Source organism: Budorcas taxicolor, chromosome 5 (assembly GCF_023091745.1).
Source record: "Budorcas taxicolor isolate Tak-1 chromosome 5, Takin1.1, whole genome shotgun sequence".
NCBI classification, from domain to species: Eukaryota; Metazoa; Chordata; class Mammalia; order Artiodactyla; family Bovidae; genus Budorcas; species Budorcas taxicolor.
This window is the reverse complement of record NC_068914.1, coordinates 156,352,132-156,483,688: the sequence shown is the minus strand read 5'-3', so window position 1 is coordinate 156,483,688 and position 131,557 is coordinate 156,352,132. Positions and strand designations below refer to the sequence as shown.

General features: G+C 53.6%; 4 protein-coding genes across 4 annotated transcripts; 3 read left to right on the top strand and 1 right to left on the bottom strand.

The window, feature by feature from the left end:
• The first annotated feature begins 22,126 nt into the window (after window positions 1-22,126).
• On the top strand, window positions 22,127-32,932 carry CENPM (centromere protein M). Its single transcript, XM_052640949.1, has 6 exons — window positions 22,127-22,185; window positions 22,649-22,728; window positions 24,775-24,867; window positions 26,747-26,826; window positions 28,015-28,106; window positions 32,792-32,932. The coding sequence occupies exons 1-6, from the start codon at window positions 22,129-22,131 to the stop codon at window positions 32,930-32,932; spliced, it is 543 nt and encodes a 180-aa protein (XP_052496909.1). The 5' UTR covers window positions 22,127-22,128.
• Window positions 32,933-42,361: 9,429 nt separating this feature from the next.
• Window positions 42,362-43,778, top strand: TNFRSF13C (TNF receptor superfamily member 13C). The gene is made up of 3 exons (XM_052641417.1): window positions 42,362-42,497; window positions 42,856-43,110; window positions 43,597-43,778. Exons 1-3 carry the CDS (start codon window positions 42,362-42,364, stop codon window positions 43,776-43,778), a joined length of 573 nt encoding a protein of 190 aa, XP_052497377.1.
• An 8,681-nt stretch (window positions 43,779-52,459) lies between these two features.
• SHISA8 (shisa family member 8) lies at window positions 52,460-57,297 on the top strand. The gene is made up of 4 exons (XM_052641330.1): window positions 52,460-52,989; window positions 55,548-55,681; window positions 56,395-56,541; window positions 56,903-57,297. The coding sequence occupies exons 1-4, from the start codon at window positions 52,460-52,462 to the stop codon at window positions 57,295-57,297; spliced, it is 1,206 nt and encodes a 401-aa protein (XP_052497290.1).
• A 2,537-nt stretch (window positions 57,298-59,834) lies between these two features.
• Window positions 59,835-119,912, bottom strand: SREBF2 (sterol regulatory element binding transcription factor 2). Its single transcript, XM_052639764.1, has 19 exons — window positions 119,665-119,912; window positions 94,990-95,403; window positions 93,799-93,980; window positions 92,651-92,797; window positions 91,042-91,263; window positions 89,932-90,046; window positions 89,551-89,732; window positions 82,796-82,985; window positions 82,035-82,216; window positions 80,918-81,194; window positions 78,023-78,192; window positions 72,867-73,035; window positions 71,294-71,411; window positions 70,306-70,415; window positions 69,080-69,212; window positions 65,967-66,135; window positions 63,641-63,826; window positions 62,133-62,244; window positions 59,835-61,730 (listed from the first exon to the last, which is right to left on the bottom strand). The coding sequence occupies exons 1-19, from the start codon at window positions 119,750-119,752 to the stop codon at window positions 61,510-61,512; spliced, it is 3,387 nt and encodes a 1,128-aa protein (XP_052495724.1). The 5' UTR covers window positions 119,753-119,912; the 3' UTR covers window positions 59,835-61,509.
• Window positions 119,913-131,557: the final 11,645 nt, after the last annotated feature.

Genomic DNA, 131,557 nt, shown 5'->3' with positions numbered 1-131,557 from the left:
CCACAAAGACTCACCCGCCTTGATCAGAGAACAAGAAAGGTCTGAAGGTTCTCAGTCTGGGAAGCGAACTCCAGGGCAGGGCCCTCACCTCCTCCGCACCCAGATTCTGGCCAGCTTAGGTGGTGACCAGTTCAGGGGCCTCATCCCTCTGGTCCTGTCATGGGCTTTCACTCAGCATCCAGGCTTGTGGTCTTAGGCCCAGGGCCCAGCCCTCTCCTGACCTGTCCCACCAGCGATGTCCCCAGCTGGGCTGGGCTCCGGGGTAGGGAGGGGCTGGCTTCTTGGCAGTGGGCGTCAGTGAATGGCTGCTCTGAGCCTCTGGAATCCCAAAGGGCCATGGGAGGCTCCTAACGGCCAGGCTGGGCCGCTATGGACTCAAGGGCACCTGGGGGGTGGTGCCCTGCTGTCTGCCCTCCCCAAATCTCCTCTATCTCCCCCGGACTCTGACCCTCGGAGAGATGTCTGCGGTAAGAACAGGGAGACTCCAAACCCAGCCACACTCTGCTGGTCCTGGAGCTGACCTCCCTCGTGCCTGCCTCTGCATCGCCGCACACCCTGTTTAGCTCTCTGACCCTCAGGCCGTCTTGCCCACCCGCCTGAGGTCTTTCGTGGAGCAAGCTAGAGACTAAAGCAGGGACCGTCTGCTTCAACAACTATCCCCCAAGCCTGTGCTCACTCCAGCCAGACCCTGTACTGAGCCCCTGAGCCTGCAAAGATGACCCTCCCCTGGGGTTGAGGAAACCCACAAGGCCTCCCAGCCCGGCGCTGGCACTGTGGGCTGTCCACAGACCCTGGCCCTTGGGCTGGGCTGGGTGTCCTCTTCTGTCTGTTTCATAGGAATCAGTTCAGTTCAGTTGCTCAGTCATGTCAGATTCTTTGTGACCCCATGGACTGCAGCACGCCAGGCCTCCCTGTCCATCACCAACTCCCAGAGCTTACTCAAACTCCTGTCCATCGAGTTGGTGATGCCATCCAACCATCTCACCCTCTGTCGTCCCCTTCTCCTCCCGCCTTCAGTCTTTCCCAGCATCAGGGCCTTTTCCAATGAGTCATAGGAATAGTCATAATAATTGTGGTGCTAATGATAGCTGCCGTTTACTGAACACTTACTATGCACCAGCACTGCCTCAGGGCTGGGAAGGAGCACGCAGCCTGCTCAGACAGCTGATGTAAACAATCCTTACGGGAACTGTAGCGCGGCGACGGCGGACACTGAGCACTGACCCGAGCCAGGAGCTAGACTCAGCATTCTTCCGGCATCCCCTGCTTTCTCCTGATGAGGACACGGTGGCCCACACCATGCTGTGTGGTCTGGTCCATTTTCCCACGTGTTGCTCTCCTTAGCCGGCGAGCTTCTAGAGCCGCACTGGCCTACAGAACTTTCTGCAATAATGGGAGCGTTCTATATCTGTGCTGTCCCATGTGATGGCCGCTGACCACACGCGGCTCGTGAGCACTTACCATGTGGCTACAGCGAACACGGAACTGAATGTTTATTTCATTTTAATTTATGGTTATCATATTGGACAGCATAGTTCTGAAGGGCCCGGATATTATTCTTCTCTGAGTCTTCCCCCAGGGCCTGGCAAGGATTAGCCTCTTGTTTCTGTAGAATGAATGAATGAAAGACAAAAAATGATTCAGTGAGTGGTGGATATGTGGACCTAGGAACTGTCCCTCTTCTTATCCATTCTCTCCTCCTCCAGCTTTAGGTTTTCAAACTTGGCTGTTCCTGGGTTGCCAGGGCAACCTGCTGGAAGGTTGGGTGGGGGAGGGGATCTGCCTGGAGTTCTCTCCCCTTCTCCCCTGCCTTTGAGGCCTGAGGACCAGCCTGGTTCCCGGAAGAACAGATGAGGCTGGGGGAGGGGCTGGCACAGCTCTTTCTGGATTGTGTTGTGTTGGAGGGGAGCTTTTACCGCCCACCCCACTGGATCGCATCATCTCTGAGCTGGAGTCGGGGGTCTTAGCTTCTCTCCTCTCTTCGGCCAGTGACTCAGTGTGTAGCTTCTATCAGATCTCTTGTCCATCTGGGCCTCAAGTTGCCTTTTCAAATAGGGACCAGATGCCTTCATGTGGCTTTTTGAAGGTCTAGAACTCCTCCATCTTGGTCCGTGCCAGAATGTTAGGGCCTTGAAAGCAAGGTATGAGTCTTGTTCATCTCGGTATTCCTGCTGCCCATCTTCCCCAGCTCTCTCTTCCATTCTGGGGGGCCTAGAGAAAACTGCTACTGCTAAGTCACAACTGCCTGCTCTGTGAGTGCAAGCTTGGGTTCAGCTGCCCCCTAGTGGCCCAAAGTGGCAATGACCACCCGCCTTGTGTCTGTACCCAAGTTTCTTTACCGCCAAAGGAAAGATTGACAGGTCTGAAAGTGGCCTCAAAGAACAGACCTCCACCCAAGCAAAAAATCCTCGTGGTAGCCTCCCAGACAAGTGACGTGAGCTCTAGAGTCTCCAACCTGGGTGTGTTACAGCTGTGCAATTTTGAACAAGTCGATCTCTGTGAGCTCCTGTTTCTTCATCTGTGAACTGGAAATTGTATCAGTCAAGACAGGTTAAATTATGTCGCAGTCACAAACAATTCCAAAATCTCAATGGCTTGTAATATGGCATGCTTGTTTCTGATTCATGCCTCGTGTCCACTGCCGTTTGGCTCTGCTCCATGTCATCTCGGGGACCCAGGCTGATGGAGCAGCCACCTTCTGGAGCTGGGCTAGTCATTGAGGCAGAAGGCAGGAGACACTGGTGAGGCGTGCACTAGCTATGAAATGCATTGGCCTGGACTTTTCCGATCACAACTCACCGGCAAGAACTAGTTGAATTGTCCCAGCCATTACAAGGAAGCAAGGAGATTAACCCTACCGTGTGCAAGAACTGAACAGAACTGGCCCACACGCACGGCTGTGAGGATGCAGTGAGAAGTGCCAAAGCATTAACCATCATACAATGAATTCAGGCCTCTGCCACTGAAATGACTGTCTTGGGGACTTCCCTGGTGGTCTAGTGGTTAAGACCTCGCCTTCCCGTGCAAGGGGTGTGGGTTTAATGCCCAACTGAGGAGCTAAGATCCCATGAGCCTTGTGGCCAAAAAACCAAAACATAAAACGGAAACAATATTGTAACAAAGTAAAGACTTCACAAAACAGTTTACATCAAAAAAAAAAAAAAAAAAACCTCTTTAAAAAAGGAAATGCTGCTGCTGCTGCTGCTAAATCGCTTCAGTTGTGTCCGACTCTGTGCGACCCCATAGACGGCAGCCCATTAGGCTCCCCCGTCCCTGGGATTTTCAAGGCAAGAACACTGGAGTGCGTTGCCATTTCCTTCTCCAATGCATGAAAGTGAAAAGTGAGAGTGAAGTCGCTCAGTCGTGTCGGACTCTTAGCGACCCCATGGACTGCAGCCCACCAGGCTCCTCCATCCATGGGATTTTCCAGGCAAGAGTACTGGAGTGGGTTGCCATTGCCTTCTCCGAAAAAAAAAAGGAAATAATTGCTCGTAATTCTGATTTCTTCTTTTATTTACCCTTGTGTTTTCCAGGGACCTCTGCATCAATTCCAGTTGTTTACAGCTGCAGATACAGAGAGGGTAGTGGACTTGCCAGGCTTTACCCAATGAACGAGTAGCTGGACACCCACGTCTCCAGGGCTCCAAACTCTGAGCCCTGCGTCCTTCACTTGATGGGGTGTAGGAGAAGGGGCTTTATGTTCCCAGGGTTCTTGGTAAGGATGCTGGCTGACCGTGTGATGATCTTTTGTGGGGTGGGGGGTGGGGTTAGTTGCCACCCTCCTCCCAAAGCTGGTCCCTCAAACCTTCCCAAGGCGGCTCGTTCAGTCCAAGTGGAGAGCGAGGGGGTAGAACAATGAGCAGCCTATGCCTTCCCCCGGGGCCAGAGTCCGAACATTGCAGCCAAGCCTACGCAGGGACCCTGCACATTCCCCGCCTCCTGTCCTGGGCCCAGCCCAGTCACACCCAGCGTATCCTGACAGCAACCAGATGGTGGGAAAGGAGAGCCCCCCGGGGCTCTTCAAAACCTCCCAAAGTACTTTTAAAACCTGCATAACAACCTGACCTCCAAGAAGCCTCCAAGCCTCTCTAAAATCTTTGTCTCTCAGCAGCTGGGCTGTCTCTGGCAAGACAGAGAGACAGGTGCCATTCATCCAACAAGCATGATGCCTCATGCCAGCTCTCCACAGACATGTGCCCAAAATCATAGCACAAGACTGGGGCCAAAACAGGGAAAGCTGCTGGTGGGGTCAGGGAAGGCTTCCTGGAGGAGGTGGCAACTAGAGAGTGATCAGGTTCTCTGCCTGGACCTAAGCCTTACTTGAAACACAACTTTTGGCTTGTTCAGGCTCCTCTCCCACCACTTAAGGCACTGGTATTCTGTGCTGGGACCACGTGACACCCCTCACAATTCTCAAAAAGGACTGGGTCCTCCCCAACCTCCACGGCTTTGCGCTTGCCAGCTCCTCTTCTCTTTACAGGGAAAACTCTTACTCAGCCTTCAAAACCCACATCAGCAGTCATATCCTCCTTGATAAACCCCTTTCTGGGATTCAATTCTCTTTTCAGTTTCTTACACATCCTTCTCTTGCTACAATTACAGTTGTTATTTGTTCACATATCCATTTGGCCCTCCAGTCCGGGAGTTCCTTTGATTGGGAGATTATCTCTTCTTTGTCTTTGAATTCTTGGTGCCAGGAGCAGGTGTGTGACACGCCTCTGCAGGGTTCAGGAGAAGAGCTGTATTCTGCATACCGTTCATACACTGCTTTCTTGCCAACTGTCTCCTTCGACATTTGCCACAACCCAGTGAGGCAGGCAGGGCAGGAGCGATATACAAACAGCCAGGGCGCGACAAGAACCTGACGTGAGCTGAGCACAATGCCAGGCACTGGCAGGGGGCATTCCTCTGAGCTTAAATCATCTATGAAATCTCTGTGCCTGGTACACGGAAATGCTTGGTGAATTCAGTCGTGTGTCTGAGAACAGGAAACTTGCCCCCCAAAATGTGACTGATTTTTCTTTATTTATTTTTGGCCGCACTGGGTCTCCGTCACTGTGCGTGGGTTTTCTCTACGCGCGGTGAGCGGGGGCTCCCTTCACTGCAGGGCGCAGGCTTCTCGCTGCAGCCGTTTCTCCTGTTGCAGAGCAGACTCTAGAGCACCGGCCAGGGCTTGGGCCTGGTCCCCTGCACTGGCAGGCGGATTCTTAACCACTGGACCACCAGGGAAATCCCCCTAAAAATGCGATTTAAATGAACAGCTTTATAGGATTTACTATTATCGGGCCCTCACATCAAGTTGCTCCCTGGTAAGCCCTGGCAGATGGGAAAATCTGCCTCCATGGACACTGGCCTGTTTCTGTGACCTCTGCCCTCTGGGTCAGCCTCCTAAAAATGATGCTAAAGGTGCCGTCTACAGTGTTGCTCTTAACATCCCATTTGAGACATTTCTTCTTAGTATTTAGAACCAGATAACTTGTCTTTCATTAAGGGTCGACCCTTCCCTTCTATCACCTAATGGGAATAAAATGAGCTCTTTGTGTTTCCTCTTCCCCTCTGGCTACCAGGAAGCTCAGAGACAAGCAGCAATAACACAGCAGGAGTCAGAGTCAGAATATTTCCTCCTCACCCCCATGTATGTGGCTCCTTCCGCTGAAACTTCTTAGGTCCTTTATGGGAAGAGCACATATAAATAAACATTTGCATATACATGGAATCTAGAAAAATAGTACTGATGAAGCTGCTTACAGAGAAGATACGGAGATGCAGATGTAGAGAGGGGACTGATGGACGCAGCAGGGGAAGGAGAGGGGGGGACAGCGTGAGAAAATAGCCTTGACATCTGTACACTACCACGTGTGGGATCAGCAAGCGGCAGGAAGCTGCTGTCTAGCACGCGGAGCCCAGCCTGGTGCTCTGGGATGACCTAGTCGGGCGGAATGATCATTGGGAGGACTGAAGCTGAAGCGCCAATACTTTGGCCACCTGATGCGAAGAGCCGACTCATTGGCAAAGACCCTGATGCTGGGGAAGATTGAGGGCAGGAGGAGAAGGGGGCGGCAGAGGATGAGATGGTTGGATGGCATCACTGACTCAATGGACATGAATTTGAGCACACTTTGGGAGATAGTGAAGGACGGGGAAGCCTAACGTGTTGCCGTTCATGGGATCACAAAGAGTTGGACATAACTTAATGACTGAATGACGACAAAAAGAGGGAGGGGATATATATATATACACATACACATAATTATGGCTGATTCTCATTGATGTATGGCAAAACCCAACACATTGTAAAGCAATTGTCCTCCAATAAAAAAATAAAGACTAAGTAAATAAATATTAATGTGATAAGCCCTGGGGAGAGCACTGGGAAAGGATCCAGGCTTAAGAGCAGAAGGCTTGGGTAAATCCCCTACCCTCTCAGCTTCAGTCTCCTTGGCAACCTGGGATGGTAGATTCTGCCAAGACTCGTGGATACAGCCAGCCTCACTGTGAAGAAGACCGGCCACTGCTCACGCCTCGGGTAGGGTCACAGTCAACCTCCCCCTGTTTCTGTACGCCCATTTCACTACCCCCGCAACCCCGCTGAGGCTGTGAAGCTCGTAACCTTGAACACCTTCACACTCTAGATCCAGTATGGCCAGAGTTTTTGTTTTTAAAGAGGAATTGGGATTTTCGGGCAGTGCAGTGGTTGGGACTACATGCTTCCACCCCCGTAGGAGGCCTGGGGTCGATCCCTGGTCAGGGAACAAATATCCTGCAGGCAGTGTGGTGCAGCTTAAAAAAAAAAAGAGGAGTCAGAAAAAGACTTTGCTGTGAAATCTCCTGACTTAAAAAGGTTGCCAATTAATTTGCATTTGTTCAAACTTGGCTGCAGGCCAGATCTAGTCTGAGGCCTTCCCTGACTCAGCCAGTTAAGCCTAATAATCCAGGAGGGACTGTCTGATGGGTCTGGACTAGGGGTGAGGGAGAAATTTTCGTCATTCCTTCTGAGCCCTGACTTCCTTCTGTAACATCCCAAGAGACCTGACACACAGGAGTCGGAGTCAGGTCCTGGGAGGACCTGAGCCCAGATCACGTGGGCTGGTCCAGAGGACCCTGATCCAAGCTGGACCTTACAGAGGACCCTGCCCCAGCCTCGAGTGGAGTTTAAAATGGGCGTCTGACCTAGGATGAGCCGTGAATCCTTCCCCTGAGATATCTGTGCTTGCAGCCAGAGAGTATGTGTGTGCGTGCAAAGTCGTTGCAGCCCGCCAGGCTCCTCTGTCCATGGGATTCTCCAGGCAAGCATACTGGAGTGCGTTGCCATTTCTTTCTCCAGGGGGTCTTCCCCATCCCGGGATCGAACCTGGACCTCTTATGTCCCCTGCTTTGGCAGGCGGGTTCTTTACCCCTAGCGCCGCCTGGGAAGCCCTGCAGCCAGAGCCAGGGACAGGTAACTCTCTCTCCAGTGCCTGGAGCTGTGAGACATAAAATTTGCCAGCAGTTGGCTACTGCATTTTCCATGATGGGGGCAGCAGGGGTGGTTAGTGAAATGGGTATACAGAAACAGGAATGAAAAATGGTTTGAGGGGACTTCCCTGGAAGCCCAGTGATTAAGACTCCATACTTCCACTGCAGGGGGCATGGGTTCGATTCCTGGTTGCGGAACTAGGATCCCACAGGTCATGTGATGTAGCCAAAAAAAAAAAAAGATTTGAAAGAGAGTCCTAAGAGGGAATGCCTGGTCTAGCTGTCCTGAGTCCCTGCCACTATCCTGTCCTACAGGGCTGGACCACCCCAGTGTCTTTGTGATAACTTTCCCCTTCTTACCCAAGTCGGGATTTTTCTGTCCCTGGCAATCACTGGTCCTAACTCATGCATGTAGCTTCTGCTAGGGCACTTTCCACTTTCCTGATGAACTGGGGCAGCACCCAGCTCCTAGTCCTGGCCTCCCAGCCCCCTCCCCCATGCCTCACACCTCTACCCACTCAGCCTTGTATAGTAAGAAGTTCATTACCCGCCCCCTCCTGCCCCCTCGAGGGGAAGAGAGCGCAAAACACATCGGGGCTGGCGCTGCCTGAGACACTGAGGCGTGTGGAACTGGCTACCGAGTGGGTGGTGTGGGTGGTGTTGGTTCCCCCTTCATTCTGGTGTTGGGTGATGGAAGACACTGGAAGGGCCCTGCCCTCCAGTGGGTCCCTGCAGAACCCACTCACCGCTCACCTACCTCCGCCACGCCCTGCATGCCTGAAAGTCCGTACAGAGAGCCCAACTCACATACCCACCAAACTCTGAGGGTTTCTGTCCCTCCTCCCCATCCCAGACTCCCAGTCTCAAATCCAGGCGCTGGTAACCCCCTGGGTCACCCTGGTTCACTTCTCTTCACCCTTGTATCCGCCTCCGTAAAGCAGCAGTCTCAGTCTCTCTTGGTTTTCACCCAACCACCCTTCCCTTTCCCCTCCCCTCCCCCCCTTCCCTTAGGTAACAGCTGCAACCTACCCCCTCAGGCCACAAGATCAGCAGAGCCACTCCAGCCCCGTCCCCTGTGGCTGGAGCCAGAGCTGCCTGGTGACCAGCGTACCCATCCCCTGAGCTCAAGAGCCGGGGGCTGATGGGAACTTTTTGCTTGAACACGACATGTGCTCCTTCCTGAAATCAAGGCCCTAGGGCTGTGTGAACCTGGGACTGTCTGGGCAACTTAGCGCCTCATGGAGAAGAAAAATCCACCTGGATGAAGCCCGCAGGGCTGAGTGAGACGGGAGAGGGAAGGATGGCTTGATGGAGCACTGATGACATCCTTGAGCCCCAGGGTCCAGCCAAGGCTGAGTCCAGGAGCAGCTGTTTTCAGTTTGGTGCCTCGTGGCTGCAGGAGTCGTGCGGTAGTATGGGAGAATCTCTGAAAGCTACAGAACGCTTTGCTGGGTCAGACGGAGGTCAGGGCGGTGAGACTCAGAAACAACAGAGCCAGGCCGGGTTGCGACAGGAGAGGTGCCCAGCACTGGTGCCTCTCTTACCTAGCTCTAACCTGGTTCTGCAAGACAGCCCCTGCGATTCCCGGGTTCGCTCCAGGGAGGAGGGTAGCCCCACTCCTCGAGCTGAGAGAAGATAGCTTTTGTCCTGGCTGACTCCTAAGATGGGGCTGGTTTATGAGCAAGCCTGGGCCTGGGATAAGGAGATCCAGTCCAAATCTCAGCCCCTTGCCCTGTGCGCTTGGCAAATCCCTATGAAAATGGAATGGCAGGGATTCCCTGATGGTTCAGTGGTTAAGATTTTGCCTTCCAATGCAGGGAGCATGGGTTCAATCCCTGGTTAGGGAACTAAGATCCCTGGCTGCAGGATCCCAGATCCTGTGGGGTGTAGCCAAAAATTTAAAAGAAAAGACAGAATGCCAGCTGCCTCCATGTGCTCTCCCCCTTTCAAGAAGGGAGGATTTATTTTATCTTTTTAGTTTATATTGGAGTTTAGCCAGTTAATAGTGCTCCGATAGTTTCAGGTGGACAACGAAGGGACTCGGCCATACATATATTAATGCATGAATCCATTCTCCCCCAAACTCCCCTGCCATCCAGGCTGCCGCATAACACTGAGCAGGGCTGCATGTGCTGTTCAGCAAGGACCTTGTTGGTTATCCATTTTAAACATAGCAGTGTGTACATGTTGAACAAAAATTCCAGAGGAGGGGCTTTTTTAATGGACATATAGTTCTTTTCAGCCTCCTTGCAGCTAGGAGTACCCATGTGACTAAGTATTGGCCAGTGAGGTGTAAAGGGAAGTAAGGGTCCAGTCAGCCACAGTGTCCCTCAAGCCTTCCACCCTCCCTCCACCCTGCTCCTCAAGATGCAGAAGAGCTCCCTGGGGGTGGGGGGCACCAACCGACAACATCCCTTCTGCAAGAGAGGAGCAACTCGGGTCCCTGAACACTGCATGGACCTAGCCACCAGACCAGTCTGGATAACCTCCATAGGAAAGAACCGTGAGAAGGAAAGGACGTTCTATTTGGTATCAGGCTGTGTTGTTTGGCATCTCTGTGCCTGGATTTATATCCTCACTGGTTCTCTACCCCCGGGGATTCCAGTTAGCATTTTTGGTTGTCCTGGGTCAGGGGAGGGCACAGGGCTACTGGTTTCTAGTGCATGGAGCCCAGAGGTGCTCACCACCCTACCACGTGCAGGACACCCTCCCACAGCTAAGGATGATCTCATCCAAAGAGTCAATGGTGCACCCACTGAGAAACTGCTCTTTCCTTTTGGCGATTCGGTTCCCATCCCCCAAATGGGGGATAGTGAACAATCGTGGGTTTTTTTGTTTGTGTTTGTTTCTGGTTGCACCGGGTCTTCATTGCTGGGCACGAGCTTTCTCTAGCTGCCGCGACTGGGGGCTACTCTTTGTTGTGGTTCTTGGGCTCCTCGCTGTGGGGGCTTCTCTTGTTTTAGGGCACAGACTCTGGGCACGAGGGCATCAGTAGCTGCAGCATTCAGGCTCAGTGGCTGTGGCTCACAGGCTCTGTGGGCTCAGACTTTGTGGTGCATGGACTTAGTTCCTCTATGGCACGTGGGATCTTCCCAGACCAAGGATTGAACCCGTGTTCTCTGCATTGGCAGGAGGATTCTTATCCACTGCACCACCAGGGAAGTCCCTGAACTATCATGTTTTTTATGAGGACCCGGTGAGATGATAGACATGATCCTACTTTTAGGAAAGGAGACAGTCCTGCTGAGATAGTCATGGAGTCTTTATTATTGCAATAAATTAAGGTGGAAGCCCCAGAGGAGGGGAGTGAGGCAGGTGGCCAATAGATGTCCAAAAAGAAAGGGTGGTGCTCCACATAGGAGGGGGTTCCAAGGTGGGCTTGGGGGGAACAGCACAGAACCAGGAGAGAAGGAAGGGCTCCTGTCAGCAGCCTCAGTCTTGGGAAAGGAGAGAAAGGGGGGAGTCCAGCCAAGGGAGGGGGCGGGAACTGCTGCTGGTGGCCCCCATAATGCCCATGGAACTCATTCCGTCCCCCACTTCCCACCCTGCCTGGGGCCCCCCCTCTCCCTCTCACACATACATGCTTCTCCCCCACACCCTGCTGTCTCCAAGGCTGCTCACTCCTCCCAAACTTTCTCTCCCTCTATCACACCCACACACACATACACACACCTCCTTCCTCTATGGTCTTGCCCCTGGCATGCGCCATCACACACACTCATCCACACTAAGTTTGGGTCCAGAGTGTTAGAGCTGGGCTGGCCTAAGCTGACTTCCCTCCAAAGGGGGCCCTTTCCTTGCATCAGCCTTGAAGCCTGGCCCGTGGAGCTGCAGGGTCGAGACCATCGGCTGGAGTGGGGAGCCGAATGTCACCCAGGATCCAGAAGGGACGTGGGAGACCTGGAGGCTCAGGACAGGCAGAGTGCCTGGCTCTGGGTGGAGGGCCAGGAGCGCCGGGCAGCACAAAGGCACTGGGGGGAGCAGGACGGTATCCACGGAGCTGGGGAGGGCAGGCGTGGGGTGAGCCAGCTTAACCTGGAGAGCAAGCCCGGGGCCATCAGCAGCAGCGACATCTCAAGGCACTCCAGGTGCCCCATCCCTGCTCAGCCGGGGTCCTCCCGGAGGACCTCCTTCTGGGAGGAGCCAGGCTGCAGAGCGATCGCCCGGAGGACCAGGGGTGGCCTCCCTCTGCCCCAGGGTCTCCAGGCTGGGTGGCGAGGGAGAGGGCACCCTCCACGGCCACCATCACAGGGCAGCTCAGACCTCGGGGCCCCCGAAGGCCAGGTTGTCGCGGACCATCAGCGTCTTGCGGAAGTCGCGGTCCACCAGGGGGCGCTGCATGCGCCACTTGTGCGCCTCCTGCAAGCCGGGCTCGAAGTAGTAGATGCAGGCTCCGAAGCCCACCAGGATGAGCACAGAGATGAACAGGTAAACAGGCACGAACCAGTCCAGGAAGTGCGGCATCGCGGCGGCCTTGGCTGCTGAGACACGGTCGGTGAGAACCAGCAGAGGGGCGGCTTGTCCATCCTCCCATCCACCTTCCCTCCCGGAGGGGGCACCCGCGGTCTTCACGGAGCCAGGCGGCCAGAGCGTCACCTCGCGGGTGGGCAGACCGACACCCGGAGAGTGGAGGGCAGTGACTCAGCACCCTGGCCCCTGAGCAGGCACACAGCTCCCCACCCAGGGGCCCACCCAGGGGCCCACCCAGCTCCTACTCACCGCCCTGCAAGGAAGCCTATAGCGGAGGGCCCGATGTGGCTCAGTCCCTCAACAGAACATGTGGCCTCAGGCCCGTTGCCTAACCACTCCGGGCCTCAGCATTGCCCCGAGTAGAAGAGGGGACAACTACCAGAGACTTGAGGGGACGGGGTGAGGTGACTGACCTCTCAGAGCTCTCAGTAAAGGACGACTCGGGCGGTCCTCCTCCGAGCCCCCTCTCCCGGCTCTGACTGGGTGTCTGCAGAGGCTGCCACTTGCCAACCCCCTCACAGATGAGTGGGTCCCCAGCCACCCTCACATCCTGGCCAGGTGTCGCCTGGTGAAAGCGTGGTGAACAGCCACCCATCCCCAGGGAACCTCGTTGATATCAACAAGGTCTGCACAGGCTCCCGAATTCAGGCCCATGCCCCATGTCATAATTATAAGAGTGTGGACACAGGCAGCAGCCCCCAAAGACGAGCCTTGATTTCCATGTCCGTAAAAATGGGAAATTATAGGGCTGTTGTGACTGTTGAAAGAGATAATTTATATAAAGTGCTAAGAACCAGTGCCTGACGCTTACTGAGTGCTACATAGCACTTTGTTCTTATTCTCTGAGCCTCAGTTTTCTTACCTGTAAAATGGGCATAGAAGTAGGACCCACTTCTTAAGGTCTCTGTGAATGTTTAACAAGACAATGCCTAAAGTTCCTTTAGCATCATGCTGCCTGGTGCAGAATCAGCACTCAATGAATACTAGCTGGTGTTATTTCCAGGGCACCAGAGGTGGGGAGAGCAAGAAATGGAAGCTGGCAGGTTTAAGGTGATTCACAAGTGTTACATGTATCCAGCTCCTTAGGGTGGACCACCCCTGCTCTCTGCCAACCATGCCAACCTCATCTGCATGCCACACCACCAGAGGGAAGCACCTGCCAGTCACCTGCGTGTGCCTGCATGTTATAGTCTCCATCTCTGTGTGCGCTTTCATTTTCCTGGAATGTCCTTTGTGTTCATGTTCATCTGGCAAACTCCTATACATACTTCAAAAGCCACACCACAGATTATCTTCTCCAGACATGGGACAAATCAGAACCCATTCAATCCACCTTCGAATGGCTCCTGAGGTGTGAGAATGGGGTAGGGTGAGGAGCCCCACCTCTGCCTGCCAGGCAGGGAGACCACGGTCAGAATGGAGTCACAGACCTTACAGCAGGTCTCTGGGGTGAGTATCATTGTCCACGTTTTATAGATGAAGAAACTGGGACTGGAGAAGCTCGCTAACTTGCCCTGAGTTACCCAACTGAGACGTGATGGAGTTGGACTCCAGTCCCCCAGCGATGTCCTGAGGTTTGATGGGGAAAGACACCTGAACTGAGTGAGATGAGCGAAGGCCCACCTTGTCGTCTAGGGAGGGAAGAATGACCTCCAGGGCTGCCTGAGAAGCCCCAGGTTCTCAGACCTTGGTCCCCAGACTCCAGCCCTCTTGTCCCTCCACTGCCGGGTGGGTCTCCGAGGAGGGCTGTGACCCCAGGGGAGGGAGAGGTGCTGCTCCCCAATCCTGCATCCATCTGGAAGCCCTCCCGTGCCCTCCAGGGTCCCCACTGGCTGCTCTGAACCGCAGCGGCTCAAGGTGCCTTATTCTCTTCACCGAGGAGTAAAATGAAGAGTGTGCTAATGGCCCAGAGTCGGCCTAGAGCCTGTTCCCCTAACCATCTGCCTTTCTGGAGAGCCAAAGAGAGGGTTCTGAATTGCTGGTGTGGCCTGGGTTTGGGGGAGGTGGAGAAGGGGATCTATGAGCAGGAAGGCTGGTCCAAACTAGCCTGACTGAGGCCGAGAGGTTCAGGCCCCCTCCCCTGGCCCACCCAGGACCCCAGGCTCCTTTGAGCTTAAACATGAGGATGGGGGACTTGGACAGAGCAGGAGCTGTTTCAGCCGCAGTGCTGTGGGCCTGTGGAGCAGTGGTCTGGGTCTCCCACCCTCTCCAGCCCTGTGAAGAAAATCCCAGGCATTCTGGGGCAACCGAGGACCCCAGACCTTCTCCTGGCTTCTCAGAGGACTGACTCAGCTGAAGCAAAACCTCCACTGGCCTTCTGTGTGACCTTGGGTCACTCCTCACTCTCTCTGAACTTCAGCGTGTCCCTGCACAATGACGAGGTAGGGGTGGGGGTTACCAGATGACCTATAAGGAATATTCTAGCCCCCATTCCAGCGCAAGTCCCATCCAGGACAGTGCAAGGGTTGCAGACCTCCTTTCCCTGCCTCTCAAGCCGCTGGCACCTCTCCACCTGGCAGCCCAACCCCCGCGCCCGCAGACCCACCTCAAGCCCTGCAGAAGCCTGTTCCGGGGGCTCTGGGCTGAGCACGCCGCCTCAGCCCAAGCAGCTCAGTGTAGGCCTGTGGACTCAGTCGTAGCTGCTGTCCCCAGAGATGCTGCCATCTGCAGCCGCCCTGGGTGTGGGAAGCAGAGAAGGGGCAAGGCCAACGCCCCCCACAGGAGACAGTTTCTCAGGCCCAGGGGCTCTGCCTGGGCTAGGGGGCAGTCCTGAGCTGGGCAGCAGTGTACCTCTCCCCGCCCATCAGAGACCCTTCCCTCTGCCCCCACCCTCAGGATAGCAGGAGGTGGGACCCGCCTCCGCCAATCAGCAGCTTGGCAGAGCAAGGGCTTTATCCTCCGTTGCCCTGGCAACCAGCCTTCTCTTCTGGATCCCCTGCACTGTGCACGTGGTGCAGAGATGACAGGCAGGGCAGGATAAATTTGGGACGGATGGGAGTCACCCAGCAGGCTGCTGGGCCCCAAGAGGAAGCGGCCCCGACCAACATAACTAGGAGACTGGGAGGCTTGTCGTCTGAGGGTACGGAGAGATTGGGTCCCTGGCATGGGGGTGGAACTCCAACGCAATAGCAAATAGAACCAATGAGGGAACCAAGACTGAGAGTCTGGACACCTTGGTCCAATGTAGCATTTATCGTATGCCAGGCACTGCTTCGGTGCTTTGTTTATATTAACTCATTTATTGGTCCTCCAAGGTCACATGGCAAGAAAGTCTCAATGCCAGGGTCAGAGCCCTAGCCTGGGCTGCAGGCTCCCTCGCAGGGGCTGGGTTCTTCCTCACCAGCCCCAGAGCCCCCCGGGCTGGGGTACAGCCTAGATGGTCATGGCTTTCAGGCACCGAACCCCCCTGGGCATGCCAGGCCTCGCCCCCACATCACTTCCTTTGCTCCTCCAGCTGGGTGGGTGTTAAAGCCCATTTGGGGGATGACACAGTTTCGGCTCAGAGAGGTGCAGCAGCTTACCCTCTCCTTCTCCAAGATCATTTGGCTTCTCAGTGACAATCGCCAGAGGGGCGGGGGGTGGGAAGGGGTCCCATGCCCAAGCCTGGGTCCTCCCACCTGTGCTATAGACAGAGTGTGTGCAGAGTTTCATGTGCCCGGTGAGCATTCCATGAACAGCAGTGGTTACTGTCTCAGGAGGAGAGAGCAGCCCTGGAGGCCCACGGGGCAGGGAAGAGGCTCTGAGGAGCTGTCTCCCTGGGGAGTCCATTCCCAGAAACTGAGGACGGGCAGGTGGGAACGGCCATGGGTAAAGTGGCTTTGGGTCTCTGGGTCCCCCACCCCATTCCACACACAGCCTGCCAGCTCTGAGACCACCTGGGAGTCCTGCAAGGGTCCTCTCCCCTATATCCAAGGGGAGTGAGTTTGAGTTTCCAGAGGGATTTTTTTTTTTTTAATGATGTTGACATCTTTTCAGACTTCCCTGATACCTCAGTTGGTAAAGAATCCACCTGCGGGGCTGGAGACCCCGTTACGATTCCTGGGTCGGGAATATCTGCTGGAGAAGGGATGGGCTACCCATTCCAGCATTCTTGGGCTTCCTTTGTGGCTCAGCTGGTAAAGAATCTACCCACAATGCGGGAGACTTGGGTTCGATCCCTGGGTTGGGAAGATCCCCTGGAGAAGGGAAAGGCTCCTACTCCAGTATTGTGGCCTGGGGAATTCCATGGACTGGATAGTCCACGGGGTCGCAAAGAGTCGGACACGACTGAGTGATTTTCACATCTTTTCAAAGAAAGATTTTTAAATTAATTGTTAATGTTTATTATTATTATTTTGGCTCTGCTTGGTCTCTGTTGCAGCAAGCAGGAGCTACTCTTCCTTGCTGTGCAGGCTTCTCGTTGCGGTGGCACCTCTTGTTGCGGAGCACAGGCTCTAGGCACACAGGTTCAATACTTGCAGCGCACAGGCTTAATTACTCCACAGCACGTGGAATCTTCCTGGACCAGGGGTCAAACCCATGTCCCCTGCATTGGCTGGCAGATTCTTATCCACTGTACCAAGGAAGTTCTCCAAAGGGGTTTTATTAAGATACAAGGTATGAAAGTGTTAGTTGCTCAGTCGTGTCTGACTCTTTACGACCCAGTGGACTGTAGCCCGCCAGGCAACCTCTGTCCATGGGATTCTCCAGACAAGAATACTGGAGTGGGTTACCGTTTCCTCTCCAGGGGATCTCCCAGGCCCAGGGATTGAACCCAGGCCTCCTGCATTGCAGATTCTTTACCATCTGAGCCAGCAGGGGAGCCCAGCTCAAGCCTGTAAAATATAGTGATGAATTTTTACCTGTGTATACACTTTTGCAATCAGCGCCCAGATCACGTCTAGGGTGTTTTCCTCATCCCACACAATTCCCTCCTGCCTCTTGACAGTCAACACCACCTTCCCACAGACACTCAGTGATCTGACTTCTGTCACCAAAGATCAGCTTTTCCTGGACTTGCGCTTCACGTAAATGGGGTCTCACAGTCCAAGCTCTTTCGTGTCTGACTTCTGTTGCTCAGCACAGTGCTCCCTCCGTTGATGATGCTGCCTGTATCAGCGCCCCACAGCTTGTTTATCTGTTCACCACGGAAGGACGTTTTGGGCATTTCCAATGTTGGACTCTGATGAGAGAAGCTGCCAAAGTGCTGTTCAACATTTCAGAGTGGGAGGGCAGAGAGGAGGTGACAGAGGATGACAAAAGGGCACAGAGAAACTTTGGAGGTAATGGATATGCTCATTATAAAATGATTGGTATGGTGCCTTCCTGGGTGTATCTTTATGTCAAAACTTATCAAATCATGCACATTAAATATGTGTAGCTTATTATGTGTCAATGACACCTTAATAAATCTGTTTTTTAAAAGTGATCCATGGCCCTTGGATATTGTTTTAGTCATGTGATTCTTTATTCACACAAAAGTTTTTTATAATTTTTATTTATCCATTTATTTTTGGCAGTGCTGGGTCTTGGTAGCTGCACCAGCTTACTCTCTAGGTGCGGTGCGCAAACTTCTTATTGGGGTGGCTTTTCTTGTTGTGGAGCATGGGCTCTAAGACACGGACTTCAATAGTTGTGGGACACGGGCTTAGTGGCTTCGCAGAATGTGGGATCTTCTTGGATCAGGGATCAAACCCTTGTCCGCTGCATTGGCAGGCAGATTCTTTACCACTGAGTCACCAGGGAAATCCCACACAAAAGCTGGTGGGTAGCTCAACATGCAATAAAGATAAAGCCAGAGCTGCTTCTGTTAAATGGTGGAAATGGCTGCCCAATCCCACCCACTCAGCTTCCCCCTGCCCCTCACAGTGCCCACCCCCACCGAGGCAGCATCTCCCTAGGGTTCCACAAAAGTCAGTTCCAAACACACTGGCCCAGAGGGTCTCTGATGGCCCTTCCAGTTCTGGGTTCTGATGATATTAATACAAGAACTTCCAGGCCTGGATCTGAGTTTCCTGCCAATCTTTACCCTTCATCGCAGGATGGATCTTACACACCACTATTTTCTATTGCACTACCTGGGGGACAAGCATCAGCTTGCCTCGATGCCTCAGCCAACAGTCAGCAAAGTGTAATGGGGCTCTCCCCAGGGAGCTTTCACGCACCTGCAGCTGGGCTCCAGCTGCTTGCCAGGGTGACTCTCACCCACTGTGCTGCCTTTCATTGCTGTTATCTGCCTGTCCACCCTGAAAACTCCAGACAGCAGGAAGGACACCTCTGTGCCCGGGTCAGCCCAGCATCGGGCCCAGCCCCGCCAGGCACTCCACACAGGTGGGACCGAATGGGTCTCAGCTCAGCCCCTCCTGGAACATGATGAGCAGGGTCCAAAGTCTTTCCTTGACTCTCCAAGGGCCTCATTTGACAAATATTTATTGAGCAACTACTCTATAGTTGTAGATACTTCTTAGTTATTTATTTTAAAAAGTATTTTCATTATATGAATAAGAAAGGCTTTCCTTTTAAAAATATTTGTTTATTGATCTTGGCTGCAGCAGGCCTGAGTTGCGGCACACAGGATTTTCAGTCTTCATTGTGGAGTGCAGGATTGTTAGTTTCAGCATGCATACTCTTGGTTTCAGCATGTGGGATCCAGCTCCCTGACCAGGGATCCAACTTGGGCCCCCTGCATTGGGAACATAGAGTCTTAGCCACTGGACCACCAGGAAAGTCCCTACCAAGCACTTTCTAAAGTGCTGGGTGTACAAACTGACAAAATCCTTGTCCTTTGTGTTTTTTACTTTAGTTGGAGAGACAATGAGCCAGTAACTATATAACTGTTAGGAGAAGCAGTCTGCCATGGGCTTTGAGTCCCTGCAAGTTCTTGCTGGGCAAGCCAAGAGAGCAAGGCCCTGAGAGCTGCCTACCCAGGCCATTTCTCAGGGCTGTGTTTATAACAAGCAACGTTGAGGGATGAGGTAACATCTCCTCCTGGAAAAAGAACAAGCATGCTTATCACTCACTATATAAGCAGTATTAACTTCTGTGTTCCTCTCTGATAATGCCATGCGCAAGATATACAGACAAACACAATGGGTCCTTTGCAGTGCTTGGGGAACATGGGGAAAAATGACACAAAAATAAAGTATCAGCAACTGCTTTTTCTGTGAGTAATAATAATGTCCTTTGTCCCTTACCCAGGAGTTCCATGTCTGCTGCAGCACCCATGAAAAGACTTTTGCTAAACCATAATAAATAGAAACAGTTTATTAGTTTGCAAAATCTAAGATGCTGTACATTTGTAAGCAATATGTGAAGTGCTTTTGAGAAAACTGAGCAGAAAAGAGAGAGGAATTATGGGAGGGCTTGCTATATATATATATAATTTTTTTTTTTTTTTCTGAGCTGAACAGCATGTGGGATCTTAGATACCCAAGCAGGGATGGAAGCCAGGACCCCTGCATTGGAAGCTCAGAATCTTAACCACTGGACCACCAGGGAAATGCCAGGGCTTGCTACTTTATTTCATTATTATTTTCTACTTATTTGTGTTGGGTCTCTGTTGCGTAACACAGGATCTTCATTGAGGCACGCAGAATCTCCAGTCTCGGCTGCAGGCTCTAATTCCCTGACTAGAGATCAAACCCAGGCCCCCCGCTTCGGGAGCCCAGTCTTCATCACTGGACCACCAGGGAAGTCCCACGCTCGCTATTTTAGATGAGATTGTTCAGAAAGCCTCCTCTGATCCAGTGACGCTGGTGCAGATACATGAATAAAGTGAGGAAACAAGCCAGGTGACTATTTGGAAGTGCATTTCAGCCAGAACCACAGGGGCAAAGGTCCCCGTGAATGAAGTGAAAGTCACTCAGTCCAACTCTGCGACCCCATGAACTATACAGTTCAGCTCAGTCACTCAGTCGTGTCTGACTCTTTGCGACCCCATGAATTGCAGCACGCCAGGCCTCCCTGTCCATCACCAACTCCTGGAGTTCACCCAAACTCATGTCCATTGAGTTGGTGATGCCATCCAGCCATCTCATCCTCTGTCATCCCCTTCTCCTCCTGCCCCCAATCCTTCCCAGCATCAGGGTCTTTTCAAATGAGTCAATTCTTCGCATGAGGTGGCCAAAGTATTAGAGTTTCAACTTCAGCATCAATCCTTCCAATGAACACCCAGGATTGATCTCCTTTAGGATGGACTGGTTGGATCTCCTTGCAGTCCAAGGGACTCTCAAGAGTCTTCTCCAACACCACAATTCAAAAGCATCAATTCTTTGGCTCTCAGCTTTCTTCACAGTCCAACTCTCACATCCATACCTGACCACTGGAAAAACCATAGCCTTGACTAGATTATACAGAAGTGGGTAGCCTTTCCCTTCTTCAGGGGATCTTCCCAACCCAAGGATAGAACCCAGGTCTTCTGCATTGCAGGTGGATTTTTTACTAGTTGAGCCACCAGGAAAGCCCCTGGGAGCAGGTGTTAAAGAGAGAAAGACAGAAGATGAGGCTGGGGAGTCCGTCAAGGGCCAGAACACACAGAGCCTCAAAGGTCATGTAAGGCGTTTGCAATGTACTCTGAGTAAGAGGGGGACTACCAGTGGGTTTTGACCAGAAAAGTGGCCTGCTCTGATTTCTTATTCAAAAGGAAGACTCTGATTGCTGTATGAGACTAGCCAGTAGCCCTGGAGATCAGTGTGATCAGTGTGGACACAGGAAGCCTGTGAGAAGTCTATTACAGTAGACGCAATGAGAGATACCAGCATCTTCTCCTGATTGGGGGGTGGAAGTAGTGAGAAATGGTCAGCTTCTGGATGCATTTTAAGAACAGAACCAGAAATTGGCTGTGAGGTGCAGAGAAAAGGAGCCAAGAATGACCCAAGATTTTGTTCTGAGCAGCTACAAGGAATGAGTCAACTGAGCTGGAAGAGACAAATTTACCGTATTAAAAAAGAGAGACATCACTTGTCAGGAAAGGTTCCATATAGTCAAAGTTATGGTTTTTCCGGTAGTCATGTATGGATATGAGAGTTGGAACCATAAAAAAGGCTGAGTGCCGAAGAACCAATGCTTTCGACCATGGTGTTGGAGAATTCTCTTGAGAGTCCCTTGGAGAGTAAGGAGATCAAACCTGTCAATCCTAAAGGAAATCAACCATGAATATTCATTGGAAAGACTGAAGTTGAAACTGAAGCTCCAATACTTTGGCCACCTGATGTGAAGAGCTGCCTCATAGGAAAAGACTCTGACGCTGGGAAAGATTGAGGGCAAGAGGAGAAGGAGGCAGCAGAGGATGAGATGGTTGGATGGCATCACCAACTCAATAGACATGAGTTTGAGCAAGCTCCAAGAGACTGTGAAGGACAGGGAAGCCTGGCATGCTGCAGTCCATGGGGTCGCAAAGAGTTAAAAATGATTTAGTGACTAAACAGTCCTGAATATTCATTGGAAGGGCTGATGCTGAAGCTGAAACTCTAATCCTTTGGCCATCTGATGCGAAGAACTGACTCATTTGAAAAGACCCTGATGCTGGGAAAGATTGAAGGCGGGAGAAAAAGGGGAAGACAGAGAATGAGATGGTTGGATGGCATCACACAATGGACATGACTTTGAGTAAACTCCGGGAGTTAGTGATGGACAGGGAGGCCTGGTGTGCTGCAGTCCATGGGGTCGCAAGGAGTTGGACACGACTGAGCGACTGAACTGAACTGAGCGACTGAACAAGAGCACCTGGAATGACCATGAGTGAAGGAAAAATGAATAAACAAATCACTGAATACCGTCTTTCTCCCAGGAGTGAAATAAAAGTCCTGTCTCGCAGGCAGCACCTTTGGTGCCTAGGGGCAGCTGTGGAAAACTTCCCCTGAGAAAGGACCTACTGTCTAGCACATGGAACTCAGCTCAATGTTATATGACAGCCTGGAGGGGAGCACGGTTTGGGAGGGGCGGGGCGGAATGGATACATGTGTTTCTACGGCTGAGTCCCTTCTCTATTCACCTGAAACTATCACAACATGGTTTGTTAATCGGCTATCCCCCAATAAAAGATAAATTTTTTTAAAGGAAAAATGGTATTGTCTCCTTTAAGAAGGCCCTGTCTGGCCCCGCCCCACAGGAAGCCCCGCCCAGATAGTGTCACGTGTCCCGCGGTTACGCACTAGGGAAGAGCCAGAGGGCTGTTTGAAAGCGCGGCGCGCACCCTGAGACCGGCAGTTCCGTCAGTCAGCGGGCATGTCGGTGTTACGGCCGCTGGACAGGCTGCCTGGCCTGAACACGGCCACCATCTTGGTAGGCGTCAGCAGCCCCGATTCCCGCGCCCGCCTTTCCTCCTGGGCCGCACTTCAGCGGCCAGGCCCTCTGCGGCTTTCTGAGATTCTGGCCCGGGCTGCTCCGGCGGGAGTGTGGTGGGCGGGAGAGCCCCTTTCTGAACCAATCAGAGTTAGCTGCCCTCTGGACGCCGGGAGCCCGCGCTCAGGGTGGATGCAGGCGGTCCCAGACGCGGTTGTGGTTTTCCCCCTGTATCCGTGTCAGGCCTCCGGTAGAAACGAGGCTGTCTCAGGGAGGGTTCAGGGGCGAGGGGGGCGGTAGTGAGGGGAACTGGAGCGGGTGCACACCTCAGACCCTCACCAATGCCTGCTGTAGTCCTCTCGGTAAAGAGTGCCTCGCGCGCTCCGGGGGTCGCGGCTGTCCGGGCCCAGCGGCGGGGCTGCTGTATCCAGGGATCCATTGGCCGCCTTCTCTCTCTGGGCAGCTGGTGGGCACGGAGGATGCTCTTCTGCAGCAACTGGCCGATTCGATGCTCAAGGCGGACTGCACCTCAGAGCTGAAGGTGTAAGTAGCCTGCGCTGGAGATGTCCGATCGCTGGCCTGGGCGCAGGGGAGAGCGGGGAGCGGGGTGGAGTGGCTATGGGTGGAGCGGAAGGCCAGAGAGGCCGGCGCAGGCGGGCCGAGCTTGGACCCACCGCTCGGAGCCTCCGTCCTGACGCGCGATCTGTCCGTGTGAAGCATCCTCCGTCACTTCGCTTGTCACTATAAAGAAATTTCCATATTATGCCACGTTGGCCAAAACCGATGTCCATCACTACAGTGGCAATAATATTGAATTGGGCACAGCATGTGGAAAATACTAGAGTATGCACACTGGCTATCGTTGATCCAGGTGATTCTGATATTATTAGAAGCATGCCCGAACAGACTGGTGAAAAGTAAACCATGTACAATTTTTCTTTAATAAAACTGGCCAGAGCTTTTTTTTTTAAATAAAAAAGAAATTTCCTTGTTCACATGTTTGTTTACTTGTTTCCAGTCTGCCACCCCAAGGCACCCCAAGGTTAGCCCCTTGAGGGCAGGGACTTTTCACTTTTGCTGGCTGGTGAAGAAGCCCCACTGCCTTGAGCAGTACTTGGCCCAGAACAGTTAGTTACTCAGATATTCCCCAAATTTGGAGAAAAGGTGACTAAAGTATATTTTGCTTTCCTTTTTCTAACTGATAGGGAATAGAAACAGCTGCTGGCAGGAGTCAAGTGACTGAATATGTGTGGGTGTCATTCTCCCCGATTGAAAGATAAGCTCCAAGGGTCTATGTTGAATGATCCAAATCTAAAGGGTATTTCCTTTATGGGATTTGGAAATGCCCTTTCCTAACGAGAACATCATCTTTCCCTCGAAATAAAGATTGTTTATAGGTCCATCTGTGCCCTACCTGTCTTACCAGGCTCTTAGGCTATAGAACACCAAACACAATCACCGATAAACTCAACCCCGTAGCTCAGAAATAGGAAAAGATTAAAAAAATAATTAGCATCAGAGTTAAAGGAAAATGTGGACAAAGTTGCCTTCCTTGAGCAAGATGGCAATCATTACCAAAAAAGGAAATACTATTATCCTATTTTTAGATTCCATCTACTGTATTCTAGTGTCTGAATGTGTATACATTTGTACATGGAAAGATAGTTAGAAAAATGTTCTAACACTTAATAGTAGTAATTTTTAGGTAACTGAACTTTTAGGAGTGTGTGTGTGTGTGTGTGTGTGTTTTAACTTTTGTTATATTTTGTATACTTTTTGGTATTCTTGAATTAGAAGCTGAGGGGTAGGGGCAGATGAGTAATAGGAATAAATGGAAATGGGCAGAAGTAGAGGATTCCAAAAAAAAAAAAGACAAAACGCTTCAGGTGGGTATTTGACAATCTGAGACCAAGTACTTACAAGAATGTTGAGGGTGACTTCCCAATGTCACACAGCTGATAGTTGACAGACTGGGATTTAAACCCACTTCTATCTCACTCCAAAGAGCTTCAGTCTTAACCCCTAAACTTCATGGTCTAACACCTTCCCCTCCCCTTCTGAGCCTGGCCTCCCTCCCAGCATTCAGGATAGATGGCTAGATGCCAACTTCTATCCCAAACCCCCTCTTGGCAAAGCAGTTACTAAACTTTCTGGCAGGGAGAGTAAAGCAGGGGAAATCTGAACAAGATCAGCTCTGCCCTGCCTCTGTGCTCACTTGAGGAGTCTTGCCCACAAAAGCTTCCTGTGGGGGCTTCCCTGGTGGTACAGTGGCTAAGGCTCCGTGCTCCCAATGCAGGGGGATCGGGTTTGATCCCTGGTCGGGGATTAGATCCCACAAGCCACAACTAAGAAAAAAAAATCCCTGCAGGTTGCAAAGATCCCACTTAGAGCAACAAAGATTGAAGAGTCTGTGTGCCACAACTAAGACTTGGCACAGCCAGGTAAATAAATATTTTAAACACACACAGAAGCTTCAGGTGAATAGGGGAGGAGCTTTTGACAGCCTCTTCCCCTACCAAGGGTAGCGTGTGAACAGCCATTGTGATGTGGGTACATGAGTCTTGAGTCCTGCAATCTCTTATTTTTCAGCCACTTAGCAAGGTCCCTCCCTCTGCCCTGCAGCGTGAATCGGCCCCGGATTGACTTGATTGTGTTCGTGGTCAACCTGCACAGCAAACACAGGTGAGAGCCAGAGGATGGGGCTGTCAGTGCTCAGGTGCGGCTCAGGGCTGTGCTGGGACGGTGGCCTCACTTGTCCAGGGAAGGAGAGGAGACAGGGGGAGACTGCCTGGGGGCAAGTAGAGGGTGAGAGGGAGGAGCCAGCGCCGACGCAAGATGTTTATTACAGATGTGAGTGAAACGGACCTTGAGGACAAGGTCCGCTAGGGGAGGAATCTAGACTTTTGGACAGACGGTTACAGTACCTGTGATGCGTACTGTCCAAGGGGGAAGCCTGGGACTGTGAGAGCCTGAACAAGACCTCTGACTCTGAGGGCTCAGGTCAAGCTAGACTTCCTGGCGGAGGTGACATCTGCGTAGACACCGGAGGGAATTCCCTGGCGGTTCAGTGGTTAAGACTCAGCGCTTTCACTGTGGGGCCTGGGTTCAATCCCTGGTCGGGGAACTAAGAGCGCACAAGCCACACGTGGCAGTCAATCAGTTAAAAAACACCTGAGAGATGAGAAGGAGTTAGCCAGGCAAGGATGACCGTGAGCAGAATGTCCCAGGTGGAGGGCTGGTGTAAAGGCAGGAGCACAGCCTGTGTGGAGGACCGTCCAGGCCTGGGCAGGGTCAGAGCCCACTCTGGGGCTGGGGCAGTGGCAGCATGGGTGATGTTGATGCCTGTGGCCTGGCCTGGCCTCCCCACGGTGCTGGCAACCCTGGGGTCAGGACTGCAGCCAACCTAGGGAATACAGGTGGAAGGCCTCCCCTCCTTCCTGGAGACAGCTGGCTAGGGACACAGGGTCCAGCAGAGAAACCAGGGCAGACACCTAGTCCTGTGGTGGGGGATAAAGGAAGGCTGTGGTAGAAACGCCTGAGAACCGGGGAGGCACGGAGACAGCAGACCCAAGGATTGAGTCCAGACCGTACGACCTGACCGCTGGGAACCAGTCAGCAGTGACTTAGGCCCAGGCGGGGCAAGAAAGGGCTGAGACCTGCCGTGGGCTCCCTGGCTCACAGGTCCGTTGCTGTTTGGGTGAGGTCTCTCTGTTCCCCGGAAGGCTCACCGGAGAACCGTCTGCACCATGGGGCTGTTGGTCTCAGGCCTTGTTCATTCATGAAGCCCGACCGAGATGGCTTTTGGCCTGGAAGACAACAGAGTCTTTCATCGCTCCCTGGACACCAGTGAGTGAAAGCCTCAACCCAGCAGGTCAAGGTGCCCTTGTTTAGAGAAAAAGAGTGTTTTCATACAACTGATATGACTTAAAATCACTGTCATCTTACTGGAAAGCAATTCAGCAATAGCTATCCACACTTTAAAAAGACACATACTGTGACCCAGCCCTTCCACTTCCAGCATCTGCTCTACAGAAACATCTGCTTAGTAGATGTCGGAAACAATATTGATGCACCGTTCTTTGTGACGGTGAAAAACTGGAGACCATTTAAATATCCACCACAGGGCAAGCAGTTAGTTTGGGGTACGGTGCGGTCATACCAAAGAATGTAATAGAGACATCAAACCCAATTAGACCCAACTGGCTGATATACATATCACTGTCTGTATTTGCATATGAAGAAAATTCCAGAAGAACTACACCCCAAACTACTGTGGCAGTCATCTGGGGAGTTAAAACTAGAGGTGATGCTGGAGACGGGGAGTTGTACTTTTTAGTTGTACACCAGTATTTACTATCTGATCGTTTCACAAACTTGACTCACTTTGTAATTAGAAGCAGTTTAAAGCTACAAAAGGACAAAGTGTTCCTCCAGGTCTGTCTCCCGTCACCCTCGTCTTATGCCCTGGCCTCTCTGGGATCAGAGGCGCGGGGCTTCTTCTGCCTTCTCTGTTGTGAAGTATTCCTCTGCTTGTTTTCTTGCCCTGGCCTGGCTGCCCCAGCCTGCAGAGCGTGGAGGAGTCCCTGTGCCACCTGGACGCGGCCTTCTTCCTGGGGAAGGTGGCCTTCCTCGCCACGGGGGGTGAGTGCCTCCCCTGCCTGCTGCCGTGGGTGGGCCCGTGGTGGACTCCGTGCGAGTCGGAGCTGACCATTCTGCCAGGTTAATTCTGCTGAGATCATTGCCCTGGGGTGCCTGGTGGCTCATCTCCTGTTACTCTTCTTCAGACAGTTCTCAGAGACTCTAATGGCAACAGGGGAAATAATAGTAGCTAACCTCGGGGACTTCCCTGGCGCTCGAGTTGGTAAGACTTCGCCTTCCAGTGCAGGGGATGAGGCTTCAATCCCTGGTCAGACAGCTGAGATCCCACATGCCATCTGGCCAAAAAACCAAAACATAAGACAGGAACAATATTGTAACAAATTCAATAGAAACTTTAAAGATGATCCGCATTAAAAAATTTTTAAAAACCTTAAAAATATATAGCTAACCTTTATTGAGTACTCACTATGGACCAGACTCCGTTCTATGGGCTTTGTTTCTGTATCGCTTAATTTTCACAAAAAGTACTATTGAGGTAGGTGCCGTTGTCTCTCTTTTACAGTGAAGGAAGCTGGTCATGAGGTTAGGTAACTCGTCCAAAGGCCCCATAGTTAGACAGTGGTAGAGCAGAGTTCATCCTTAGCTGGTCATATTCCAGGGCCCATGCCTTTAATGACCATACCATGTAGCTTCTCATACTTTTTCCTCTTTTTTATGTGTCTGACCCCAATTTTCTGCCCCCTGGGGGACACCGTCCTGACCAGCCCTGCTGTCTGGGCCCTCGGGGTGTCCATGCAGGCCTCTGTCAGACTCCTCACCCTTCTACCTACACTGATGGTGTGTCTGCCCCCCTCCCCCAGCTGCACTGCCAGCTCCTGGCACGAAGGGCCTGGCTCACATTATTTTCAGTAAGCTTTGGTGGAGAAGTGAACGCCAGGTCACTTCTGTGTATTCGTTCACGGACTTTCTATAGTAACTCAGCAGAGTAGGTGCTGTTACGCTCCTCATTTCGTAGATGAGGAAACTCATGCGTTTATTCCAACTCTATCAAGTCCCTTTAGCCTGTTTTCTGATCTGATGATCTTGACTGCCCTGAAAAGAAGATAGAACAGGCCTGTCACCCAAAGAAGGTAGAAACTGTGGCCCAGAGAGGGGACGTGACCTCCTGGGCCCAGTGCTTCCTCCATCACAACCACGAAGGTGGAGGTGACCAGCGCGACTTCTTTGCAGCTGGGCGGGACAGTCACTGCAGCATCCACCGGAACACCGTGGTGAAGCTGGCCCACACCTACCGGAGCCCCCTGCTCTTCTGTGACCTAGAGGTGAGGACCTGCTCACGCGGGCCACGGGACGGCACCGTCAGAACCCAGAGGGCACGGCGGGCTGCTTCATGAGTACCTGAGCGAAGGGGCTCCTGATGTGGAGGCCAGATCCTTGTTGGAATCCTGGCTTTTCCACTCGCTGTCCTTGGGTGGGTCACCGTAAGCCTTGGGTGCACCCCTGGAAAGCAGGGCGACACTCCATGTACAGTGGAGTTCCGTTCGTACACCAGGTGCCATCACCTCTTGCTTTGACATTTTCCTCTGTACTCATGACTAAGTCTTGTGTGTGGGTCTATGGGTCCCTGTTAATGTCTCACTTTTCTTGCTGGGGTGTAAGAGCTGTGAGGCCAGGCATTCTGTCTGTCTCATTACCCAGCAGTCAGGATGCCCTCTGTTCCCCCTTACCTCCCTAGATCGCAGACCTTGTCCGCTCCCAGCCTGGGGCAGGGGGTCCAGCAGGCAGCAAGGGTGGAGGTTGGGTGGATAGGTGGATAGATGGCTGAATGGATACATGTGATGTTTGTTCTGCCCTCTCTTGCTTCTCCTGGGGTTTCTCACAAGCTGAATCCTAGCTGTGATGGTTAGCACAGCAGATTTCGGCTTTGCTGATGAGTTTTGCTCTCCAGCCTCTCTGTGCATAGTGTGGAGCCTGAAGACATTTTGCTAAAGGGTTCTCGGCAAGAGTTGATTCTGCTCCCTCTGGGGGTCTGCTAAGGGCTCTCGGGTCCTGGGCTGCCCCACCTGTACACCAGACCTGCTCGGTTGGTTTAGGGGTCTGTTTATGTATGTATTTATTTCATATTGGAGTATATTGATTTATAGTGTTGTGTTAGCTTCAGGTGTACAGCAAAGTGATTCAGTTATACATGTATCCATTCTTTTTCTGATTCTTTCCCCATATAAGTTGTGTTTATTGGTTTTGGGGTTCATTTTAAAGATTTGTGTTTCTGTTCTGGGTCTTAGACCTGTCCCTAAAGGCCAAGTGATGTGGTGCAGAAGGAGCTGAGTCAGCGTGTGGCCCGTCATCACCGTCTAGACCAGAAGTGCTGGCTCTGGGGTCTGTGGACCCCTCTGGTCCAAAGGGAGAAGCATTTCAGGGTCTATGGACCCCTCTATTTTGAAGGGAGAAGAATTCGGGGGAGTTGTGGCTTTGGACAAGAAAAAAAATTAACTTCTGTTTTCACTAACCTCTAGGAGGAATTTAACATTATGAACGTAGATGGGAGGCAACAGCAGTGTTAGCAGAGCCTGTGGTTGTTAGCGACAGAAGCAGCAGACACTGGCACGTCCCGTGGGGACAGGGTGGACCCCGTGAGCTTCTGCGATTCTGCAGAAGCTGTTAGACCTGTCCTCGGGCCTCTCACTCAGCGTGTCGCTTAAGGTGCACATACTGCTCTGTCACAGATCTGTGTTTCACATCTGATCACTGTTTTAAGAACCCTGACGAGACCAAGGCTCTGACCTCACAGGTAGGGCCTGAGGCACCCTGAGGTGCCCATCCTTGCCAGCTTTGCTCACAACAGGAGAGGTGGCATGCTCACAGTCACACAGCTAGTAAGTCAGCAGAAGAGCCAGGTTGGTGTGCTGCTGACTCTTTCCTGGCTTAGCAGGCTGGCTGCATGGCTTTGAAAAGTCAGCCCCTCCCCGCAACACACAGGTGCGGTGCAGTTCTGCGCGCGGCCAGGAGGTGGCAGGCTGTACCAGGTCCTGTGTTGTCCTCTAGCCTGAGAATGGTAGTTGCTCAGTTGTGTCTGACTCTCTGCGACCCCATGGACCATAGTCCGCCAGGCTCCTCTGTCCATGGAATTCTACAGGCAAGAATACTGGAGTGGGTTGCCATGCCCTACTCCAGGGGATCTTCCCAACCCAGGGATTGAACTTGGGTCTCCTGCATTGGCAGGCAGATTCTTTACCATCTGAACCACCAAGAAAAGGTCTGTGGCTGACTTTCTATTTCCAGCCTGGAGCCGGCGGGCTGAGAACCTAAGCCTGGCATCCTCTCATCCGATGCACCCAGTGTTTGGACAGCCGGCATGCCTGGTACCTGTGCGGTCCTGTCCAGGGCACCTTCCCTCACTTCGTGAGCTGGAGCCTCGTCGTGTTTTGAGGCCTTTGCATGGCGAGAAGCCCTGGCCCCGTTTTACAGGACAGGAAGCACACCCAAGGAGGTGCAGGATCCGCCCAGTGCGGTTCCAGCTCTGCTGCCAGGCCCTGTGCGAGTCCCTGAGAACCAGATGCCTCTGACACTGGCCCTGCCCCTCAACGGAGGGAAATAGACCGCACGTCGCACCTGCTGTGGCAGGAGGATCCGCAGGGCTTTGGAAGCCAGGCAGTCAATCCAGCCGTTCCTTCCCATCGGCGTCGGGGCAGTGACAATGGGCTCAGCTCTCTGGGGGTCATGTCTCTGGAGTAAGGTGTGTGGATGGGAGGAGGTCCAGCCAGAGGCAGGAGGCCGGGGACGAGGCTGCAGGAAGCAGACCGTGGAGCCTGAGTGAGAGCAGCGGCCATTTGGAGGGACCGTTCGGAGGCGAAGGCCGCAAAGCCCAGAGGATTTCTTTAACAGATATTTCTTAACATAACCTACAGCCTGTCCAGTGTTGCTCTAGCCTCTCGGGGGCAGCACAGAGCAAAGCAGTGTTAACACTCCCAATTCTGTTCTGGTGGAGGAAACGCAGTAAGGAAGTGGAATGCGTGCTGTGTTAGGGCACGGAGATGCGACCCATCAGGTGGTGGTAAAGCGACAGGATTTAAATGGGGGTGAAGGGACTCCCTAAAATCTGACCTTAAGTGAAGACGTGAAGGGAGGCGCTGTGGAGCCTCCTGGTGGAAAAGCCCACGAGGGTGGAGAAACTGCAAGTGCAGAGGCCCTGAGTTTAGACGCTGCCTGCCATGTGCAAGGTCCACAGGGAGCTGTGGATGCCTGGAACAGAGCCAGGGGACTGACATTCAGAGCAGATCAGCAGGGCTCTGTGGGTCACAGTAAAGGCGTGGTGGCTTTCACTCTGAGTTAGACTGGGGCAGCGGAGCCGTATGGGGCCAGGGAGGGCCACAGCCCAACTTGGGTTTTGAATGGGGCCCCTCCAGCTGTTGGGAGGAGAGTAGACTGAAGGGAGGCAAGGGCAGAAATGGGGAGAGGGGCCTGGGGACTGTGTCTGGAAGAGTTCAGAGTGGTCTGGGCTCCGTGGGAGCCAGGGAAGGGGGAGCTGGGATGGTCTCTGATGCTGGTTGTTTCCAGGGTGGGGCTACAGGTGTGCAGATGGCCTGCCCGTGAGACAGGAGAGGAAAAAGAGTCAGAGTCAACTCTGGAGTTTTCAGCCTGAGAAGCCCCGCCCCCTGCTCCCCACCGCCGCCCCAGCCGTGAGATGTTGCACAAAGCAGGGAGACCTGAGAGGTGGAAGGAAAAGCTGGGGGTGGGTGAGTCCTGGTAGCCAGGGAGAAACAGCCTGCCAGGGAGGCAGCAGCTGCCTCAGACTACACTAAGAGGAGACCCCGCTGAGAACGAGGCCAGTGTGTCAGGACTGACATGTCGCCCCTGGACTTGGAACCCAGGATTCACAGGTGACAAGACAGAGTAAGAGCAGTGGGGCTTCAGGATGTCCCGGCTCTAGCTTGGTTACTGGGCGGATGGTGGCGCCCTTTCCTCAGTTAGAGAGGGAACAGGAGGAGGAGGAGGTGCTCTGAGGCCACCTGTTGGTCCGGGGAGGCCATCTGAGCATCACCGTTTATTCTACCTTTCTGGAGCAGCTCATTCACCCGCGCCAGCTGGGGCCTTCGCACAGTCTGATTCAGTTCAGTTCAGTCGCTCAGTCATGTCCAACTCTTTCTGACCCCATGAACCACAGCATGCCAGGCCTCCCTGCCCATCACCAACTCCCAGAGTCCACCCAAACCCATGTCCGTTGTGTCAGTGATGCCATCCAACCATCTCATCCTCTGTCGTCCCCTTCTCCTGCCCTCAATCTTTCCCAGCATCAGGGTCTTTTCAAATGAGTCAGCTCTCCGCATTAGGTGGCCATCAGCTTCAACATCAGTCCTTCCAATGAACACCCAGGACTGATCTCCTTTAGGATGGACTGGTTGGATCTCCCTGCAGTCCAAGGGATTCTCAAGAGTCTTCTCCAACACCACAGTTCAAAAGCATCAATTCTTCAGCACTCAGCTTTCCTTATAGTCCAACTCTCACATCATACAGTCTGATTGCCTCTGCCTAATCCCACGGCTCCTCTGGGCCCACTAGCCCTTCCGTGGCCCTGGTGTAGGGACCATCTGTTGATGGCACCTCCCTGTCCTCCGTGAGGGCCACTCTCTCCACCCCTCCTTTCCAACCTGGGCGTGTCCATCTCAGAGACACGCATTGGGTGCCACCCCAGCATTGGTTGGGGCTAGCCCTGGTTCAGACCCCAGCTTGACAGTCGCCCACCGTGCCTCTGGACTGTGTCGCTGACCCCGCCAGCCCCGCCTGCTGAGCCTTCGTTTCTTCTGGAGTAGGGGTCAGCATCTCTGGTATCCCTGGAGGGTGTCCGAAGGGTTTCCATAAGCTGAGGTGGTTGGAAGCTGCTCGGTGAGGTGTGGCGTGGACAGAGGGGTGGCCCTGGGGGCAGTGGTGCCCAGGGCTCTCCCCGTGTCTTCGCCCCCAGCTCCCCTCTGGCTGCCGCCTCACCGGGGTCCTGTCTCCTCCTCTGCAGATAGAAGACTTCCGCGCCGCCATGGCGCAGCGCCTGGTCCGCCTGCTGCAGATCTGCGCAGGCCACGTGCCCGGCGTCTCGGCCCTGAACCTGCTGTCCCTGCTGAGGGGCTCCGAGAACCCCTCCCTGGAGGACCTGTGAGGCCCCCAGCCGACAGTCACTGTTGCTGGAGACGGTGCCAAGGCTTGGCAGGCCTGGATCAGCTGGCAGTTCCCTCAGGGCCCAAAGTCCTCGTGTTCCAACAGGAAGTGCCGGGGGGTCGGTGGGGGCAGTTCAGCTGGTCGGACTCCAGCCCCCCACCCCTCTCATGCCCACCCCAGCAGAACCCCAAGTCTTCATCCATCTGACGTCTTTCTTCTTGAGACTTTGAACAAAGGGTCCATGGCTAAAAGTTTGAACATCACTGAACTCATCCACCACTTTGATTTTGTAGATGAGGAAACTGACTCCAAACAGTTAAGAGTCAAAGTGGGCAAGGACTTCCCTGGTGGTCCCGTGACTGAGACTCCGCGCTCCCAACGCCGAGGGCTTGGATTCGACCCCTGGTCAGGGAACTAGATCCCACATGTTGCAACTAAAGATCCTTCATGCCTCAGCTAAGACCCGGTGCAGCCAAATAAATATTTTAAAAAGAGTTGGGCAGCGGGACCTTGAACTCTATGAGCCCAGTCCAACTCCAAATCCTGGCCTTGCCATTCTCACGGGACCTGCGGAGCCTCCGTTTCTCCAGGTGTTAGATGGCGCTTGCTCAGCTTACCTTGCTGGCGTCGTAAGGGTGAGTGACGTGGTGGTAAAGGTGAAGTGCCTGAGGTGTATCGCATTACTCCTGCGCTTGTTTGGGTGCTCCATGTATTCCATAATAAATGTGTGAATGCTTGCACGGCGCCAGGTAAGCACTCCACGAATAGTTACTTGAACTATTATATGAAATCACACAGAGCTAAGTTACAAAGCTGGTGCACATCCAGGAATTACACCATGAAGTCTTAAGTGAGAGAGCCTGACCGAGGGCTGGTTTCTGGGCTAGCCGCAAGGGACTGTGCAATGACGGCCGCTTTGCTTCTCCTCGGGGTCTAATTAGAATCTGTGGCCACGCTGAGACGAGGCTGCAGAAACCCCGGCCGCCCGGTGTGAGCTGCAGCCGTGCCCCTGTGGCCAGCTGGACACTCCCAGGGGAGCTTGGGTGAGGAGGAGGTCTGGTGCGAGAGGAAGAGAGCCAGATCCTGGTTCCCTTGGAGTGTCCCAGCGCCCTCCCAGCACGCCCTCCATCCTCAGGCCTCAGGACGGGCCCTGCTTGATGCCCTGGGCAGTGCCAACGCCGCAGGGCCTGTGCTTTGACATCACCGTGGCAGTCGCAGCTCACACACTTCACTGACAGATGGGCCACCCTGAACCTCAGTGCAGGCATCATGAGGGTGGGGCCCACCTTTCTCCTCTCCCTGGGCTCCTCTCCGCCCCTGTGCGCTCTCGGTAAGGTTTGCCGAGGCCTGGCTGGTCTTCCAGGCAGCCCCCACCGAGAACCTCAGCTGTGGTGATTTCGGTTCAGGTCTCGGACGTCACCCGACCTCCGCAGAGCTTCACGCTTTACAGAGCGCTTCTCACAGAGTCGCTCCTGCCACCCGCCCTCCCCGCTGATCTGTGTGAAGTTGACAGTGTTTCCCCATTTCACGTTTAACGAAACCGAGACTGTTGTCATCAGAGGCATATCCACAGTCACACAGGGAGTCAGAGGTAGAGTCCAGCCCTGGGCCCAGTTCTCTGCTTTCTCTCTCTGGTTGTTCTCTTGTGCGCCCAATTGTTGAACAGAGGTTTGGTCATTTCTACTGGGCAGTGAGAACCCAGAAATGGTGGACACGCGGGCCTTGTGCCAGAGAAAGCAACCTGTGTGGAAAGACATTCTCCTGAAGAGCCGTTCCCACCGGCTGGGGCCCGTTAGCACAGGGGCAGGCCTCGTGGAGGGGAGGGCGGGGAGCAGGAGCCAAGAACTCCCTCCGCATCTGGGGAGGGAGGCCCCCTTCTGTGCCGAGGTGGGGAGTGGGTCTCCGCGGGGATGGACAGGATCAGCCGAGGCCCAGGAGGTCAGCTTCCCAGAAGGACCTGGGGTCCTAGAAATCAGCCTTGTCTTCAGCCCCTTGGAGCCTGGGCCCTAGAGGGCTGCTGAGGGGAGCGGAGGGCGACGGGCTGGGGTGTCCAAGCAGGAGTGAGCAGGGGTGCGGGCACGCCCTGCCTGCCAGATCTGGGATGGAGTCAAATGGGGTCCGCCATGTCCCCTCCCTCTCCCTCCCTCCCTCCCTCTCTCCCTCCCTCTCCCTCCCTCCCTCTCCCTCCCTCCCTCTCTCCCTCTCTCCCTCCCTCCCTCCCTCCCTCCCTCCCTCTCTCTCTCTCTCTCTCTCTCTCTCTCTCTCTCTCTCTCTCTCTTTTCTTCGCCACCTGGTGCCATTTAACAAGAGAAATGGCATCACATTTTCCAGCCGAGGACCTGGGAGCCTTCCAAGTGCTGGGGGAGCTCCGCGCTGTCACGGCTCCAGCGAGCTCAGCGGGGGCCCCGGAACCCTGGAACCCTGCCTCTGCCTCACAGCGGAGCCGAGCCCTCAGGTCCGGGAGCCAGCCAGCCAGTGGAGGCCAGCGACCCTGTCCGGGAGCCGGTGTGAAGGAGGGCCTGTCTCGACGCCCCTGTGCTGCCCAGCACGGGTGCCTGGTGCCAGGGAGGGAGATGGGAAAGGCTGCCCTTGCCTGCTCACGGGTCGCACACTCGCAGGCAGGCCCCTCACACTCGACGTGCCTCCGTTTTCCTGTCTGTAGCCTGGGGTCAGGCTAACTGATGCCTCTCTTCCCAGCCGCTCGTGAGGACCGAGAGCAAGAAGCTGTGATGTTAAACAAAAAAAACCTCAAGGCTAGTGGAAGACCTCAGGCTGGCCACAGTCACGGGGCGGTCACGTCGGAGGTGGTTACTGATGGTGGGCGTGGACCCCTGGGCAGCAGGTCCAAGGCAATGGGCAGCCTGAGGCTCCGTGCTCCCTGAGAACACTGGAGGGAGGGGGGTATTGGGGTCACCGCCGTGAGGGTGCGGCACCAAGGCTGCCAGAGGGGCAGGGCTCGCTCAGGGGCACAGGATTGTTTGGGTCTTCAGGCCACCTGGTTGCGGGCAGCCCTCGAGCCCAGGCCCGAGGGGCTCAGGCTCTCCGAAGAAGGCGGCCCAGACCCAAGCATCCCGGCTCCGGGCTGAAGCGATTTCCCCTCCCCGCCCAGGAGGGGGCTCCGAGCCTGGCACCTGTGTCTCCGCCACCCCTCAGCGAGCAGAGGCAGGGGCGGCCTGGGGCTGTGGCTAAGACCGAGCAGCCTGGCCACAGAGGGGAAGTGATGCAGTGGGAAAGGACCCAGCCTTTGCGTCCCACTGCCTCGGGGTCTGTGGCCAACCTGCAGCGTGACCTGGGGCGGCTCACTTCCCACCCCCAGGCCCTGTGGCCTGGCGAGATCCTCGAGAGGCTCAGAGAAACCCGTGGGCCAGGCACCGCACCTGCCAGGGTCTGGCCCTCCACACCCTCCGCAGATGGTGGCCCCAGGGGTTGGGGGGGAGTGGTTGGCTGGCTGTGCCCAGGGGTGTGGAGGGCAAGATGAGCACAGGAGGTGATTGAACTAAAGCCCCGCTGCGGGATGTTCCTCCCCAAACACACCTGGTGTCGGGCCAGGCCTACCTGGCAGGACTCCAGCTCAAAGGGACCCTTTCCAGAAGATGCCTACTCACCTAACCCTTCCCCCACCGCCCCTGCCCTGCTCGGTCTCCCCTGGGGCTGCGAGCGTGCAAGCAGAGAATCATTCTGAAAGGACTTCTCACAGACACGGGGCGAGGCAGGGGGAGGCTGAGGGGTGGGCTGCGGAGCCCGCTGCACCCTGAAGCTGTGAGGCCCACTCGAGTGTGACCCTAGGGATGGGGCTGGGGTCCCTGAACAGCTGCTCTGGGCGGGAGAGTGGGTGGCCATCCCCGGTGCCTGTGACCTGGGGACACCCCTGTGGTGTTGGTGGGAGGCGGTGCCAGAGACATCTCAGGGGGTGCCTCTGGCGCTAACATGTAGCGGGTGCTTGGTCTGACTGGGTAACAGTGTTGCCCGGCCAGGCTGAGAGGGGATCTCAGCTCTCTGTCCTCTTCTTTGCTGGACTAGACCCCCCACCCTCGCCCACCACCGATGTCATCAACCAGCAGAAGTGGTATGGAGGGGCGGTGGCAGGAAGGCTCAGGGCCCAGGGCTGCCTGGCTCATCCCTCCTCCTGAGCTTGCTTTGTTCTCTGCAAAGGAAGGATCTTGAGGCCACCTCCCCACAGGTCAAGGCAAGGGGGCACAGGGCCAGGCCGTGGTGGGCGTGCACCCTGCCGTCTCCCTGGTTGCTGCGGCTGGTTGGTCCCCGGGCCTCGCCCGCTCCTCTCCAGACATCCTCGGGTCACTCGGACCTCTGTCCTCCTGTTCCAAGGTCGCACCGGGCCTTTCCCAAGGCTCCGGCCCTCCCCGTCGCCCTGCGCTCCTGACACTTCCTCCCAGCATGTCTTACCTCCTCACCTCCTCTGTGGTTTCACTGTTGGGCCTGTATCTCTGTGGTTCCCTGCTGTCGCCCCAGAACCTAGAACACTGCTTGACCCATGGTACATCCCCGGTCCCTCCTGGGTGGTGCCCTGAATGAGGCCTGGGGACGGCTGGCCCCACCCGCCAAGTCTCAGCATCTCTGTCCACCTACGTACCTGTAGCCCTGGCCCCAGAGGGTGGGAGCCTCCTCTCCCTGTGAGGCTGAGGGGCCGGGTCTCCTTTTGGACCTCACATGGAGGGCCCAGGCCCCCAGCCTGGGGCCAGGCTGAGAGATCTGCTGGGGCTGCACGTGTGTGATTGGTAGCGGGGGCAGGGATGGGGCCTTAAGGATAGGCAGAGGGGCCTGGGAGCCTGGGTGAGGACTTCCTAACTGCTTCCGGGACAAGCAGCCTCAGGGAGCACTCCCACCTCTGTCCCTCTGTTCCAAGGTTTCACCTTGTGTAACTTGGATTCAAGGGGAGAGGGGTCCCGGGGACCTCTGGCCTCACCAGAACTTTGAGCTGACCTCCCTGCCTCTCCCAACCCTTCCCCGTGTCCAGAGGCCCCACATCACACCCTTCTCACTCTCCCTGGTAGGAAAGGAAACTTCCTGGCAGTGTCCTGGATGTCAGAGCTAAAATGACATCTGTTAGCCAAAAGTTTAGTTCGGATTTTTCCATAACATCTTATGTAAAAACCCAAACTAAACTTTTTAGCCCACCCAATACATGAGAAAAGCAAAGGAGGGCTTTCCCTGATGGCACAGTGGATAGGAATCCCCATGTCAAGGCAAGAGACATGGGTTCAATCCCTGGTCCAGGAAGATTCTACACGCCGAGGAGTAACTAAGCCTGCGTCCCACAAGTACTGAGCCCTTGCTCCACAAAAAAGAGAAGCCGCCGCAATGAGAAGCCCGCACACCGCAACTAGAGGAAGCCTCTCACAGTAGTGAAGACCCGGGGCAGCCCAAAAATAAACAAAGAAAGGCAAAGGGAATCTCGACTCGGGGGGCTCTGGCCGCTGTGACAAAATGAGATGGAGTGAGACAGAATTCCCCGGTGGTCCAGCGGTTAGGGCTCCACGCCTTCACTGCCGGGACCTAAATTGGATCCCTGGTCAGGAAACTAAGATCTTGCATGTCATGTGGTTTGGCCCCAAAAAAGACGACGACACGAGAGAGCCAACACAAGCACTCAGACCGACAGGTCAGCTCGCAGCCCGTGGCCCCTCTCTCTATGAAACACAAAACCTGATTTTCTCAATGCACGTACCCGAGAATGTAAAGGCGTAAAAGTAAGACTGGGATGGAAGGCTTCAACAAAGTGAAAACAGACCCCCTCTAGGGAACGGCAGAGAAATGCCCCTTCTTACTCATCGACTTCAGTATTGTGTGAGGGCTTTTTTTCCTGAGAACATGTTCAGACATTACTCACAAAATTACAAATAAAACTAGTTTTTAAGTAAAGAACACAGGCATCCCAGATCTCAGAGTGCTTTCACATCGAGATCTGGGGGCTGGGCCTCCTTGCCCCTGGGGCCTCCCTGCCCCTGGGGCCTCCCCTATCCACACCCCTGACACTGAGCTTGTCCACCAGGCAGAATGTCCTTACTTCCCCACCCTGTCTTTGAGGCTTGAAAGGCACAGGCCACACTTCATGCTCAACTGGACACAGACCCCAGGCCCCCCCCGTAGGTGCAGGGTCATCCCTCTGCCCCTCACAGTCCCTATTTCCCCATCTGAAAAGAAAATGACATCATGATAGCACCTGTGTCAGAACCATGGGGAGGGTGTTTTGGGGGGGTATTTTGGGGGACACAGATCAAAGGAGACTGTTTTCCCTGACAGACTCAAATTAATCATATTTTTTAAAAAAAACTCAGTGAATTAAAACTTGAGAACACTAATAGATTCAATTAGAAGGGTTTTTCAGCAACAAAGTCCCTAATTTTCTACTTGCGCATACATAGAGTAATGATACCAAGTTAAAAGCTGTTGAGAGCACAGGGGACATTTGCTTGAACCACATTTGATTTTAGAAACTTAACTCCTCCCTCTTGGTCATATCTCACAGTTAAAAAGTGATACAGATGGTAAATTTTTAAAAGTAATAAATTTGACTTCAGAGGATATGAAAAAATACATTGAGGAATAAACTTCTACCATATGGTCTGATGGTGAAATTTCTCTCTCTCTCTCTCTTTTTTTTTTTTTGTGGCAGCACGTAACATGTAGGATCTTAGTTCCCTGACCAGAAATTCAACCCTGTGCCCCCTACAGTGGAAGCTCAGAGTCTCAACCACTGGCCTATCAGGAAAGTCCCGAAATTTCTTAACCCCTAAGTCATCCGAACAGAGATTCAAGGTCTCCTGGCTTCCCTGTTTAGGAAGCACAAGTGAAAAGGTTTGGAGTCAGGCCCCCCGCAGGCTCCATCCACATGAGTCCTGTCGCCAGCTCTGTCCCCAGCCCCTGCCTCTGCAGGCACGCAGGAGGCGCCCAGGAAGCCTGCGTGTTCAGTGAGGACCTCTTTCCTTCCAGGAGGCCTGCACCACCAGGCGCCACTCTCCCCGAATGGCCTGAGGCCCTGCCGGTCACCTCCTCTGCTCTCCACCAGGGTCAGAGCGGCTGCGGGGAGACAGAGGCCCAAGGCTGCCCGTGCAGGGGTGGCTTGTGTACACGACCCCAGACCCGGCCCTCCTGTCCCCAAGGCATAGGTTCTCCCCAAGGTTCCTGAGACTCAGCTCCCTCTGCCCAATTGTTCGGCACTCAGCTTCTAAGAAGGGGCTGCCCAGGTGGCACAGAGGTAAAGATCAAGCCTGCCAAGGCAGGAGACACAAGAGATGCTGTTTCGATCCCTGGGTCAGGAAGAGCCCCTGGATGGAGGAGGGCACGGCAACCCACTCCAGCATTCGTGGAAATCCCAGGAGCCTGGCAGGCTGCAGTCCGTGGGGTCGCCAAGAGCACACACACACAGAGGTTAGAAGAGATGCCTGACGCTATTAAGGGCTTGGCAGTCCCACGGCTAACAGGTAATAGCGGCATCAGTAGTGATGGGGTGGGGAGGGGGACCCAGTCTTCTAGTCTTGCCCCTGCTCCTCTGCCCCCCAGGAGGGCCTGCCCTGCCCTGGCTCCTGTGCCGGCTCCTGGCTCCCCCACCCCCTCAACACACACCCACACTTACACCCACACCCCCACCCCAGGCCCACTTCTCCTTTACAGTTGCCCCACCGCCTACACCTTCCTGCCATGGAGTTGCTGGCCCGTGGGCAGGGGACGGAGAGGCAGTGGGCCCTGGTCTCCTGAAGGCCGGCCGTCTGAGTTTCTGAAGCCAGAAACCTGGGGGCGGCCTAGCCCCACTCCCCTCATTCCGTCAAGTCCCTCTTTCCTCCGAAACAACTGCTGTTGTTCCCCGGCCCTGGGCTGTGGTGCCAGCCTCCTTGCTGCGCTGCCCACCCTGGCCAGGCTGCAGCTCCACAGCAGCAGGCAGAGGGTCCCTTTGAAGGCACAGCTCGAAGAATCTCACCCACTCCAACACCTCCTGGGGCTCCTCGCCCCCCCCAGGGCCTGTGGCTCGAGGCCTGGCCCGGCCCATCTGCAGCCTTGGACCCCCAAGGCAGCGGCCAAGCTTCCCCTTGCCCCTCTCTTGCTTGCAAACTTGTCCGTCCCACCTTCTGTCGGCAAGGTTTCCCTCCTGCTTGAGCCACTAAAGATCTACTCCTGGCCCTGAGTCCCCTCCCTGCTCCCTGGACAGTTACTGTTTCCTCTGTGCACCTCCAGCCCTGAGTGCTTAGGGGTCTGGTACGGCCCACCACGAGGGCACCGAGTCCATGCTCCTGCCTGAGGCTCTCTGCTAGCCTCGGCCCCCCGCCGCTCCCGGTAGGGGGTCCAGCATCTGTCCAGGAAGGCCAAGGGGGCTGTGTGTCTGCCTGAGACTCGGCCCGAGAGACACAGGTGAGAGTCAGGTGGGGCTGCCCCAAACACTAGGGAGTAGAGAGACAGGAGGGGCCTTGATGAGACACAGGGGTGAGCAGCCTGGACACACACAGCCCTGGGAAAAAGAAGTCGAGGTGGGTGGGCTGCCTACCACCTCCTGGGCCTTGGTCTGTCTATCTGTTTACTGGGTGGTCTGAGTCTCCCTCTTGCTTAAGAGCTAGAGACTGAGCTATCCCTGGACCTAACCCATCTACTCACTCTGATCCAGCCAGTGCTTAACAGGCAGGTCTGACTGGGACACTTCCTGCTGAAAGCCCTCCATGGCTCCCCAGTGCCCCTGCAGCCAGTCTTGGCTTCTCTCAGTCAAAGCCCCAGCCCCGCCCTCTGGTCCCAACACTACCTGGCCTTTGGATTTGGCCGAAGGCCTTTGTTTACACTGCCTGCTCCAGTGGACCGCACTCCATCTAGCAAACACCTGCTCGTCCTGTCCATAAAGTTGCCCTGTCCACGAAGTTTCCCTGTCCCCCGGTGGGGATCACTTTCAGTGATGCTGCGGCAGAGAGGCACTGCCTCCCCCAGTGCCACCTCCGAGTGCGGGAGTCCCCCGGGGGCCTGGGACAGTGTGGGCACTCCGGTTGTGTTTGAGGATCTGACCAGTGCTGCCTAAGAAGCACAGGAGGGCTTCCGGGAGGAGGAGGCAGGAAGGGGAAGAGGACTGGTGAGGATGGCCTGGGACTACAGGCTGGCCTTGGGGAGGCTACCTCAGAGCTCTGTATCCTGCTTAAGGGGCCCATCCTCTGTGCCCCAAGATCAAGCCCCTGGGTCTCAGTCCCAGCCTGATTTCAGAGCGCAGAATAGGGCCCGCCCCATGGTTGTCTAGGGGTGATGGTTGAATGGAGAAACCACAGAGAGAAGGTCTGGGGTGCTGGTCCGCGGGCTAAGAGTGGTCCCACTCCAGCAGGCAGGAGGGCGGGCTGGGGCGGAGTGGGTGGCGCCCCGCCCGGTTCCCTCCCCGCGGGGCAGCAGAGGCCAGACTCGGTCCCGGCGACGGGGGTATGCGCAGAAGCCTAGAGGCTCCGGCAGCATGCAGCGAGGGCGGAGAAGCCTGCGGGGCAAGGACCGGCCGGCACCCACGCAGTGCCTGCAGACCCAGTGCTTCGACCCGCTGGTCCGCAACTGTGTGGCCTGCAGTCTCCTCCGGACGACGGAGCCTAGGCTGGGTAAGAGTCGAGCCGCGCCGCATGGCGCGCGCACGGGGCAGCCCTGGAGCGGGAAGGAGGGTGACGCTAGGAGTCGCAGGGGCCCCCCCAACCCCCGCCGCCGCCCTGTCCCGGGACTGTGGGGAGGGGCGGGGTCTCGGGTTAACTGGCGAGGTGGGGTGGGAACTGTGAGCCGGGGGCCTGGAGGGGGGACCAGCCGTCGGCGCGTGGCCCTCACGGCCCCCTCTCGCCCCTCGGCCTGCGCTGCCCCGCCCGGCCGTCCCCCGCTTCCGCGGCCCAGCCTCACCTTCGTCCGGCCCTCCCCCTCCCCACGCCCCCCTCCCCTCCGCCCCCTGCTCCCCCTGCCCGTCCCCTCCAGCAGGCGGCCCAAGCAGCCTGGCGCCCGGGACGGCGCTGCAGCCGCAGGAGTCGGCGGGCCCCGGGACCCCCGCGGAGGCCGAAGCGGCGCTGCCGCTCCCGGCGCTGCTCTTCGGAGCCCCCGCGCTGCTGGGCCTGGCGCTGGCCCTGGCCCTGATCGGGCTGGTGACCTGGAAGCGCCGGCGGCGGCAGCCGGGCGCGGCGGTGGTCCCTGAGGCCCCGGACGCCGCGGAGGCCCCGGACGGAGACCCAGACAGTAAGTTCCTCGTCTAGGGGACTGGAGAGGGTTGGGGGCCGTCCGAGGGGGGCTGGGTGAACGGGTAGGGATGGTCTGAAGGAGGCAAGGCCTAGGGGAGAGAAATAGTCCGACCAGAGACTGGCAATCCAGGCGAGGGACACAGCTCTAGCGTCCCAGACCTGTGTGAGGAAGAAATCTAAGGCTGGGGAGCCCAGTTGAGGGTGGGGGTGGCCTGTCCCGCCCTCTCTCTGGGACAGGCAGACCGGTTCCCACCTCTCCTCGCCCTCTGTCAGCACTGGCATTTTGCCAGCCAGCTCTAGAAACTTCCTGTCCTGAGGGCTCATCACATGCCACCCCTCCCCATCCCACCAGTGGGGCTTTATCAGCTGACTTCTCTCCCATCAGTCAGAGGGCTGTCCCACCAGGGAGGCTTCCAGAACAGGGGGTGGGGACGGCTGCAAGCCAATCCTGACCCTGCACCACCCACAACTCTCTCCACCCCAGAGCCCCTGGATGTTGACACCACACTCTCCCCCGGAACCCTGGATGCCACGGCTCCCATCTGGCTTCTGCCCAGTGAAGACCCAGCGGCCACCCCACCTACCCACAGCGTCCCTGTGCCAGCCACAGAGCTGGGTTCCACTGAGCTGGTGACCACCAAGACGGCCGGGCCTGAGCTACAGTAGCCACCGAGGAGGGCAGGAGGTGGCCCCCACCCTTTCTATGGGCCACCAGCTGGACTCGAAGGTTGAATTCAGTTCTTCACTCCGGTGCCCACTGTCCCTTCTGGAAGCTCCCCAGCTAACCCTGCAGAACTACAGACACCCAGACCACAGAGTTTGGACTGCATGGCATTGTACTGCGTGTTAGCATTTGGCTTAAACTCATACTGGGCTGCCCAGGTGGCGCTAGCGGTAAAGAATCTTCTGCTAATGCAGGAGACATTAAGAGAGGCGGGTTTGATCCCTGGGTTGGGAAGATCTCCTGGAGGAGGAAATGGCAACCCACTCCAGCACTCTTGCCTGGAGAATCCCATGGACAGAGGAGCCTGGCGGTTACATTCCATGGGGTTGCAAAGAGTCGGACACGACTGAGTGACCACAAATACACACAATAAACTCATACCATCTGTCGTAGTCCTCAAAGGTAATGGCTGAGCTCTGTGCTTTTTGAGTGGTTGGGATACTCTGAGTAGAGTTTTTCTTTAAGCTTGGGGAAACCACCATAAACCAGAATGAATCTAGGAAAGCACTGAGTAGGAGGATGCTTAATTTGTAGCCGGGTTGTGTTTAATACTTGCTCTCAGAGCTGTCCCGCTTTTAAACCGATGCAAATGGCAGCAGTGAATAACCAACTGACCGGTTTGCTTTGGGATTTATTACAAGATGAGTTCAAGAAATAGCCTGAATTGTGCTGGTTATTGGGTATCTGTATCCTAGGGTCACCCCTGAGCTTGGCCCAACCTGCTAAGATCTGTGATGCCATTTTTGCCCTGGTGGCAGCTTCCAGAGCCCCAGGCTCACGCTTGGGAAGAAGTCTAGAGCCTGCGGGGCTGGACTGCAGTGGCACACTGATGGCGTCCTGACAGCATGTCTGCATGAGCCCACCTGGAGTGCTAGCGGCCTCCGGGGCACACAGAGCTGTATACAGGGCAGGACCCAGGACCTGCAGGAGGCTTCTTAGTTAGGAGGCCAGGGCAGGCCTGTGCCCTCGAACCAGCTGGACCTGATGTCCTCTGAGTGCCCTTCACTCTGTGGCCTGTGCTCCCCAAGTCAGGCATCCACCACCCCAGTGGAACTATTCCTCTGACGGGGTGCCCCCTGCCCTGGGGCCTGGAACCAAGACCTCTCTCTCCCAGTTCTGGACCACGCTGTGCACTGTCAGCTGCTGGCTTTCCTGCCAAACCTCCTGCGATCAGGAGGGTTAGATCCTCCTGACCTGGACTCTACCCTGACTGTGGCCTTGGAATTTGTCACAGTTTAGCACCCTTGGAAGGGGCAAGGAATTGGGGAGTCAGAAGATGGTACTCTGAGTACCATGTCGTCCCCCTTGTAGGTTCTTGACCATATTAGTTTCTCTTTTTTGGGCCATGCTGCACACCTTGTGGGATCTTAGTGCCCTGACCAGAGATGGAGCCCATGCCCTTGTCAATGAGAGTTTGGAGTTATAACCCCCGGACTGCCAGAGGATTCCCACCTTGACCATGTTCTGTTCCATGCATCAGCTCTCTGTCCATCTGTCCCTGACCTGCCCATCAGAGCTGCCCAGTAGACACCTGCCCTTCTGGCCCAGCCCTTCCCCAGCTCAGAAGATAGTCAGTGGCTAGCACCGTTTGGCGGCCCCCAGAACCGGACAGCCACATCTGAGTTTCTTCTCTCCATCCTGAACACATCTCAGATGCCTCCCCCCATCCCCCCAGCCATCAGCTGGCTGAGATGAGGTCAGGGTGACGGCTGTAGGCAGGAGGGTTGGGGGCACGCCCAGAATGGGCCCAACTTTCCATTTCTCTGCCTCTCAGAGTTGGAGGAGACTGAGCTGTTCTCGGCCACCCCCGTCTCCCTCTCCACCTTTGTTACCACAGCCAGGGGGTGGGCCCTGGTGGCCACACAAGTGGGTGCAGCCCCCTGGGGCCCAGACATGCAAACCTCTGGCACCACTCTGTCCCCACTGAGCCCCTAGTCCAGTCTCAGTTTCCTTTTCTGAAAAATGGAGGTGGGGGTTGGATGCAAAGCTCTCCTCCTGGCCTGCGGCCCTCCAAGGACTGGAAGGGAACATAGAGGATCCCCACTCCTCACCTCCAGTTTACAGATGAGGACACTGAGTCTCTGTTTCCCGGAAGGAGAGTTGATGCTTTAAAAAGGCCTTGATCTTTTTCAGAGCCCTTTTGGTCATACTGGTTTCCTGAAAATCTGGACCAGTTCATGTTCCTGAGCAGGGATTATATGGCTCATTTTGCAGATAGGAAAGAAAAGGCCCAGAGAGATGGAGGGACCTGGCCCAAGATACAATCAGCAGTGGTGGAGCTGGGCTAGACCTGGGCACCCTCTGGCCAGAAGGTCCCAGGAGCAGACCCAGGAGCTACAGACTCCAGGCATTGGTTCCAGGCTTTGCTCTTTATTTGCATCTCGACTCAAAGATTTCCCTCCCCAACTGGTCTCTTTCTGCAGTAAGAAGGATCCAAGATAGACTGGCAAAGCTGCTTCTTCAGATCGGAACCCAGGAAAGTAGCCCCCTTCCCCAGCCTGTTTCTGGCTAGATTTTCCTGGTGCAGGGTCAGGTTTCCCCAAGGTCCCCAGGGCCCTGCAGGTGGGGGCGGGGCTGGCTGAAGTCTCAGTTCCTCCTGGGGCTTCCTGCAGGCACCTCTCACTTCCTGCCTGGCAGCCCTGGCTCCTGGCTCAAGGTGGGGGTGGGGAGGCCCAGCTGGTGAGGCCAGGAGGAGGGACGTGACCCCTAACCTCCCTCTGTCCCAGCAGGGATGGTCCCACACAGCCCTTGCCTTTAGAAGCTGTGGCATCTCTTGGGGCCTGTCTGCTACGTGCAAAATGGAACCTGCAGGCCAACCAACTGTCCAAGATTAAAGAGGCCATTTGGCAAGTAGGGGCTCCACCTCATGAGTGCCTCTATTGACTTCCTTCCCTGGGATGCAGATACTTTTCTGCCCAGAGCCCCCCAACCCTCAGAAATTCTCCCCCCGCCCCATGTGAGTTTCCCAGAGCTGGCCTAAGGCTCTGGTCTCAGGAGTTACCGCTCCCATCTCCCATTGTCATCTGTTTACTGCCCCCGTTGACCCCAGATCCCAGCACGCCTGCGTTGTGCCAGGACCATGCTGGTGGGTGCCAGGAGGTCAGCCTCAGACCCCGCCATTAGGTCTATTCCAGCGGGAGAGACAGAGCGAGATGCAACAACAGGACAGGGTGATCCCGGCCAGAGCCAGGGAATGCCCCAAGCAGGTGCGGAGGGTGGGGGTCACGGAGAAGGGAGAGGGGTGTGTGTGTGTGTGTGATAATCCAGCATTTAGAGTGCTTTGGAGAGTAGGAGATATGCCCTGAGTCCTGCAGAGCTGTCTTGCTGGAACAGAGCAGAGAAAGGGCATTCCTGGCCCAGGGAGCTGTGTGCAAAGCCGCAGAGGTCAGGGCAGGGGAAGGGGCTGGAGACTTGGGCACACGGCCGCTGAGTGCCAGGTGAGGCTGTCAGAACCTTCCCTGTGGCCACTCCTGCCCAGTGGCACCCAGGGGCACCCACCTCTGGGAGCATGGCGCTCCTTCAGCTCCATCGCTTGGTCTCACCCTTTCTGTCACCTCCAGACCCTTTAGCCCTCCCCTGGGCACAAGGTGGGAGCCCACCCCCATCTTCTCTGTTGTCAGTGACTCAGGCCGAATTCTCCCTTACCCAGAGCCGAAATCTGACCTATCTCCCGTCTCTGGCGGCTCCCCAGCTGCCTGATCCAGACCTGGGGGTGGGGAAGGGGGTTTGCAGGGGGGTGGGTGGTAGGAACGACTGCCCAGGGTCACACGGAGAATCGAGGAGAAGCCAGGAGTACACAAACGCCTGTGTGCTGGCTCGTACTCTTCAGGGGACTCTGCATGGGTTCCAGGGCCCCACCGGGCCTCTCCCCTGAGCTGCAGAGAATCTGAGGACCAGCCCCGGGCGTCCTGCATGGATCCAGGACGGTGCCGACGACTCTGGCGCAGGTGAAAGTCTGTGTCGGCGGCTCCTGCGGTCAGCGAGACCCGAGGCACCTGGACAGCCTGCGTTCGGGCACCGGAAGGCGGGGCTGTGGGAGGGAGGGGTGGGGCCGGGCTAGAGGCGTGACGAGGGCGGGGTCAAGGAGGGAGGCGGGGCCGAGGAACCCCAAGCCTTGGGGGTAGCAGGAAAGGGGCGGGGCCAGGAGCTGGTAGAAGGGGTGGGTCCAAGGCCCACCTGCAGGGAAAACGGGAGGTCGTGTAGGAGCAGGGCACCGAGATCACCTGTAGACTCCAAACTCCGGACCGCCGCGCTCACGCGGGGTCCCCGTCCTCAAACGAGGCCCGAGGACCTCGACCTGAGCCGGGAGGGGTCCAAATGCAGGGGCTTGGCCCGACTTTTGGGAGAGGTGGCCTCCCCGGCTCTGTCCCCCTCCTCCGGCTCGGCGTTCCGCGCTCGGAGCTGACCTCAGAGCTATGTCCTAGGAACCGGCAGGCTGGCGGGGCAGAGCGCACCTGTTCGGGGTGGAGGCGCGGTATGGCCTCCGCCGAACACTGTCCTCTCTAGGTCTGTTTCCGAGCTAAGGTCACGGTGGGCAGCTCCAGACTTGCACCTTGGTTGCGTGCACGCGGGTTTGAGAATTGAAGATGAGCTCCAGCACCCAGCGCCAGCCCCCACCTCCCAACCCCAGCCCCCTCGCGACCTCAGGAGCGCGGGAGCGACCGGTCCCTCCCACAGGCAGCTGGAGCCTGAGTCACGAACTGCCTCTCAGGGAGACAAAGGAGCCTCGGGCCCTCCCTGCAGACCTCCCCACCAACGTACATTCGGCATCTGCACGAGCAGGGGATCCATGGTCCCCTGCAACGTCTGCCTCTTGGGTAACCTTCCACCATAGACGAAATGGGAGCAAGATGGGCTTGGCAATGACTCCCAGAGGGCACCCACGGTGGAATCACCGTCTTCTTAGCACAGCTGTGGTGGGGGCTCCCAAAAGGCTGCAGGCTCTGATGTTGTTCAACTGGAGACCCGTTGGCCTCTCCCTGCAGCCCTGCGGAAGAAGAGTTAGCAGCCCATCTTGCAGATGAGAAAACTGAGGCCCAGAAATGTGGATCGGTCTTATTAGAGCCAGCATTCCAACTCACATTAGTCTGGATCCGAAGTGAAGAATAGATAGGAGTTCTCAGTGTGAGGGGCTGGAAAGGCATTCCAGGAAGAAACAACCCGTGGGAGGGCCCAGGAGTTCGTGGAGGAGTTGATGTGCCAGGTGTTAGGCATTGGGAGTGCTGCCAGGCCTCTGGGCCGGGAGCCTCCAGCTGCTTTCTCTGTACTGAACTGGTCAGAAGGTAGGTTTGGGGCACACAGTGGAGGTTCCAGGCCAGACTCCGGCCCTTCCAGGCTGTGTGCCAGTCACCACAAGTCATTCCCTGTCCCGGGGTCTTGGGTTTCTGTCTAGGAAGGCTAGGCAGACTGGTTACCTACCACCTAGAATCCGGATGCTGAGGCCCAAGCCAGGTTCTTTATGTACGTCCCCGATCTCTCCTCTCAGGACCCTGAGCCCTGCTCAGCCAGACCTGGGCACCAGGCAAGTACTCAACAGGGAGGGTTGAGCACAGGCACATTCACACTGCCACACACACATACATACACGCCCACGTGCAGCGAAGGCCCTCACAGCCACGCCAGCCCCAGACGTGTACACTCTCACCCATGTTCTCGAGCACACCCAGATACCCACACACTCCAGAGCCCAGCTTTTGGAGCTGGGGGCAGGGCAGGTGCCCTTCATGAACAGAGACTCAGCTCCTCTGCCTGCCCCATGGGGCTCGCTGCAGATGCCAGGGGTTATTTTAAGCCTGGATCAATGGATGACTTTTGGTGATACAGGCTTGGGGGTGGCGGGCAGTGGAGACGAGGGGACGGTGCTCTGGTGCCTTGTCATGGAGAGAGATCCCAGGGTCCAGGGGGGCAGCTTGGACAAAGGGGTCCTCCCTTAACTGGACTACTCCATCTGTAGATCCTCTTGCCCAGCACGTGGCTGGGCACCTGGGGGACAGTGTCAGCTGAGTGGATGGTCAGACCCCAGAGCTCAGCCAGTCAGCTGTGGTCTCTCTTTGCATTTGCCCTCTCTGTGTCATCCTGCACCCCAAGGCTGAGTGTTCACATGGCGAGGGCATTGAGTGCCTGGCATGGACCCAGTAGATGTGGGCATCTATGGTTCCTGGCTGACCACTGAACCAGACTGAGATGGGGAGGAAGCCATGGATGTGGGGAGGAGTTGGAGGTTAGACATCAGTCCCTGGGGGGTATGATAGGGGGTTGCCTGGAATCCAGCTCCTTCATTGGCTAAATGGAGACATATATCCTGATTGCAGTCAATTTGGGGTGGAAGCTGGGCAGAGCATCCAATGATGCCAAGAGAGCAGGGTCAGGAGAGGGGTCCAGGGAGAAGCAGCGCATTGGAAGACTTGCTCTGGGTCCAACAGGGTCATGTTACCCGGGAAGAGGTCACAGTCCCAGGGAGCAGTGACAAGCCTCTTGAAACCTAGTGCCCAGCAATAGGGTGGGAAAGAGGGGGGAAGCAGCCCCCCTCCGAGACTCAGTGACCCAGAGGGCTGCTTGGCAGTGTGTGTTGAGGGCATTGATACAAACTAGACAGTCTGTGCCATGGATTCCATTTCTAGGAATACCAGCTAAGGATGCACCAGAAAATATAAAGTTATAAAGCAGAATAATATACTGACAGTTTGACAGCAAAATGTAAACGAAAAACCAGTTATAAAGCAGTTTGTAAAGGATCAGTTTTCCCTGGTAATGGGACTAAGGCAATTTCATTTTATCCCTTTGTTCATCTATTCTCTTTTTTCTATAAAATTGTAATAAAGCCTTTTAGTAGGGTAGGGTCTTCTGGGCTGGATCCAAAGCATGTTTGTGGGTGGAGGAGAGAGGAGCAGTCTGTTATTGGCCAGGGCATAAGGAATGGGGGAGGGCTTTGTAGGGAGGTCACCCTCCTTCCTGTCTTAGCCCTGAAATTAGCCTGTCAGCCCCTCATCTCATCAACAGAAAACCTGATCCTCCTTTAAATGTAAATCTGTCTCCTTCCTGCCTCCACCTCCTCCATTTTTATAAGCTGATCCCAGTTACTGAGTGAAGACAGGATGCAAGAGGGAGCAGGAAGCACCCAAGGAGCCCAAATTCTTCATCTGAAACCAGAGGCTAGAGTCACTTCATTCATTCAGCAGATGTGGCAGAAGTCTGTACTGTGGGGACACCAGGAAATTGGCACACACAGTCAGTGCCCTCCTAATGCTCTCATCTAGACAGTGGGAGGCCCCACATTGACCCTTCCCTGCCAGGAGAGGCAGTTCCTGATGTTAAAATGAGAAACTGAGGCAGGGAAAAGCAAGGCACCTCACCTGGCTTGCTCGGATCACATTCTGCAGTTAAAACCAACTTCAGAATCATAACTGAGCAGCGCTCTGAGTAGGTTCCCTCCTGGCCCCTACCCCTACCCCAGGGATTGAGAAAGGACCTGAGGGTCCAGTGGGGACCAGGGCGCAGTGTCTGACAAGGGCTCTGCCCCAAGGGGAGTCCCTGCGGGTAAACCAATCTCCTCTCTTTCTCACCTGGGCTGGCAGGAGAGATCCAGGGAGCTCCAGACTAGGCCCTGTCCGCCGCTCATAGGCGTGTGGTCACTGCAGGACCCCAGCCCAGCGTCCAGGAAGTTCTGGGACCCAGGTTCGTGTTCCAGGGTTAACACTGAACCCGAGGCAGCCTGGAGGGGACCTAAACTTGGCCTTCTGCTGAGGCTCTGCTGGAAGTTTCCTTCCCATTCAACAGCCAGAACATCGAGGCGCGCAGAGGGAATGGCCCTGCCTCAAGCCACACTTGCGTCTGGATCGGAACTGGCGTAGGGCACGGGGAGGATGGGGGACAACAGCGACCCGCCAGGGCTGCCCGGTCCCTTCAGTCCCCGCACCTGTAAACACAAGCGCTCCCGCGGCGGGCCTAGTGTCCGAAGGAACAGTCCCGAGAGCCTTGGGCTGAGCGCCCGGGAGCTCCCGTTCCGAGGACGGCTAGCAGCGGGCCTTCGGGGAGGGTCTCGGTGGGGCGCTCCGCCGGTGCGGGGCCCGCCGCGCCACAGCCCTCCCGCCGCCGCCGCCGCGCTCCTCCCCCGGCCCTGCCTCCCTCCCGCCTGCCCTCCTTCCCCCGCTCCCTCCCTCCCCCGCCCGCCCGAGCCCGCGCGGAGCCGGAGCCGCAGCCAGAGCGCGGGCAGCGCGGAGCGGGCGGCGGGAAGGCAGCGGCATCCGGCGGCCCGCCGCCCTCGCTAGGCCCGGGACCCGCACACCCGCCGGGCCGGGACCGGGCGCAGGCGAGGACCCGCCGCCCGGCCCGGGCGGGGGTGGGCCGTCCCAGGGCGCCGACTGGCCGGCTGGGGTCCGAGGTGAGCCTACGAAGAGTACGCGCGCACCGGAGACGCGGCCCTGCGAGGCTCAGACCGAACCCCGGCCCAGGGCCTGGGGTCCTCGCGGGAAGCTGACGACAGAGGCGGTGTCCTCCAGGACCCAGCGGCAGGGCGGCGAGGCGGGCGCGATCCCAGCGGGCGCGGACCAGCGGGCCCGGAGCGAGGCGGGACGGAGCCGCGGCGCGCCGCCATGCGCCGAGTGCTGTAGCCGAAGCGGGCCCGATGGAGCGGGCCGGTGCGCGGGGGCTGCGCGGCCGCCGCGGGCCGCCGGGGCTCGGGCTCGGGCTCGGGCTCGGGCTGGCGCTGCTGCTGGCGCGGCCGCCGTCGAGCCGCGCGGGGGCCCCCGAGGCGCAAGAGCCGGCGGCTCCCGGCACAGCAGCCCCAGCTGGGGGCGACCGCTGCCGCGGCTACTACGATGTGATGGGTCAGTGGGACCCGCCCTTCAACTGCAGCTCGGGCGCCTACAACTTCTGCTGCGGCACGTGCGGCTACCGCTTCTGCTGCCACGACGGGCCGCGGCGCCTGGACCAGAGCCGCTGCTCCAACTACGACACGCCGGCCTGGGTGCAGACTGGCCGGCCGCCCGCGCGCGCCCGCGACGCCGCCGCTCCCCGGGACCCGGGCCGCGAACGCAGCCACACGGCCGTCTACGCGGTGTGCGGCGTCGCCGCGCTGCTGGTGCTAGCGGGCATCGGGGCGCGTCTGGGCCTGGAGAGGGCGCACAGCCCGCGCGCGCGGCGCGCCGTGACCAGGTGAGCGCGCGCGGCCCGGGGCCGGGGCCCGGGATCCCCTCCCAACCCCCTGGACGGCCAGCCTGCCGGGTGGGCTCCCCCTCTCGAGCCTTCTTTCTTCCTGACCCTTGGAACCTCCGATCCTCTCAACAGCCGCCTCCTCCAGGTTTTGTCTCCCCGCTTCTGAGTCTCCCGGTCTGTTTCTCCCCATCCCCCCTTCACGGAGGGAGACAACCGATACCGCTCCGTCTCCCCTTGACCTTCCGGCGGGAGCTGGGTGCTGAGCGGCCTTCCCCCGCAGCTCTGGCCTCTTCTGGAGTCAGGGGGAGGGCAGGTCGCCCGACTGAGGGCACAAAATCAGTGCCTAGGGGAGGGGGCCTGGGGCCAGAGCCCAACTAGCGCTGGGGTAGGGGGCGTGCACTGATGTAGCGTCAGGCATCTCAGGTCCCCAGGGAAGGGACATTTTCTGTGGCTCCCTTGGCTCTCTCCCCTCCTGCTTCCCTTCCCACTCCCCACCCCCCCGCCCCCCCCCCCCAAAGCTGTGACTCAGGGCTGACCTTATTTCCCTGGTGTTTCTAGAAGACCTCCCCATCTCATCCCACTCAGTGCCCCTGGGTAGAAGGGGATCCGCATTGGGTGCGGTACAGGTTCGTTTTGGCTGCGGTTTGGACAGGTGCTGAGTTCTGTGTTAAGTGGGGATCACAGGACCCAGGTTCCCTACCTAAGCTGGGAAAGGGACTCTGGGATTCGGTGTCCTAAACCTAAACTTTCACTTACACCCCATTCCCTGACACACACTCACATGCCCCCAGTCACCCCCATGCCCTGGGGCCTGTGCCCTCCTCACTCGCTCATCCAGGCCTGGCTCCCTTGGGTGTGTGGGCTGCTGACACGGTGTGCGACAGGCTGGTACTTAGAAGTGACCGTGGAGAGAGGCCTCCATGCCTGGGTGGGCTAGGTGTCAATGCTTCCCCACTCCTAGACTTCCTTCAGGGGCAGGAGGGCTTCCTTGGCACTCAATGGGACCCTCACCCTCCAGACCACCCAGCCCACCTGCTCTAAGGCAGCTGAAGGCGGAGCCAGGACTGGAACCCTGGCTTCAGCTGCTGTGCTGTGTGCGATCTGGTGCCTCTCACCCTGGGTGCTGCATGCTTCAGGGGCAAGGCCTAGGCCTCCTGAGTTTGGAGCCTCCTGGAGCTGGATGAGGGGGAGAGGACAGGGGCTGTCCTTGATCTGAGCAGGGAAGCAGGAACTGGGGGCCATGATGATGGAGGGGAGTGGCTGCAGCAGCCTAGGGACACGTTCACCCGGAACCCACATTATCCTCAGGGGACCAGGAAGCAGGTCTAGTGATGCTTCAGGAAGAGCTGGGCCACCCCTGATGTGCTGTGTCTGTGGACCAGTGCCTTTTTCTGTCTGGCCTTTAGGCTCTATGTGCCCTGACTCCGATTTCTTATTTGGGGAGACCTGGAGCTTGTGTGTGGTTGTGCTCTGAACCCCTGCCCTCCTCCCCTCAAGTCACACCCTTAATTCTGCTTTGTTGAGCTTGCTGGTCAGGGAAGCCTTCTCAGATGGCTTGGTGGGGAGTCCGACTCTGTCTCTGGAGAAAGTTTGTGCAAAGGCTCAGAGGCATGAAAATCGCTCAGGTGTTTGGGAGAGCTGGCTGTTGGGTGCTCAGAGATGAGACCACGGGGGTGAGCAGCCAAGGAGTCAGCACGGCATGTGGATCGGCTCAGGCAGGCGCTAGGAGACCTCCAGCTCTTGCCACATTGCAGCCAAACTGCGCCCATCCCAGGTGTCCCATCTCCAGTGTGCTTCAGCATGAATCAGTCATTTGAGGCCCCAGCGAGGAGAAAATCATGGGTTCTGGACTGAAGGCAGCTGGGCTGAAGGCTGGGTTTGGCTGTCTGTGGGGAAGGCTCAGTCAGATCCTGTCACAGCTGGGTGGGGGCTGGGTGTCCTGGTACCCAAGGTCACACAGCCTTTGGTGCGGGGCTGGCACTGTGGGGGTCTCCTGGCTCCTCCTTCCCCACACTGTCCATCTTCCCTGCTTGTTCTGGCAGCTAAGTCCCAGAACACAGCAGAAACCCCTGTGGCAAGAGGGGAGGAAGGTAGGCAGGTAAAAAAAAAAAGGCTTCCTGGTAGAGGAAGGATTCTGGTGGGCTTTGAAGAATGAGTAGGAGTTTCCCCAGAGGAGACGGAGAAGGAGTGGCACAAAGTCCAGGAGCCAGAGACACTGAGATGCTTGTGTTGAGAGAGGGGGCTCAACATGGAAGGTCTTGGGGAGTAGACTCCAGAACAGGAAGGAGGAGAGCCTTTGGAAAATAAGGTGGCCCTGGTTACACATGACCCCCTTAGTTTCCTGACCTGCTGTGAGAGTTGGCCATGTTGGGGCTACAGGTCATGTCTGGGAGGAGAAACTAGATATTTGGGGCTAATCACCCAGGAGAGGGGAGGCCAGAAGGGTTGAAAGAGCTGCCCAGGGCCACACAGTGAGAAGTCATGGCGGGGGCTGCCTCTGATGGGCCAAACCTGGCTGACGGGGAAACAGGCTGCCTGTCACCACTCTTTCCCTACAGGACACTGACAGAACTCCTGAAGCAGCCCGGCCCCCAGGAGCCACTGCCTCCACCTCTGGGCCCACCTCTGGGTAGCTGTGTCCAGGTGCAGATGGGTGATGGCCTTCCCCAGGGCTCCCCCCACAACAGCACAGGTGAGGCGGCTAGTGGCCGGGCCTTTGTTGATCCACAGCACAGAGCCGCCTTGTCAGGAGGGCCTGGGAGCAGGGGACCAGGGCGCTGAGGCTGTGAGCCATTTCTCAGATGAAGTGAGCTGCCCGCCTCTGTGAGGGGGAGAGTGGGCAACTAGTCAGCTCCTCGTGGTGGACAGGGGTCCCTCCCAGGGTCCTGCAACCTCCAGCCTCTGGGACTCTGTGGAGAAGATTCCAGATTCAGGGATGCCCAGTTCAGACTCTGGGTCTGCCTGGTCCTAGGCTCTGGCCCAGAGCCCTGGCCTGCATCTGTGGCCTCTCGTGGGCCTTTTCCTTCCAGCTGGTGCCTCCCTCTTGGACTCTTGCTGGCGACGCAGGCTTGACAGCACCTCCCCTCCCCCCACTATGGGTTCCAATCCTCAAACATTCTCTTCCTCTCTGGGAGGAGCCGACCCTGAGCCCCAGCGCCAGGCTCCAATCGAACAAGCTGGCAAGTCATCCGTTAGATGAGCACCCCCTCAGGGCTGGCTGCTATTATTCACGTTTATTCTGAGCCAGGCCCTGTCCGAGGTACTGGAGATTCTGCCGTCAGGAGACAGAGGAGGAATAAGTTCCTAAGTCATCTCACAAGTTATCATTAATTGCCCTCCGGGAGTGGGCTGCAAAGAGGTGCAGGATGTCTTCCGGTCAGCGAGCCGAGTCTCATCTCCTTCCAGACAAGAAACGCCCCAACAACGTGCCCCTGGGTTCGGTGACTGCGGCGCCCCCGCGCGCCCCCCGGCTGCAGGGGGGCGGCAACGTGACGCTGCAGCCCGACTTCGCTAAGTACGCCACCCTCAAGGCAGCCGCGCTCAAGGCCGCAGGTGAGAGGCCGGGTTTGTGCGGGGAGCGCCGGGCCCACTGCACCCCCTGAAGTGCAAGCGCTTGGATTATGAGGCTCGGCGTCCCAGTTCTAAAGTTCCCGGCGCTCCAGCCAGCGTCCGCATTGCCCCCTCGCTGATCGGCTCCCACGCCTCGGCCGCACCGCATCCCTCTCTCATCAGGCTGCGGGTCTGGGGCCGGGTAGCCGAATCTAGAGCCGGAGGGCGTAGCCTGTACCCTTCCTGGGTGGGTCTGAGACCCCCGCCTCTGCTGCCCCGTCCCCGGGACCTGGTCACGCCTTGAGGTCTGACCCCGCCCCGAAGTCTGGCCCTGCCGCCGACTCACGGCTCTCTGTCCCCGCAGAGGCCTCCGCTCCGGACTTCTACCAGCGTTTTCCTGCCACGGAACCCGCCCCGCTGACCCTCCCGGCGCGAGCCCGGAGGTCCCCCGAGGACTTGCCTGAGCTGCTCGACGCCTGCCCCTGGGCCCCCCCGGGCTACGCGTCCCCCGCCGGTTCCACCCCATCAGGCCACTACAAGGCCTGGACCGCCGGCCGCCCCGTCCGGCCCGCAGCCCGCGGCCACCTGGTGGTTCACGCCTCTCCCGCGCCCCGACGGCCAGGCCACGCGCCCCGGAGCCAGTTCAGTGTGGAGAAGCTGCCCGAGGCCTTCAGCCCGCAGGCCCCTGGCCTTTACGGCAGCGCCGGCCGCGGAACCCGGCACCTGAGCACCAACAGCAAAGCTGAGGTCACCGTGTGAAGAAGGGGCTGCCAGTTCTCTCGAAGCGTTGCAGCGCCGGGAGCCCTCTTCTGCCAGGGGGACTTGCCACAGGGCCTGACCGGGGGTGGGGGTAGCGCCCAGGCCACGGAAGGAGGGATGCCAGCCTTGAAGTCCAGCACTTCTGCCTGCCCAGACTGGACCAGGAGGAGCCTTGGAGTCTTGCAGGGATGAGATGCACTGGGTAAGCCCAGTGGTTCTGTCCTGGCGGCTCCTTGTGTAAATACACCCTTTTCTGTGACTCCCATCCTTGAGAATAAAGGGGCCCCAGCTTGACTCTGAGAGGCACTGATGGTGGAGGTGTTGGTCATTGACTGGACAGACGGCAGTGCCAGCAGAGGGCACAGCATGTGCAAGAGCAGAGGACTGAGAGCTGGTGGGCAAGTGCTCTGGGAGCTGGGGAGAAGTAGCTGGAGAGGGTGGTCAGGGCTGAATGCCAGCCAGAATGTCCACACCAGGAAGAGCCATGGGAGGGGGGCAGCTAGGTCCCAGCCATCTTGGAGGTTGGCGCAGGGGAGAGAGCTGGTGGGCCCCCAAGGGTCCATGACCCTGAACGGAGGAGAGCCCCTCCAGCCGGCCACCTGCTTGACTTCGCTGAGCCTGGCTGATCCTCACTGACATTGTCTGGCCCTGGGCCGGCCCCTGGGCTGCAGGCCACTTGGCCAGCTTGGCCTGGGGCCACCCCCCTGATGGGCATGGGCAGTGGGCCGAGAGACAGCTGGTACTCAGGATGGGGGAGCCTGCTCCCAGTGGCTGTTCTGGGGGAAACGGGGATGGGGCTGCTGGACCCAGAGCCTTGGCAGTGCCCCCACCAGGGTGCTTGCCCCCCCTCAGGCTTGGCACTGCCAGCTCTCCCTTTTCCTGGCTGTGGCCCAGGGCACTGCCAACACCCTGCATGCCATCAAGTTCCTCTGTGCCAGGCACTGGTGGGAGGTTGAGGGCTGGATTATGCCCCTCACTGGATATCTTAGGCACGGTATACTGTTTCAATAACAATGGCTGCCATTTTCTATTTCTTCTTTTAGTCCTCATGAAAGCCCCAAGAGCATGTGGCTGGACAGATGAGGAAACTGAGGCCCTGAGACCTCAGTACCTTGCCAAGGTCACCCAAGTGATGGCAGTTTAAGACTCTTCCGCATTCTGCCGGCACTGTGGGTCTGGTGGTGGAATGGCAGCGTGTGTTGGCAGAGGGGCCCCTTGCTCCCAAGCCAGTCTCCGGCCTTCCTCCTGCTGGCTGGGCTGCCCTGAGGCCCCCAAACCCTCCAGCTCTTCACCTGTAGGAGGGTCCACCTTGCCCTTTCTTACGTTCTCTTGAGAAAACCAAGGCCCAGAAGCCCCAGGTCAGAACAGAGCCCAGGGTCCACGGTTATGCCTGCAGTGGGGACCCCCATGGGTGGGGGTGGGGTGCCCCCAAGAGGATCCTGCAGCTGTACAGAGCTGGGGGAGGGGGGTGGGTGCTGAGTCACAGATCCCGTAGAGACTCACAAAAGGATCAGGTTCCTGGGCACACATCAGCCACCCACAGCCACCCACCCTGGTGACACAGGCCCTGGAGAGGCTGGGCTGGGAGATGGGTGTGACCTCGTTGCTCAGTCAGCCCCAAGGGCCCTCGATCTCCATCCCAAGGGCCAGGCCTCCGCTGGAAATGCTGCTCTAGTGACTGGACAAGGACCAGCTACAGTGGCCCCCCCAGCCCCCACCCCGCACCCCACAGGCTGTTCTGGCCCTCAGGACAGTGGCCTGCTGTATGTCCTTCAGGGAAGGGAATGGCTTAGACAGCTCAAGGGCCCTGGCCCATTTCTCAGCTGGGGGCCGGGTTGTGGACCACGCACTTCAGCCCCCAAACTCATCCCCACGGGCCTTGCTGACCCGCCTGCTCACACAGCCCTGCACTGCTTGTGGCCAGGCCCTCCCCACAAACAGGCATTTCACGTGCGCCAGGTGGTGCACACTGGCCAGCAGGCCGTCACAGGCAGGGGCTAGCTGTCTGCACACAGGCATGTGGAGGCTGAAGGGACACAACCCACTCCTGCCACCCGCCCAAGGGGACCTGGCTGGGAAGCACAGGAGCTGGACTCAGATGTGACCTGCAGGCCACATCTCAGAAGCTCTCTGCCTCCAGGGAGACGGGGAAACCAACCGGGGAGAGGCTTCTCAAGGGTGAACCCAGGAGGGTTTAGCACCCCAAATCCCAAAGAACTGGTGTCGTCTGCTAAGCAGCCAGCTGTGTCCTGCATATGGTGACCTCTGACCCCAGCAACACCACCACCGACACCCCTTTTCGCCCAGGTCTGTCCCAGCCCTGAAGTGTGAGCCAGACAGCCAGTGCTGGGAGAATGGGGCCAGGAGCATGGGTGGGCAAGGAAGGTCTGTCAGCCGGAAGCCCCTGGGACCTCTCGGCAGAGGAGGACAGGCGGCCCCTAGTTCCGGACCCACTGGAGGCCGAGCCACGAGGCCGCCTGGCTGGTCACCTCAGCGGTCACGCCACAGACCCCACACGCTTCACGCCAGGTGGTACCAATCTGTGTTTATTCAATAACCTACATCCAGGACTCAGTGAATGATTCCACATCAAGGAAGCCACAGGCATAGCCCGCTTTTCAGTGAAAAACCGACCCCCTCCCACCCTGAAACCATAACGAGAAAAGGCACAGTATATACACACGACACAAAGGCTGGCTCACCCAGGGGGCAGGGGCCGTAACGGTGGGGGAGCAGAAGAGAAGTGGCTGAGGTGCAAGCTTGTGGCTGAGGCCTGCTCTCGGCATGAGGGGAGTGCTTGCTGCATGTCCCCTCAGTCTGTGCTGGGGCCCCTGCCCACTTTCTGCCCCAACCAGCCCAAGGGGGCGAGAGGCACAGGGACAGAGGAGGGCAGCTCCTCAGCCTCCCCGCAGGCCCCAGGAGAAATGGCCTCAGGTAGACGCCAAGCCTGGGCATCCAGAAAAGTGGGGCCACTCTTGCTCACAGGCCCCCCTCAAGGAAGGGGGCTTCGATCCTAGTGCCCACCTTGGGCAACGCTGTGCCCACCTCAAAAAGCGGCTTGTCTGGGGATGGGGTAGGGGCTGGTCCCTGCCAGCCTGGCTTATTTTCAGGTCAAGAATTAGGGATAAAAATAGACTGTGGAGGTAGGAGTTGGGGTGGGAGGGAGCCCGAGAGAGCGGGGAACCCACACTGAAGGTCCCTGGTCCTCAGTCCTGGTGGGTGGCTTTCTCTCCCCCAGCCCCCCAGGGGCCTACCCCGAGTCTGGGCTGACATCCCAGGGGGTGGGGGAGTGGGAAGGAACAGGACAATTAAAGAAGACCATTTATTTTTTTAAAAAATTAAAAAATAATGCCAACATGATTTCACCCATCCCCAAGCCTGCCCCCTGCCTCCCACCCACCTCCCCAGGGCTGGGCTTGCTCCTCCCCAGGCTGTCCTGTGTAATGAAGAGAAAACAATGAACTCGCTTTGTCAGGCACAGGGGAGGGGACGCGGACCTGGGGAGAGAAATAAAGATGCCACAGCAACTCAGCCTTGCATCACGGCAACCCCAAGCACACGTATATAAAAACATTCGTATAAAAGGGGGGTGTGCCGGGCACAGTGCCATGGGTGTAGCGCACGGTGCCCAGAGATCTATGTCCCCAGAGAGAAAGCCTGATAAAAAAAACAAGGAAGCAGGAAGGGGAGCGGGAGATTTTCAGAGGAGAGAGTCTTGGGAGGGCTGGAGATGGGGCTGGGCAGCCTGGGAGCTCCCCCTGCCACTTTCAAGTCAGTGAACCCCCATTTCCTGCCCGCCCTGTCTTTCCCTGCTCAGGCCCACTGGGGCCCAGGCTGGGACCTCTCTCTGCAGCAGCTCCCAGGGGCCCGCTAGCCCGAGGTGGTCCAGAAGCCTCGGCAGGTGACCGCTCCGAAGCCAAAGTTCATCCCTCAGCTCCCACCAGGAAGAGGAGAGAGACACAAGAGACAGAGGAGGAAGCAGAGACTGAGAGAAAATGAAGAGGGAAAGACAAAGGGAGAAGGGAGAGACTCAGAGACAGAGGAGGAGGGAGAGAGACAGGGAGGAGGGAGAGACTCAGGGACAGAGGAGGAGGGAGGGAGACAGCGGAGGAGGGACAGATGGAGGAGGGAGAGACTCAGAGACAGAGGAGACTCAGAGATGGAGGGCGCTGGGGAGCCACCCAGGCGGCGGCTGAGGTGCAGAGCCCGTGGTCAGGAGGCAGCGATGGCGGTGCCGCCCCCCAGCTTGACGATCATCTGCTGGCAGTCGCTGCATGAGCGCCGGTCACCCGCCTTCTCCAGGGTGCGGGCAGCCTCGGCCAGCAGCACGGCGCGCTGGCCCGGGGAGGACAGGAAGGAGAGGGGGAGGTGGCGGCAGGCCAGGAGGATCGCAGTGGCCCGCTCTCGTTGCCCGGGCCAGGCGTCCGCCTCTCCTGTGGGAACCAGGAGACACAAATTCCCACTGAGAGCCCGCTACGACGCAGGTGCTGTTCCACGGCTCAGTGAGAACTTGGGTATCTAAGCCCCCCACCCCAAAGCGAGGGAGGTTCAGCTCAACAGATGAGCTGACCCAGACTCATTACACACATTACTCTGGCTATCATTCTGTGATGGGGCTGAGATGGGGCCCATCAGCGGGGGCCCAGCTCCTGCGCTGGGACAACCCCCCCCACCATCCCCTTCTCCCTCTGGAGAGGCTGGACCCACGACAACCTGACTGAGACCAGTCCAGCCCCACAACGCCTCACAGACCCTCCCTGGCCACCCACCAAATCAAGCCTTGGGTTGCCCTCCCCTCCCCTGGGCCCACCCAGGCGCCAGCGCTGGGGGCTCACCATGCTTGGCATTCTGAGCCGTGCGCCGTCGCAGGCTGTGCTCCAGCAGCTGGTGGGTGCGGGTGGGGCTGGCTCCGGCCATCAGGCGCACAGTGGCTTCATGCAGGAACACCTGGAAGCCCGGGGACACAAGCCCGGTGTCCTCACCTGTCTCTGTCCCTGGGGGAATCCCTCCCTGCAGCATCACATCTGCCCGCTGACCACACCCCTTCTCCTCTAGACACCCTGCCAAGCTCGAAAACAACCTCTCCCATCCTCACTCTGACCCCGGACACACACCCGGCAGGAAAGGGGAAGAGCACAGGCCAGCTGGTGGAGCTGGAGCGAGCGAGCACGCTGAGAGGGAAGCTAAGGGCCACCTCTGCTGACGGTGACTGAGAGCACCGGCGTGCGCTCCGGGCTGTGAGGACAGTAGGCAGGTGGACCCTCATGACGCTGGGGGCTGCCTCCAGCCCAAAAGTAGGACATGGGAGAGGCAGGGACAGGAGGCGGCAGGGGGACAGCTCAGGCGGCTCAGGGCCTGTGTCCTTTGGTTTCTTCAGAAAGGGTCTCCTCTTCAGAGTTCAGAAGGTCTCAGGAGAAGACCTGCAGCTCTTCTGTCAACACGAGTCACCGACGGGGGAGGGAGGGAGGGGAGAAGGGGGGTCTCCCTAGGTCTCTAGTATCTTTTACACCCGAACACCTCAGGGTATGAGGAGGGTGGCGCTGCCCTGCAAGGCCAGGGTGGAGGCGGGGAAGGGAGAGGCAGGTGGGGATGTTTTGTGAGGAGGCCGCCGCCCCTGGGTGCACTTCCTCTTTTCCACCGTGCAGGGGGTGGTTCTCACATGACTATTTCATCTGTAGTGTCTGTCCTGGCTCACTGCACACAGGGGCTACAATGCAACCACATGAGGGTCCCAGAGCACTCGAGGGTGAGGGCAGCTGTACCTCAAGCCCTTCTTTTTCACACGTTTCCAAATACAGCCCTTCCCCACCCCTAACACTGGCCTTCTTACTTGAATTTTTGGAAAACAATTCAGGGAAAATATGTTGAGTTGTATTACTCTTAATTAGCAATAAAGGTAAACACAGGAACAATTTGAGTCCACTAAGTGGGTTATACAACTGCCCTCATTGCCAAAGGCAGATGTTACGTGGAGTTCTCAAGCACAGAACTAAAACCCCAGTGGCCCAGAAAAAGCATTAAACACATTTCTAGGGGATTCTGACACCCACTATGAAAACCTAGCAGTGCTCCCTAGTGGACTTCCACCCGTCCTCACACAGACTAGGAGCCCCTTCTTGCTCCCGAGTGTTAACTGATAAGGTGAGATCTCTGCTGGCCTGTCTGTGTCGTGTGGACTGCTCACTGCCACGTTCCAGGGAGGGGCACACACAGCATGAGCCAAAGGGATGAATGGCACCCAGCCCAGGGCCTGACCAGTCAGCCGACTCCACGACCCCACGCCAGAGATGGACTCGGTTCTGACACCTCGATCCACCCTCCCCAGCAGCAGGCTGGGCCTTACCTTGCGGTAGGCCGGGCGGAAGCTGTGTGCCAGCCTGCGCAGGCTGCCCAGGTCCCGCTGGAAGCCAGCCAGCTCAGCGCCCGACGCATGGTAGGCCTCCCCCAGGGCCTGGCTGGCTCCAGCCTGCTTCTGCCACAGAGTCGTCCGCAGCGACAGGAGCAGGTCACAGGTCAGCAGCTGGACCACCTGCGTGGTGGGCCATGAGGAAGGAGAAGGTGACTGGCCGGTTACCAGGGCAAGGGTCCCTGCACGCACCAGGTCTTCCCCGACCGGACACCTGGCAGCTCTGGGATTAAAGGGGAGACCCAGAAAATCAGGGAGCAAGAGAACCACCAGAGAGGGAGCTTCAGTTCATGACATCTAGCCCTTCCTACAGCCCCTGTAGGGAAATCTGCTCTTCCATTGAGCCGGTGAGGAAGCCAAGGCTCAGAGAGGGGCAGCGCCTCATGAAGGAGACACTGGGAAGGGTAGGAATAAAACTCTGGTGGTTCTGACAGCAAGTCACAGGCCCCTCCCACCTCCGGGAGCCCCTCCCACCTCCGGGAGCCCCTCCCACCTCCGGGAGCCCCTCCCACCTCCGGGAGCCCCTCCCACCTCCGGGAGCCCCTCCCACCTCCGGGAGCCCCTCCCACCTCCGGGAGCCCCTCCCACCTCCGGGAGCCCCTCCCACCTCCGGGAGCCCCTCCCACCTCCGGGAGCCCCTCCCACCTCCGGGAGCCCCTCCCACCTCCGGGAGCCCCTCCCACCTCCGGGAGCCCCTCCCACCTCCGGGAGCCCCTCCCACCTCCGGGAGCCCCTCCCACCTCCGGGAGCCCCTCCCACCTCCGGGAGCCCCTCCCACCTCCGGGAGCCCCTCCCACCTCCGGGAGCCCCTCCCACCTCCGGGAGCCCATGGCTGGCCTAGAGACCCTGCCCTTGCAGAAGAATCAGAGCCTGGAGATGGAGCAGGGATCAGAGGCTCGCTTCCATGGATGGGGCCCAGGTCTGGCCCTAGTGGCCTCTGTGGTGGGCGGGGGAGACAGGAACCCAAGAAGGCAGACCCGCAGAGCGGCTCAATGCTGCGGTTTGGATCCACCAGTCTAGATCTTTCACGGTTTCCTGTCCATAGCTATGTGGCCCTGACACATGACCTCACCTCTGAGCCTGTTTCCCCACTCAAAAAATGGGCACCACAGAGGGCTGCAATGTCACAAAGGAGAGTCACAAAGGGCACTGGCCTCAGCCCACACTGGTGTTGCCTAGCTTCTGAGGGCCCTCAGCGCCAGGAACAGTGCTTCTCAGGGTGGGTCATATGCCGCCCTCAGGCGCCAATGGACGCCTCCAGGCTGTTCCTCATCTCATCCAGCCTGGCATCCCTTTCTCCAGGGTGCTGCCCCACCCTCAGGCACAACGGTTTTCTGGCTGTTGACAGCATTGGTGGAGAACGTGGATAAGACCCCTCTCCTCAACCAAAGGTAGCATTTCTGAGAGGTGAGGTAGCAGCCTGCGGCTGGATTCTGCCCTCTGAGGGACCCTAGCCTCTGTGGGGGCCCCTTCTTCCAGGCCCACTTTCCCACATAGGTGCCTGCAGCCTTTCTCTCCTCCTCAAACTCCTCTGGTTCTCCATGAAGACAAACACTACTGGACCCACCAGAGGAACCACCCAGAGCGAGCCTTGGGCCCTGCGGGCACACCTGTCCTGTAGGGCTGGCATGTTATCCCAGGTTCACCACAGGGTCCAGGTCCAGGCTCGACCTCAGCCAGAGGTGCCGGACCAACCCTAGTGAGGGCCTCGGAGTCTGACCCTCAGGACACACCTCCTGCCTCCCTTTCTGGAGTGAACCAGGCTCCTCCCGGTGAGCAGATGACGTGCCCCCCTCAGCTGTGTGCACCGCTCCCCTCCCCTCCCCTGCCCCAGACGGCCCTGCCTCGTGGCCCGGCAGTGACACAGTCCCTCTATCAGGCACGGGGAGTCTCTCGAGGGCCGGGCAGGCCTCTGTGATGCACTGTGGAAACATTGCACGGTGCCGCCGGAACATGCAATGCAACTACAATGCACCGCAGCCACCCGCTCCAGGGTGCGCGCGCAGGGGCGGGGGCGGGACAGATGCGCGCCGGCCAGCCGTGGTCCGCCTGGGGCTGCCTGCGCCAAGGCCCGCAGGACCCGCGGCCCAGGTGGGAACACGCTGCCTCCCCCCGGGCCACCGGGCCAGGCTCTGAGGGAACGGCTGCTGCCTGGCCTGCCTTCCACGCAGCCCCAACAGGCCGCGTAGGCTCATGGTGGGTCAGAGTCCTATCTCCCAGGAGAGATGAGCACCGCCTCCTGGGGCCATATGCCCCTACTCACATGGTTAAGGTCAGGGTCACAGGTTGCCCCACTGACGTTGAGGCTGCTCCACAAGTGGCCACTGGCCCTCTCGCAGTGGCAGAAAGAATTCTGCTGCCCGTCCGCCTTCCCGGAGAGTGAGGCATGCATGGCTCTGCAGGTGTGGAAGATGGCCTTCACCAGGGGGCTCCTGGGTGGTGACAGAGGTGAGAGGCAAGAGGTCAGCGCACGTCACCTGGGCAGAATGAAGGTGGGGAGCCCAAGCCAGCAACCACTGCCCTCACACTGCTGTGACAAGTGGGTCTGCAGGACTAAAGGTCACCATAATGGTTCTAGATCCTAGCTCCAGGTCCTGGAATTGCTGGCCCTGAGTGAGGGAGGCTCCCAGGCTGTAAGCATCCTCTTCACTCCAGAAATGCGCACAGTGTTCACATCCTAGTGAAGGAGTCGGATGATCAACACATTAGATACTGAGTGTGTAATGCCAAGTGCTGCGAGAGCCATGAAGGAAAGTCACCCAGAGCCAGTGGGTGGCGTTTCATAAAGGATGGCCAAGGATGTCCTCACGGGAAAGTTGACACTCGCGCAGAAGGAACCCGAGGGAAGCAGGCACGCGGATTTCCAGGGGGGAGGGTTCTGGAAAGAGGCGCGGCAGATGCAAAGGCCCTGAGTGTCTGACACGTGTGAGAACATCCAAGCGGGAGCATGGCTGCAGGAGGAAGTGAGGGGAGTGGAGGACAGCAGGCGCTGAACGAGGCCCTTCTCAGCCTCTGACTCGCTCTAGGCTCCAGGCAACTGGAGCTCATCTCCGCTCCCGTCCTCACTCCTCGCCTCTGCTGACGTGGCTGCCTTTGCCTGGAATACTCTTATTTCACCATTCCCCACTTGTTCCTGAGAACTGTTTCACCGGCTGGCCCTCTGGTCTGCCTTCTCCTGCCCTGCCCCCTGCAAGCCTCCTCTGGCGGCCCCCTGGGTCAGGTCCCCTGCTCCCCCGACACTGGCTGTCGGTCTGTGAGCCTCCTGCCCTCACCAGGTTGTGTGTGAACTCCTGGAGGCTCACCTGCCTCTGGCCCAGAATGTCTCCCCGTGATGTGCTGCCTGCTTCCTGAGAGCCAAGACTGGAGCCAGCAGAGGCCACGGCTCCCAGAGTGGAGAGCTGAGTGGGGCAGGCCACTGTCTATTTGCTTATGGCCGTAACTTGCTGTCTCATTCACCACGGCCTCCCAGAGACTAGAACTTAGCTGACACCAAGTACGCCCTCAGCTAAGCACTTGCTGAGTGGATGATGGAATCGTGGAGGGGTGCAAGAGACCCCCAAATGTGGCATGTGACCAAGGAGAAGGGATCAGAGATTCCGGCCACAGAGACTGTTGGTGGGCCCACCACCAACAGTCACTGAGAAGCCACCCAAGACGGTCATTCAAACAATCTGTGCCTCAGGGGGAGGATGGTACAAGTCTGTGTATGGCTGAGTCCCTCTGCTGTTCACCTGAAACTGTGGTAACATTGTTAATTGGCTATACTCCAACATAAGATAAAAAGTTGAAAAAAAAGCAGAAGAGCAACAGTGAAAAAAAAAACCCATGCCTGTTTCCTCATCTGCCACAGTACCACTCGCCGCTCCCTGTGGGGACGTACGTGTCGGCCCTGTTATCTGCACTCACTCGCTAAGGTGCAGAGGCCAGGTGCTCAACTCTGGAGAAACAGCCTCATTTCAGGGAGCAGATCAGGGAGAGAGTGGGGAAGCTGGGGCGGGGTGGCATCCCACAGCATCGCCACAACTAAAGAGCAAAGGGGCCCCGGGTGGCTGAATTTGGGGGGAAGGAATGCCTGCAAGGGTCTTAGCTGTACCCCAGGGCCTGTTCTTACAAGTGAGAAGACTTTAGACAGTTTACCCGCTGGGCCTCAGTCTGCTTGGGTGTGTCAGCTGGGAGACAACACATGCTGGGTGGGCGTTCACTGGTCAGAGCTTAAAAGGGGGTTACTTAAATGGCTGCTTCCCTGGTGGCTCAGAGGTTAAAGCATCTGCCTGCAATGCAGGAGACCTGGGTTTGATCCCTGGGTCTGGAAGATCCCCTGGAGAAGGAAATGGCAACCCACTCCAGTATTCTTGCCTGGAGAATCCCATGGATGGAGGAGCCTGGTGGGCTACAGTCCACAGGGTCGCGAAGAGTCGGACACGACTGAGTGACTTCACTTTCTTTCACTTAAATGAAATTGGGAGTGTTGAAGCTGCCTAAACCTGCTTTCCTTGGCTCCCTCCTGCTCTCCCGGGTAAATGCCCGCTTGGCGGGAAACGCGACAGCCTTGGCTCTGAGGAAAGACCCAGTGGTGCCTTCCTGCCTTGGGGCGTTTCACAATTTCTCCAAGTGGCAGAAGATGTCAGGGACACTCAGATCCAGTCAGAGGCAGCCAGAGTGTTGGCAGGCTGCCCGTCGATACATGCCAAATGCCCCCAAGAGGCAGGCATGAGTCCCCAAGAGGAATGTCAAAAGCTCTCTGGTGATCCCTTGTGCTAAAGGCCTTTTTAGTGATTCAGCTGGTGGGGTGGAGGGTGGTCAAGAGGAAATGGGACTCAGCGCTGGCACACGAGAGGATCCCCGGGCCTCACAAGCCAGCGCTGGCCGGCCAGGCTCCACCAGGACCTTCTGTAGTAGAAGGAGCCACCAGCTCTCCCTGCTTGTCAGCCTGTGTGAGGAACCCTGGGAGCAGCACTGACAGCTGCTGGGGACACACACACACAGAGACACACACACAGAGACACACACACACACACACATGGACACACGCACACACACACACGGCTCGCCACGTCTGGAGTCTCCGTGGCACACACACAGACACACGGCTCGCCACGTCTGGAGTCTTCGTGGCGCGTGCACGCGCGTGCGCGCGCGCGCACACACACACACACACACACACACACGGCTAGCCACATCTGGAGTCTCCGTGGCTCCCTTGTTCCCTCGCTTCATCTCTCCATCTGTCGTGTAGTCCCCAGGCTGCCTGACCCTTCATGCTGATCGCCATGCAGACCTGCTCCCCTCCCCCACTAACCCAGCGAGCCTGGCACCTGCTGGCACCAGGGGCTTCCCTGGAGAGAAGCAGGCAAGAGGTCAAGGAGGGCTACGCACTCTGTCGCTTCCAGGGCCTGGGGGACCCGCTCCACTTCGGTGAAGTGAGTGCGCACAGCGGCGTCATCTCCCTGGAGCCAGCTGATGGCCATGGTGATGGCGGACGTCCACCACCTGCAGACGACGTCTGGGCCTAGAGGCGAACAGAACCAAACGCCATTGCAGCGCTGCAGAAACTAGAGCCCCCCTGTTCGTGCCGTCTCTCCCTCCTGACGACGGGCTGGGGCCTGTGGGCCGCCCTCTCACACCCACCAGCCCCATCTCAGAACATGTTTGGCAATTTGCCTTAACAGCCTTAAAAATGTTCACTCCTATTAACCTAGGAATCTCATTTTTGAAAATCCATCACAAAGAGATGAGCCTAAACAGAGGAAAAAAAGACGTTCACTCTGGTGTTATTTTTAAGGAAGAAGCTGCAAACAGCCCAAACTTCCAACAGCTGTGAAAAACAGTGTTTCCAGAATATGTGTAGGAACAGTGCAGGTACAATCCTTCTAGTGTTTTCCTCTCTGAGGCCTAGTTCTCTCAGTGAACCTGCACGTGAAATGCCTAACAGCGCGCTGTTTTCTCAGCTCGGAAATGAGACAGGCCATGAGGTCAGAGGTCACGATGCGGAGGCTGCTCCTCTGGGATACTGCCCTCCATGGGGAGAGCTGTCAGAGGGAGCTCCACGCCCTCTCCCGCAGCCTCAGCCAGGTGAGAGGCGGCCGCTGTCATGCTGTCACCTGGATGACAGTTTAGAGACGGAAGCAGAGAGTCCTGCTGCCAGTTCAGTCAGCAGTTGTGTGGCCATCCGAGGCAGTGGGTGCCGGAGCAGTACGGACGCCAGAAGAAAGGCCTCTCCGGCAGAGAGCATCAGACCCAAGAGCAGCCCCAGGGACCACTGTGTACTGAAAGGTGAGTACCCTCCACCAGCCCCCAGGGCCTGGACCACTTGCTGCCCATTCTGAGCACCTGGGAGCATTCTTGACCTGTTCTGGCCAGCATCACTGACTCACTCATCATCCCACTTCTAGCAGCATCGTGATTTCCTGCCCCCAAAACACAGCCCAGTGAGGGGAACTGTGGGTGGGGGGTGATGTGGGGACTGCAGAAACACACCTCAGAGCCAGAGAAGGTTCTTGAGTGGCAGACTCATAACCAATCCTGGGCCCCCAAGACGTAAGGGCTGTGAAGGACGGAGTCAAGCAGCCTGAGGCCCGTGGAGCCGCCCGCAAGGTGCTTACCAAGGGCCGACTTGAGCACAGAGCTGCTGGAGAAGGGGGCGGTCACAGTCCCCACGGAGTCCACAAAAGAGTTAAGTAACTTCAGATACTCGAGAGCGCTGGAGAATTCACTGGAAAGAAAAGAAAGGGTCCCACTCACATCAGAGTGTACACAAGGACCTCACTCACAGCCTGGCTGGTCAGCCCCCAGCTCTGAGACCCACAGGGCCAGGCACACCCCGAGCACTGCCCCCACCAACCACTCTGGCTCGCCCCAGGCCGCCCTGACACTGTTCCTGACACTCTTCTCTCTGTGGGAAAAGCAAGGTTTCTCTTTCATCCCTCGCCCTTCAAGACCCAATTCAACCGTGGTCTCTGCCCAGAAGTTTTCTGATCCCCCAGGCAGGAGACCCCCTCTCTGCCCAGGTGCACTCTTGTCAGAACCTGGGCCCTGAAGGAGAGTGATGCTGGTACCTGTCTGCCTCTCAGGTCTGACTCTGTGAAGGAAAGACTGTGCTCGGTAACTCTGTAAGAGTAAGACACCACCTGACCTCTCGGTACAGGTCTGGGTCCCCAAGATGTCTGGGCCAGAGGCATCTGCCTTCTGCTGACCTTCCCACGCTCCATTCCAAAGGCCACCCTCCCCCTGCCAAAGGGCAAAGCAAAAGAAATCAAATCCCCGACCTGCTCCAAGAACCGACTCCACTCGGTGATACAGGTATGTATATAGGTGATATAGATATAGAGACAGGTAGAAAGGAGCAAAGGGGGAAGTAATATACTTGGTGGGGCAGCAAGAGGCAAAGAAGCCAGCTGTGAGCCCACAGAGGGCTCTCGTGGGGCTGCCAGGCCTGAAACATCAACACCAAAGAGTCACTGGATTTCCCTGTGGCTCCCACACTGGGGCTCGTTTCCTTAAGGGAGGTGGATCTCAGAGCCCCATCTGCGCTACCCAGGGAGGCAGCCTGAGGCGGGGGCATGGGTGGGGATGCATATCCAAGGTCTGTACCAGCTCCCCTCTTCTTGGTCTGCAGCTTTCTTCTCGGCCTGAGGCTTTACCAAGGACTCCACTGCTCGCTCCAGCAGGTTCTTACAGAAGGCCTGGTGCACCTGGGCGATGGGGTCGGCTGGAGAAGAGGAGGAAGCCAGGAGAGGGGTGAGTGGGACTCACTGAGGAGCTCAGTTTGCCCTACAGAGAAAACAGGGCATGGGGGGGGAACCCAAGGAACAGATGTCTCCTCTGAATGGGGCCAAACCTCCCCAACGAAACACCAGAACTGCTCGCTGCACAGTCAGAAGCGGGGGGTGGGCGGGGGGAGGGTGGTCAAGTCCAAGACTGCATGAGTTCTGGACTGGCTCCAGTGTGTGGGGGCGGGGTGCGTGAGGGGTGCTGTGTCTCTTAGCATAATGCTCAGTCCTTGCATTCAAGGCTGGGAGCTGTAAGGTGGGCGGCCACAACCCTCGTCAGCAAACAGAACCGGGAAGGTGGACAGCCACCCCAAGTCTCAGAGGCCGCCCCTTCTCCCGTGGCTCAGGAGGACGGCCGCCGAGGCTCCTGCCTGACAGGTGAGGAAGAGCCAGCTCCCGCTTAAGAGCCTTCGCACAAGACCCATGGCCAGAAGTTGTCTGGCCGAGGCGATTAAACAAGAGGCCTGGCAATGTTGGCAATGACAGCTGCCTGTCACCAAGTCCCCCAACTGGCAAGCCCCAAATAGGGCGTCACCAGGCCCTTCCCCTCATTCACATGCCACAGACGTGTGGGTTTTAACTTGACAAGGACAGGGAGGCAGGACACTTAGGAATATATTCTGGGCAACAAGGCCTAGAACCAGAGCCACCAGAGGCATGAGGGCCAGGGGCTGCCTCCGCTGCAGACAGAGCAGCCTGGCCAGGCATCCAAGACTGATGACGGCTTCTGCTTTCGCCCTTCTCTCTGGGGTCGCGCGTCATTCTTACTTTGAACGACAGAGTTTCTGAGAAGAAACGACAGTGGACCCCGCTTTCCCCTCAAAATGCTTGACACACACTCCTGAACCTGCCAACCACGTCTGACTCCCACACGCCTGGTTCAGAGAGGACAGGACAAAGCCACTGGCTGCTCAAGCCTGGGCCAACCTGACCGGCCTTTCCCGCCCGCTGCACGGCCGGGCGAGTCGACTCAGATCACCACCAGACACGGGGGACAGCCAGCCGGCCTCTCCTCCCGACGCCCGGAGCCCCGTCTCTGCCACCACCCTGAGCGCCTGACGGCCGTCTGTCACCTGTTGCTCCCGAGCTGCCCCGTCTACGTCTGCTTGTTCCCGGCGGAAGCGGGAGAGTGGGGCCAGCCAGCAGCTCCTCTACGCCCTCTGAGTCTCCACAGCGCCCGGCACAAGGGCAAGGTTCCGCTGGCACACTCAGTCGCCCCTGGGGACGTGTGGCAGGGTGACTGATGCCAGGACCACGGGCTCTGAGTGGCCCAGCGGCGAGCTGGCAACCAGCTCCCGAGCTCCTGAAGGTACGGAACTCACAGCCAAGGCACCCTGTGTCTCCATGTGTCTGGGGGCAGCACCAGGGGCCCCCAGGGGGCAAGGCATTCTCACCTGGGTTCCTCTGGGCACAGTACAGACTCTCCTTGGCAGCTGACTTCACTGACCAGCTCCGCTCCATGAAGAACTTCTGGCCCAGGGGATGGCAGAGCCAGCGCAGTGAGTCAGGGACGGCGCTGCGCTCGGGGCCACACAGGCTCTGGGCACGACTGAGGAAATAGCTCTGTGGAAGGACGAGGACCACCGTGACACCAAGGTGGCAGACAGCAGCTGTGGCCGCGGGAGGCCGTCAGAAAGTGCCACCGGGTGGAGGCAGGCTGGGGAAGGGGGGCCAGCAGGAGGGCTGGGACCCTCCACGCCTGGAAGCAAACACCCCCACGGAAACCAGGGCGTTGGCTCCGGGGGAACCTGCCGGGCTCAATGACAAACCCCAGAGGGAAGGGGTTGGGGGCTCAAGGCACCCTTGGAGACTTGGCTGCACCCTGTCCTACTGGGTGTGCCCAACTGGACTTGAATCACGTTCTTGGCCATGCTGGCGTTCAACCTGCTGAGCTGAGCCACGCTCTCCCAGGCGCCCCCGGCCCCCCTACAGCATGCCCGCCCTCAACTGTGTCCAACCCTGCATTCCAGCCAGGTGGCCCCCTGGGTCCTGAGACTTTTTCTCTTCTGCCATTTTAATTACATATCTTTGAGAGCATTTTTAGGTAAAACTGTGTTCTGCTTTGACTCATTTTCATCTCTTTCACCTCAGAGTAGAACAGGCACCCAGCAAGTGGCCAGCGACTGTCATTTACCATCACTGTCAGTCTAGAAAGCGCTGGAGTGAGAGGGCCGCCCCGAGGTTTGTCCAGGACGCAAGCAGGCCTGCGTGATGCCCCTCCCTCAAGGCTGGCCCAGCAAGGGCTTTGTCCACCTGTTCTCTGTTCTTTGTCCAGAGAACCCCCTGGGACCTCCTCGGTGGTCCAGTGGTTAAGAACCTGCCTTGCAGTGCAGGTTGATGCAGGTTTGATCCCTGTTTGGGGAACTAAGAGCCCATATTCTGCAGAGATACTGAGCCCATGTGCTGCCAACTACTGAGCCTGCACGCTGCAACTAGAGTCTGCGTGCTGTGATGAAGATCCTGTGTGCCACAACTGAGACCCAACATAGCCAAGCACATAAATAAATGAGTATTAAAAAAAAGAGAGAGAGAGAGACACCCCTGCTATCCCTGGGTGAACGCAAGCCCCTGCTTCCCAAGTCCCTCTTTAGCCCACAAAATAACATCACTCCAGGGCCCAGGGATAAACCTGCAGGGACAACGATGTCCATCCATGTTTTCAAAAATTGTGTCATTTTTTTTGACTGCAAGGAAATCTAACCAGTCAATCCTAAAGGAAATCACCCCTAAATATTCACTGGAAGGACTGATGCTGAAGCTCCAATACTTTAGCCATCTATTGTGAAGAGCCAACTCTCTGGAAAAGCCCTTGATGCTGGGAAAGGCTGAGGGCAAAAGAAGACTAGGGATAGCAGAGGATGAGATAGTTAGATAGCACTGCTGATTCAACGGACATGAATTTGAGCAAATTCCGGTAGACAATGGAGGACAGAGGAGCCTGGCGTGCCACAGTCCATAAGGTCCCAAAAAGTTGGATACAACATAGTGACTGAACAACAACAAATCTTTATTCTAAATCCCATAAAACCACTTGATACAGCACGATCTGAATGAGAAACTAGCAGAGAAGGATGAAGGGGCGAGAGAAGAACGCAGTGCAGGGAGCCTGGAGGAGGAGTGGCTGCTGGGCTGGGCCTCACCCATCACACGGCAGCCTTGCCTTCACAACCCAGGAGGCTGCTTCCTCTGCTGGTTCAGCCTGATGGTTCTGACCTTTACTGGGCTCTGAGCACCATCCTCTAATGTGACGGTCTCAGAAGACTTGAATGCCAGGGTCAGAAATAGCCCTGCCAAAGTGCCACTCAAAGGACGTGGACCAAGGAGACTGGCTCTCTTGGGAGAACCTGAATACGGTTGCCTGAATCCAAAAGCAAAGGACGTGTGGTACAGTCCAGAAGAAAAGAGAAAAACAAAAACATAAGATCCCACATGCTGTGCTGTGTGGCCCAAAAAACAAAATAGCAGTAACAAAAAACTGCTCACTGCTTGTTAGGCACACTCAACGTTTTCAGAGGGGTGGGGCACTCACTGGGGGACCATCTCCCCCATCCTCAGCTGCTACACACATGCCTTCCTCAAACGGATGAGTCCCTCTCACAGAGCAGCTGCGTCTTAGCAACAAGGACAATCAAAACCCCCTGGGATTTCCGGGCTGATGGAAATGATGCTAAAATGTATACGGGAAGGTAAACAGCAGACACTAGTCACTAGGGGCAGAGGACTGACACTTCCAGACATCAAGACATATTAGATATATGGTCGCCAGGGGTGTGTGGTATTGGTGGTGCACTACGGAACTGACCAGAGGGTCCAGAAGCAGAGTCCTCACATGCAGACATTTAATTTATGCAAAAGGGGTGCAGCAGGGAGCGGACAGTCATTTTAACAACAGATTCTGAGACAGGGAGACAGACATGTGAAGAAGAAAGTAGATCTGGCATCTCTTCCTCCAACTCATACACAAACCGGTTCCAAGTGGATTATGGACCCATGTGCAACATTTGAAAATAACGGGTCTATCAGACACCTAGTAGAGTATTTTCATGACACTGGGGTAAGATAAAGGAATATTAAACAGGACATGATATATCTGTTAAGGAAAAGAATAGACTAGATTTCACGAACATTAAGAACTTGTACTTATTGATCAACACCACTGAGAGAGCAAGCAAGCTACAGAGTGGGGGAAGACACATGCAGAGCACAGCTCCAACCAAGGGTCAGAGCAGAGAACTCCTCACACCAACAGAAAGACAGACATCACAAATGAGAAACGGGCAGAAGATCTGAACAGGGTGTTCACCAAGGAGGCTATGTCCAAATGGCCCATAAATGAACACTATGAAATGACCACCAGAAGGGCTAAAACCCCGAAACTATCCTGTGTCTGCTGAGGGTGCAGAACTGAAACTCTCTACACTGCTGGAGAAGTGAAAACTGGTCCATCCACTTTGGAAAACGGCCAGGCTGTGGGTACTGAAGCTGAGCGAATGAAAACCTCTGAGCTAGCAGCGCCGGAGCAGAGATGCAGGCACAGTCCACTGAGAGAACGGGAATGTTCACAGCAGCACTGCTCACAGTAACCAGAACAGGAAACGACCCCCAAGTCCACTGGTAAGTGTCCGGTCATACAGTGGACTCCCATGAAGCGATGAGAATGGACGATCTGTAACCACGTGCGACAACAGAAATGAACCTTACACGTGGCACTGAGCGGAAAGGGCAGAGAGCTGCAGGACGCACGCGCGCCTCTCCTCGTACCAAGCTTATAGACGCAAAGCATCTGAGGTCATCGGGATGCTGGTTACCCAGCGGGGGGGGGGGGGGGGGCTTGGGGTGGGGAGTGGCAGTTTGCTGATGGCAAGGGTCCCAAGGGAGGCTTCCGGGGTCTGGGCTGTGTTCTGTTTCTGGATCTATCTGTTGGTTATAAGCGCGTGTGTTCATTTTGGGAAGTCGCTGACCTGTATATTTATAATTTGCATACTTTTCTACAGGCATATTGTACTTTAAAAAAAAGCTTCCAGGAACAACAAACAGCAGGGAGGTTAACCTATCGTGATGAAATTCAGGACACTGGTCCCCTCTGTGGGGGCAGCAGGAGCGAAGGCCTGCAGGAGGCTCTGGGGGTGATGGGAACACACAGCTTCTTGATCTGGGTGGCTGTTACGCGGGTCAGTTCACTGTGTGAAAACTGATCAAGTTGCTAAGTTATACTGGACACATTTCACTGTGTGTATGTTGTATGTCGATTATACCTTGAAAACTTTTGGGGGGCAGAGATGACAAATGTGACGACGCTGGCCCAGAGCACCAGGACTGCTCCCAGCCCAGAGAAGCCACCTCGACCTCCTCCAGGACGGGGCCGGGAGCCCAGCGTGCTCTCCGGGCAGCCATCCAGACCCCACCGCACCCTGCTGCCCCCAAGGCCTGGGCCTGGTCTGGGTTCCTGTCCGACTGTGAGCCACCCCCGCAGGGTGAAGGTCCTGCTGGCCCCTGCACGTCCTCCCCAGGGAGTGCCTGGCCTCAGTAACCTTTGCTGAATGAACCTCTTATTTGGGTCTTGGGAACACGGTCTTCCTCTCCCGTGCCCTCTGTCACCCAGAGTACGGTGACACGCTTCAAGCACATCAGTGTCAGCACGGGGCACATTCCTGCTCATTCTCAGCGCATCCGTGCTATTAATGAGATATGGACATGGATGGGGGGGATAAGATCATTCTCTGCTGAACACAGCTGATGTGCTAGGCAGCCAACCCAAAGCTGACAGTGAATAAGACATGCCTGTGTCTGCTGGAAGAGAAAGCCTGAGGTCAGCAGAGGCTGTGAACGAGTTGGCAACACGGTCTGTGAATTATCCAGTTGTGAGTTCCCAAGGCTGGCCCTGTGCCAGGCACACTGGAGGAAACCATGGTCTCCACCCGGAGTCTGACGCGAGCCCCTCACAAGACATACAGTGTTTCCCACTTCTAGACCCACAGAGCTGTGATCAACACAAGGTACCAAACAGAAGGCATTCTCAGTTAATAACAGAACCAGGAGACACAACCAGCAGACTCCAAGCAGAAGAGTCACACATTAGCCTCTTGAATACAGGGTCACTCTTATCACTGAAGCAATACGTCAAGCTACTAAAATGCCTTGTTCTGTTTAAAATGGCTCAGAGGAAGGAATTCTTGTCTGTTTTATTTACTGCCAAGTATTTGTGGACATCTACCCCTCAAGGTGGTCAGCATCTGAGGGCAGGGCCCACACCAATTTTTACATCTTGGCTCCTGGCTGGGAAGGGCTTCCCTGGTGGCTCAGACAGTAAAGAATCCGCCTGCAATTCTTTGAGATGCGGGATCAATCCCTGGGTCAGGAAGATCCCTGGAGACGAAAATGGCAACCCACTCCAGAATTCCTGCCTGAAGAATCCCATGGACAGAGGAGCCTGGTGGGTTATGGTCCATGGGGTCGCAGAGTTGGACATGACTGAGCGACTTTCACTCACTCAGTTGGCTGGGAAAGGCGCTCTGAGAAGGTCCAGGGGAGGGAAGTGAAGGACACTCACCGCCAGGAAGCCCAGCTTGCCTCCACACCTGGTCTTGAGCCCCATGGCGGCAGTCAGGTGGATCTCCACCAGCATGCTCGGAGGGATCTTCTCCTCAGCACATTCAGCCAGGTTCACCGCACACAAGGCCATGTGCACGTCGGAACAGGGGGATCCCACAGGAAGCTTGCCTATGGTGGCAAAAACAGAATGATGAATGTTGACAGAGGCCCTCAACCCACGCTTTCTCCTGCCTCCTACAGCACCAGGAGAGCAAGAGCAGAACCATGGCGGGGAAGCTGGTGGACTCTCTGATCACAGCCCTGGATGGGGCACCAGCCCTGCGACCCAGCAGCTCTGTGCGCCCTTCTACCTCACAGGTGGTTGAGGACAAGAGAAAGCACAGATCTAACGCCTGGCCCGCAGCCCCAGCCCTGGGTAACGGAAGTGGTCAGGACTGCAGGCGAGTGGGCAGGACTCAGGGGGCAAGCTGCAGCATTTTCCCAAACGGTGTCAACAGCATGGCTGTGTTCTGCTAACACAGTCCCGTGTTGCCAAATGGTGCAAGAAAGGTTGGAAAAATAAAAACTGATCTGAATTTATCTTGCTTTAACAAGACCCCACAGTCTATAAAGCAGACACCCTTTCGAGGGAAGGAAGTTACACAAAACCGAGCCATGATGGCCAGACACATCTTGGCGGGGAGGTGGACGGCCAGGAGAGGCTTACTGCACCCTCCCGTGAGGGCTGCACGGCTCTTCAGGGACCAGACCCCAAGGCATGTCAAAGGCTCTGAGGCTCTCACACTGCCACCTGCCTTCGTCCTCACTACAGTGAGGGGAGGTGGCCAGCACAAGCAGTTGCCTTTTTTGGGGGGTGGGGAGAGCAGGTTGTCCCTTGGGGGATGGCCAGCCAGGCCTCCTGACCCCGCCTGGCCTCTTTGGTCTCATATCAGGCCCCAGACTTCATTCGGCACAGACATTTAGGTATTGGTCTTCCCAGAAGGCACCACCAACTGGGCTTTCTCCTTTGTGGGGAAGGCAGGTGGAGGGCAGCGTGAGGACCATGACATCTCTCGGTCACTGTCCTCTCGGGGCCCTGCTCAGGGCCAGGCCCACCGAGTGCTGGGTGAGTGTGGGGGATGAGCAGTGTGAACCATCTCAGCTGGAACTTTCCGAAACAGATGCAGCTTCTGGATCAGAGACCTGGATGGAGCCTGTTTCATCCCCAAGGGCTCAGGATGGATGGGGAAACAGGGAAGGTCTGCACATGGGGCTCCACTGCAAGAGCTCTACAAGGCCGCAGGTGTTCCAGCCCCACACCGCCCCAGAGTATCATCTCCATCCCCCTGGCCTGGGGGCGCCCCACCCCTGGGCGAAGCTCCCCCAGCCACCAGGCCGCCTATGGCCTTCCTGTCGCTGCGTCCGCGGCTGCTCTCTGCCCTTGTCTCACCCCCATCCCAGCAGCAACCTCCTTTCTTGAATCCCCTCCTCCCCACACACCAAGCCTCTCGGCCTCTCCTGCCCAGCCACCTCTCAGGTCAGCCTCTTGCCCCACTCCCTGTCCCTGCCCCATCCTTTCCGTGCAGGTCTCCTCCCACATGCCCTGAGGGCCCTTTCATCACAAGCCCTCTCATCAGCGCCCATAGCTTTTATCCTCACCCGCAGACCAGAGGCCCAGCCCCATCCGTGCACAACAGATCTAGTGCAGACCCCACTGAACAGCCCTCCTCAGTGTCTCATGGGCAAGGGTCCCGAGCTGGATGTCTCACCTCCTCCCTAGAAAGCTGTGTCTCTTCTTCTCCCCACCTTTGTTGGTGGCAACATGATTCACCCCAACTCTCAAGCAAGAAACCAGGGAAGCCCCTTACCCAGTTTTCCTTACCCTTCCCATGCAATGCAATGAGTCCCCAAGGCCTGTCAACCACCCACTCCTTCCTCTCTGTCTTCTCAGCACCTGCACCCGCTCCCACAGGGCCTCCCAAAGGCAGCCTCTCCATCGGAGTGAATCTTCTTGGCTTCAGAGCACAGGCCTGATGACGTCATTGCCCCCACTGTGCTGGCACCCGTCACCCTCCCCTCACACAGCCCACCTGGGGACACCACCAGGCGGGGGGAGCTCCTCCTTGGGAACACGTCCCTCGGCCTGGAAGACACATCCCCTCAGCAGAGCCAGTGAACTCAAATGCCTCCTTGCACACAAAGCCGGAAGGCTTTCAGGGCCCTACCCAACATGGACCCCTCCCTCCCAGCTGAAACCCAACTCTTCTGTGACCCCTAAACCACACTGAACGGTAATTCACCTGCTGACCAATCTGCTTCTCTATTAGAGCAGGATTTTGTGGAATGAAATAAAGGATCATGTTTCACTGATTCTAAGATGCCATCAATTTTAAGTTTCTCCATTAACTTAAGCACCACCACAGAAAAAGCACTGCCAACTTAACCATGACACTCAATGTGTAGAGGACACAGCCTGGTGCCGAGATGTTAAAGTGAAAAAAAACATGTGTCTTATAATCATGAAAGACTTCCCCGGTGGCTCAGATGGTTAAAAAATCTGCCTGCAATGCGGGAGATCTGGGTTCGATCCCAGGGTCAGGAGGATTCTCTGGAGGAGGGCATGGCAACCCACTCCAGTGTTCTTGCCTGGAGAACCCCATGGACAGAGGAGCCTGGTGGGCTACAGTTCACAGGGTCGCAGAGAGTCTGACGCGCCTGAGCGACTGAGCACACGTAATGAGGAACTGCGTCTTCACAGCCGTGGCCACGGGCGGAGGGCTGGTCTAACCATCCTCGACGAGCATTGCAAAGGGGACTTTGTTGATCTGGGGCGGAAAACTGGCAAACTGAGGCGGGGTGGGGCGACGGTGCGGGGCACAGGGAGGCAGGCCGGGCCGCGGCGGCCAGCCCTCACCTGTGATGTGCAACTGGTGCAGCCTGTGGTAGGCCAGGGCTGCATCCCGGGCGCTGGTCTTCGCTTCCTCCTCAAAGCCCGCAGCAGTGGCTGGGGCAGCCTGCCGGTGCTGGAAGACCTTCTTGAGCAGCCAGCGCACCAGGCGCAGCTTCTGCAGGCTGTAGCGGATCACGTTCCAGGAGAGGCTGCAGGCCAGGTCCAGGCGGGAGGTGGGGAGGGCCCGGCCCAGCACCGACAGGCAGGTTTGCAGGTTGGCCGCGGCAGCCGCAAAGTCCCCCTGATGGGAAGCGAGAAGATGTAACATTCGCCAGCCTTGGGGCGGCCTTTTAGTTTCGTTTTAGTGAAAACTCTTACTTTCTCTTCAGTCCTCCAGGTTATCAGAGTAATGCATGCTTAGTGAAGAAAAATCTGGGAAAACTCAGAAAGCTACAGAAAAGTACAAAGAAATCACCTGGAATCTTATCCCTTAGAATGACTACTGCCATTCTGACATACTTCCTCCCAGCCTTTTTGCTTAACTGGGATTGTACCGTGTTCTATCTTTAAGCAAATATTCTATCCAGAATTTCCCACGGTACCTTTCACACATAAGGTGATAACATGGATGGAGACGATGAACCAAGTAATCTTTCAGGCTTGTAGGTTCTTAAAGTGTGGTTCCCAGAGACCAGGAGCATCATCAGCCCCTGGGATCTTGTTAGAAATGTGAATTCCTGGTTTTCCATCCCACCCCTTCCCCACTACCAACTCAGAACCTCTGGGATGGACATGGGCCCTCAGGGTGGTCCTGATGACCCTGAAGTCTGACAACCACAGTTTCAGACAAATATGCAGGGAAACTACTCTGACCGAGGATCTGAACAGCTCTCTGCCAACCCGAGAGGGCCTAGTGGACAGTCTACTGCCCTGTACTGAAGACCCTGTCCGTGTTTTTCTCATTCCTGGAGGCCACACTTGGGAAACTAGGGTCAACGCTCTTCTCCTTTCCCATCATGCAGTGGGTATGATACCCAAACCTTCCTTCCTGTACCTTTAAGAAGAGAGGACCCTGAAGAAGAGGGACAGAGGATGCCCACGCTCTGAGCATGACGGTCTCTGAGCCCATACCCAGACTTACCCGGGCGAGGTCCAGGTCCGCCTGCTTCCGGTGCCTCCAGAAGGTGACTGAGGAGCGCGAGTGCGGCCGGATCACTGGCTCCCCGTGAACCAGCAGCTTCACAAAGACGCTCAGCACGATCACGCCGTTCACCAGCCACAGGAGAAGCGTTGGCATCATCCAGTCGAGCCAGCCCCTGGAGCCTATGGAGAAGCGTCTCAGCTGAGCCCATGAGGAAGGGCCCACCCACCCACCCAGGGCAGCCCTGGGGGGACTGCAGGGCACCTGACCCACCCCTCAGGTTAAAGGAAGCAGCCTCCTCCCTCATGTTTGAAACAAAGGTGATTGCTTCATTTAGTAACAATGTCTAAGTGCTTAGAGCACAAATAAATACATGCAATTAATCCACACTGTAGAAAATCTGGATAGGAGCCCTGGAGCCCTTGTCACCATGGGGCAGAATGCCACACAAATCTTTGCTGGCCAAGGCAGGGCTCGCAGCTGGTTTAACGACTCAGGCAGCAAGACCACATCCTCCTCCAAACAGGCACACCCCCAAACCCCAATTACAGCTGATTTGTTTCGCTATTTCTGATTGAACTTTGGTTTGTCCTGTTACTTGTACATGCAACTGATGCCGGACACTATCAGAAGCAAGCAGGTGGGGCCCACTGTGAAAGCCCTTTGGGACCTGGTGACAAGCCAAGCGGGTTGCAAGTAGGGCCGCCTTCTGCCACAGTAGCCCACTCGTGCCTGGGTGGCCTGAGGCGCCCTCCACCTACCTGACTCGAGTGACAGCATGCTACGGCCGGGGCCTGAGTGCGGGTGCTGGTCTGCATCGTGGGCACCCCCCCACTGCAGCAGAGCAGTCAGGGGGTTAAAGGAGAGGCAGAGGAAGGTGAGGACACACAGCAGGATGCGGGAGCGGTCCACCATGCCCAGCGCGACCGGAGAGTCTGGCTCATCTTTGACCTTCGAAACAGGGGGCCGCGAGGCGAGAAGGAAGACTGCAGTGAGTTTTTACAGCATTTTACTTTTTATATATCGGAATCGGGACTCTGAGATTTAAATTCAAGACCATGAAGCTGGATGGGAATAAACTCAGGAGGGAACTAAGAGGTTCATGCCTCTCCCACTGCTGCTCAGAAACGGGGGCCCTTGCCTAAGGGGGAGGGCCCACCTGGGAGAAGAACGTGTTCTAAAGACCAGAGGGAGAGGGGCCCTGCTGTTACCACAGTGCTCCGACACAAAAGAGAACACCCTGAGGGATTCTGCTTCTGTGTAATTCCACAACAGGCAAGCTGATCTAAAGCGACTGCAGGCAAAATCAGAAGTTAACTCTGCGCCTGGAGAGGTATGGGTGAACTTCCTGCAAAAGTGTACATTCACGGGAGATGAATATGTTCTGTATCATTTTTTCAAAAACCTAGAAAGGGTTTATTCATTTATTGTTATTTTTTAGTTAAAGTATAATTGACCTACAAACATTATGTTGGTTCCAGGTACACAACACAGTGCTTGGACTATTTTCATACATGACACTATCTCTACAATAAATCTAGCTGCCATCTGTCACCAGACAAAATTATCACAACATTACTATTTTCCCCATGTTGTAAACCTCTTCCCTCTAACTGATTTATTTTTTTATCTGGAAGTCTGTATCTCTAAGTCTCCCCCTCCTGTTTCACTCACCCTCCCACACCCCTCCCCTCTGGCAATTACCCATTTGTTATCTTTATCTAAGCATCTGCTTCTGTTTTGTACTTTTTTTTTTTTTTTTAAGATTCCATATATAAGTGAAATTCTTAAAGAGATGGGAATACCAGACTGCAAGGAGATCCAACCAGTCCATTCTGAAGGAGTTCAACCCTGGGATTTCTTTGGAAGGAATGATGCTAAAGCTGAAACTCCAGTACTTTGGCCACCTCATGAGAAGAGTTGACTCACTGGAAAAAACTCTGACGCTGGGAGGGATCGGGGGCAGGAGGAGAAGGGGGCGACCAAGGATTAGATGGCTGGATGGCATCACGGACTCGATGGACATGAGTCTGAGTGAACTCCGGGAGACGGTGATGGACAGGGAGGCCTGGCGTGCTGCGATTCATGGGGTCACAAAGAGTCGGACACGACTGAGCGACTGAACTGAACTGAACTGAACTGAACTGAATACCAAATCATCTGACCTGTCTCTTGAGAAACCTATATGCAGGTCAGGAAGCAAGTCAGAACTGGACACGGAACAATAGACTGGTTCCAAATCGTGAAAGGAGTACGTCAAGGCTATATATTGTCACCCTGCTTATTTAACATATGCTGGAAGAAGCACAGCTGGATCAAGATTGCCAGGAAAAATATCAATAACCTCAGATATGCAGACGACACCACCCTTACGGCAGAAAGAGAAGAGGAACTAAACAGCCTCTTGATGAAAGTGAAAGAGGAGAGTGAAAAAGTTGGCTTACAGCTCAACATTCCGAAAACGAAGATCATGGCATCTGGTCCCATCATTTCATGGGAAATAGATGGGGGAACAGTGGAAACAGTGTCAGACTTTACTTCTGGGGGGCTCCAAAATCACTGCAGATGGTGATTGCAGCCATGAAATTAAAAGACGCTTACTCCTTGGAAGGAAAGTTATAACCAACCTAGATAGCATATTCAAAAGCAGAGACATTACTTTGCCGACTAAGGTCCGTCTAGTCAAGGCTATAGTTTTTCCAGTAGTCATGTATGGATGTGAGACTTGGACTGTGAAGAAGGCTGAGCACTGAAGAATTGATGCTTTTGAACTGTGGTGTGGGAGAAGACTCTTGAGAGTCCCTTGGACTGCAAGGAGATCCAACCAGTCCATTCTGAAGATCAGCCCTGGGATTTCTTTGGAAGGAATGATGCTAAAAACTGAAGCTCCAGTACTTTGGGCACCTCATGCGAAGAGTTGACTCATTGGAAAAGACCCTAATGCTGGGAAAGATTAGGGGCAGGAGAAGGGGACGACAGAGGATGAGATGGCTGGATGGCATCACCGACTCAATGGACATGGGTTTGGGTAGACTCCGGGAGTTGGTGATGTACAGGCAGGGAGGCCTGGCGTGCTGTGATTCATGGGGTCACAAAGAGTCGGACACAACTGAGCAACTGAACTGATAAGTGAAATTATGTGTGGTTAGCTTTCTCTGACTCATTTCACTTGGCATAATAGCCTCTAGGATCATACGGGTTGTCACGAAATTTCGTTCTTTTTTATTGCTTTTTTTCTTCAGAAACATAGCCAGAAGTGGAACTGCTGAATTGGACAGTAATTGTCTTTTAAACTTTTTGAGGAACCTCCATACTACTTTCCATAATGGCTGTACCAACTGACATTCCCACAACAGCTGGGTGAGGGTTCCCTTCTCTCCACATCCTTGCCAACACTTGTCATTCTCTGACTAATCTCACTTTAGTATAATACCCTCTAGGTCCATCCACAGTGTTGCAAATGGTAAGAGTTCATTATTTTTAATGGCTAATATTTCATTGCATGTATACCACATCTTCTTTACCCATTCATCTATTTATAGGCACTTAGGTGGCTTCCATACCTTGACTATTGTGAATAAGGCTGCAATAAACACAAGAGTACATATATCTTCTCAAATTGGTATTTCTGTTTTCTTCAGAAAATACCCAGAAGGGGAACTACTGAATTGGGTGGTAGTTCTACTCCAAACCTTTTTTTAGGAACCTCCCTCCATACTGCTTTCCATAGTGTGTGTGTTACTCACGCAGTCGTGTCCGACTCTTTTCGGCCCCATGGACTGTAGCCCACCAGGCTCCTCTGTCCATGGGATTCTCCAGGCAAGAACACTGGAGTGGGTTGCCATTTCCTTCTCCAGGGGATAAAGCCGGGTCTCCCACCCTGCGGGCAGGTTCTTCACTGTCTGAGCCACCAGGGAAGCTTTCGAGAATGGCTGCACCAATTTACATTCCCACCAACAGTGCACTAGGGTTCTCTTCTCCACACTCTCACCAACACTTGTTATTTGTTGTCTTTTTGATAACAGCCACTCTGACAGGTGTGAGGTGGTATCTCACCACGGTTCTGATTTGCATTTCCCTGATGATTACTGGGGAGGAGCGGTGGCTGCTCCAACGCAGGAGGGCCAAGAGAAGCTACTCCACGTTCAAGGTCAGGAGGGGTGGCTGTGAGGAGATACCCCTCGTCCAAGGTAAGGAGCAGTGGCTGAGCTTGGCTGCAGCAGCCGTGAAGAGATACCCCACGTCCAAGGTAAGAGAAACCCAAGTAAGACCGTAGGTGTTGTGAGAGGCATCAGAGGGCAGACACACTGAAACCACACTCACAGAAAACGAATCAATCTAATCACACTAGGACCACAGCCTTGTCTAACTCAGTGTAACTAAGCCATGCCGTGTGGGGCCACCCAAGATGGGCAGGTCATGGTGGAGAGGTCTAACAGAATGTGGTCCACTGGAGAAGGGAATGGCAAACCACTTCAGTATTCTCACCTTGAGAACCCCATGAACAGTATGAAAAGGCAAAATGATAGGATACTGAAAGAGGAACTCCACAGGTCAGTTGTTGCCCAATATGCTACTGGAGATCAGTGCAGAAATAACTCCAGAAAGAATGAAGGGATGGAGCCAAAGCAAACACAATACCCAGTTGTGGATGTGACTGGTGATAGAAGCAAGGTCCGATGCTGTAAAGAGCAATATTGCATAGGAACCTGGAATGTTAGGTCCATGAATCAAGGAATGTGAAGAGTTGACTCACTGGAAAAGACTCTGATGCTGGGACGGACTGGGGGCAGGAGAAGGGGATGACAGAGGATGAGATGGCTGGATGGCATCACCGACTCGAAGGAAATGAGTTTGGGTGAACTCCAGGAGTTAGTGATGTACAGGGAGGCCTGGTGTGCTGCAACTCATGGGGTCACAAAGAGTCGGACACGACTGAGCAGCTAAACTGAACTGAACTGATGATAACTGATGTTGAACCTTTTCATGAACCTGTTAGCCATTTGTATGTCTTCTCTGGGAAAATGTTTGTGTCCTAGGTCCATTTTCAAATTGTTTATTCTTCTGATGTTGAATCCTCCAAGTTCTTTGCTTATTTTGGATATTAACCCCTTATCAGACAAATACCATCTTCCATTCTGTCGGTGGTCCTTTTATTTTGCTGATAGTTTCTTTTGCTGCAAAAGCTTTTTAGTTTGCTGTTGTCCCATTTGTTTATTTTTGCTTTTGTTTCCCTTGCCTGAGGAGACATACTCAAAAAAATATTGCTGAGACAGGTAATAAAGAGCATCCTGCCTGTTTTCTTCTGGGAGTTTTATGGTTTCAGGTCTTACATTTAAGTCCTTTATCTGTTTTGAGTTTATTTTTGTAGATGGTCTGAGAAAGTAGTACATCTGACTCTCTTGCATGGAGCTGTCCTGTTTTCCCAGCAGCATTTACTGATGAAGCCATCATTTCCCCCCTTTGTATAGCCTCGCCTCCTTTGTCACAGGTTGACTGACCACATAAGTAGGTTTATTTCTGGGCTTTGTATTCTGTTCCATGGATCTATGTGTCTGTTTTGTGCCAATACCATACTGTTTTGATTACTGAAACCAGGGAACCTGCTACCTCCAGCTCTACTGTTCTTTCTCAAGACTGTTTGGCTACTTTGGGTCCTGTGTGTTGCCATATAAATTTTAGGATTTTTTTTTTCTAGTTCTGTGAATAATGTCATTGGTATTTTAATAGGGATTGCACTGAATCTTGAGGAGTATGGTCATTTTAGCAGTATTAATTCTTGAGACTGTCTTGAGGAGTATGGTCATTTTAGCAGTATTAATTCTTGCAGTCTACAAGCACAATTTATCGTTCCATCTATGTCCATCACATCACTGTTAGAGGTTTCTTTCATCAGTGTCTTACAGTTTTTTTAGTATAGGTCTTTTAGCTACTTAGTCAGCTTTATTCGTAGATACGTTATTCTTTTCAACGCAACTGCAAATGAGATAGTTTTCTTAATTTCTCTTTCTGGCACTTTGTTAGTATAGAAATGCAACCAATTTCTATATATTAATTTTATATCCTGCAATCTTGCTAAACTTATTAATCTAGTAGCTTTTTGGTGGCATCTTTAGAATTTTCTATATACAGTATCATGGCATCTGCAAACAGTGACAGTTTTACTTCTTCCTTTTCAATTTGGATTCCTTTTAACTTCTTTTTTAGGATTTCCAATTCTATGTTGAATAAAGTGGCAAGAGTGGGCATCTTTGTCTTTTTTTTGGTGGGGGGGGGGCCATGCGGTGCAGCTTATGATATCTTAGTTCATCGACCAGGGACCAAACCTGGGCCACTGGCAGTGAAAGCATCGAGTCCTAGCCACTGGACCACCAGGGAATTCCTCTGGGAATTCCTGTCTTCCACCTGATCTTAGAAAAAATACTTCCAGTTCTTTCCTCTATACCATGATTATCCTGAGTTACATAAGTATACATATTTATTAAAACACTTATTGTGCAATACAGTAAAATAGGTGTATTTTATCACATATAAATTATACCTCCAAGTTGATTAAAGACCATACTTTAGTATGAACCTATTTTCAGAAGCTTACCTATTATAAACCCACAACATTGTTTTCTCCCCATTTCACAGAACTGGAGGCAGAGGCTCTGCCGGCCTGGGGAACCAGACTGGAGTCGGCTCTCCCCTGACTCCCAGTGTGTACATACATGTCATTCCTTTTCAACGTTTTTAAGCCACTTGAAAATTTCTTCTGATGATTCAGACACTTAACCAATTCAAGGTATATGTCATATGGACTTGTGTTTCCAAACAGAATCACACTTATAAAATATTTCAAAAATACAGCTTCCTTAATAAAATTAAGCAGATGCTACAATAAATAGTCTGATCAGCAACTTATGGTAGAAGGAAACTTGTGCTTTTGAAGCCAGAAACTGCCAGTGTCAAAATACAGCACAAACCCCAGTGGTCTCCACAGGGTCCTAGGAAAATCATTAGGCTTGAGTCTCTTCTAACTAACTCCATTAAACAATTGCCATGGGCTTTCTTCCACAATTAAAGGCCCTTGGTAGGAATGTTATCTGTTAAGACTGCAAATTGTAATCATTTCCCAAAGAGGACCCAAAGGCAGCTTCATCCTAACCCAACTGAACAACCTCACAAAGCAGTCTTGCCAGGCTCATTACAGGCGAGGAAAGCAATGAGGCATCGCCACCAACTCCTAGCTCCGCCTGACAGCTGCTGTGTGTCCCCATTCTGGACTTGGCCCTTATTTCTCTCTGATGGGCCCTTTCAGCAAAGACCAATAAAACCAGGGGCTGTCTCCCCACATAGAGTCAGTCTTCTTTTTCTTTAGTTTTCAGTATGTGCCTAGTTTCACAGAATTCTTGCTCCTCTCCAGCTTGAGGCCTCTGAACACCTGGCCTGGACCTCTGTCTGCAATCTCCCCACTATTAACTAAGAGAGATGGGAGAGATTCCCACGGTTAGGGATTTCCAAAGCTCATTACCTTTGCATCATCCAATAGAGGGCTTCCTGGCTCTGAGTCGATGGAGTAGGGGGAGAAGCCGGCCTGAGACCCTGAGTCGGAGGCCGGAGGCGACATCAGAAGGACATTCTGATTAAAGTCATCTATCTTCAAGTCCACGTCATTGTCCACCAGGCTGCCCAGGTCAATGCCCTTCAGGAGCTCTGTAAAGAAAACCCTACCTGGCAAACGGTCGGTTTTATAACACTCAGCCTGGGCCAGGGCAGGGCTAGGAGGGATGCAGAGCCCCTGCTGCAGCTTTGCCCGTGGTGGCGCCTCGCACACATACCCATGGGCCTCCCCCACATACCCATGGGCCTCCCCAGCCCAGCACAGGACCCCTCCTATAACGAGCACACTCACTGCTCTTCTGATTGGCCAGCTTCAGCACCATGTTCTCCTGGCGCAGTTTATGATTGACCTGCTGCAAGTATTTGATGTAGTCGATGGCCTTCCTCAGAACGCCAGACTTGTGCATCTGGGAAGGAAGACGGATGAGAAACACAGCGGCATCAGACCAGCCTGCACAGTGAGGGCAGCAGAGGCCCAGAGCTCAGGTTCTGGAGTGGGAGGTCCTTGCTGGGTTCAGATCCTGATTCTTCCACTAACTAGCTGTGTAATGCAGGACAAGTTACTCAGCATCTCTGAACCTCACTTTTCCTCCTCTGTGAAATAGGGATAATGACAATATATGAGTCATAGGCTTGCCATGAGGGTTAAAAGAGATAATATGTGTAAAGAGCTTAGCCTCTGGCCTGGCAAACAGCAGCACTAAATATGAGCTGTTATTCCTACTTCTTGTAATAATCCTAGCACCAAAACAAACTTTAAGGAAAATAAGCGACAAAAAACCAGAGCACTGTTGGATGGTTATCTTAAATAAAGGTGTATCAGTACCTTTCAGATTTGAGGGCTACCAAGAAAATTGTATTTTCTTTGAAAACAGAGGTAAAGATAAACAGATAATAGATTTAAAAATCTACATGGCAAAGCCAAAAGATACATTAATTGAAATACCAGAAATACATGAAAAATAAATTTCTTCTTATTTGTTCTTGGTCAAAGACCCAATCTACATTTTATCTCCTCCCTAAAAGGTTAAAATATTGCTAGCCATCCCTGAATATGACTAAACATTTGCCAAAAATGCCATCGGCTGACTAAGAGGTGCACGTGGTCTTGTACTTGGCCATCAGTGAGCAGCAGGGGCCTGTGACATGGTGGTTGTGGGGGGGCGGTGAGTAGCCATCATTGCAGAGCAGAGTCAAAAGGTCCAGGCAAGCTACTGCCTGGCCAACTCCCAAAAGCTAACACTTCATAGAATTTCAAAACACCAAGATGCTTTAATAAGAAAGCACCTTTAACTATTCCTGCATTCACTCGCTTGGACCTGGGTCTTCCCTAAATTCCCAGAGCAAAGACAGACAGAGGGGAGATGACGGGGCATGAGACAAAATTCTGCTTGACACCCACCTTGGCATCAGTCCCCATGACCAGGTCCTTCAACTCAATGATTTTGTCGTTGATGGAGGAGCGATACCGCTTCTCGATGATGTTGTGTGTCGTCCGCCTTTCTCCTTCCTTGGGAGGCTCGAGCTGCTTGACTCCCCCGGGGACCTGCTTAATGGGCACCTTCTCTTGTCCCATCATCACAGGCATCGTGGTCAGAATGGTCCCATTGCTGCCCACCAGGGTCTAGAACAGACACAAGGGCAGAATGATGGCCTGGTTAGCGTGAGGAAAGCAACCTCAGGACACGAACCCGCCGGCCCTGGCCATGTGGCATCACCTGAACATGCTTGGTGTGGTCTGATGCCCTGCTTGGGATCATCAAGTCTGGAAGCCCCGGGAGCCATGGTATCTTGGGCACTGTGCCCTTTCAGAGTCACTGCTGGTTAGCCTGTGCCACAACAGCATGAGTGTGGGTCAACGCCAACCTTTGGTGTAAGGATGCCAGAAAATGTCTACTTTCTGCTTTGCTGTCAACCCGTCAGCCGCCTTTGAGCTCGTGTACAATGCTGCACCAACCACAAAACTTTCTCCTGTGTGTGACACACTTTTCCTCTCACATGACGGAGAACTAACTTACTGGATTTCCTTATACAATTTGACCATCAAAAACCTCAAGGGCAGAAGTGACAATCAGAGCCATTTTATTAAATAAACACACCCACTATGGACGCATCCCCCTGTTTTCCCCTCAGATCTGCTTTTCCTTCTCTTGGTTTCTATTTTCACTAATTTTAGTTTTATTTTCTTCAACAAATGGCCTCAATATCCAAATGGCCAATGAGCAGATAAAACGCTTCTCAAATGCATGAGTCATCAAGAAATAATTCACAATCAAAAGTACACATTTCAACTATACAACTTAATGGAATTGTGATGTATGTAATACAGTGTGTGTAACCAGCATAACCCTGATGAAGACACAGACCCTTTCTGTTTCCCGAGAAAGTTCCCACACGCCCCTTCCCCGTCTTTGTAATCACTGCTCTGACCTCTATCACTGTCTTCTTAAACTTCATACCCTGGAAACATCAGCATGAATTCTTTGTGATCAGCATCTTTTGCTCAGCATACTATTTCTGAAGGCCAGCCATGTAGCTGTATCAATAGTTCTTTTTGGATGGATAGCTGGGTTGATTCTGGTTTTTGGCTTTTATGAATAATGCTTACTTTTGACTTCTGATCACTTTTCTCTGTCAGACTCTCCGGCCACAAGATGCGGACAGTGACCAAGACCCTACACCTTAAGGGACCTTGCATGACCCACCTTGAAGCCCTTCCCTGCCTAGGGTCCTTCAGAAGCTAAACCCCCATCGGCAGGACCTAAGAGGCGGATGGTCCCGTGTGGACCTGCAGCTCCTCTGCGGTCCCTCCCTTGCTCCTCATAAACCCTAGGACTCCCACATAACACTAGGTGCTGGTACTTCTCAAGGGGGAAAAAAAACTAAAAAGGGATGATTGTGCAATTTGACTGACACATTCTATAGAGTTTCTGCATCTGTTCAGGGTCTGGAGGCTTTGTTAACATCTCTGAGGCCTAATACCCCCAAGAAAGAGGGAGCACAGCTCTTACCGGAACTTGCAGGGCGGCTGTCTGGATGGGGGTGGTGAGGGCAGTGAGGGCGGGGTTCTGGACTGCGGCCATCACGGGGCTGCCATCTGTCTTCAGTGTAGTCAGGACAAGGGAGTCTGTCTTGATGATCTGAGGCTGTACCAGGACCTGCATGGAAAAGGAAGCTAGCACTGTATTTCTCTTTTTCCCTCTTTTGGCTGCACCATCCAGCATATGAGACCTTAAGTTCTCAGACCAGGGATGGAACCCATACCCCTTGCAGTGGACGGGTAAAGTCCTAACCATTGGGCCACCAGGGAAGTCCTGGCAGTGCTATTTTTCTGTTTTGTGTTACATCTTGCTGCAAAGACCCTCCAGACAAGAATGATAAAATTTTCATAAAACTGAGAATGTAGCTTGACTACTGGGTTGCGGGGGAGAAAGAGCATAGCTAAAGAGGGTTTGGGGCTTCGCTTCTGGAGTGGCTCAGTGGTAAAGGATCTGCCTGCCATGCAGAAGAGGTGGCTAGATCCCTGGGTCAGGAAGATACCCCTGAGAAAGAAATGGCAACCCATTCCAGTTTTCTTGCCTGGGAAATCCCATGGACAGAGGAGGCTGGCAGGCCACGGTCCATGGGGTTCGCAAGAATCGGCTACAACTCAGCGACTAACCGACAACAACAAAGAGGGTCTTGGGATGGAAGGCTGAAAGGCTTCAATGCGAGCAGTGCCAGGAGCCTAGCTAGCGTGGAGACGGCATGACGCAGAGGGACTGTGGAGGGGAGAGAGATCTGATTATGGACAAACTGAGGAATGCCAGGTACATGGCTGAGAAGCAAAAATGGTAAACCTGGATTTTTTAAGATAAATTACTTCGTTAGAAATATAGTCCACTGTGATGCATGTCTTAAAAACATTTTAGCACATCTGTTTTCAGTTTTATACCCATCACATGTGCAAATAAGTTACTACACCAGCATTTACTGAGTTTATAGGAGTGCCAGTGTCCACCTACAGAGGTCATCTCTACTGGGTCTCATGGGTGCCTCATAAGGTCCAGTGGTTCCCTCACACCCTGCTGGCCCTGCTTGGTATGTAGACCCCATGCTCCATCACAGACTGGCCGAGAGCCCCTACCAAGGCCTCCCGGAACTCCTGCCAGCCACCTACCGGGACCTGCTGCACCTGGGGTGCAGCCACTGTCTGCACTGTAGCCGGGGCCAGGGTCTGCAGCGTGCCATTGGCCGTCTGCGTCAGCACCCGCTGGGCCTGCACCGTCTGCACCTGCTGCTGGATGGCGACTGGCTGCACCTGGGAGGAGGTCACTAGGCTCTGGACTTGAGGCTGAAGGACTTGGGAAGAGAGGAGAAGAAAAGTCACATGGACGAGGAATGCATTCTGTCACTGCAGCTGCATTGTAACCGAGTGCCTCGGAAGGACCCCAGCTCCCTGCCTGCTTCTGGACAGGATGTGGAGAGCCGTCCACAAGCTGGTCAAGTGGACAAGAGATCCTGCAAGGGCTGCCTTACTTTCTGAGCGAACGAGTAGAAGCTATTTCATTACTCCAGGTGCTGGAGTGGAGGTGAGGGGAGCTAAACAGCATATGGCTGTCCCCAGTGAGCGAGTTAACAGATGTTAGAACCAATTCCTGGGGCTTCATTGGCTCCCAGGAAATGAATGGAAAGTGTACTTTGGGATGACTGTTTTGGCTTTTTGCTCTGTCACCTTTCCCCAGCCCTGAAACCCCAGAAGCCTGCTGAAGAGCTGGCAGAGCCTGTGAAATAAATTAGTACAGCAGGACTAATCACACCCTGGGCTCCCCACAGGGTCAGAGAGAAATCCCACCGACGAAAAGGGGCTGGACAGCGCAGAAAGTTGCTGGTTTACTCTGCACACGGCTGAGGGCCCACTCTGAGGCCTCCCACTTCAGGAGACAGGGTGCCCACGTCAAAGGTGTGCTCCTCTCGGTGGTGGACGCTCAGATGTTGGCTGGATGCTGGGTTCTCAACCTACAGGAGCTGTGATCCTCCTGGGGCCTGGGTTAAGTTTCAAGACCCATTTCATACAAGCCTCCACCTCTAGTTCTCAGGATAGCCCTGAGCCTACTGTGCCGGTCAGGAGTCTGTGACCACGAATCCCTGAAGTAGGCCCAATAGACATTCAGGTACCTGAAGAGCGGGAACCTGATCCTGCACCACCAGGCTCAGTTAACCAAAACCTCATTCAGACCAGGCTAGGTCACTAAGATTCCGTCATCCCCAGGGAAGACAGAACGCTTCTCTATCTGCCTCCGCAGTATCTGCAGACTGGCCTGAAAACTTTTGAACCGACTAAAGGCTATGGCATGAGTTCTCAAGTCACCTTGAAAGCTGGTAGCTGCATTCTGGTAGATGACGGGCTGCTGGATGATCCTCGTCTGCGGAGCGGTGCTGAAGGTCGAGGTGATCATGACGGTCTGCGGCGGCAGCGGGGCAGGGGGCGGGGGCTGCGGCTGGGGGCGGGGCTGCAGAACCGGGGCCGCCCTTGGCTGGGTGGGACCCGACGCAGCGGGCGCCTTGACCTGGAGGGTCGCAGCCTGCGAGGAGGTGGCCGAGGGGGAGAAGGCCGGCAGCGGGACCTGGCTGAAGGGCCGCTGCCCGGAGGGGTCCCCGCTCCCGGCTCCGCTGCCGCTGCCGCTGCCGTTGCCACTGCCACCGCCGGGGAAGGAGCCGCAGAGTGGCTCTGAGAACAAGTCAGGGAACTCGCCCACTTGATTGCTGACGAACTGCAGCATCTCTGTGAACACACGGAGAGGGGGAATTTTACTGCCGTCCAAAACGTCTAGTTTAGTGGGTAAATGTGAGATAAAACGTCTTGGTTGTACTTGTTTGTGGTGTAGCTTTGGATCTAAAAATAGGAAATAAACTTGAAAAGTATTTAGCATCATAAACGAACAAGATATTGATTAACTTTTAAATTTGCTTAAGAACCTGAGGCACGAGAACTTGGGCAATCTCCGGGAGATAGGGAGGAACAGGGAGGCCTGGCGTGCTGCAGTCCGCGGGGTCACGGAGACGGGGACATGACTTAGCAGCTGAGCAGCAGCAACTGAGGCATGAGGAAATCCAACAGCTTTCCCAAGACCAGGGCAGAGACAGGTGGCCTCTTTCGTGCGCGGGGACTCAACGAGGCCAACACGGCTGACCATGGGTGAGCGGGACAGGACTTCACGTGGCTCCTGTTCTCCTCCCTCCTCACCACCTCCAGGCCCGCCCTGCCTGCTCTCCTCATTGTCTCCATCAGGTCTAATAGGAGCCGCCTCTGTGCCGGGTGTGTGCTGCCTTTGGAGGGGGCTGCTGGCCCCATTTTACAGTTGGGGGAGTCGCCGCCTTAAGTCTTTGGGGCTCAGCAGCCTGGCACTGTGAGGCCACCTCCAGTCCTGGCCAGCATTGCTCCCCATGGCAGAGCAGGAGTTGGCCAGACCCTGACTCTCACCACAGGCTAGCTCTGGGCCTTCCCTCCATCCTGGGCAATGGAACCCAGAAGGATGATGAAGGTGATGGCCCTGAAGGAAAGATGTTACGCGAGGTTGATAACAGGGAAATCACTCGGCCAAGGTCACACAGCGCATCAGGGCACAGCAAGGATGAGAACCAGTTCTTGGCCTCCCACCTTCAAGTTCTTCCACTGCACCGTCAGAAGGTCAGGGCAGAACAACCCGGGCCCTCAACTCCTCTAGCTGTGCCCCTTTCCTTTGGGCAAGGAATCCATGGGGCCGAGGGCATGTGTCCACTGGAGACCATGCCCTTCTTCTAGATCATGCTCTTAAGTACCTGGGACCCTAAATTCCCAGCCCTGAGGGCCACAAGCCTGCTTCCAGGGCCTCTTCCCCTGGTTCATCCTCCCAAAGGTTTACCCAAACCGAACTTAATCCACGACCAACAGCTCACCTCTCATGACTCCTTCCCTCCCCATAGGGCTGCTTCCCACTGCGAGTCTGGGGCCTCAGCTGTGTCCCAGGTATTTTCAGATCTACAATCCTCCACCCGGTCCACATCCTCTCCCTTTTCCTTTCCAATATATTCCCAAGAAGCTACTCCTTGTTCCTAAACTGTGGCACCCTCCTCTCAAACCCTCAAGGTGGCAGGATGCTCTGATCTGGTCACACAAAGAAAGAAAAACAAACCAAAGCCCCTAAGCACTATCTCTAATCATTCTCCAAACCTCCACCAGCACGTCCTTCCCAGGTCTCTAACTGTGTGTGCGTGTGCTCGTCGTGTGTGTGTGAATCTGGGCTATGAAGAATCTTACGTTAGGCAAGTAGAAAGCTACCCAGGGGTTTCTAGAGTGACCTAGCAGTTCAGCATGCTTTTGTGTTCCGTCAGTTCAACCTGCTGGAAAAACAGCACCTCACAAGATTAAATGACTACACAGTGGCGTTATTTACCAACACCTTGGCACTCAGCTCCGTCCCCACTCAGCCCGTCACCTGTGGGAGGGAGGAGTGGGCAGAATGCCACAGATAACTGTAACTTGCACCAACTAATTCCAATTTGTCATACATGATTATTGAGAAATATCCTCAAATTAGCACAAAATTTAAGCAAAACAATTCAGTACTGACACGTTCCCAGCACTATTTCTTTAAAATGCTTTAAGAAAGTGATTAAGAGAAACCTAATAATTTGTTGAGCCTTCCTGTAATATCTTCCCGCTAGGGAATCAACACAGAGGACTACTTTGTAAGCCATAAGACTCTTACTCCCCCACTAACTGCCCTAATCCATGGAAAGGGAAGGAGGGTAAAAAGAGGCCGGAGGGCAGACAGGCACAGGTTTGGCACCAAGTGGATCTCCAATCTAATCCTCTGTGTGAACATGGGCAAGTCACTTCTTTCCACATGCCTGTTTCCTCACAAGAGGCTACCACAAGAAGATGTGGTTTCTTTGTGGTGAGGATTAATAAGATAATGTATGCGAAGTGCTTGGTGAGAGGCTGACCCTTACAAAGATCCCTGGCACTGGGGCCTCTGAAGCCCTAGCACACGGGTGCTTGGCTCCACTTGCCTTGTCGAGTGCTCTCCAGAAACTTTTGTGGGGGGACACTTGGGCTGGCTGGGGAAAAGTCACGTGCAGAGGCCACACAGCTTAGCTCACAAAGCAGGGTGTGTTAGGCAGATGGAATGTGACTGCTTAAATTAAAAAAAAAAAAAAGAAAATCCTTTTCAACCCACACATGATGAGCTCTAGCAGAGGTATCTCCAGCCAGGCAGACGGGCACTGGGCTGAGGGGCACAGAGGGGCTGTGGAGACTGAGCCCTTGAAGGAAGAAGTAAGGAAGAGGCTCTGGGAGGCACTGCTGCAGCAGGCCCGCCGGGCCTCCCCGGACCCAGCTGGCTGCAGTGACAGAGGGGAGGCTGCGCAGGCGCAGATCTATCTGTATCTCAGGGTACTCCCTGGGAGCGCCCCGCATCTCCCAGCGCTTCCCTGTCCCCATCACTCGTGTGCCGTGGTCATGCAGGCTCCTGTGTCCACAGAGAGCCATGAAACCTGGAAAAGGGAGGCCTACGAGAAGGCAGGTTGTTGTTTTCTGTTTAAATAATTGTCTTTCTTTATGGCCGTGCTAGGTCTTCTTTGCTGTGCGGGCTTTTCCCTAGTGGCGGCGCTTGGGCTTCTCACAGCTGTGCCTTCTCTTGTTGCCAAGCACAGGCCCAGTAGCTATGGCTCACGGGCTTAGTGGGATCTTCGCAGGCCAGGGAGCAAATCCGTGTCTCCTGCATTGGCAGGTGGATTCTTTCCCACTGAGCCATGGGGAAGTCTGGGTATTTTTATGGAGCTTCGAAAATGCAGCTGGGCGAGACATGGAGGACAGGCATCCTTGAAGCTGGGCCATCGCCTGAGGCCTGCAAAGCCCAGCTCACTGGGTGGGGTGGAGGGGTGCTCCTGTCAGTTACCTTCCCCACCAAGCTACCCTCTTGTGTTTAGCTGCTTCATAAACTAAGATTCAAGTTGCCTGATAAAGTAAGCTGGGCCCCAAGAAACTACATGTGGGTTCTGATCACATAACCAAAATTAGAGGCTCTGGCTGTCACCTGTGCGTGACAGTCCCAGGTTTCATCCAAAGAGATCCCAAGTTCACGTATACTTTACGGGGCCTGGGACCTGGAGGTAACATAAGCCACTGTGTTTGGCTGTCCCGTGGCATCTACCTGAGAATGAAAGTGAAAGTGAAGTCGCTCAGTCCTGTCCGACTCTTCGCGACCCCATGGACTGTAGTCTACTAGGCTCCTCCCTCCATGGGATTCTCCAGGCAAGAGTACTGGAGTGTGTTGCCATTTCCTTCTCCAGGGGATCTTCCCGACCCAGGGATCGAAGCCAGGTCTCCCACATTCCAGGCAGACGCTTTAACCTCTGAGCCACCAGGGAAGCCCTGAGAATGAGGTAACCTGAAATCTAATCAGATTAATTTCGGTCAGAAATAAAGAATCTGAAACTCCAAATGGGGTAATATCGTTGCCAATACTACAGCTGGTGAAAAATCCTTTCTGTGGGTGTTTGTTACTGAGCCCTGTTAGGTGCTAGAACTGTTTTACAAAGGTCATTTATTCTTATATTTTGTACTTATTATGGATCTTGGGTTAGACAATGTTTTCTTAAAGATTTTTTTTTAGATGTGGACAATTTTTAAAGTCTTTATTGAATTTGTTACAATGTTGCTTCCGCTTTTTGTTTTGGTCTTTCGGCCATGAGGTATGTGGGATAGCTCTCTGACCAGGAGTCGAACCTGCACCCCCTGCACCAGAAGGCGACGTCTTAACCCCTGGGCTGCCACGGAAGTCCTCAGACAATGTTTTAAAATAATTATCTTTTTTAAACCATAAAAATAACATATTCACTACAGAAAAATTTAGAAAAAAAATTAAATGAAAAAGAAAATCATCCAGCAATTCCATCACCCAGAGACATCCACCATCAGTGGTTTGGTGTGTATCTTTCCACACTTCTTCCCATTCGAGGTTTCCTTGCAAACACAAGCATGCACACACATGGGATGGTTTTACACAAACGGGATCACACTGGGGAGATGCTATTTTGTCCCTGTTTCTTTCACTTAATAAAACACGAAGAGTATGTAGTGTCAACCATTATGGACAGAATACCATCCTTTCTGAGAGCCCTACATTCATGCTGCATTGTGCTGTGCTGTTTGGCATTGTATTAATGTACCAGGATTTAACCACTTGGTTCATCACTTGGTGATGATAAATGAATGCTTTCATCTTTTTGGCATGATGAACAACTCTTACAAAAATCTTGAACAAGGATCTTTCCCCACTTATCTGATTATTTATTTTCTTAGGATAAAGTTCTAGAAATTAGATGGCTGGGTCAACAGACAGGTATTCTATATATACTTCAGAAACGTTATAACAATCTATATTCCTGCCAGTGTTTTCCCACGTTTATTTCTGTCCATTTGATAATGGGAAAAAAACACCCAATTGTTCTGATTGACATGAATGAGTATTAAATGAGGTTAAACGTCATTCCCCCCATTTCACTGGCCATTTGTATTCCTTCTTTGCAAAGTGCCTGCTCTTGACCTTTGTTCATTTTTCTACTGGGCTATTTGTCTCTTTTTACTGATTTGAAAAACTTTTATATGTTATGGATTTTGCTTTTCCTTAAGTATTTGCCCCACTTTGTTGGTTTATTAGTTTTTGCTCAGGAAAGAGAATGGCATAGTCATGAGAGTCACCTTGTCCTAGCCCTGTAACCTGGGCTAAGTTTTACCTCTCTGAGTCACAGTCTTCTCACCTATGGAATGTGGCTAACAAGTATACTGAGCTCATCATGTTGTTCAGAGATAACTCACATAGAATCTACAGCACAGTGCCAGGCACTTAGTATTCACTAGAACATGTTATACATAGTGGTTTCCGATAGTTTTGCTTTGACTTTATTTTTGGAAAATTCAGATTTTTTTCCAATGAACTGGATATATTAGGGAATAATTTGGGCATAAATTTTGTGTTTACTTAAGCATTAAAGAAACACTAAAAAATGCATAAAACCACACCCAGCTGAAATAAGCCACACAGGAAAACAAAAAATGCACACACCTCAAACATCTACCAACTTCGTCATTTGCATGTATCATGAGCTATAACCATCCACATCTGGGGTCAGAATTTCCACTGGACTTCAGATAGCCCTTCTTCCATCACTTCACAGTAACTCATGAGCTATAACTTTCCAACACCCACTTCCACAAGCAAACCTCGGGTCTATTTCAAGGTAGAGTGCTGTATTTCCAAGCCGCTTAACATCTGTAAAACTGTTTTAGGGGTTGCTATCTTAGTTATTTATTTTTAGCATTTAAATTAAAATTTTTTACTGGGCTATAGTCGATTAACAAAATGTTAGTTTCAGTTTTACAACACAGTGATTCAAAATCTTTATAAATTAAATATACTCTATTTAAGGTTATAAAAACTGGCTATTGTTCCTGTGCTGTACAATAAATAAATATATCCTTGTAGTTCGTTTATTTTATACATGGTAGTTTGTACCTCCCTATCTTTTTTTTTCAGAATGCCTATTTATTTTTTTCTCTGTATTTTCTGGTCTCCTACGAAGATTCTGAGTGTTGAGAACCTAACCCCACTTTCCCCATAAGCTCTGTGGTTTTTACTGTGTAATTCTGTACAGTGCAATACTTTCTAGTAACATGCACGTTGCATTACAGCAGAATAATTTTAATCCTGTGTAGTAAAATTACTTGGTTTCTGTTTCTCATTCCCAACATCATAAGGATACTGACCTAAACCTTCTTCACTTACTTTTGTTCATCTTTCGCATTAGACCTGCGCAACAAACTTGAGAACACGGAAGCATGGTGTGTGATGTGTGTGGAACGAGAAAAGACCATATCTAGTGGGGGAGAGGGAGGTAAACACAAAACCTAATCCCCAAAACATATCCCGCTTTCAAGCTGATGAACCTGTCTCCCCTCCTAGGATTGTTTTTCTAATTAAAGAATCTGAAAAAAAAAAAAATCCAATGTAGATCCATATCGAACCTGAGGGTTGGAGGTAAGGTGACTTTCCATTTGTCCACCATTTTGCTATTTGTGATCACCCCTGCTTTCTCAGGACCTGAAACATCCGTCATCCCCATCCAGGCCACCTGGAGGAGCAGTAAAGGAGCTGGGCTGTCGACCACTCCCCTCAACATGGGAGCCCTGAAGTGCAAACACGACCAGAAGGAACAGAGGGACAGCAACAACAGGCAAACTGCCGCCTTAACAATCGATCCACCCTGGAGTAAGAAATGGCAACACTCCAGTATTCTTGCCCGGAAAATTCCATGGGAAGAGGAGCCTGGCAGGCTACAGTCCATGGGGCTGCGAAGAGTCAGACACGATTAAGAGGCTGAGCACACACAGTTATCAGAGAATCTGACAACATCAGGAGAAGGATGCATGCGTGTATTCTATAGGCACAGCAATAGGGGAGGGCATTTCTCTAAGAGCCTCGTGTATCCATGGTGTCTTATCAAATGTGCACTGGAAAGACAGCATTTGCACAAGGTAAATCTGAAGATCTTCTGTTTTCTGGAGAATGCCAAAATTCCCCTGTGTTTCAGAGATGTGTGGCAATGGCTTGAACATGTGATAAGGGAGCCTGAGTGTGCTCTATCTACGGCAGGGGCCAACAATCAGACCCTGAAAGACAATTCAGAAAGCAAGGCAGGTCCAGTTGCACCTCAACAAATACCAGTCCAGGAATCAGAAGAGACAAGTCACCCAGGGCAAAACCCACTAAGAATTCAAGACTAGAGTCTCTAAGGATTTGGGTCATATGCCACAGAACTCTTTCCTTGACGCAGCATTTAAGAAGACTCAAAGGGAGGTGGGAAAAGAAGAGAGACTGAACTGTGAAGAATTGAGAGTTTAAACTAGAATAACTGAGAGATGAGAACTAGCGGAATGAGCCCCCTGCCCCACCCAAGGGAATATTAGGACTGTTAGAGACATTAATAAGGTTTGTTTTATTTGTACACTATTATTTTGTGTAAATGTATGATCTGACAACAAGTACCCTCCAAATCTAGTGACTTGGAGTCAATGTTTCCATAGAAAATGTGACCACTTATGAAATTTCTTGAAATTAAGAAATGAAATATCCTCAAGATATTCTTTGAAATTATATGCTATGGCAGCTCTACAGACAAAATTATTCTAGAGATCTCTCAACTAAAAAAAAAAAAAAAAAATCAATCCACTCAAACACCGGGAGGCACATTCATTTGCTAAGAAGCTCAGAGCACAGGGGTAGAATCATGTACTTCAAGGGAATCCTGGGTCACAGTCCTGGGGAGAGGGAGGCTGGAGGAGATGCCGAATGACACAGGATGACAAGCGGGTGACTCAGGTATCCTATATTTTAAGCGAGGGATGAGTGAACTCTTTACTGGCAAAGAAACCACAGAGGAAAATTAGGCGGGGAGGTGGAGGTTCTCAAATGCTTGTGTTTCATAACACACACAAATGTGTCACACACTCCTCTGCATATATCAAGTATTATGTAATAAAATAATACATTGAAAAATTAAGAGAGAAAAGAAAAGACAAAGGGAAACCAAGTCGTTCTCGGAGGGCCTCTGGTCTGCCCTGGCTCTCTCGCCACCTGCCCAGGCTGGGCATCAGGGGCAGCCCCAGAGGACCCGGCTCAGCTGACCGGTGCCGTTGTCTCTGGGCCAACAGAACCTGAGCCAGCTCTTGAGTTCCAATCGAAAGACAGTGACCTGCGGCACCACCTTCAGTTGCTCTTTTCTTCTTTCCTCTGCGGTGAGTTCGCTATGAATTCCTGGCAGGTCACAGGGTTATCTCTTCGCTCCTCTTGCCTTGATTTCAACCGCAGTCTTGAGTATCTTGTTGGGCCAACAATCTTTCAAAGCAAATCAAACTTCTCAAACAGGAGCTTCATAGCTTCCCACCAATGGCTCCCTCCGACTCCAAGGAATTTCACTTCCCACCCACTTTAGCTCTTCATCCACCCTGGAAAAGTACCTACTCCCTTCCTTGTCAGCACAAGCCTTTGGGAGAGGAGGAGGGGCTCTTTCTCCGAATGCAATCACCTGCCTCACCCTTTCTGCTTGTTACAGCCTTCTTCCTTTTAATTGCACAATTCCATTTCAAAACAACCTACAATTTCTTTCACCAAGGACACTTTTCTACCTCAGGTCTAGCCATCTTTTAACTCCTGAACCCAACTGTGATTTGTTTAAAAAAAAAAAAAAATTGTCCAAAACTTGAAAATAAACTGGGGCGGGGGCGGGGCGGGGGGGGGGGGGGAGGGCAGGGCAGGGGAAGTACAGCGTCTCTAAAAGTTCTACCTGTCTACCTAAAGGTCATCTGATGCTCTCCGGAAACACAGAGTGGTCTGACTTCCTCTTTACTACTCATCAGGCACACATTCTGTAAATGAGATGTTCACATGTAGAAAACAAACAAATAGCAAATGACTTGTCTGGTGAAAAAGATAACCTTGAAAGCTTTGTCTTTACTGCCCTGCAGGACATTAGCCGGTTACATATCTGAATTCACAATCTCACTTCTTTCCTACTATGTGAGTATCAGTTTCTTGCATTCTCCTTGAACCCACCTTTGTCATCCTGCTGTTTTCCTCAGTAATCTTCATAAATCTTCGGTACATACTGATGATATACTGGTATAAGAGTATGCTTCTAACATTAAAAAGTTCGTTTTGTCATATTACATCCAGTAAGACATATTTTTTTAATACTTTCCTTAGATCTTGTGCTCCACAAGCACCTAGACAAAACCTTCCACTCCCTGGGCCTCTCTAGGCACTCAGCACTCTGGTACTTAAAAGACTTGGTATCAACTCACTGAGATGCCCTCACATGCAACCTTCATGCACTCTATAAAAACAGCAAACACGCCTTCTGAACCAAAAGTGGAAGGGACACCGCCTCAGGACGGGACAAGATATTTTTGAAATTTGGGTTACCCAGGAAAATCTGGATAAATTTCTGCAATTTCCACAAACCTTCCACTTTTGGTGAAGTAGGTATAAAGATGCAAGGTTTTAAATGTGTTGAACACCCACTGTGTGCTGGCGCAGAGATGACAAAACACCCCTTGACTTCAAGGAGTTGGTGAGAGTGACAGATCTGGTGGCGACAGTCACAGCAGACGAGGACAACACAGGGGATGTGATAAAATCACCGACTCCAGCTGGTCGAGCAGCTTCCTCAAGAAGCTGGAATGAAGGCTGACCAGGATGCCGGGTGAATTCTAGGCCCAGGGAATCTTGCAAGTCACAGCTCAGAGGCCTGGAGCTGCATGGTGGACAGCGGGAGGGCACCAGGCTGGGCAGGTGGTCAGGACCAAATCCTGAAGGGGTCTGCAGCTCACGGTAATGAACTTGGTCTCTCTCCTTCTTAAAGAAGGAAAAGCTACAGCCAGCAATCCAGCCATGCTCTAGGAAGGGGAGCCCTGCAGCTCAGCCCTGCTCACTCTGGTTTGTACAGGGGGCTACTGGCTTGCCCAGAGTCCCCAGACACCATATGCTCACTAAGAATCATTCTGAGCAAAGACTTAGGGCTGAGTTCTGACTTGAGAGAATATCAAAACAGCTAAAACTAAAGTTAGGGTAACTTCATCAACAGAGGAAGAGACTTCTGAAAATTGATTAAAGGGAAGTTCTTTTTTTAAAAATTTTTGGCTGTGCCACACAGCATGAGGGCTGTTTCCTGACCAGGGATTGAAACTGTATGTCTTGCAGTGGAAATGTGGAGTCGTAGCCACTGGAACCGCCAGGGAAGTCCCCAAAGGAAAGTCCCAGTTATGCATGAAAACTGGGAAACACGCCACCTATCTCTTAGGGGTTGTGTGAAGGGAGCGTGGCAAACAATCATATTAAAAGAGGAAAGCAGGAGGTTGAAAAGTTAAACCAAGAATTACCTGGAAGGCCAAAGAGGACGGGGATTCCCAAGGTTAAATTCAAAGATGGCTTTCTGTGTGACAAATCAGAAGGCTGGTTGGAACTCTCATAATGTAACTGTGCTGCCTCTGGGAAATTAATTGATCGCTCCGAGACTCAGTTTCTCTACTTATAAATATGGGAACAATCCAAATTCCAATGGATATATATTAATATATAGGGATATGACCAGCACATACTAAAATGTCTTTGACTTTTTCATAGTTTCTTTTTCAACCTAACATTTGGAAAAGGGTTATTTGTAGCTTAGTGAAAAAAATAAAATAAAATAAATTTCACTAGTGAAAGTCACTCAGTCGTGTCCGACTCTTTGTGACCCCATGGACTATACAGTCCAAGAAATTCTCTAGGCCAGAACACTGGAGTAGGTAGCCTTTCCCTTCTCCAGGGGATCTTCCCAACCCAGGGATCAAATCAGGTCTCCCACATTGCAGGCGGATTCTTTACCAGCTGAGCCACAATTTAACCTTTGAATAAAAGCCAGTAGTCACACTATTGATGTTTAAAAGCAAAAACAACTCAGTGACAAAGCTAATACACTTATTTTCTAACTAGAAATCATATTTACATTTTATTCAAATGCAGAGAAGATGGTTATGACTGAAATTAAATTCACTTCCTATTGATTCTATGTGGACAACATAATAATAGCTGTCACTAATACCTACTTACTACTTCATACAAACCCAGATGCTAATATTACTATTCTACTTTACAGGTCATGAAAATAAGGTTCAGGGAAGTTAAACTATTTGCTCAAGCCCTTCATACAAGCTACAAGATCTGAATTTATATCTGTATTGAGGTCTGCATATCTCTTCCATGCACTTTATTTCCCCCCACAAAACAAACATTTCTTGGATTTTACAACTTGGGAGAAAGATGCAAGACGGACCTGGAGTGACAATAAAGTCTGGGGAATCTGGGTGTGGGTGGAGGGGGGACACTTAATGTAACCCATCTCATGACTCCCAATACTAAGTTCAATGTCAAATGAAAGAAGATCCATCTCAGGGTAACACACATGTAACTGACTCATGGGGGAGTAAATGAGAGAGATTTTTGCCTGACTGTATTTTGCCAGCATACTTTCCTCCCAAAGTATTAAAGCTTTCTCCAGATAAGACCTTCTGCCTTGACAAGATGCTCCTTTCCAGAACACCCCTCTTTCTTCAAATAAAGAACAAACCAATAAAGATACAACCCTTAAGACCTGCATTCAACACACATTAACTGAGCCTACAGCGTGCCAGACACAAAAGTGAGCACATCAAGAGGCACGTGTTCTGGTGGAGAAGCCCTGTGTGAACACCTGCCCGGGCCAGGTGCCATGTGCCGGGACGATAAAAGGCGCATGGTGCAAGAGGACCCTGTCGGAGTACATTGCCTAAAAAGCTTCTGTTGTTTTTCACTGCAATTCATCTCATGCTTGTGTGTGAGCATTTAGAGACAAAGGTTAAATGTGGTTTTCTTTTCTTTTTTTTACTAGAAAAGACCTTCATCAGCAGTGTCACCCAGCTGTGTCTGCTTTTAACGCCTTGCAAACTTCCACTCATCATGGCATACGATTCAAATCATTCTGGGAGGCAGCTTTAAGCACTCTTTCAAATGAGTTAATATATGCACAGCACTTAGAACAGTGTCTGGCACAGAGTGCTTGAAAGTGGTGATGGTGGTGGGGGTTGTTACACAGGAAGAAATAAGCCCAAGTCCAGTGAGGGGTCTTAGGCAGGTGAGTACGCGAAGGCTCCATCCTGGTCCAGACGTTACCCCAACAAGCATGCTGGGGGGGCTTCCTCTCAGGAGCCCTCCACCCCTGGGACTGTCCCACCTCGCAGCGACTGTCCCCACGCATGGGAGAGCCCCACCCTGGGTCCCAGCTGGGAACCCAGGTCTTACACAAGACCACACTAGAGGCAGCAGAACTGTTGACCACCCACATTTGAAAGGCTGTCCATCTTGTTTCTTTATTCCTTTGAAATGCATGCTTTTAGAAACAGATCAAGAATAGATTTTGAGAACAACAATTAAGAGAAAACTCAAGCCAATGACTAGCAGTAATAATAAAAATAGTATAGCAATTGTTCACATTTCCTGAGCTCTTACCACACGTCAGCAATTACGTTAAGCACTTGACATGGATTTCATCACTTCATCCATGACACTTTGAGGTAGGTGCCTTCATCACCTCCACTTCACACACAAGGAATACTAGGCACAGAGAGGTTAAGTAACTTGTCCAGCATCACTCAGTCAGCAGGTGACGGTGCTGGGACTGAAGAGTTCAGTTCTCAGCCACTACCCTGGACAGATGCTTTGCTTCTGTTACTGTGTGATGTCACCAGACAGAGCCTCGTTCTCTAATGGGAACAAACACCCCCAGCTCAGGAAAGAAAAGGGTGCCATCCCAGGTGTCCTGCATCTCACTGGTGTCTCTCTCACTCTCCTGCAACAAAGAGACTGGAAGCTGAACAACAGGCAGAGAGGAAGACCCTCAGGAACGCCCCTGCACAAGCCTGTTCCAGGGGCTGGCGCTGCCCAGTGCCAGGTGACCGAGTGTCCACAAAGTCTGGCAAAAGCCACTCCTTCCACTTAACTGTCCTCCTGGGAGGCAGAGTTCCAAAGCTGGGGAGCTCAACCTTTCCCAGTCCTTAAACCGCTCAGTAAGGCAATTATACTCCAAGAAAAATTAATTTTAAAAAAGTCATTCAGGCAAAAGTGAAAGACCTCAGTGACTCACCAACTTACCCTTCCCCAAATCATTACCACACCCTCAAATCTCCCTCAGACTAAGGACAAAAATAATACCTCCAAAGCAAGTTACTAACCCCTGCTACAAATCACCACCAGCATGTTCATACCCACTGTGCACTGCGGGGCTGGGAGCTCGGCGAACCCGCGTACAGCACAGACTCCAAAGTGCCGGTTCCCTTCCCACCCAGCAACCTCACAGGGAAGAAACCCAACCAACCCAGAGACTGTGACAAGGGTGAACAGACAGGTGCCTCCCAGAGGAAGGGCTGCCAGAAGGCAGAGAAGGGTGACTTGGCCTGGCAGGCAGGGAGAGCAGGGCCTCGAAGGGCGGAGAGACGTTTGTGATTTAGAGAGAGGCACAGGTAGGTGCTGCAGACAAAGGGAATGGTATGAGCAAAAGAAATGTTCTGGAAGGAGCTTTGGCAGAGCACATGGAACAGAGTGGAGAGACAGGGCTGCCTACACTTGAGCTGTGAAGGCCTCACTGAAGCTGCCTGGTGTGGCACAGAAAGCACGATGGACATCTGCCATTTCTGCTGTCTGCCGTCCGTCCAGCTGAACCTCCCATGCACCCTGATTTTCCTTCTGGAGAACCCACGCTGGGTGGTCTCAGCAGTAAGGTTTCCTGCCAGGCAGCTCTGATGAATGCATGCTCCCACCGGGAACATGACTCTAGGAAGCGGGGACAAGCAGAGGCCACCGAGGTGGCGGGTCCTAAACAGGCTGCTCCGGCCTCTCCTTAGCAGGACTCTGCTGCCGAGCTGCCCTTGGCTCTGGCCCGTGTTCCTGGTCCGGCTCTCCCGCTTCTCTGATCAGTCCACACACCATCCTGCCAATAAACTCCTTTTCTACTTGAGCTACTCAAAGCCAGCTTCTGTGGCTCATCACCAAGCCTGCCAACTGACAGCACACGAGAGCAGGAGAGGGACCTGATCAAAACTATGTTTGAGGAAGCCCGCAAAACACAGCTGTCAAGAGGACAGCCTGCAAATCACCCAAGCACGGTGGTCAAGCCTGACGAAGAGGCTGTCCGCTCGGCCTGGGACACTACTGCGCCTGCTCCCCTGGCCAGCGCCCCTCCTGGACTCTACCCCAGATCTTACCTTCCACACTGGAGTCTTTGGGGGTACACCCTGGTGGGCCTCTTAAGCACATTAAACTTTGAGACCCTCGGTCCCACACAGTGTTCTGGCCACAATGAATCACATAATCCCAAACATGTCAAATTATTCCCAACACCCTGCCTTTCCAAATTCTCCTTTCTAAAATACTATTCACTCATCCTTCACAACTCAGCTCAAATGCCAGTCTCAGTGAAGATTTTCCTACTCCCCTTCCTTGGTGTCTCAGAAACGCAGGGCTTTGTTCCTCTGTTCTGGCCTCTGTTGCATTTCGCTCTGTTTTGTGACTGGCTGCTTAGATGTCAGCTCCCTGAAAGTCGAGAGTTTTTCATTCATCTCTAGTACCTGAGTCTAGCGACGTGCTAGCTTGTGTGGGACCCAGCACAGAGCACAGATATGTAGCACAGAGCTAGGAACACAGTGGATACTCACGTGGAACTGGGATGAATAAATTCCTTAAATTAAATTTAAAAAATTTAAAACAACTTCTGACCAGAACAGGGGTCCCCAGACAGGCTTCCGGAGTCAGGGCATCTCCCACCTCATTCCCACAGGGTAGGGAAGAGTACGAGCTCATGTCAGAAGGCCCAAGTTCACTCCTAATGCCACTTCATCAGCGCAGTAAACCTCGGGCAAATCATTTCATCTGCCTCTACGTCTTCATCTGCAAAGTGGGAATAAAATCAAGTACCCCCCAGCACTGTCAGGATGACAAATGTATCAGAGCGACTTTTGTAACGTGTTAGGCCTCGCAGGAATGTTTATACTTGGGAAGAAGCAGTATTTCCATGAGTTGCTATGGGATGATGAGGGCCTGAGCCAAGAAGACTCCAGTTTAACAAGGCAGTTCCACATCTGGTTCAGCAGCCGGAATTTCATCGCTGATCCAGTCTAGTCCCTGAAGCCAGCAGACCAGTTCCACGGGACAGATGCAGAAGCCACATTATAAGGGACGTTTAGACATGTGTTCATTAGCAATTCCGAAGGCCTGAGAGATGCAGAAAGAGCTCTGTTTCCCAGCTTCCAAGCTGTTCAATGGTTGAGGATTAGTTTCTAAACAGAGGTTTCCCCAGAGAGCCTTCCTTTGAGGCCTCACTCTGGGATCCTGCTATTCTTTAAAAAATTCCATCATGTCAACAAAGTTTAACCCGTGAGGCTTGTGGTCCAGAAATTGAACACTTGACCTTGTTCTGTGACTGCTCCTTTGTGTCAGCCCACCACACCTACAGAAGCCCTTTCAAAAGGAAAGAATAAACATTTCAAAACTGTATTCTAAAAAAAGGGCCCTTGGTCCTAAGAGTCCACTTGCAACTTGTAGCTCCTTGTTCGTTCTCAGATAAGAATCGAAGAGAATGTTATGCTCCCTGCCCTCTTCCGGGCATGTGCTGTAGCTTCAGGCAAGTCTCAGAGCACCTCTGCAGCAGGACAGAAGGCTGAGAGAAGTGCTGTGGGATTCAGAGAAGTCACTTGAAGCATCCAGCACAGGGCAGACCCTTCCTGATAAACACATGTGGACTGAAGGGAGACCTGAGGAGAGGAGGCTGGTCTCTCCAGCCCCAGCCCACCACCCGCCTTGTATTCACAACTCTGAAGCCCTCTACATCAGATGGGGACTTGGCATGCAAGGGAGGAAAACTACATGGATTTTGGAGTTGGGCTGAGGTCACCATTTTACAACTTACTAGCTCTGATCTGGGCCTCAGTGTCTTCATCTGTAACATACCATTCAACTGGAGAAAGAATTAAAAGCAAAAGACAGTGTAGGTAAAAGGCCATACACATCGTGTGAAGGCAGGGAGGGACCTTGCTCACCCTGCCAGGGCTATACCCAGAGCCCAGCACAACACAGGCCCTTGGAAAGGGTCTCGACTGCAGAGCTAACCAGACACTGTGCTGGGCACACAGGGGATGCTGCCTACAGTGTGATTTCAAAACCTGATGAAGGATGGAAAAGAAGTGGCAACTGCAGAGAGAGTCAATAATTAATAACGAATAAGACAGTCACATTTACCTAGAGCACCGATGCACCTCAGGATAAATGACAGTACATCTGTAGGATCAAGATGAAATGGTCCCATATTCATCATCAAAGATGGTGTATGTCTTAGGAAGAATCACACGATGGGAAACAGCTATTGCATGTCAATTTCGGTCCTGCCAAACAAATAATCACAGAAAGTCCACCCATCTAGCTCAGAAAAACCACCCCCATTGACCTTTAACAGTTCAAAGGAAAGTACCGTGAGAGGTGAGGCTATTCATAACCAAAGGGCATTTCCTAAAATATCTGCAGATTTTTGTGAAAAGTAGTCATAAGAGAATTAGAACGAAGAACACTATACGAATACAGAGTCCCAAACAACTTTCACGCAAGGATAGAGGATTCACAGACTTTTGGCAGAAGACTTTGGCTGCCACCAAGACACTGAAGAAAAGGGAACTCAGAAGAGAGCCCCGATGAAACAATGTAAAACAAGAAGTCATTTATCAAGTCCCCCAAAGCAGAGGAGGGCTGAAAATAAGGAACCGCTGTACTTTTAGAGCAATTCTAAATGTTCGGAGAGCAAGCCAACCCAATGAAGGATCACTGCAAGAAACCAAGCGGAGCAGAGGAGTAAGAGAGTCGCAACCACTCGGGTTCTGGGCAAGCAAAGGGAACATCAGAAGCACATGAAGGGACTGCTCAGGAAGTTGGTGGCTGCTCAGTGACTGTCTAGTGGTCTCAAGTACAGGAAAGGCAAATGAGGAACTAGGAGGCCGGGACAAAGGAGCCTGTTATCTGTGCATTGTGGGGGGCTGGGTGGCATCAGCCCTAAACTGGCATAGAGACAGGCAGGATAAAGGGACCAGAGTTTCAGATTCTAGCTGGAAGCTAAGGAGGACAGGCCCTCTCCTCCACCGTGGCGGGGGAGTAAACTGGTCCCTCCAGCGTGGAGAGCATTGGACAGGACCTATCGAAACCACAAAGGAGTCAGAAGAGGATATTACTCCCTGCCCCCTCCTTTCGTACGTTTTATCTCTTTTGGTTCTGGCACCATCTGTGATGTGGCTATCACCACCCCACCTGGAGCCAGCAACCCCACCTCTAGCCATTCATCCTGCGCCTATACCTGCACATGGGTTTCTCAAGTGGCTCAGTGGTAAAGAATCTGCCCACCAATGCAGGAGACACTGGAGATCCGTGTTTAATCCCTGGGTCGGGAAGATTCCCTGGGGAAGAACCAGTGACCCAGTCCAGGATTCATACCTGGAGAATCCCACCGACAGAGGAAGCTGGTGCACTATAGTTCAGAGGGTCGCAAAGAGTCAGACACGACGGGGCACGCACACATACCTGCACATGTGTGCAACGATGAATTTACACAGCTATTCACACCAGCACATTTTTCATAGTAAGCCTGGAAACACCCTCAAATGTCCACCAAAAAGGACCTGGGCAGATGAGTTACAGTGCGTCTATATAATGGGAGAACCACGCAGCAGTGAAGGAGACTGGGAAGATCTCTAACATCAACATCGGCAGAAAAACAAAACTTAGAGCGTGCGAGCTATTTGTGAAAAATCAAAAGGGGAGCAAAAGTGAAAATCCATACATGCTATTCGCTTCTATCTGCATTAAGTTTGGAAGGATGTAAAGGAAATGAAAAAATGAATAACCTGGGGGTTGTGGACCCTAAGTAGATGATGACAGGGCTGGGGACAAGACTTTCCATAGCACCCCTTTCATACTTTTTATTTTGCTTTATGAATGTATCATTAAAAAAATATTTTCCAAGTGGTAAGTTCCAATCACCACAGTAATTTATCATATTGAAAAAGTTTTTTTAAATGAAAGGGCTACAGCTGGCAGTGTGTAAGAGCGATCACCCAGCTCTTGACTTGAAGAGTCCTTGATGAGAAACACATACCAACGAACTAACTCCAAAGTGATTTGCTCATGTGTGTTCAGGGCAACAATACTTAGGCTAATGAAACTGCAAATGATGAAAATGTTCCACAGGGACCTGAATAGGCGTTTGCCGCCTCAGATGAATTACACTGGATAACGTGACAATTACACGTCAACTGCTTCCATGTACAGTAACCCATAAGTGAAAATGCTATAATGTTTCATGTGCACTTTAATATAAAGTTCATACACAAACCCAGCAGGAGAGACAATTTGATATTCAGGGGGCACTAGAATAAAGTCACTTAAGAAGTTCCTTTTTTAATTACAAAATTGAGGAAAGAAAAGATCTATATAGAAGCAAAAATTTACTTAAAAAAAAAAAGCCAAGCCTGGGCTGAGTATGAGGACGATGGAGAAGACTGAGAGGCAGGCAGCGCTCAGCACAGTGGCCACAGGCCCGGGTGTGAGCGGGACAATGGTTGTCAAGGGCGAGACCAACAGACCCAGGAAGGAGGAGAAACCCAGGAAGACTGGCTCGGAGGTGTGAGCAAGCCCAGAAGATGTATCCCAGGAAATGGAACTGAATGAGACCAGGAGCTAAAAACTCGTAGAAAATAAGCAAGCTAAGAGCAACAGCGGCTTTCAACCCAGACACTAGCACCAGCAACATATACCTCAGGGCCAAGGCAGAGCTTACACCTTGAAAATGGGGTAAGAGGCAGATCGAGGCTCCACCTCACTGAGCAGCTTTTCCGAAGCATGACTCACTGTAGAGACATGGAGTCAGTTTCTACCCCTCTCCTCACCTCCTCCCCCACACCGGGCTGGCCACTCCAACCTTCCCAGTGACGTGGACACACAGGCTAGGGGCCCAGCCAACACCTTGAGCCTGAAGTGCTTTCCTCTCCTCATTAGACACACCTTTACAGAGTGCCTCTTTAGTGCCAGGTAGTGTCCAGGGACACTGCCCAAGACAGAACTGTCCGCCGGGAGGAGCCAGCAGAGGTCCAAGAGCCAGTGCCACCCAAAGGCTCAGGAACCACAGGCTTCTCAGCAGACAGGAGGGCAGGCTGGGTGGCCAGCAGGGGGACTGCACACAGGCAGGTATCCGACTCTGGGAGCCCTCCAGAGCCCACTGAGCAGGCACAGACCGACCACGCAGTCACATTAGCGGACATCCTTGTGGAGTTCAGAGCACCAGGGATAAAGAGAAGGGCCCACAGACTTCCAGGGAAAACAGGTCACACACAGAGGGTAGGAGTCAAAACGGTATCAGATGCCCAACTACTGAAAGCTAGCAAACGAGGCAATGCCTTCAACCTGAAATTCTAAACTCACCCAAACTATCAGATTGGAGAGGTTAGAATAAAGATATTTTTAGAGAGGTAAGGTCCTCCCAAATTTATTTCTAATGTACTCTTTCTTAGGAAGCTACTGGAGGATGTGCTCCATCAAATCAAGGGAGTAAAACACACACACACACACAAAACAAGGGAATAAGGGCTTCAACATGCCCCTGACCCCAGCTGATAGTCAAGGGTAGTCCCTGTATAAACGAGGAACAATAGACCTAGAACAACCATCAGACACAGCAAAAAGAGGGAAAGTTTCAGAAGAGATATCAACAAGGGGAATGAAAAGAACTGACCACCAAACTGAGCTTCTGTCATAAGATTTAGGGATAACTTAGTTATGAGAACATGGAGCAAGTGAATAAATGGAGCTATTATAAACCCTAGGAAAAAAACAAACAGCGACAAAAACCGTAGAGGATCTACCCAAGAGAAAAGAAAGCATGCCCACAGAAAAATCTGTACATGAATGCTCACAGCAGCTTCATTTATAATAGCCAAAATGTGGAAACAAGCTAAATGTCTAACAAGTGATGAACCGATAAAACACGGAGTATCCATATAAGGGAACACTGGTGCAACACAGATGAACCGCAACCTTATGCTAAGTGAAGAAGGCCACTCAGTGTATGATTCCATTCATATGAAATGTCCAGAAGAGGCCAATTCACAAGGGCAGAATGTAAATTAGCTCACTGAAAAGTTTCTCCAACCTTCTCCACTGAGAACCGCTGCCCTTACTTGCCCTCCTGACTCTGTTTACCCAGCCTTAGACCACTTCACCCAATCGCTTCCTCCAGTGGATCTCCTAATTGCCAAATCCCACGAGTCCTTTCAGAGCCTCATCATCCTTGCTGTCTTCTGCAGCCCTGTCTCTATCATCCACTGTTCCTCTAAAAGCTCGCTTCCCCTGAGGTTATTCCACTTTCCTCGCCTGTCCGGTTCCATCTTTTCCTCTCACCTCTGTCCTAGTGACTAGTCACTCAGGTACTCCACTAATCTGGAGAAGGCGATGGCACCCACTCCAGGACTCTTGCCTGGAAAACCCCATGGGCGGAGGAGCCTGGTGGGCTGCAGCCCATGGGGTCGCTAAGAGTCAGACACGACTGAGCGACTTCACTTTCACTTTTCACTTTCATGCATTGGAGAAGGAAATGGCAACCCACTCCAGTGTTCTTGCCTGAAGAATCTCAGGGACTGGGGAGCCTGGTGGGCTGCCATCTCTGGGGTCGCACAGAGTCAGACACAACTGAAGTGACTTAGCAGCAGCAGTCTTTAATCTCCACCCCTAGTTTTGATGTTCTCCTGAATCTCTCTCTCCTTTCCTACTAGTGCCTCAATTTCAGTCCATTTAAAGACAAATTTTCATCATCTCCCCAAACCAGCTCTTCCTGCTAGCTTCTGAACCCTCCCAATGCCCTACATCAAAGCCTAAATGGGAACTTAAATTCCACCTCTACTCTGTCTTCAGGACCAGGTTTCACTGAGGCCAAGTCTTGTCATGTCCAGCACCTTGCACAACGGCTACTTCCTCTCCCCATCCCGTCACTCTCTTAGGATCGTCATCACACACCCAGATGGCTGTCTCCTTGAGGCAGGAGTGAGTTCTCTAGGTGGTAGGTACCCTCTCTCTCCCACCACACACAAACAACAAAAAAAAATATACGTGTTCATACCCACAGAGTCTCTTCTTCAGCTGACTGGCTCCCAGAAGCATCTAGCCCTGATCTGATCCAACACCAAGGGCTGAGCCTAATATTCATTATTCTACTCCTGTCTAGCTCAAAGTCCTTGGACTCATTCAAACATTCTACAGATATTTAATTCTAGGTGAAAGAAACAAAACAAAGGTCCTGGCCCTCATAGGGCTGATGTTCTGGAGTGGGGTGTAAGGGTGACCATTCAAGGATACCTGCAGACCACTGGTCTTCAGCCCGCCCAACTCTGCTCTAAGACCTGAGTCCAGGGCCATCTCTTTGGTGTGGTCTTCCTGGTAAGCCAGTATTTACCAAGCTCCATCCACACTCACTGACTTTCACTAACTGCCCTGTATAACTGAGCTGTTCTATACTCAGTATGCTTACCAGGCGGCTCAGTGGTAAAGAGTCTGCCTGCCAATGCAGGAAACAAAGGAGATGCAGGTTCAATCCCTGGGTTGGGAAGATCCCCTGGAGGAGGAAATGGCAACCTACTCCAGTACTCTTGCCTAGAGAATTTCATGGACAGAGGAACCCTGCAGGCTATAGTCCAAGGGGTCGCAAAGAGTTGGACAGGACTGAGCATGCATACCACACACACATACTACAGTTTTATTATCATTCATCTCAAGCTCCACAAAGCCATACAATTCTATCTTCCTTATCTTCTCATGTTCCCTATAGCTCAGAAACTACAGCTGGCATGTGAATATTTGTCAACCAATGAAGACAGGGGACCACTTTACCCCAAATCCAACATGGAGCCCTGTGAAGCCACTTAACCACTGTGGGAGTTTCCAGAATGTTCATCTTACTCAACAATCTATAGGGATAAGGTTACTACTTAACCACCAGGTACTTCAACACAGTGCACTTCCAGTGGCTCAGCAGTAAAGAATCCACCTGCAATCCAGGAGACACCGGAGCTGTGGGTTTGATCCCTTGGTCGGGAAGATACCCTGGAGAAGAGCATGGCCACCCACTCCAGTATTCTTGCCTGGAAAAACCCCATGGACAGAGGAGCCTAGCAGGCTATATAGTCCATAGGGTCACAGAGTCAGACACGGCTGAAGCGACTCAGCATGCACATACGCACACTTTAACACATTATAAATTTATAAATGAAAACAAACAGGGATCAGTTTCAGAATGGGAAGGAAAAATCCACACAAATTTCTTTGTGTGAGGCTGCTGGTAGGCAGTTATAGACATATTCCTTACTGGCTGTGTAAGCCTGGGTAAGTTCATCAACTGCCTTGAGCCTCAGTTTCAGGATCTATAAAAAAGGGATGAATGTAGTATAACAAGCAGTCTCTACCGGATGGAACTTGTTAAAGGATTGAGAACATTGATGCGCACTAACTGCTTAACACGGTGCCTGGCACACAAGTGCTCACGACATGTTAGCTGTCCTTGTTAAGTTCCAAGAACCTCCCTCCCTCCATTTGTCAACACAGCTCTGCATTTGGGAGCATCCAACAGAAAAAGTCTGTGGCTAGATTTAGGGCTTCATTTAAGAGTCTTACCACACTGCCTGGATGACCAAAATAGGAAAACAAGGTCAGGCCACAGGGTTGTTACAGAAGCAAAATGAGAAACGGATCCTTTTCAATTAGCTGCTGCCACTGTCTCTTCCCCTGGAAGAGAATCTTCTGCTGCCTCGGTTTCTTCATCTGTATAATGAGATGAAGCCTTCATACCTGCCTGCAAGGCTGTAGTAAGATCCTGGCACAAGAAAGCACTTTGTAAACTGGAGAGCACAATGCCCCTGAGTCATTTACTGATTAAGAGCACGGGTTCTGGAGAATCTAGAGGGAGTGACCTGAGACAAGTTAACATCTCCTGACTTAGGTCCCCTATAAAATCGGAGCAGTAAGAATATCTACTTCAGGGATTATAGTGAGGAACCAGTGAAACAACATAAGTGGGGCCTAGACTATCAGAAGAGGCCAACTGCTGCTGCTAAGTCACTTCAGTTGTGTCTGACTCTGTGCGACCCCATAGACGGCAGCCCACCAGGTTCCCCTGTCCCTGGGATTCTCAGGCAAGAACACTGGAGTGGGTTACCATTTCCTTCTCCAATGCATGAAAGTAAAAAAGTGAAAGTGAAGTCGCTCAGTCGTGTCCGACTCTTCGAGACCCCATGGACTGCAGCCTACCAGGCTCCTCTGTCCATGGGATTTTCTAGGCAAGAGTACTGGAGTGGGGTGCCATTGCCTTCTCCGCCCAACTGCTGGGAGTTGTTATTATTACTAGGACGACTAATCCACTCATTGGACCTCTCACCCTCAAAAGATCAGGTGAAAAGACTGATGTTAGCAGCGACGGCAACACTGACCCAGTAACTGTGTGCTGTAAACAGCTTGGGTGACCTTGGGCAAGTCTCTGACCTCCAAACTTTGGGTTCCGTGATCACAAAATGATCCCCTGGGCTCCTACAGCTCTTCCTCTCCGCTGTGAAGGTGGCCGGAACAAAGGCCACCCGCTCCCCAACCGGTCCCCGAAGGGGTCGGGGAGAGCACAACTCAAAATTCCTGCAGCTCAACTCCCTTTGCAGCGCGACAGCAGGAGCGCCCGGGTCTCTATCGCGGGGAGATTCGTCCAACACTCCGCCGCCACCGCTCGCTTCATCAACGACTAAGCTTCTGGTTGCCCCCCAAAGTTTTCCCAAGCGCCGGGAGAATTCGGCCGCGGTTCAACCCCGGGAAGACCACGGAGGGGGAGGACGCGGAGCATGGGGGCCCGGCCCCGGGAATCTCCCAGAGCCGCCCACGCGGCCCGGTGGGGAGTGACAGGTGCGACGCGGAGCCGCTTAGGCGGGCAGGCAGAGCGGGACCTCGGACGGCGCGCGACGGAGGCAGCGGCCGCGCGCTCTCCGCTGGCCGCTCCCTTCAGGCCCCCCCGGCCCCCGCCGACCCCGCGACCCTCGCTGGGCTTCCGGACACGAGGCGACCCCCGGAGCAGCTCCCGCGCGGCCTGCCGGAGCCCAGCCGCCGGGCGGGGCAGAAGCCCGCAGCGCGCGGAAGGGTTGCGGACGGCCGCGGCGACCGCGCGCGCCGGTTCCGCCCGCGTGAGACGGGGCTGGCCGGTGGCGGGCTGTGTGTGAGAAGGTGGGCGCACGCGCACCCGCGCGCGCCGCCGTAACCCCTTCCTCCCCGCGCGCGCCCCCCGCCCCCCGCTCTCTCACCCACCCCACCCCACCACTCACCGTCGATGTCCCCCAGGGTCAGCTCGTCGCCCAACTCCGTCAGCGTCTCCATGGTCTCCAGACCGCCCAGCTCGCCGCTCCCGTCCATCGCCCGGCTCGGCACAGAAGACCACCTCCCCCCCGCCCCACGCCTCCTCTGCCGTCCCGCTCAGGGAGACACGGGGGCGGTGCCGCCGTCGCCGCCCATGACACCCAACAGCCCCCGCCGGGTTACCGCCTCAGCGGCCGGTGCCAGCCGCCGCCATGTTTGCGCCGCGCGGGACGGGGGCGGGGCGGCGCTGCCCCGCCCCCAGCCCGCGCCCTCCGTGGCCCCGCCCCCCGGGCCGGGCTCCCCCTTGTTTGTTGTCAATGGGACCAGGCTGGTCGTGGCCAATCGGCGCGCGGGCCGGCGCGTGGGGTGATGGCGCGTCGACGATCAGCAGCTCGGATTTGCATAGTGAGGCCCCACCTCTGGCGGCTCTTAAGCGAATACGAAGAGCGAGTCCCCCGGGTCCTCAGACCAACCTTCTTTCCCCCCCACGTTTAAAGGAACAGTTCCCTTTTCTCATGGTTTGGCTCCGCGAGCTAACTCGGTCCACCTACTAGGGGTGAAAGGGTTAATGCCGTCCGCCCCGCGTCCGCTCGGAGCCCCCCGGAGCACATTACGTCATCCTCCCAGCTGTCATCCTCCTCTTCCCCCACCCCCGCCTCTCTGCCCAGCCCACTGGGGCGGGCAGAATCAAAACTGGACCCCCAACACTGGCCCCCGTCTACCCCAAGGAGTTTGAAGATGCTCTCTAATCGCGTTCTTCCTAAGCCTTTCTACGGAGACTAGCAAACTGGCCGAGTGCGGAGCGTTTGTTTTACGAACTCTGCGCCTTTGCATCTGCCGCGACCACGTGTTTACTCCAGCGGTCTCCCCCTGGGTACCTCCGAATCTCCTGCAGTGCTTTAAGATAGTGCCAGTGCCCCGGAACCACCATAGGGCTTCTGGGTGCGGTGCGAGCACGACATTTTGACAGAGTTCCGCAGAGATTCTGAGGCGCAACCTACCCACGGATTCCCACTTCAACCATCTCACTTCCCCACCTCGCAGCTGGTCACGATGTAAACAAATGTGCAGGTTTCTAGGAATTTATACGAAGGAATAAAAGTACGAGTGCTCCGAGAAGTGCGCAAGCACATGTGTTCAAAGGTGTTCATCACGGAATCCCCTGTAACCTGGAAAAACTGGGAAGCCCAATAAGGACCTGATGAATACATTACATCCACACAATGTAATTCCATGGCATCGTTAAACATTACATACCCAAATGTGTATCTGTTGACGAAGACTTGCACAATATATTGGTGAAAGGGAAAAGCTGTCTCACTAGTCGGTGAGACAGCAGTTGCTTCGTGGTCAAAACTTAAAATCGAGTTCACAGGTTGGGTGGAGGTAACCATATGGACATATGGATCCACTTATGAACCCTGTGACTTTGGGCTGGTTAAATAACTTCTGTTTTGTTTTGGGTTTCTTTCCTTCTCATTTTTGTCATCTCTAAAAAACGAGGGGAACAGTGCCCCCTCGGAGTGGTGAAGATGAAATGAGATCACTTGCACACTCATTTGACAGTATTTATTGAATATCTCTGTGGCAGGCAAAGAGACAGTTCCTGCCCTCTGAGAGCTTCCAGTCTGTTGAAGAAAACAGAAACTGATATTTAAGAGGAAACTTAAGATTCTGTGGTGACAACTGCATCTGGTATAGCCAGGGGAACACACAAAGCAAACAAAGGCCCTGAGGCAGGAAGGAGCTACTGCAAACCAGCACGTGGATAAGGCCTGACACAGTGCTCATACAAGGTAGCTACTGTATTGGTAACTGAAAAATCACATGTGATCTGTGTGCACATGAAGGGCAAAAAGGATGAAGGTCCAACAGTTGAGCGTCAATTATGGTTACGGAGTGGTGAGATAAGGGTGAATCATACTTTCTTCTTGGCATATCAGTGTTACTTAAAACTACTTTTTATAATCAACATGTATAGCAAAGTACCTTATGGGGAGCGTGGGGGAGACACAAATGTTCTTTTCATTGTTTACATGCAGGAGAGTTGATATAGATGACAGAAGTCTCACCTTGAAACAGAAAACCAAACCCTGCTGCCCTGCTCTGGCCAGGTGCTGAGCTGGACAGTGCCACCTTCAACTCCACCATTCAGTGGCTCTCGCAGGGCTCCCACACCAGGGGGTAGTCTGCTGGCACACCACACCACGTACTTTCACTTTGGTTCAATGCCCTCCCATTCCAGAGCCTCAGTAAGCTACTGCAGAGGGCTGCCTGAGCACCAGGTCAGGTAAGTGGGCACAGTGCCTCCCACTCTGCAGCTGTTCCCTCAGCTCCCAGCTGGACCTGCCCAGGGAGGAGGAGAGCAGAGCGGTTCTGTTGTACCTTTCAAGGTGTCAGAGGGGAAAACGTGGGCTCTTTGGAGGGTGGAGAGAAAGGCATCAACCGAGATGGAGAGAAGTGAAGGTGTAGAAGGAAAAGTCCCAGAGGATAAAGGTGGTAAAATGGGGCAGAAGTGAAGACTGGTTAAAACTGGGCCCCTCTCTCTCTAGCTGTGCATACAGTGGGCACTCACCACATCTCTGGGATGAATGAAGAACTGTTATGCCCAAGTCGCGAAATCTCCCAATGACCACCAGGGAGCCGATGTCCGATGCAAAAGCAAGAGTCTTTATTACCAAGCTCGAGCTAGGGCTCCCGCCATTACTGATGCAGCAGCTATGGGAAGGAGCCCCGAGTTTTGGGTTACATTGCTTATATAGGGTATATTCATGAAAAAGGGGATTTCCAGGCTGGAGGACATCTGATTGGTCACCCTCTTCCGAGGGGTTGTGTGTTGATTTCTGATTGGTTCTTATTACCTAGGCGAACCACAAATTCCTGAACGTAAAATCAGGAGATTTTGGTCCGAGGTCTGATCGGCTCGTGGGTAGTGGGTTGAGGTCGGGTGATTTCCAAAGTCTTTTTCCCAGAACTTCACAAAATGGAGTTCTTGAAGAACCTAAGCCACTCCATTTTGTTAAAAAAAAAAAAAAAAAAACCTCCATTTTAGAGTTCTGAGGAAAGAGTCTTTGGAAATCCCCTGACCTCACCCCACCACCTGCGAGCCAATCAGATCCCAGATCAGGATCTCCTGACTTTACGTTCAGGACTTATGACCTGCCTGGGAAATTCGAATTAAGCCCGGGAAATGAAAACCAATCAGAACCCAACACCTGACCCTTCCATAGAAGGTAACCAATTAGACGTCTCTCAACCCGGAAACTCCCATTTTTCGAATTTTTCGAGCGAGAATACCCTATATAAGCATTGTAACCCAGAGTTCGGGGCTCCTTTTCTTAGCTGCTGTGTTGGTAACGGTGGGAGCCCCAGCTCAAGCTTGGTAATAAAAACTCTCTTGCTTTTGCATCGGATACTAGCTCCCTGGTGGTCATTGGGAGATTTCGCGACTTGGGCATAACATTCTCTTTTTGACAAAATGGAGTAGCTAAGGTTTTTCATTCCCCCCTTCTCAAGGATCCAGGACAGACCCAGTCATGAGTCTGTAGTCAGTTCTATATTGTCTCCCGTTAAGGGGGCCGTTGGTAGGGCTGTATATTGGGACCTGAGCACCATGAGCTGCACCATGTTGATGTGGATTTTGATGAAGGTTATTCAGTTCAGTTCAGTCGCTCAGTCGTGTCCGACTCTTTGCGACCCCATGAATCGCAGCACACCAGGCCTCCCTGTCCATCACCATCTCCTGGAGTTCACTCAGACTCATGTCCATCGAGTTCATGATGCCATCCAGCCATCTCATCCTCGGCCGTCCCCTTCTCCTCCTGCCCCCAATCCCTCCCAGCATCAGAGTCTTTTCCAATGAGTCAACTCTTCACATGAGGTGGCCAAAGTACTAGAGCTTCAGCTTTAGCATCATTCCTTCCAAAGAAATCCCAGGGTTGATCTACTTCAGAATGGACTGGTTGGATCTCCTTGCAGTCCGAGGGACCCTCAAGAGTCTTCTCCAGCACCACAGTTCAAAAGCATCAATTCTTCGGCACTCAGCCTTCTTCACAGTCCAAGTCTCACATCCATACATGACTACTGGAAAAACCATAGCCTTGACTAGACGGACCTTAGTCGGCAAAGTAACGTCTCTGCTTTTGAATATGCTATCTAGGTTGGTCATAACTTTTCTTCCAAGGAGTAAGCGTCTTTTAATTTCATGGCTGCAGTCACCATCTGCAGTGATTTTGGAGCCCCCAAAAATAAAGTCTGACACTGTCTCTACTGTTTCCCCATCTATTTCCCATGAAGTGATGGGACCAGATGCCATGATCTTCGTTTTCTGAATGTTGAGCTTTAAGCCAACTTTTTCACTCTGCTCTTTCACTTTCATCAAGAGGCTTTTTAACTCCTCTTCACTTTCTCCCATAAGGGTGGTGTCATCTGCATATCTGAGGTTACTGATATTTCTCCCGGCAATCTTGATTCCAGCTTGTGTTTCTTCCAGTCCAGTGTTTCTCATGATGTACTCTGTATATAAGTTAAATAAGCAGGGTGACAATATGAAGGTTATTAGTTTGCTTAATAAACATGGCCCGAAGGTGAGTAGCAAAAGCAAGATAATCAGAGGCCCTGCCAAGGAAGATATGAGGGTTGTGAACCTGGGGGATGAGTTGAACCAGGATTCAAACCAACTCTGAGACATTTCTCTTTCTCTTTTTCTCTGATTCAGCCCTTCTCTTATCTTGGCCAGGGACTCTCTGACCACCCCTGAGTGATCTACATAAAAACAGCACTCTTCTCCTAATGCGGCACATAGGCCCCCTTGCTGGAGAAAAACCAAGTCTAGCCCCCTTCTGTTTTGCAGTACTACTTCCGCCAGGGAGCTCAGCGACTCTTGGAGGTGGCTGACTGAGCTTTCTAGTCGCTCGACATCAAGATCAATGGCTGCCCTTAGGCTGGAATAATGTTGATTCTGAAATACCAGAGAGGATATCCCAGTTCCTGCCCCAGCCGCTCCTAACCCCAAGACTGTGAGGGTTAAAGCCGTGACCAGTTCTCTCTTGGGCCGGTGAGAGTCTCCTAGTTGTTGGAGGAGTTCATCACTGGAGTGATAGAACAGTCGGGGGACTAATAGTACTAACACACAGAAACCTTTTGAGTCATTTAACACCTGCCCATGTATACAAGGTGCTAAGCCCGTGGAGGATGCCCACCAATTTTCTTGGGGAGGTACCAGGTACTCAGTTGTTACAGAGTCTGTGGCATTGCAGAGGTGTTGATAGGTTTGGGGGACATTCCCTATGCAGAGGCCCTGTCCAGTCACTCGTTGGAGAGTTAATCTTGCGTCCCCTCTTTACTGCCATCGGCAAGCTCTGTGGTCTCTTGTTTGGGTGTAATTTCCCGGGACAGCTATGCCTTCATAATAAGGGGGTTTGATGTCATTAACATAACCAGCAACTATTAGTCAGGTCTGGGCAGGTGGAATTTAGGACCCAATAGGTATTAACTATCATGTCAAATAATGGGTCCTGATCGTTTTTAACATTGGGCCCTGTAAAGTTAATTTGGGGGGGTGTTGTTTGTATTGGTAAAGCTGGGCCCAGGAGGCGTCCGGGTAGGCTCTCGGGGCACTAGGACAGAATTAGGCCCTATGCCTTGACTTGGGCCTGCCTGTATGGGTTCTATTTTTAGCCTAACAGTGAATAGCAATCCATTATCATATCCTGATTGATACAGCCGGAGGCCCCAAGATTGTCCCGCCTCCCAACTGGGGAACTTTTTTCCTTCGGTTGAAAATTTGAGCCTCACCAGATTGCAAAGAAACCTCATACAAGGTCCCGTAATGAGAGATCCCCTCCCACGTCCCCCAGTTAATCCGGCGGGCCCTGGGATGCAACTCAAAGTAATCAAGTCTCCTCGAGTAGGAGGTTCCTAGTCGATAGTCCCGTTGACTAGCATCCCCAAGCGGCACAGTAAAATTTGTCAGCGCCACCCCCCTCCTCAATTATTGACTGTTGCCTGGTTCCGTCTTCCCCCGGGGCATACATAGAAGGTAGTGTCCCACAAGGCCGCTCGTTGAATGAAATGACTGAGTTGGTAGGGGGCCAGGTCCTGAGTTGGTAGGGGGCCAGGTATTGCAACGATTAATGCCGGCCCCACATTCTGGTTTGCCGGGCGTTCTTACCTCCCAAGATGTCCCAAGATCCCGCGGCCAGAAGACAGAGGTCAAATTCCAAGTCCGGCCACCAGATATTTTTAGGATAGATGGCCGAGGTAGAGTTAATTACCTCTCCTGTGGTCGCACTTAAAACCATCCAAGTCAGGTTCATGGGTTAATGGGGGTTAGCGGCAGCATCAGGCCGTAGAGAGAACAGCATAAGCAGTATTTTTATCGTCGTTGTAGTTTGAGCTTGAGGGGATTTGCCTTGTCCAGCTTGGCCTTCCACTGGGGAAGGAACTCTTCTCTCAAGGCAAACAGGTCTGCAGGCTGTACGTGAGTGTAGTGAACCCAAGTGGATATGCCTTCAACCTTGAGTGCGGTGGGCATCGTCAAGACAACTAAGAAGGGTCCTTTCCATCTGGGTTCTAGGGTCTCTTGGTGATGGCGGCACACGAACACCCAGTCTCCTGGCCAGTAGCGGTGGGGTTTCAGGTGGCGGGCCTGACTCATATAGAGCCTTGAGTCTCTTCCATGTGTCCCTGTGGGAGTATTGTAAGGACCAGAGACAAAAGAGTAATTTTTGATCATCTATTTCTTTTAGCACCTCTGTTTTTAGGTTAGGAATTATTGGGGGTGGTATTCCATACATAATCTCGAAGGGGGTAAGTCCCAGTTGGTAGGGGGAGTTCCGCACCTGATATAGGGCAAAGGGGAGGAGAGCTACCCAGTCCCCACCAGTCTCAGCAACTAGTTTTGTTAATGTTTCTTTGAGTGTCCTATTCACCCTTTCTACCTGTCCCGAGCTCTGGGGTCTGTAGGCGCAATGCAACTTCCATTTAGCCCCTAAAGCCCGGGCTACCCCCTGGCTTACCTGAGATACAAAGGCTGGCCCATTGTCCGACCCTATCTGTGCAGGAAACCCGAACCGCGGCAAGCTGTCTTCAATCAACTTTTTGGCCATCACCTGCGCTGTTTCTTTTGGTGGGGAAAGCTTCTACCCACCCTGAGAAGGTGTCTATGAATACCAGTAGATACTTGTATCCGTATCTACCCGGTTTTACCTCCATGAAGTCCACCTCCCAGTAGGCTCCTGGTCGACTTCCACGCTCTCTAGATCTGGGGTTGGTTGGGTGGCGGGTAGCGCTGGTGAGCTGGCAGGCCTTGCATGTTGATACAATGTTTTCTATTGTTGGCCTAATGTCTCTCATGGTAATTTTAGTATGTCTAATCAAGTCCTGCATCTTGCGGGTCCCCAGGTGGGTGGCGTGATGCATCTTCAATAATACTTGTTTTCCCAGCTCTTCCGGGAGGATCAGGGAGCTATCCGCTGCCCACCACCACCCGGTCAATTGTTGGGTCACGGGCGAACTTTTTATCCAATCTAAGTCTCTTGGTGAGCAGTTGGGCAGAGCTGGGAAAACAGGGCTTCCAGGGTCGGGCAGTTGTAGGGTGGTATTACCGCGCCCTGCGCAACATCTCGGGCTGCCTTACCCACCGAGATGTTTCCCCTTGAGGTCGGAGTGTCCAGCTTCTTGTGTCCCGGGCAATGTATTATGGCTAGTTTTTTAGGAAGCCATAATGCTGAGAGGAGGGCCTTTATTTCTTGTTTTTGATTGTTTTACCCTCGGCCGTGAGGAGGCCTCTCTCTCTGTAAATGGCTATGTGAATATGGGCGGTAGCAAAGGTGTATCCGCTATCAGTAATGATGTTAAGTTTCTTGTCCTCTCCCAACTGGGCGCTTTCGTTAGGGCGATTAGTTCAGCCTTTTGAGCCGAGGTGCCCAGAGGTAATGCTTCCGGCCATATGATTTCAGTCTCAGTGGTTCCGGCGGCCCCTGCATACCTGAGTCCATTTTGGACAAAACTGCTCCCATCCGTATACCAGGTGACTTCAGCATCCGCTAGAGGGCGATCTTGCAAGTCCTCTCATGTTGCATGTACCTGGGCCAGTATGTCACCGCAGTCGTGGATTGGGGCTTGTAAATCCGGGTTAGGAAGCAGTGTAGCCGGGTTGAGAGCAGTAGGCTGCAGAAAGATGATTCTGGAGGGGTTTAGCAGTAGTCCCTGGTAGTGGGTCAGCTGAGCGTTGCTGATCCATCTATCTGGTGGTTGTTTTAGTATACCCTCAATAGCATGGGGGGCGGTGATATGCAACTCTTGCCCCAATGTCAGTTTATCTGCATCCTTGACCATTAGGGCCACTGCTGCAATCATGTGGAGGCATGGTGGCCAGCCTGACACCACGGGGTATAGGCGTTGAGACAAGTAAGCCAATGGCCGCTTCCAATGTCCCAAATGTTGCATCAATACCCCTTTTGCCACTCCCTGTTTTTCATCTACATACAAGAGAAAGGGTTTTGTAACGTCAGGCAACCCTAGAGCGGGGGCTGACAGCAGGGCCGTTTTAATGGTTTTGAAAGCCGTCTCCATCTGTTCTGACCAGCTGAAAGGGGTAGTACTCTTTGCGGCTTCATATAAAGGTTTAGCCAGTTCCGCATAATTAGGGATCCAAAGGCGGCAGAAGCCAGTGGACCCCAAAAATTCTCTCACCTTTTGAGGTGAATCTGGGGTAGGGATTTTGAGTACCATCTCCTTTCGTGCCCCCGACAGCCATCTCTGCCCCTCTTTTAGTACACAGTCCAGGTAGGTGACCTCTGGTTGGCATATTTGAGCCTTTTTGGCTGAGGCTCGGTATCCTAATTTTCCAAGGGTCTGCAGTAGTTCTTGGGTGCCCGTGAGGCAGGTTTGTTGATCCTTGGCTGCAATCAAGAGGTCATCTACATATTGTAACAAGGTTAGTTGGGGGTGTTGTTGTCTGAACTCACCCAGGTCCTCATGAAGGGCCTTGTCGAAGATAGTAGGGTAATTCTTGAATCCCTGTGGCAGCCGGGTCCAGGTCAGCTGGCCGTTAATCCCCTCTTCTGGGTCGGACCATTCAAAGGCAAAAAGATCCTGGCTTCTGGGCGCCAGGGGAAGGCTGAAGAGAGCGTCTTTTAAATCTAGGACCGTATACCAGTGTTGGTCTGGTGGGAGTGAGCTCAGGAGGTTGTATGGGTTCGGCACAGTGGGGTGAATATCTAAAACTTGGCAGTTGACTTCTCATAGATCCTGTACCGGCCGATAGTCATGAGAATTGTTTTTTTTTGACAGGGAGGAGGGGGGTATTCCAGCGCCTCAAGATCTTCTGGGCCAAGAGTCTGCGGATATGGGGAGTGATTCCCTGTTGGGCCTCCAGGGTCATGGGGTATTGTCGGACCCGGACAGGGTCGGCCCTTGGCTTGAGATCTATATATATAGGAGGGCGGTGCCCGCAAAGCTGGTTCCCCCTGTCTCGGCCCATGCATCGGGGAATTCATCCAGCCATTTTTGAATGTCCACTGGGGCAGTCTGGGTTTCTGGTGCAACCGATATTCATCTTCTAATTGAACAGTCAGTACTTGGATCGGGTTGCCCATCTGGTCGGGTATTTTAGTTTCCTCCAGGAGGAAATGAATCTGGGCCCTCATTTTGGTCAACAGGTCTCGTCCTAACGGCGGGAAGGGGCTTTCCAGAATGTCCATGAAAGAGTGGGATACCCGGCCCGCACCCAAGTCCACTGATCTTCGGGTAGTCCATTGGTATTCTTTCATCCCGGTAGCCCCCTGCACCCAAGAGGTCTTGTCGGCCAGTTTTCCCTGGGGCTCTAGCAAAACTGAATATTGAACCCCCGTGTCGACAAGGAAGTCAGTTGGGGTCCTCTCCACTTTTAGGGTCACCCTGGGTTCGGGGAGGGGCGCCGAGCCCCGTCCTCCCTAGTCGCTCAGTTCTTCGATGGCCAGGATGGGGGCCTTTCGTGGCCCCCTTTTTGTCTTGGGACATTCTTTGGCCCAATGTCCCTCTTCTTTACAATAGGCACATTGGTTTTTTCCCAATGCTGGTCGCATACGGGAACGATTCTTACCTTCAGTAGCTAGGCGGCGCAATTGGCGCTCCCTTTCTCATGAGTCAGGAACTGTAGCGGCCAGCAGGATGCGTGCCATGTTACGGGTCTGGCAGTCTGCTGCTTTGGCTTGTTTTTCCTCGGGGGTCTCTCAGGTGTTGTAGACTCTTTCTGGTACTGTTATTAAATCTTGGATACTCTTTTTCACCCGGGCGGTCTAATTTTTGTAGCTTCTTTCTAATATCAGGGGCCGCTTGATTGACAAAGCACATTATCAAGGCGGCCTGGGTGCCTTCTGCTTCTGGATCCATGGGGGTGTATTGTCTAAAAGCTTCCATTAGCCTTTCCAGGAAGGCTGCTGGGCTCTCGGTGGGGCCCTGTTGGACATCTCCTACTCTAGCTAGGTTAGTGGGTTTCCGTGCAGCTGCCTTAAGCCCCCCCAAGAGAGTCTGGCGGTAGACCTGGAGCCTCTCCTTACCTTGTGCTGTATTATAATCCCAGTCAGGTCGTGATAAAGGAAAAGAGGTGTTAATTTCATCTATATTAGTGGTGGGTTCTCCATTTGCCCCTGGGACCCTTTTTTGGAAATAATCATAACAAAAAGGATTCTACAAATAAAAAATGTTTCTCTTATGGTCAAATAGAACATTTTTGCTGGCAATGTCCTGCTAAACAGAGACAACAAGCCATGCCAATCAACCCCAGGTAGCTCAGGCCTAGACCTCAGTTCCACCATCGCACCAATATTAACCCCTGACGTGTGGATTGCTCAGATTCCAACGGGAGTGGCTGGCCCCCTGCCTGAGGACATTCTGGACTTGTGCTAGGGCGTAGCTTGATTTCTTTTCAAAAAATTTCAGCGGTGCCTGGTGTAGTAAATTCTGATTATTCTGGGGAAATGAAAGTTTTGATCTCACCACCTACTAAAACTGTGCAAATTAATAGAAGTCAAAGAATAACACAGCTTTCTTTTACCTTATTATCAGATAGGAAACATCTTGACTTCTCAAGCTGGGGCCCCAGAGGATTTGGATGTAATGATCTAGCTTTTTGGGTGCAGAAAATTACTGCTTCTAGGCCTTTAAAAAATCTTTACTGGCCCAGCTCCTGGCCAACACCGACTACTGAAAATGAGTTGGTAGGATTACAAAAAGTGGTATGCGGAGTGAGAATGCTACAGAGGAAAAGGTGAGGGAGAGTTTAAAACCTTGGAGAGTAGTGAGTTCCCTGTTGCTAGAAGTATTCAAGCAAAGATTGGATGGTTACTTGTCATCTAAAAAGCCATAGGCCAGATTTAGATTATGGAAGGATAACTGGAAAAGCTTATAAAGATATTGTGCAACACCTCTTTACTTGCGTCTCATACTTAGGTCTGCCAAAAGTTCTGAAAACTGATAATGCCCCTTTAAAGCTATGGAGAGATTGTTTACTAACTTTAAATGATTTCCAGAAATTATTAGGGGATATTAATTGGATATGCCCACATTTAAAACTGACTACTGCAGATTTAAAGCCTTTGTTTGATTGCTTAAAAAGCAATCCTAATCCCAGTTCTAAGAGAAAGTTGACTAGTGAGACAGAGTCAGCTCTTGTGGACAGGCTTTAAATGATCAGTTAATTAGGATTAATATTACCAAAAGATGAGGTTAAATTATTCTTGCCACAAAGCATACACCTACAAGATGCTTGTGAAAAAAGACCCATTGGTTCCATCTACTAGTGACCCCAAGAAAAATAGTTTTCTCTTATCCCAGCTTGGTGGCACAATTAATTATATATAGATTAAAAAAGTGTGG

Coding starts and splice junctions, on each gene's coding strand:
- CENPM (XM_052640949.1), top strand. CDS start 22,129: ATGTCGGTGTTACGGCCGCTGGACAGGCTGCCTGGCCTGAACACGGCC. Junction 24,868..26,746: donor AACCTGCACAGCAAACACAG/GTGAGAGCCAGA, acceptor TGGCTGCCCCAG/CCTGCAGAGCGTGGAGGAGT. Junction 28,107..32,791: donor TGCTCTTCTGTGACCTAGAG/GTGAGGACCTGC, acceptor CCTCCTCTGCAG/ATAGAAGACTTCCGCGCCGC.
- TNFRSF13C (XM_052641417.1), top strand. CDS start 42,362: ATGCAGCGAGGGCGGAGAAGCCTGCGGGGCAAGGACCGGCCGGCACCC. Junction 42,498..42,855: donor GACGACGGAGCCTAGGCTGG/GTAAGAGTCGAG, acceptor CGTCCCCTCCAG/CAGGCGGCCCAAGCAGCCTG. Junction 43,111..43,596: donor CCCGGACGGAGACCCAGACA/GTAAGTTCCTCG, acceptor TCTCCACCCCAG/AGCCCCTGGATGTTGACACC.
- SHISA8 (XM_052641330.1), top strand. CDS start 52,460: ATGGAGCGGGCCGGTGCGCGGGGGCTGCGCGGCCGCCGCGGGCCGCCG. Junction 55,682..56,394: donor CTCCCCCCACAACAGCACAG/GTGAGGCGGCTA, acceptor ATCTCCTTCCAG/ACAAGAAACGCCCCAACAAC. Junction 56,542..56,902: donor AGCCGCGCTCAAGGCCGCAG/GTGAGAGGCCGG, acceptor CTGTCCCCGCAG/AGGCCTCCGCTCCGGACTTC.
- SREBF2 (XM_052639764.1), bottom strand. CDS start 119,752: ATGGACGGGAGCGGCGAGCTGGGCGGTCTGGAGACCATGGAGACGCTG. Junction 78,193..80,917: donor GCACCAGTTGCACATCACAG/GTGAGGGCTGGC, acceptor TTGCCACCATAG/GCAAGCTTCCTGTGGGATCC. Junction 66,136..69,079: donor CAGGCCCTGGAAGCGACAGA/GTGCGTAGCCCT, acceptor GTCACCACCCAG/GAGCCCCCTGGTGAAGGCCA.